This window comes from Leucopleurus acutus (assembly GCF_964270905.1).
Source record: "Leucopleurus acutus genome assembly, chromosome: 19".
NCBI lineage: Eukaryota > Metazoa > Chordata > Mammalia > Artiodactyla > Delphinidae > Leucopleurus > Leucopleurus acutus.
This window is the reverse complement of record NC_139161.1, coordinates 43,181,715-43,325,893: the sequence shown is the minus strand read 5'-3', so window position 1 is coordinate 43,325,893 and position 144,179 is coordinate 43,181,715. Positions and strand designations below refer to the sequence as shown.

At 38.5% G+C, this 144,179-nt stretch overlaps 6 protein-coding genes across 6 annotated transcripts; 3 read left to right on the top strand and 3 right to left on the bottom strand.

Moving 5' to 3' along the window:
• Nucleotides 1-7,706: 7,706 nt before the first annotated feature.
• SUZ12 (SUZ12 polycomb repressive complex 2 subunit) lies at nucleotides 7,707-46,813 on the top strand. Its single transcript, XM_082861056.1, has 16 exons — nucleotides 7,707-8,154; nucleotides 10,476-10,522; nucleotides 10,607-10,671; nucleotides 15,215-15,283; nucleotides 24,217-24,266; nucleotides 27,892-27,977; nucleotides 29,749-29,980; nucleotides 31,094-31,187; nucleotides 35,392-35,497; nucleotides 38,897-39,074; nucleotides 40,563-40,654; nucleotides 40,878-41,021; nucleotides 41,507-41,664; nucleotides 42,047-42,245; nucleotides 42,727-42,806; nucleotides 44,450-46,813. The coding sequence occupies exons 1-16, from the start codon at nucleotides 7,881-7,883 to the stop codon at nucleotides 44,793-44,795; spliced, it is 2,220 nt and encodes a 739-aa protein (XP_082717182.1). The 5' UTR covers nucleotides 7,707-7,880; the 3' UTR covers nucleotides 44,796-46,813.
• A 5,938-nt stretch (nucleotides 46,814-52,751) lies between these two features.
• On the bottom strand, nucleotides 52,752-89,402 carry CRLF3 (cytokine receptor like factor 3). The gene is made up of 8 exons (XM_082860526.1): nucleotides 89,257-89,402; nucleotides 76,701-76,908; nucleotides 73,212-73,299; nucleotides 72,125-72,302; nucleotides 70,744-70,966; nucleotides 69,921-70,053; nucleotides 55,301-55,413; nucleotides 52,752-54,426 (listed from the first exon to the last, which is right to left on the bottom strand). Exons 1-8 carry the CDS (start codon nucleotides 89,371-89,373, stop codon nucleotides 54,170-54,172), a joined length of 1,317 nt encoding a protein of 438 aa, XP_082716652.1. The 5' UTR covers nucleotides 89,374-89,402; the 3' UTR covers nucleotides 52,752-54,169.
• On the top strand, nucleotides 68,180-68,445 carry LOC309975076 (small ribosomal subunit protein eS27-like; the record flags this gene model as incomplete). Its single annotated transcript, XM_082859997.1, has 1 exon — nucleotides 68,180-68,445. The coding sequence occupies one exon, from the start codon at nucleotides 68,180-68,182 to the stop codon at nucleotides 68,432-68,434; it is 255 nt and encodes an 84-aa protein (XP_082716123.1). The 3' UTR covers nucleotides 68,435-68,445.
• An 8,171-nt stretch (nucleotides 89,403-97,573) lies between the features above and the next one.
• On the top strand, nucleotides 97,574-133,109 carry ATAD5 (ATPase family AAA domain containing 5; the record flags this gene model as incomplete). The annotated part of the gene is made up of 23 exons (XM_082860525.1): nucleotides 97,574-97,639; nucleotides 99,877-101,798; nucleotides 102,514-102,622; nucleotides 107,420-107,575; nucleotides 109,500-109,623; nucleotides 110,171-110,252; nucleotides 113,494-113,678; nucleotides 115,749-115,906; nucleotides 116,622-116,772; nucleotides 117,229-117,417; nucleotides 120,417-120,513; nucleotides 121,717-121,796; nucleotides 122,024-122,166; nucleotides 122,254-122,404; nucleotides 124,598-124,774; nucleotides 125,006-125,139; nucleotides 125,630-125,723; nucleotides 126,403-126,467; nucleotides 128,106-128,286; nucleotides 130,534-130,715; nucleotides 131,215-132,080; nucleotides 132,539-132,697; nucleotides 132,804-133,109. The coding sequence occupies 23 exons, from the start codon at nucleotides 97,574-97,576 to the stop codon at nucleotides 132,880-132,882; spliced, it is 5,550 nt and encodes a 1,849-aa protein (XP_082716651.1). The 3' UTR covers nucleotides 132,883-133,109.
• LOC309975415 (U6 snRNA-associated Sm-like protein LSm3) lies at nucleotides 105,087-106,097 on the bottom strand (the record flags this gene model as incomplete). The annotated part of the gene is made up of 1 exon (XM_082860530.1): nucleotides 105,087-106,097. One exon carries the CDS (start codon nucleotides 106,095-106,097, stop codon nucleotides 105,789-105,791), a length of 309 nt encoding a protein of 102 aa, XP_082716656.1. The 3' UTR covers nucleotides 105,087-105,788.
• A 2,457-nt stretch (nucleotides 133,110-135,566) lies between the features above and the next one.
• On the bottom strand, nucleotides 135,567-140,851 carry TEFM (transcription elongation factor, mitochondrial). Its single transcript, XM_082860297.1, has 4 exons — nucleotides 140,791-140,851; nucleotides 139,087-139,550; nucleotides 137,802-137,951; nucleotides 135,567-136,968 (listed from the first exon to the last, which is right to left on the bottom strand). The coding sequence occupies exons 1-4, from the start codon at nucleotides 140,819-140,821 to the stop codon at nucleotides 136,531-136,533; spliced, it is 1,083 nt and encodes a 360-aa protein (XP_082716423.1). The 5' UTR covers nucleotides 140,822-140,851; the 3' UTR covers nucleotides 135,567-136,530.
• Between the last annotated feature and the right edge of the window lie 3,328 nt (nucleotides 140,852-144,179).

The following is a 144,179-nucleotide window of genomic DNA, read 5'->3' as shown; positions in this document are numbered from 1 at the left end:
ACCTAACACAGCCAAAAAATTAATTAATTAATTAATTTAAAAATAAAAAGAAGTAAAGGTAATTAAAAACAAAAAGATTTAACAAATTCCCAAAAGCAATTTATACAGGCCTTCTTTTTCTTCTTACCATAGTGTAACACAGAATTGATAGACGATTGGTTGAATAAATTATTGAATATTTTTTAAAACGCCTAACAACTTATTTTTTAACATTCCTGTCTGTGGGCAATTCAGACTGCTCAGATCCTTCTGTATCCTCAGCATTTTTTCAGATATTTTTGTCTTACTCTGTGAAAGAGGATTTTTATATTCTTGCATGATAAGTACAATATAAACTTTCCTTTTTCATCTCCCATTCTAAATATTGTGCAGTTCACCTTCTTACCGGGCACTCTTCTACATCATTTGACATGTTTTGAGCTGAATTTGTAACCCTTTTTCGCTCCATTGGAGAAAAGATAACACTATTTGCCTTTTGTTTATTCATCATTCAGGAACCAAAAATAGAACCCAAGTTTTATGATTTTTACAGAAAAGGAACATTAGGATGAATTTAACTTTTTTTTTTTGAATTTAACTTTGGTATAGCACACTAGAAGGTGATTTCTGTGATTTTCTTGGAATTAAAGAACGGGGATAACTTTAACAATAACCTATATCAGTGTTTCTTGATTTTTTTTCCTCAATATCTAATTTGATTTTTTTTAAAATTCCTATTCCCCTACCCCTGTAATCCATGTCTATCTTTCTAGGGAGATGCGCCTTAAGAACACTGATATATGGAAAACTGTCTACCTCTTCATGTACCCACTGATAAAGAACTTTATTTTCACTGATTATAGGGTAAAAACTGCAGATAGCTTTGTTTTTGCTTTCCAAAAATAAAATTATAATGTTGAACATGATTTTCCACATTACACATGATCTACGTTCAACTTCCAGGGATTCTGTTATGGACAAAATTCACTGGTCTAAATCAATCCTTAATTTTCTATTTGAGAAAAGAAAGACCAGAGAACTTAAATAACTTTCTCAAACTCACACTGTGAAATAATGACCAAGTCAAGTCTTGATTGATAAGTATAATGTTCTTTCTCCTAAGTTTATTGTAAAGTGGAACTTGAGGAAAAACATAGATTTCAAAAATAGAAATAGCGCCAGAAGCATTTCTCTCCTATTAAGAAAACTCTCTTAGAAGAATACTCTCTGAAGAAAGCCCAGCGAAATTAAAATTCGCCTCTGCGTGTTAATTTTGACCCTGATACACTAAAAGTACAGAAACAATTTATCTTGATATGAAGTTGAAGTCCGACTCCTCCAATCGCTCTCTCTTGTCACTTACAATGCCTCTGTGATAGAAAATGGTTACAGAATTCTGAAATCTATTGTCAAATGCTTATGATCTCAAGGCATTTTTTCCAGGCACGGAGAGTACTATCCCAGTGGCAACATGTAAGGTCTGTGTTGTTCTATCAAAAACAGCTGCTAAAGCACTCTGTGGTCTCTTCAGTACACCTCTCTTATTCAGCTCAATCATGAGGGTGGCAACTTTCTCAAATTAGTCACGTGAATAAGTTATTGTAGGAAGCCATGAATATGAAGGGAAAAAGTAGTTCAACCAGGAATAATAGCAATGTTTCCCCAGGGTCTAGTTCCACTGAATAGTGTGCAAGCAGAAATAAAATTCTGAGTAGAGTAAGATGGATGAGGACTTTTTTTTAATGAAGTACATAGAAAACATCCTAAAGAATACTGAATGTATAAGCTAAGAGGCAGCTTTTCCACAAATATTTAGCCCTATAGATTCTCTCTCAGCATATACTTAAACCTCCTGTGTGATCTTGGCAAATTAAACTGTGGAACTCAGTTTCCTCAGGTGTATGAAAAGAGGCTTAACTTTGTGATCGCCTGGAGGGGTGGGATAGGGAGGGTGGGAGGGAGGGAGACGCAAGAGGGAAGAGAGATGGGAACATATGTATATATATAACTGATTAATTTTGTTGTAAACCAGAAACTAACACACCATTGTAAAGCAATTATACTCCAATAAAGATGTTAAATAAATAAATAAATAAAAAGAGGCTTAAGCTAGATACTAAGTTTCCTCTAGCTATAAAATTTGTTTTCATATAATAAATTAATTTATAAACAGTAATTGCTAAATGTATCCTTCAAACAAAAACCATATCATGGAAAGAAGAACAATATTTGTAAAACAACAACTAGCTAAAAATAAAGACCTGTATCTCTTAATTTGTTCTGATTAAAAGTAGTAATCAGCAATTGTAAAATGAAGGTTAACTTATAAACTTTAAATGGAAATCCAGACTATACCATTATTATGGAAGTGGTATAATACCTAGTTTTGTTGATATTATTTATGAAGAATGGTGACATAGTAATGCTCTTTTTCCTAAGAAAATGAAGGAAACCTTTAGTTTGGAAACAATCAGTTCACACAAAGATAAGAGGTAACAACAGCAAGGCTGAATTTTTTTTTTCTGGGCAGGGCATGCATGAGATATGCACAGATTTTTTTCATCTATATTTCATTACTATTAAAGTAATCTTCATTACTCTTAGCATACTCTTGTTTTTCATGGTGTCAAATTTTGAGGTGAGTATAGCCCAGAATACATTTTTAGTGTCATTTTAGCTCATTGTTTCTCATTATCAGGTTTGGGAAGGTAGCTGAGTGTAATGCGATGGTTTTCAAAAAATATTTTTTCAGCAAGTAGATCCATTATCTTCAAACAAATTATACAACACATAAAAGCAGAACAGCTCTGATGGAAGATGAACGAAAGGGGAAGCAGAGTCCACACTGTTTCCCTTGAGGTAGCTTTTCGAAACTCTGGGGCTTCCAAAATGCTTCCTAGATACCTTTGTTATACTGAAAAACACATGGGGTTTTGAGTGCCCTGTAACTGGGTTCAAATCTCAGCTCACCCACTTAAAAGCTGTGAAATGGGGAGAGAGTTACTGAATCTCTCTGAGATTCAGTTACTCGTGTGTGAGAGGCTAACAATAGTAAATAACATAACTGTTTATGATTGTTGTATGGATAGAATGCTCAATAAATATCAATTCACTCCTGCCTTTGTTTAAAATTAAAGATAAAACCACCTGTCCTATAGTTTTAAAAATGGGCATAGTAGCTATCTCCAGATGTAGGCCTCCCAAAATTCAGGTTTAGATATTTCCAATTTGTCTCAGGTGGTTTTTCCTCCCTCAAGTTATTAGTGTCAAGTTTCTTTTTGTTTCAGGGGTTCTAACTATGCCTTCCTAGCACCCTTATTATATCTGGTTAAACCTAGATAAACACACACACAAAAATCAGGGGTTTATTATGAAAACCCCATAATACACAGTGAACGTTCCATGGTTCTCATGTTTTTCTTTTCTAGACAAAGGAAACAAAAATGTGCAAGCTTTTGATTTTAAATTTCAAATAGAACTCTTAAAATTGTTCTTTCACACTAACTTTTATAGTAGGTTATTAGTATTTTTACTTTGGAGGCTGTTCCTTTTGAAAAATCAAATTTGATTATATCTCTCCAATAATTTATCAACAAATATAACTTCAGTTCCCTCAAAGCAAGACTTAAACATATATTTTTTTCTGATATAGCTTTTGTTGGCTTAGACTCAGTGCTTAATCTTAAGGTGATGGGAGTGGATGGAGGATAGAAAGACACTATACAAGTAAAAAGGAAAACTGATACCTAGGTTATTTTTCAGCAAATGCATTCAATACTGATGATCATTCATTCCAGTGCATCAGAGGCAATATTTACTAATCTTTCTTGACCTAGAAATGACACGTGCAATATTTTATATCTCTAAAGCTCTCCAGTTTCATGGCATGATGGTCAAGAGTGAGGGTTCTGGAAGCAGATTGTTTGGGTTAGAATACCAGCTCCATTACTTATCTTGTGCAAGTTACTTAACAAGGCTTGCCTTTGTTTCTTCATCTATAAAATGGGAAAAATAATAGTTACCAACATCAGAGGGTCGGTGGGAGGTCTGAATGAGTTGGAACTGTTAAAAGCTTAAAATACTGCCTGGCACATAGTAAGTACTTAATTATTATTATCAGTATTTATATTTATGCACTGGTGTCCATTCCTATTTATCAAAACTCATTGGATGAGCCCCTATTCTATGCCAGGCACAGTGACAGACACCTCAGTTGCTAAAACAAATCACCCATCATCCCTGCCCCCAAGAGCTTACAGCCAAGTAGAAAGAAAAAGACTTGATGCTGTGACACCAAGTTGTAAATCTGTATCAAATTCAGGGAGTCTCCGAATTCAGAGGAGAAAATACATTACATCTTTATGTACATTAACCTCTAACTGAAATTTAGCATTTCCTTCAACTACTAATATAGGTAACAAATCACAGTAGTGTTAGCAATGCCTGCGGCTTTGTTTCCAAGAGAAGTTACAGATATTTTCCTATCACATTACACTTCTTGCAGTTACCTCAAAATATTATTTGCCCTCATCACTGCTTTGAAATTATGATAGTCATAAGACTGACCTGCTGCTAGATCTTATTTAGTAAATTTAAAAAGAAGCACCTATATTAACACATCACAACGTTTTTGGTTTCCCTTATAATCCAATACATTTTATATATGTGCATTTACAAAACAAACATTTCATAGGCTTCATCAGACTGCCAAAGGGGTCCATGGCACAAGAAAGGTTAAAAATCCCAGCACAGAAGTCTGTGTAAGGCCAAGTGGGGACATTGATGAAAAAGGGCACAATAGGAAGGAGTAAAAAATGATTTTTTTTTTGGTAAGAGAAGCTAAGTAGTCCTCAGTTTTTAAAACATACTTAACAGTCAACTTGAGGTACTAAAGATAACTTTATTCTGATTGCAAAAGTGCATAGAAATTGAATTTTAAAAACCTGGGTCCAGAGACTTCCCTGGTGGTCCAGGGAAGTGGTTAAGACTCCGTGCTCCCAATGCAGGGGGCACGGATTCGATCCTTGGTCAGGGAACTAAGATCCCGTATGCTGCATGGTGCAGCCAAAACCAAAAACAAAAAACAAAAACCTGGGTCCAACTCACAGCTCTGCCGCTAAATGAGCAAATCACTTAACCTCTCTGAGACTATGTTCTCTTCTGTAAAATGAAAATAGTGCCAATTTCATAGGATCATTATGACAAAGTGAGGTAATATACATAAAAACATACTCACAACTATAAAGGTCAAAACGATTGCTCTTCTTCTTTCCTTGCACGTATATTTAGTCCTGTGCTAGGAAATATAAAAGAAATGAACAGTGGCCTTTGCTTTTTAGGAGTTTACCAATTCCAAATATGCATGAAGGCAGAAACAAACAAAACCCTGGAAAGCAATTCAAATTCAGTGTGAGTTAGGGGACTAAACATACACCTGTCTTTGACAGTGAATTGGCATTGAAAGTCTCAAAAACTGTTACCACACCAAACTTAAAAATAACAACACAAAATAAATAAGCTGGCCACAGAAGTGACCAATACTGAGGTGATATACAGACATTTTACCTATAGGACGGAGTCTGATTAAGAATACTGTAATGTAACCAAGAAAACCCCTCAATTAATTCTAATTTGTCCTAGGGTATAAGGATTTTTTTAGTGTTCTACATACATTCTCCACAAAGGAGAATACAAAAAGGGAGAATTTGTTACTATGCCCCTCCCATAGAATGGATGGGTTTGATTCTCATGACCAGTACTGGTAAGCGACTGTACGTTAAAACCATGTCCATGCTGAAGCCTAGAACGCTACCATGGCATTCCTAAAGGAAATACCCTTTAAGAACATCCCAACTCCTTTGGCTCCATTTTTCTGTTCATCAAAGATTTATGATAACCTGTGACTCGGTCTTTTTCTTTGACTGTACCTGTATCTCCACCCTCCCTTCACCCCAAAGAAGAACCCTGTATAAACGACGAAGACTGGTAATTCTGCCAGTTACATTTACTGTTAATTAATAAATTAGCATTCTGGTTTATAATTTGATATCTTGTGATTTGCTTAGTGCGCTTTAGTTCTCCAGACCTTGACTGAATTGATGAAACTTCATTTTCTAACCCTGTAAAGCTAAAGATGAGCAGTTTAGCAAGATCTAACACCCCACAAGCCTCTAGGGGTGGCAGTAATCAGAGAAGGCTTATTTGACAAATCTAAACAACAAAACAAAACCTCTTTTTTTTTTTCTTGGTAGGGGGGAATTTTTTTAAAAATATTGAGTACAGAACAGTATAACAAACAAGAGAGCATTCTGAACTTTTTGTCTGGCTAAAAATATAAACTGTACTTAAAAATCAGCAACAGGTATACTTAATTTCAGATGTGTTCCTGAAATGCCGAATTTTATACTACAAGGCATCATTTGTAGAGCTCACTTTCTTATGTAGCAAATGCATTGTAAAATCAGCACTTTGGTTATTTAAATAACCATTCCAAAGATGCTTGCTTTGTAAACAGCGTTTTGAAGTGAACTATAAAGGGCTCAATGCAGGCATTTAAAAAATATTATTGAAAGTATGAAACGGCTCTGTGTTTACAGATTGGAATTTTTGAAGATAATGTTTCATTTTAATGTAACACAAGATTACAGGATTTGATTTGGAAGAACATCCTTAGAGATCATCTTGTCCGACCTGAAATTCAAATCTTGAAGAGTATTAGCTCAACTCCAAACCCGTCCGGGCCTATGCATCTCTCTTTTTAAGCGAGACCGGCTAAAACACCGGATCCCCTCTCCAGTTTTTGAGCGCAAAATGGGCAGGTTCTCAAGATGGGTGTAGGTACTTCTAAGAAATCATCCAGTTTGTCCCTCTGGCCACTCCTGTGGTGTCCGGGAATCAAAAACCTAAGTTTTGCTTCCAACACGTTGAGAAGCCACAACCGCTCTCAGTAACGATCCTGATGCCTCACCGCACCTACAGAAAATCCTTTTCCTCATTTGATAGGACATTCCTGCTCCCTAGAAATCGCTCCCTTTAGTGGAGCCCAGCGGCGTCCGAGAGCAGCAGCCGCAACCCGTTGGCTGCCCCCAGTCCTCTCTAGGGCTCGCTGGGTGGGATTCGGCCAAGGGCGGCTTGAGGCACGTGGTGGCGAGGGGACCGGGGAACAGATCCTCGCCCTGAGAGCCCCTCAGACCAGAAGCGACCCGACCAACCCCCAGGCAGGCCCCTTTCTGTGAAGTTAGAGACTCGATGATCCGGCATGGATCTCAGTTCATTTAACAAGCCCCTCGACCCCCCAGCACCCGCCTCCCCGTTCCTCAGCGGCCCGCCTCTCCTCAGGGGTCCTGTATCCCCCGGGGGCGGCGACTGACGACGCTCATAAGGCGAGAAACGGCTCCCTAAGCCGCTCGCTGGGTCCCTCTCTCCCCACAATGCACCGGGGCCAGCAGGAAGGCCGCTCCGACCCCTAATTTTCCCGCGAATTCAGTTCAAAGAGGCGGCCGGGCCCGCGATCGGCAGCGCGCACGGGCCAACCAAGCCGCGCCTCCGCGAGAAGCGCCTCCGCGTGACTGACGGGGGAATCCGCGGGCCAACAGGCTGGGCGGCCGGGCGGCGCGCGCTCCCGCCGGCCAATCAGAGCGCCGGGCGGGGGAAGTGGGCGGAGCGAGGCCAGGCTAGGGTGAGCGGTCTCCCGAGCGGAGCGGGGCTCTCAGGAGGAGACACTTTTTTTTCCTCCCTCCTTCCCTCCTCTCCTCCTCCCTTCCCTTCCCCTCTCCTCCCCTCTCTCCTCCTTCCCCCCTCGGTCCGCCGGAGCCTGCTGGGGCGAGCGGTTGGTATTGCCGGCGCTTACTCTCCGGGGCCGCCCGGCGGGTAGCTGGCGGGGGGAGGAGGCAGGAACCGCGATGGCGCCTCAGAAGCACGGCGGTGGGGGAGGGGGCGGCTCGGGGCCCAGCGCGGGGTCCGGGGGAGGCGGCTTCGGGGGTTCGGCGGCGGTGGCGGCGGCGACGGCGTCGGGCGGCAAATCCAGCGGCGGGGGCTGTGGAGGCGGCGGCAGTTACTCGGCCTCCTCCTCCTCCTCCGTGGCGGCAGCGGCGGGGGCCGCGGTGTTACCGGTGAAGAAGCCGAAAATGGAGCACGTCCAGGCTGACCACGAGCTTTTCCTCCAGGCCTTTGAGAGTGAGTGTGATGAAGGCTTTGGGGGCAGGAATCCCCACTCTTGCAGCGTTAGGGGGCCGGGACACTCGTGCTGGGACCCCCTTCCTCACCGGTAGTCGGTTTGATTCGGGAGTGGAGGGCGAAATTGAGGGGGCCGTTCCGCCTTCCGGGGTTACGGCTCGAGGGGCCCCGAAGTCTAGGGCCTTTGGGGGAGGTGGACTAGGGGGTCCAGGTGAGGTTCGTGCCTCCCCGAAGATTTACACGCGAGCTGAGGCATGGGGCCCCGCGTTGAGAGCAGGCTGCTTTTTAGGTGGGGAGGTCACAGTTGGACTGTACAGTTGGATCTACCGTCAGATCTCAGGACTAGTTCTTGCTTTCTTTCATGCCTTCCGTACTATAGAAGTACAAGGCTGTCGGTTGTAGGTTTAGAGGAGCAAAATGAAGCCTGTGAAGAGAGGAGTGCAGTAAAATCGACCAAATTGTCATTAGTCTGAAATGCCTTCGCACTAACTTGGTGCATTAACATGGCACCTTTTGATGCTCTACACCTTTCACATCTTTCCACCCGTTTCATGGGTACGTAAACTGAGACAGGCAGTGTTTAAGCATCTTATTTCTCTCTAGACGATTTCGGAATTCTGCCCGTTTGTAGTTGTCTTAATTTCGGGCCATTTTCTGTTGTCAGTTTCTGTGTTTAAGGTCTGTTTGGAGGGCAAAGCTACGACTTAATTTGGGAAGGGGGGCAAGGTGTCTGGAAAGAAACAATAGAATATATAAGAAATGTCATGACTATGAGTAATCTGAACTGTTCTTTAATGAATATTACATCCTGATTGTTTTCCTCTTTGCTTTTGTACGGATGTTGTAATTTGGATGACCTTTAATAGCTAGATATCTTACAGAGACTTGAATAAACTCAGCTCTACCACTCAATGTCTTTATTTACAATTTTTTTGTGGCATATGTTAAGGGCATGGTATCAGCTGTTCTTGGAAAGATGTATTGCGTTGTTTAATACCCTTCTTTCATTCTCTCTCATTAGTGCTTCATGAAATTCTAATTGGAATTTAATACAAGGAATTTCGGGTTTTATTGAAATTAGTATTGAACCTGCTTGAGAAAGATTCACATTATTCTAGCGTTTGCTCAATATACTTTCAGAAATCTGGAGAGGCTTTCAGTTGGAAATAATGGTGGAGAACTAAAGCACAGTGATGACAGTAAACATACATGTTTGCAGCCTTTCTAAAACATCTCATCTCCTTTTAGTTTATTTGAAACTAAACTAACTGAAGATTAAGTGGAAATTTAAAAAATTCTTTCTAAATGTTGTGAGAAGACAAATCCTGCAAGAAAGTTTTAGCTGTTTTGCTCTTTTGATGAGTCTACTTTAGAGAGATGAACTGTCATTAAGAGTTAGATATGGTCACAAAACAACTTGATTCTTCTCTAATATTAATCTTAGTTTCTGAGAAGTTTATATGCTTTGATGTATTTACTAATATAGTTAGTCATATTAGGTCATTTTTATACTGCTTTATTTAAAGAAACATAATACTAACAGGTCATTAATGTAACTGGTATTATGGTACTTGTATATAAAATATTTTCTATCTGTAACCTAAGTCCTTTATAACAAGATTTTAACTAAACAGCATTAAAAACACTCTGGGAATCTGTTACTTTAAAAATATGTGTTGAGGTAGTATTTACATACTGAGGTAATATTTACACTGAGCAAAATAGAAACTTGAACTATAACTAGCAATATTCACCGAAAATTTTAGCTAACTTATGTCTTGGATTTCACTTTGATTATATCTGTATTAGGACATCTATCGAGGTAACGGTTTTATTCCATTTCGGCTGACTACTGTACAGACTTTTGAAAAGACCAGTTAAAAAGTGAACATTTTATTTTGTTATTTGGCTTCAACAAAGAGTTCTTTTACTGAATCCAACTACCTCATTTTAGCTACTTTTTAGAAGTAGATAGGTTATAAATAGTTTAAATTAACTAAGTTAAATGAATGTAACTGCTTCTTTCAGTTCTGCATACAGACTGGTTTTAAAATAGCTACCTTAGAAATGCAAGGTTTAAGAACTAGATTGTAGAGAAACTTTAAAGTAAATGTAGATGCGTTTTGTGAATGTATGCTGTATATTGAATGTCTTTTGATCTAATTGTGCATACTTATTTTCTTGATGTAAATATTCACTACATAGTTTCACTAATAGGTTATTGGTTTATATTGGTTATAACATGGGCTGGGTTGGTATTTTCTTAACAACTTAAGTATGAGTAAATTTAGATAACTTTGGATTTTGTTTCTGTTACCTAGAACCAACGCAGATCTATAGGTTTCTTCGAACGCGAAATCTTATAGCGGTAAGTAATCAACAAAATTTACTGATATTATTTTTTTCCTAGAATTTCACCTATTTAATTTTAATATTTTAACTTTTTTTATAGCCAATATTTTTGCATAGAACCCTTACTTACATGTCTCATCGAAACTCCAGAACAAACATCAAAAGGTACATTTTATGAATCTTATTTCAAGTTGTTCAAACCATGTTAAAATTTTGTTTTAAAGTATGATTTCTACTGAAAGATTAAATATGAAAACTGAGGTGAAAGAGTGAATTGGTTGCAAAGTGATTTTTAATAGTATCATTTTTGTAAATCCCAGTTGATTGCCAGTTTTTTCCTAACAAATGATTTGGTAGTGGAGTAAATGAAGTGATTTTACTGACTAATTTTTTTACTCTGTGCTAATAGTTATTTTCAAGTTTGGTAGAAGTTGAGGATTTAAATATTTACTAACGGGCTCATGGGAATTATCTTTGATACATAAATTTAACAGTTAATGTCTGAATATTTCTTATATGTTCTAACAATAAAGAATTCACTTCTATGATGATAGGTTCAGAAAGTCTCATTTTATATCTTTGGTGGTTGTCTTATTAAAAGGGAAATACTTTTGAAGTCAGTAGGAGGAATGTCTTTAAAAATTTCTTAATCCTAATCACCTAGTCTTAAAGTGGAATCTGAAGGTGTCAGAGAGCTTGTTTTTGCTTTGTAACATTTAACCATATATAATTATAGAATGGTAGTTTCTTGTTCTGCACCCATGATTATTTACTGAGCATATCAAGTGAAGAACTTTAAATTTAAAGGAGAGAACCTCTACTAAGCATTTGGTATTGTTACAGTCTTGACTTTGTAAAACCATTAAGCTTTTCAGTAAACTTTGAAACTAAACTCCTTTGGAGACTCCTACTGGTTATTAAATAAGCACCGCGTTTTTTACAGCGAGACATAGTTTAGCTTTGTAGATATATCTAGATGTATTTTTGAAGGATTGAAATGTTACAACTATTTGTCATCTGGTAATCTTTCTGGAGAGAGAGAGAGAGAGAGAGAGAGCGCGCGCGTTGCACTTAACGGGTGAAACCTGCCAGGTGCCTAAATAACTAGGAAGAAGGTGATGGATTAGGCAGCAGAATTATGTCAGCTCTTTACCTGTCTGCTGTATGCCAGGATTCAGGAAACTTTCTCTCTAAAGGACCAGATAGTAAATATTTTAGGCTTTGTGGTCCAGGAAACGGAATTGAGGATATTAGGTAGTATGTAGGTACTTACACAAAAAGAGAAAATGAATATCAACAAATTTTTTTATTGATGACATTCAAAACATAATAATTGAGTGCAGTGTTTTCTTTTTTTTCTTTTCTTTCTTTTTTTTTTTTTTTGGTGGTGGTGGGGGGTGGTTGCTGTGCAGCTTTTGGGATCTTAGTTGCCTGACCAGGGATTGAACCTCGGCCCTGGCAGTGAGAGCGCCAAGTCCTAACCACTGGAGTACAGTGTTTTGTAATATGTGCCTACTAGTGAGAAGTGTGGGATTCTTTTATTTTTTCGGGGTGGGGTGGGAGGGATAACATTTAGCTTAATTGAGATTTAGAGTTAGTATTCTCTGTTATCAAATCACCTGCAAATGTTTTATCTGTAAAAACCATTCTTAGCTCATGGGCTGTGCAGAAACAGACAGCAGCCTGGATTTGGCCGATGGTCCATAATTTGCAGACCCTTGATTTACTCTATAAAACTAGGAGAATTTGATTAAGTAGTAAACTTTTTCTTTTAGTTTTTTTTTTTTTTTTTTTTTTTGCTGTACGCGGGCCTCTCACTATTGTGGCCTCTCCCGTTGCGGAGCACAGGCTCCACTGCAGGGGGCGCAGGTTCAATCCCTGGTCAGGGAACTCAGATCCTACATGCTGAGGTGCGGCCAAAAAAAAATTTTTTTAAGTACTTCAGTTATCATCTAGAATGCTGCCCGGTTTTTGTTTTTTTTTTTTTTGCGGTACGCGGACCTCTCACTGTTGTGGCCTCTCCCGTCGCGGAGCACAGGCTCCGGACGTGCAGGCTTAGCGGCCATGGCTCACTGGCCCAGCCGCTCCGCGGCATGTGGGATCTTCCCAGACCGGGGCACGAACCTGTGTCCCCTGCATCGGCAGGCGGACTCAACCACTGCGCCACCAGGGAAGCCCCCGATTTTAATTTTAAAGTGATAAAGTGTTTTCAGAATAAATTTGAGTTTAATCCATAAGTGGATTAAAAAATATACATCATATTTGTTTATTAGACTATTTGACTGCCTCATTGTGGGATACATTTCTGTTGTCTGCTAATGAGTGGAGGCAATTTTAAAAGCATGGCAGTAGAAATGAATTTTCTTAATTTAGTACCCCTTAGGTAAAAAATTCTCCTTTGGGACAGTTTCGAAGCAGTTTGCCAGCCAAGAAACATATACATTCCATTTAGTTTACTTCCGTGTAAAAATGCGTTAGGAATCACTTAATTCTTTTGTTGTATGCCTGGCGTATATAAGACAATAAGACTGATTTTTAACAAATTATGCTACAACTTAATATCTTCAAATGAGCGCTGTCCTTTTCAAAGTACTTGGTGAATTTGGAAGGTGATGAATTCAGCCCAGTGATAGTAGTCTTTGTTCCAAATGTTTTTGGAACTGCTTTTACAGAATTGCTTTTAGTACAATACCTTTGCTCAGAATGTTTTTGGAACTCCTTTTGTACTGTTACACAATAACATAATATTCATTGTTGGAGTACACTTATCACTCCTTTTGAAGTTGTATAAGCAGGTGTAACATTAAATCTGATAATATTTGTTAAACTTGCCTTTTACTTTAGTTGCACTTCATAGAGGTATTCACATTCTGTAGGCTGACACTACACTGGCACAGTGGAAATACTGGTGAGGACAACGGCATCTTTTATTGAATCCATTTTAGTAGGTTTTATGTAAGCTGTTTCTGAATCCTCCCCAAAAAATTTCTTGAATTTTAAGAATATTCTCCTTTATGATGACCTTTTTGATAACTATTTCCCTTGTTAAATCTGAGCTACAGTAGCAGTACTTTTCTAAAGAAACAAATACTTGGTGTTGGGAGGTGGGGCTGCTTTTATGTAGTTGCCTATACAGTTTGTTTTTCCTAAGGAATGCTGGGTTACCTGTATGATCTATTCAAATGGTTGTTAATATTCAGTTTTCCTATGTACAGCTCCATAAAGTTGGAAGAGGTGAACCTTGTGACCTACAGTCTTAACTTTTCTTCCTACAGACAGGGTTTCTTCTTAATCATTACACAAAGATAAACATATTATTCTAAAAAGTTTTCAGTAACTTTACAACCCTCCTCAGTAGTACATTTCAGTATTTATACTGAAAAGTTCTTTGTAACTAGCCTAAAAGAATCCTACATTTTTCTTCTTTCTTCTCTCTTATCTATGGAGATTGAAAATGTATTGCCTGCCATCCTTCATAAAGAACTCCTTACTATGCTTTATTGGGTGAGACTTCGATATTGAGGTTTTCAGTAACTCTAAAGGTAAAGAGAGAAGCTTTTTTATAAAAAAGATCTTTTGTTAATAGAGGCTATTTATTCACCTGAAATATAGATCATATCAATTCTGCTCTTCCTATCAGTGTTTTAGTACAATATATTTACATTAACATTTCTCTACTGATAATTTTTATTATAGTAGTTGAGTACAATAGCTGTTTTTGAGGAATGAGCATATTAGTAATTTCTAATATCTGAATTCAAAATTTACAAGAATACATGAATCTTTCCAAGTTCTAAATTTGAAGAAAATATATGAGTATAAATAGAAATATTTGTTTCCAGTTAACATATATGGGTCTAGTCTTTCAGCTTCTAGAAAATGTATATAGTAGAGCACCTTAAGAACTAAGATGAGGCTTGTTTTAGAATCCATTCATTCTTAAATTGCTTGCTAGGTGTGTGGTTATTCTTAATATAAGCTTCTATTTTATTGGAAATTACTTTTTTCTCTTAAAATTGTTAAGTTAAAAGCTGCTAATTTTGTTATGATTTGATGGGAATGTCCTTTAAACTTCAAATTTTTTTCATGATGGTGACAACCATCTCTTTAAAATGACATACTTAACTTTAGCCATTGCTGCTAATCTTTGAGTGTGTTTTACTAACTTCATATTTGTTCTATGGAATATCCATATTTGTCAGGTTACTTAATGGAAATATGAGTGTTTCAAAATATACATAATTTGCATTTGTTTGGCTCAGTCCAACAAATGCTTGAACACCTACCAAGTATAAGGCAATATGCCAAGCACTATGTGGCTTTCCTTGAAGAAAACAAATCTCTGCCCTTCAGGAGCTAGTAATCTAGTAGAAATAAAATACTTATGCAAGTTTCACATTTAGGAGACTAAATGTCAAAATAAATGTAAACCAAGTGCCATAGGTAGGGAAAAATCACTCTGGTTTGGGAATAATTACAAAAGGTTTCGTGGAAAAGTTAGCATTTGAGATGGGACTTGAAGGCTTGTTTGCTGTATTACAACATACACTGTCTCGATAGTATTCATTGTTACGGCTAACCATCCCATAATTTATCTTATTATAAATAAAATCAGATCTCCAACTTGCCTATTATAGTGACAATAAAGTGTAATCTGTTTGTTTTTCCCAGTTGAGAAGTGATTATTTTGTTTATCTGTTTCTTCCAGGAAAACATTTAAAGTTGATGATATGTTATCAAAAGTAGAGAAAATGAAAGGAGAGCAAGAATCTCATAGGTAAGATAACCTATAAGTTTACATTAAGTGACATACTTGAGGAAAGAGGAAAAAGTACAGAGATCATTTTCCTAGTGATCACCTCAATATTGTAAGGAGTTAGAATGAACCTTAGATGTCAGTTGGTCCAAACTCATACACAAATCAGGGATTACTTCTTCTGTAGCATCCCTGGCAGAGAATCAGTTCTTAAGCTTCATCTTGAATATCTCTAACGCTGGGAACTCACTGTTTTCTAAGGCAGTTCTGTTCATTATTGTTTTTCTCTACTACCAATTTCTTGCATTCTGAATCAAAGTTTCTGTACCTTCTGTAGTTAGTATTAATCCTACTACCTCATCTAAAGAATGATGAAGACTCATTTTTTATGGAATACTCAATGTATACGCTAGGTGCTGTGCCAGGTGCTTCACAACATCACATCTCTTCTAAGTAATCATCTACAATTCTGAGAGAGGCTCTCTCTCTTTTTTTCCCATCTTGTCCTTGCTCTTATTTACATCTTTCAGGCAAAATATTCTTAACTTTAGTTTATATTTGAAATATGTTTATCACATGATAGTTTCAGAAACCTGGCCCTTTGGATGGAATCTTATTGTCTGTTTTCACATGTGTTACCCAGAACTAATCCCTAAATGTTCTGACTAGTCTAATATCTGCCTAGGCTACACAGTATGCTTCCATTCCTCGACAGTATGCTTCTATTTATTGTTTCATATGTAAACTAAAGAAAGTTGAATATTATTCTAAAGAGAAACAGGGACTTGGGTGGTCTTTGTTTATTCATTGACTACTTTTAGGAAGAATGTAGAACTAAAAATACTAGATTAAAAAAAATGGAATTGGGAAAATTGCCACATGGATTTTTCTTTTTCTCTTGAAGTTTTAAATCATATCTTACCAATTTAGATAGGATGTACACTGACTTAATGATGCTTCATTTATACTTTCTCATTTTTGTGACTAGTATAAGATATCATTTTTCAATTGCTTTTATTTTAAGTTCACCTTTTCAATTAGGTTATTTTGTTACTGGAATTTTTTTATTGCATTTAAAAATTTTTATATCAGTATTCGCAGTCTTGTAGAACTGAAGTGTAATTTATATTTCCATACCTAGGCAATCTTGATTTGTAAATAAACTTTGATAGTCCATTCCCAAATCTTTACCTAATCTATTATTGCCCAAGGAATACCTTACAATACAGGTTTATAAAGACTGAGAATATTCCTAGCGCATGCCCTCTCTATTCTTTGCTTGAATTTCTATTCCAGATCGTTGGCTGTTCACCTACCCTGGACAGAGCTTTTGGGATCCTCAGGGCCTTTTTAACTTAAAGTATAAAGCTGTAGTCAGAGCCTGACCTGACATCCTCACTTCTTTTCTCATAAACACCTTAATAGTTTGCCCTCCAGGTCTTTCAGGGCTCATGTGAGAAGGAAGAATGAACCAAGAAGAAAACTGGACCCTTTTCTTCATCTTCCCCATCAGGGTTCCACCTTCATCACTGCTAAACCTTACTACTATCTCATTGTGACACTGGCTTTGATAAATATTACAGAACTTCCTTTATAGTGTGTGTTGTGAGGAAGATAGATTATACTGGTCAATTCTCTCTGAATAATCACTCACCCAATAATTATATTTCTTTTGACCCAGTGGGTTCAATAGCTAGGCCAGTACTATAACAGGGGTATTGTTAACCAACTCACAGAAACATCAGAGGGTTGCATAGAATTCCTGCTTGTAATTTTGAAAAACAACTTTTTCATTCTCTAGGATCTAGCTGGGACCAGTGAGTTGGTCATTTCAACACCCAAGATCTTTTTTTTTTTTTTTTTTTTGGAAACAGACCTAACTCTGTTGGAGCTGACCATGCTTATTTAATACCCAGTGAGGCACTTTAGGCCCAGGAGGTACTGAGTTACTGTACTAGGTGCTTCAACCACCCCCTCCGGCCCCCATCTTTATGAATGTCTCATTGTTGCTCCCTGAGTCACTAAAGTTAATTGAGAAATTGCTTCATTTTAAGTTTACCCCCAAGGCCCTATATTATTAAATTTCTTCAGTGTATTTCTCATCTCAGATTAGGCATAATTGGTTTAGTAGACCAATAGGTCTACTAAACTTATCACATAGGATTGTAAGTTCTTCTCTGGACACCAGTATATAATGCCAGCATTTTAAAACTTTACTTGTAAAATCTATGGGCAAATTCTCTGAGAGAACAAAATAAACCTTCGTTGTTCCATGTCGTTAATTAGTAGACATTAAAATCTTTAATCATATACAAAAAGGTATTTCCATCTATATTTTTATTCTTCACCATCTCAAACATAGATATCTTGTTCAGTTTAATTGGATCCTGGGTCTGTTCAGTAGCTACTATCTGGATATCTTCCACTGGAACTCATGTTCTTTTAGTACTTCCACAGTTTTAATGTCTCCACTCTCAAACCCAATGTATTTCATTCTCAGAGTTCCAGGAGAATATCAAGATACCCCAAATTTCTGTAGTACTACAGCCCAAAGCTTAGAACAGTCAAATGCCTGACCTGTTTATGACAGTTGTAGTGACTTATAAACAAAACCAAATTCCTGGCATTGTCTGTGCAAAATAAAGTTGGTGTCCCAGGATCTTTTTTGTGTTTTATACTCTAGATCTATATTTGTCTTACTTGTCGCAGATAATGGCAGAAATTTATTAGGGGAAGGAGCTGATAGAAAAAAGAAACATGGGACATTTCATGGTTTTCACTTCTTTAAGGTATCCATTTGTGACAGTAGACCAGAATTGCATTTGTAACCTTAAAACTCAACCATAACACCCACCAACTATGAAGATTGTTTCTTTTCTTGAACAGTGGCTTCTGAAAACTCCACAGCAATTAGCAAATTTTAGAAATTCATAGTGTTCACACTATTTGACCAGGTTTTTCACATAGTCTAGTGACCAGACCTCTAGTCTCCAGGTTTTTCCTAATCTTTCTCCTTGCTCTTTTGGTGTGGTTATGTATATTTAAAATATCTTTATTTTCTTTTTAGAATTTCTGATATAATGCCTTATATTCTATCTTCTCCGTCTCTTGTTTCTGGCATGCCAATATATTGTGGGTTTTGAATTTATTTGGAGTTTTGACCAAGCACCATGGTTTATTGGTATAAATCTCTGATCTTTCTGTAGTTCTCTGTTCTAGCAGGATCCCAGGGGGTCTCTTGGGCTATTTATCCTACCAGTTTTGGAATTCTCTAGTCATATCTCTTCTAAGTGCATCTCCACTGACTGAAAGGTATCATGAAAAGATTCCCAAATTGGAATTGCTTCCAAAAGTATTTCCTGTGGTCAAATTAGAAGCATTTCCACTTAATCATTTTCTGTTCCTGGTCCACTGTTAGTAGCTGGAGAAATCCCCTCCAAAGGTAACTGAACTAGAACATCTACTAGATATATTTTCAAACCTATGTTTTTAGTAGGTTGATAAGGTAAAGTACCTTTCATCACTTTTTGTTGTTGTTATTACAACCTAAACTTTTGAATTAGTAATCTTCCTTTTATCATCTTTTTGTACTGTAACAAAGTCTGGGATTTTTTTCTGGGATTCCCATTTCCTTAGTGTACCATGTCCCAGACACTACACTAAGTCCTAGGGGATATAATGATGAGCAAAACAGATGAAGACCTTGCCTGTATGGAACTTAACGGCATTTAGGAGAAAAAAACATAATTGTATAATAAATATAATTATAAAATAAGTGCTGGGAAAGAAAAGTACACATAGGGAAACTGTGGGTGTATAAAGCAGGAGAATCAGCTCTTGTTTGAGAGTTGGATTTGGAAATAGTGATGCTCAGTGAGGGCTTCCCTGAAGAAATGAGCTTAAATTTGAAACATGAATATAGGAGTAAAATGGGGATAGAGGGTGAGCAAATAGGTGATTCTTGATAAAGGGAATATTATACATAACCTCATTTGAGGCCAGAGTCGCTGACTAGAGAGAGTAGGGAGAGTGACATTTGATGAGGCTAGAGCAGATGGCCATGACCAGATAATGCAGAGCCTCGTAGGCTATTTAAGGATGTTGGTCTTTATCCTAAGAAAGCCATAAATTATTTTAAATAGATATATTGCATTAATGGGGTTTCCCTAGCCACCTCTTTTGTAGATTTAGCTGCATTTTTAAAACTTCAAGCTGCTTCGTAAGTTGATTGTCTTTTCCACCATAATAAGATCTGATGTCTTCCTCCCTCCCCTTTCTCTTTTTTTTTTAACAGTTCCGTCTTGATTGTCAGTTTTGAAGTTGCTTTCAAATCAGCATCTTTTCAAACTTAAGTTTTGTTCGTTTTTCAGAATCTGGGCCATAGATTTCTTTGTACATACCTACTCCTGAAGATGCCTTATCATTCACCACTGAACGCATAGGCTTCTTAAAATCTAAGTATTTAAGAACAAATTTTTTTTCCCCAAAACAATCATATCTCTATTGACTTTCTTTTTTACTGAATGCAGTGGCTGTTTTTTTCACTCTTAAAGAAAATAAACATCTTTTAGAAACAGCTCGATACATACAGTGTTCAGTGTGAAGCAATATACTAATAAGAACACTAGTTATCTTAACATTTACAGTTTTCATATATATTATGTATATGTATACATATATACACTATATAATGAGGCCAGATAGGAACAAATTTTTAAAATGTTCCTTCTTGTATAATCTTTGGCTTTACAATAATCCCTTTATGTTCTGTCTACGATACTTCTGGGAGGTGATTCATTTTTATGTAGTGGACTCCCACCCCTCATTCAACTTTATCTTCTCACTGCAAAGTGTTCTCATCCTTAGGTCTGAACCTGGAAAGAGACACTGGATTCCAGAATAATGGGCTTGATGCAGTCACCAATTCCTCAGCTTTATAATACATCATAGCATGAAATGTAATAGTGTAGATGCCAAATAGCTTATCATCACACTTGGGCTATTTTGAGGTGATACCGCCATGACCCTAGAAATGAAGCCTTACACCTGCCACTATCAGATTAATGTGTACAAATTCAAGGCACTAATCTTGGTTTCTTTCCTGCATAAAAATGTTTGTCCTTCTGTGGGATCTGGCTGTTCTTAAAATTTGAGTTTCCTCTCATCTCAAAATGTTAGTCCCTTATGAATTTAAATTTACTTAACCTTATTCTGCAGACTTCTTTAGAATTGTCAGGTACTTGTGTTTAGAATCTTATCCCCAAATTTCACATTCCCTCTCTAGTTTCCTATTGCCATATTGCTTGCTTCCTAAGATACAGATAGGGAACACATCACAAAGATGAACCAAATCCTTATCTGATATCTTATCTTGATCATCTAAGCTAGATCCTTTGCTGCCTAAAACTAAACAGGCCTGACCATGTTTCTTTCTTCTCTTCTTCTGATCCAGTTTAACCAGTTAAAATGTGGACACGGTAGCCACAAGAGAGGGAAGAGGGTAAATCAAAGGGAAAGAAAACTGCCCTTTTTCCTTGGACTCAGCCATCAATTAGGCCTCACTGTTACATTTTATTCTAGGTACATATCAAGAGTGTTTACTTTTAGGAAGGGAAGGAGGAGGGGAAATTATGCGTAGCAAATCACATTCCCGTTTGTTTTTTAAGTTGGTTAATTGAAATTTGGAATTCCTTTTCTCAAAGAAACGTTATAATGGTGGCTGAATGTGCTTGCCATCTTATTTAACTTATAATGTAGCAATTAATAAAACTGTCTCAGACCATCCTTTGGTGACCTTTTTGTTTGTTTTTAATTTCCAATCTTTTGTAGATGGATACTTTTGTAAATGTACTGATCACATACTTGGATGTTATGGCAATGTTAAATTTTTATGAAAGTGGTTAAAGTCTTATTCTCAACTTCTTGCCTTGTTGTGGAATGGTAACAGTTTCCCGAATGACCTCAGTTTGCAGACCACGTTTTGAATAACACTAATTTAAAATATTTTCTGGGGTAGATCAATGCAAGGTATTTCTGTCATTTCACAGCTGGAACTTAGAATCACATTCCCTATAAAAACAATGTAAATAATATTATAAGTACTACAGTATAATGGGTCCTGATCCCTGAACTTAAAAAGCTTATTACTCTAGGGAGGACATCATTATCCTTTTGAAAATCACTTGTTGAGTGCCTTTCTGTAAGACACTGCTAGGTGCTAAGGACACTGATATGTCAAAAGAGAATGTGTGTGAAAAAATTGTGACAAAAAAGTGGTAAATACAAGTGTTTGTAAAGGAAATTAAGCTCTGGGATGTTTGGGGATGGGTCTTTGTAGAAGAGGGAGAGGGTTTTTTGTGTGTGTGTGTGGTACGCGGGCCTCTCACTGTTGTGGCCTTTCCCGTTGCGGAGCGCAGGCTCAGCAGCCATGGCTCACAGGCCCAGCCGCTCCGCGGCATGTGGGATCCTCCTGGACCGGGGCACGAACCCGTGTCCCCTGCCTCGGCAGGCGGACTCTCAACCACTGTGCCACCAGGGAAGCCCAAGGGAGAGGGTATTTTGATGGATTGTTTAGTATTTTATCCAAGCCTCACAATCTTGAGAGAGGTTATCTCCTCATTTTATAGATATCAGGTCATAGCTAATACCTGGAGCCAGAATTCAAGCTTGGATTTTGTCATCCTATTCTACTTTCCTATATATGGCTTTAGTAGAGGTAAAAAAGGAATGGGAACCGTATTACAGGCAGCAGTTAGACAAAAGATTTCGCAGTTTGGGACCCATTAGAAAATTGTAGAAAGGAATGATTCATTCGAAATCATTTTAAGAAAATTTACCTGGCCTTAGTATGTAGGTTTAACTGAAGCAACTAAGAATAGGATAGACTGGTTGTGACTAATGGATTATCTTCTAACATGGAAAATGTAGAATATTTCTTTCAGTTTTGTTTTGGAGTTTCACCAATTCTGCATTGTAGGTTACATTTATGGAACAGTTTTGATAGGAAAATGCTAATTATCTTTTAGTAAAATGGCACGTAGATTTCATAGATGGTAGATATACTTTTTAAAAATCAACTTTGGGTATAATTAACATTCAATAAAATACACTCACCGTAAGTATATAGTTTGAGTTTTGACAAATGTATGCATTCGCACAAGCATAACCACAATTAAGATATAGAACATTTTCATTACCTTGAAAAAGTCCTTTGAGCTCCTTTACAGTTGATCCCCTTAGTGTACTTTTTTTTTTTTTTTTTGCGGTACGCGGGCCTCTCACTGTTGTGGCCTCTCCCGTTGCGGAGCACAGGCTCTGGACGCGCAGGCTCAGCGGCCATGGCTCACGGGCCCAGCCGCTCCGCGGCATGTGGGATCTTCCCGGACCGGGGCACGAACCCGTGTCCCCTGCATCGGCAGGCGGACTCTCAACCACTGCGCCACCAGGGAAGCCCTGTACTTTTGTTTTTGAAGTATAAATTTATATGCATTCCAATTCACTCTTTGGTGTATAGTTCTGATGCATTCAATCAGGTAACAGCCACTACAATTAAGATAAACCCTACAGATTCTCTCATGCCCCATTTATAGTCAACTCCCCACTCCTGCTGTGTTTTTGAAACGTATCTGATATGTGTCAGAAAGTAATATACATGAATTACCTGTTTTCAAGAATCCCATTTTATTTTTCTTGATACTTAAGTTATAGTTGCTATTCTTAGTTTTTCCTTTCTGTGTTTATGCTTTCTAACTCTGCTTGGACCCTTACACTTCTACTCCACCATAGTCATTTTGTTCTCTACTGATACCCTAGCATACTTTTCTTAGTACTGTTCTAGAAATGCCCTTCAGGACCTCCACCCTGTAGTTTTTTTAGCATACACTTTCATAGATTACCTCACTAAGAAAATAGAGGCATCCTCACATCTTCTGTTGAAATATCTCACTTACCTCCTGTTTCTCTAAGAAGAAGAGTAGTCCTGGGCAAAGTTACAAAGCTAACCTCTTTATAATATGTCCTCATTTCCAGTCATTACTTGTTCCTTAACGCTCTCTTGCCTCAAAGTCTTTATATAACTCTTCCCCTCTGATTATAAGAATGCGTAGATTGTCACCATCATTTAAAAAAAAACAAAAACATACCCTTTATTGATCCCTATTGCCCTTTTACTGATTTACTTTGATTCTTTAGTCAATTTCTTGAGTAAAAGTACTGCTTCCCTTTTCCCAACATCTGTTCTGGAAAGTTATGAATGGCTCCTGATCACGAGATAGATTTCTCTTTTTCCAGTTTAAAGGTACTACAAAAGCCTGTTGATGTTTTTGTTTATTCTAGCCCAACTTAATAGTTTTTCCATTGGTAGTAAATATTTTTCAAAACAAGAGGATCATTATAGTTTATGCTTCCTTTTCATTGCTTCTAAAACTAAAAGTGAAAATGACAAGTTGAAACAGTAAATTACAAATCTATAGCAGATTTGTGATTGTATATTTCATCCCTAATTGAAGTAGAAAGTGATGGTTCTGCATCATTTGTTAGGAGGTTGAAATTCCTAGCTTGAAAGTACTCAAACACTTTTGCCTGGATTCAGCTACCGTTTTGATGGGTGGGAAGGGAAAACCTGTCCCCATTTTATAGGTAGAACACTAAAGCACAGTAAATTATCTTGCCTCTTATTTGGTGGTCTGTTTTTTTCTGCCTTGCTTCTTTGGTGTTTTTGTTTTTATTTGTGTGTGTGTGTGTGTACGTGTGTTTTTAATGTGTATAAACACACTGTTTTGGATGTCATACTTAACAGGGAGAGCATGGGGTCATGGGCTTGAACAGAGTTAAGAATTAGACAGCCAAATATTTATAAATTAGCTGAAGTAGCTTTGCTTTCAGTGTTATTTTTACAGTTTAGGTTATTTTTATTATAGAATATTAAAGTGATAAAATTTTTTTGTTCTGTTTAGCTTGTCAGCTCATCTGCAGCTTACATTTACTGGTTTCTTCCACAAAAATGGTATGTACTTAAACATATTGGCATTCTTACAACAAAACACCTTTGTGACTGAAAAATAAAATTGCGTGTAAATTCATAAAATTATATTTAATGGAAAAGATGGTGATGTTGATAATTTAATTTCTCTTTAGTGGATTTCTCCAACAGTTTCAATTATTGCTTTATTTGGTCAATGGTGGGATATGGAGGAGGTAACTTGCAACTCATTAAACTTTAAAAGTAGTAGTTCTTAAATTTTAGTGTGTAGAAACATTTTGACAGTTTGTTTGAAATACGTATACCTGGACCCTACAGGGACTCAGATCTAGCAGGGTTTTGGTGGAGCTTAGGAGTCTGCATTTTAATAAAGCACCAAGGTAATTCAGAAGTACATTGTCTGAGGAACAGGTTTTAAGAAACTCTGGCTTTAAAAAAAGAATGTGAAAAAAAAAAAAGAATGTGTCAATATATATGTGTGTAACTGAGTCACTTTGCTGTACAGCAGAGGTTGGCACAATATTGTAAATCAACTACACTTAAATAAAAAAAATAAATAAGAAACTCTGCCTTAAAAGTTTTTAAAAATTGTAAGTAGACTTTATACATAAGGTTGTGTTCATCGCCTGGTTTTCTTATTGCTGTCTTGCTGTCTATTTAAGTTTTAAGTAGATTTTTAAATTATTAAAATAATCAGTGCTGTGTGGGATCATTCTTGCGAAGGTAAACGTTAGCTTCATCTGGCTCATATCTAAATAGATGAAATTCCAGCTCTTACCGCTCAACCGTACCTTTTAGGGCTCTAAGTATTGCAGTTTTAAAAATGGTGTGTAACATTATCTTACCCAACTCAGAGCCATCATCCTTCCAAAGATCGTACGTAGAAAATAATGGGAAGGACTTGTAATGAAATTAAATTTCTTAGATTTTTTATTTCCAACATTTTTCGAACTTTAAATTATAAAGACTTATGATGAGAATTGTAGTTAATTGCCTTAGAACCTGGAATAGGTGAAGAGTCTCCTGAGTAGAACCCTTTTCTGCATAAACATTTTGAGGTTTTTTTGGTTTGTTTTTTGTTTTTTTTGCGGTACGCAGGCCTCTCACTGCTGTGGCCTCTCCCGTTGCGGAGCACAGGCTCCGGATGCACAGGCTCAGCAGCCATGGCTCACGGGCCCAGCCGCTCCGCGGCATGCGGGATCCTCCCGGACTGGGGCACAAACCCGCGTCCCCTGCATCGGCAGGCGGACTCCCAACCACTAAGCCACCAGGGAAGCCCTTGAGTATTTTTTTAATACAATAATAAAACAACTGAAACAACCACTGCTACCAATGGGATATATCAATGTGTTAGATATTATATAAAGAAAATTATATAGTCTTAAATGTTACTTCATTAAAAGAGGTGAAAACGTACTGGGTAAAGTTTCAGTTGGTTTCAGAGTGGATAAAATGCCTCTAGGCTTGTCCATGTTCAGTTTGTGTGTGTATCCTTTAATAATCATGTAGTGGAATAAAACCTTTATAAGAAACAGGTCAGGTTGGTCATCCTTGGTATTGTTTAGTAAGAAACAAAGTTTAATAATAAGCAGAATGGTTATATTAGAACAGTTTGATAACTAATCAGGTTTTTAATGTAAGAAATTTGAAGTCTGGTCATATCTGTATTAGCGATTAATGTAACTTTACTTCTAGTTTTGCCTTATATCTGTTCTATTTTTTTATATAGAAGTAACCTCAGTAGCATTTTCATGTTTTTTTCCCTCCTAAATCATTTATAATCATCTTGTAGAGTTCATATTTCTAATCATTCATTATACTTGGTCTTCTGTGATACTTAAAAAGTACATGAACTCTAATACTTTAGAAGCTTACAATTTGAATTTTATAGGTTTGTTAGCCCTTTGTTCTCAGGGGCTTCTATAAAACATATAAATTATTAATCACTGAAATCATTATGGATATTAATCGAATAATATTTACTAATTAATATTATTTGATTAATTAATAGTAATTAAATTTACTTGAATTAATTAGTTGAAATTAACTGGAACATGATACGATAAACTTTTTTCCCATCTACATGACAAAAAAGTTCAAAAATTGCACAAATTCACCTGAACTTTATTTTCTTGATATTACTGAAGTAAATGAGAAAGTAAACTCTGTTGATACTTCTATTTCCCATTATAACTTTGAAATTAGTGGAAGTTGGAAAGAAGCAGATATATTGCCTCCCTTGTCTATTCAAGGTATATTCGTAGTTTTCTTTTTTTAAGAAATCAGGATAGAAAAGCAACATCACAATCCCTAAAATATGATTATTTTTTCTTTTGTTTTTAAATGAAGACTTTTGTTTAGCAATTACTACTTGAGACTGCTTAGATTGAATACACAAAGATTATTAGGGTACTATTTTCATGGTGAGTATTGTTCAGAGAGTATTTTTGTTACTGCATTTTAGATATTTGGTTATTTTATGGTATATTAAATTATTTTTATTCTGGATGCAACTTTCAAGAGACTGATTGAAATGTATTTTATGTATACACCCTGAGTAAGAAGAATGTTTTCAAGTAGAAAGAAGTATTGTCCAAAATCTCAGAACAAAAATTATTTTATTTCTGTATATGTTTATGGATTTATCTATAATATATAGAGAACTATATAGAAGTACATAGTAGTTCGATATATTAGGAACTTGATGAATGAATGATTAAATATTTAAGTTTTTTGGACTATTAATGCCTTTGGGATTAAAGACAAGCTGTAGGGAAGTATTCTGGAACCTTAATTTGCAGAAGCCTTTGTTAGTTCATTGATACAGAGAATATAGACTATTACTTTCAAATTAAATTTCCTAAACATTATAAACCAAGAGATTTCCCTAGGTAGTAAATAATATCTTGATTTTTGCTATCCCATTTAGGCATGTAAGTTTTATGTTTAATATTTTTTGAAAACTTTTTAAAATCCCTTTGGTTGTAAGTTTTGATCAAATCAAAGAGCCTTTTAGTGGGCTTCCCTGGTGGCACAGTGGTAGAGAGTCCGCCTGCCGATGCTGGGGACACGGGTTCGTGCCCCGGTCCGGGAAGATCCCACATGCCGCGGAGCAGCTGGGCCCGTGAGCCATGGCCGCTGAGCCTGCGCGTCCGGAGCCTGTGCTCCGCAACAGGAGAGGCCACAACAGTGAGAGGCCCACGTACCGCAAAAACAAAAAGAACAAAACAACAACAACAAAAAGAGCCTTTTAGTTTAAATATCTGAGCATTCAAAATGAAATGAAATATGTAAAATAGTAACCAGTTCAATTTAAATGTATCTTAAACTAAATGATTTTTCTAATAGATTTTAGAAGAAGGAAAAAAAATTTTTAATGTTTATTTTGTGTGTTAACCTCTCCTGAACTATTTCATTTGTGCTTTCTACTAAGAAGCCTTAACTGTATTTGTCAAATTTGAAACTGATTTTGGGAAAAAGGAACGAGTAAACTTCTGAGAAGACTTCATTATAGGAAGTCTTCTTTGTAAATTCTCAGACTTCTTAGGAAAATGAATACTATTTTTTAAAAATAGATTTTAATCACTTCTTGGCCTTTTGGCTAAGATCAGGTGTAAAATAGATTTTAAAGTATTGATTTTCTATTTAGATAAGCCATCACAAAATTCAGAAAATGAACAAAATTCTGTTACCCTGGAAGTCCTGCTTGTGAAAGTCTGCCACAAAAAAAGAAAGGTAATGTATAGGATGATACTGGTAGATGAAATGGAATAATTTTTTTCATTGAATATGTTTATGCATATATATTATTTATGCATATAAACCTTAAAAGCTTTTAAATATGTTGATGGCTGAATTGTAAAACTGATAACCTCTTTTGCCAACCTCCCATATCTTCCTGTTTTTTCTAATCTGCCTATAGGTATCTGCATAAAACTTTCTGTTACAGGAGTATGACAGTGAAGGGAAGAAGCTATCTTTTAGCATCTTAGGACATAAATTCAGTTGCTTCCTGCCACTCCAGTCTCTTAGCTTATTTGTTTTAGCTATTTGTACACATTAATGTTTTAAATAAGGGCTAAGAGAGAGTTTTTCCCAAAAGGATTATCTTGTAACACTACTCTCAGGCAAAGAAATTTCTGTTTCTAGCATTATCAGCCATTAACTTATAAATATATTGCTTCAAATTTTTATTTATAAGATGAAATCATTTCACCATGGAAACAAGTATTATGGTGGTTAAATTTCCTGGGCAACCCACCAAAGCCAACAGATATACTTTTAGTAGCCTTAAGTCCTTGGGTATTTTAAGAATGGGCGGGAATTCCCTGGCGGTCCAGTGGTTAGGATTTCATGCTCCCACTGCAGGGGGCCGGGGCTCGATCCCTGGTCGGGGAAGTAAAATTCCACAAGCCATGTGGTGAAACCCAAAAAAAAAATGGAATGACCTGTATAGAGGTTCTGATTGCTCATGCTTTTCCAAAATCAATCATAGTAAGGTGATATGGTGAAAACTGTGCTAGAGCGTTGGTATGGAATAGACCAAGGTGATGGGAGACAGCAGTGTAAGTATTAAAAACTCTATAAAGTTAGTTAGTAATACTCCATGCTCCCACCCAACCCCCATACACAACAAGTAGTGATGTGAAAATTCAAGATAATACTATTATTTAGGCAAAAAAATGTGCCTGTAACTATAGTATGGTCCTTTTTGTGTTAAAAAAAATAATAGGCGTAAATGTTTCCTTCAAAGGATATATACAACCAATTGCTAATATTAGTCTTCTCTGGAGTATAAGACCTGGGGGATGGAGGAGACTTTTATTTTTCTCATTTTATATTCTTGTAGAGCAGAATTTTAAGACCATAGCATGTATTCTGTTTGTTTTTAAAAAGAAGTTACCCAAAATAATGTACTATATTTTCTTGTTAAAAAGGTCTTCTGCATCTTGCAGTTTTTCAGCTTTGCTCTTTCAGCATAACTCTAGTTATAGAATTACAGAATATTACTCATAAGATGATTAATGTTACTTCTTATAAACAATATATTTAAATATATGGATTTACTGTTTCTCAGTGTTGTTGATAATGGGGTTATTGTAATAATCTTTTTTCATTTCTAACAGTCCTGTGAGTCATTTTGTTAAAATAGAATGTTTAAGGGGAAAAGATTAATTTACATGAGTTGTAATATTTTAAGCATGGTTTTAGTTCTATATTTCTAACTTAAAACTTTCAGATGACCATCAGCTAAATATTAGATATACTATTATATCATTATTTTTATTATATTGAGGATATCCTCAATTGTGCTATTATTTGAAAGATAGTTGATCCAAATTTTCTTTTTGCTTCATCACAATTTTCAGACATATGGTTAGAATTTTAGCATGCCATTTGGAAATCATGGCCTATACCATATTTCCTATAGCTGTGATTAGAGGTTTTATTGTAATTCTTACAATTGCATATGCATAAATAAATATAATAATCTTTGCCTTTGCAGGATGTAAGTTGTCCAATAAGGCAAGTTCCTACAGGTAAAAAGCAGGTGCCTTTGAATCCTGACCTCAATCAAACAAAACCTGGAAATTTCCCGTCCCTTGCAGTTTCCAGTAATGAATTTGAACCTAGTAACAGCCATATGGTGAAGTCTTACTCATTGCTATTTAGAGTGACTCGTCCAGGAAGAAGAGAGTTTAATGGAATGATTAATGGAGAAACCAATGAAAATATTGGTAATTTTTATTTTAATAATTTTACTAGATTTTGTTGTTGGAGATTATTAAGGTGATCAGTGAAAATGATTGAACTAATACATCTTCGTAGTATTCATAATTGTGCACAGAATATTTCTTTTTTTAGTTATTTTCATAATTATTTAGAAGGAAAAATGGTGCAGAACTAGAAATAAATGCATGTGTTCTAATAGCATGGCCTTTATTTGCAAATCTCTTATAGTCTAATGAGATAATTAATTTTATGGTAGATTGGCCTTGCTCTTAGACTTTTGGCTATTGTGTTGTACTAGGTATTTAATCTGTAAAATTCTCGTTGTATGATGAAACATTTCATGCAGCAAAAAAAAAAATACATATATATATATATATATATATATAACACTGGATGGAAAAGACTGGTATTTAAATTAGTCTCTCAGCAAACAATGAATTCATTCCCCCCTCAACATTTTATTGTGAAAAATTTCATACATACAGAACAGACAAAAGAATTTGGTAGTGAACACCTATCTACCCACCACTTAGAGTCTACAGTTAACATTTTATTATACTTACCATACATCTATCCTTGTATCCTCCCAACAGTTCTGAATCCACCTTTGAGGTGATCATTCAAACAACATATAGGTGCTGGGGACACAAAGATGATTAAGAAATCCAGTCCCATCTTCCAAAGGCTCATAACCTAGAGTATGGAGATAAATATAAAATATAATTGCAGCTAAATGATATGTGGTATAATAGAGGTATTTGTGAAGTTCAGGGGAGAAGCACCCAGGAAGAAATAATCATTGAGTTTTGAAGTTCCTGGAAAGTAACCATGAATGAGGAGGGTTTTTTTCTCCTTGCCTAGCAATAAAGATCATTCTGAACAGAAAATAATATTTGCAAAAATGTGGGATTAATAATGTCAATGAATATCAAAAAGTAAGGACATACACATAAGGTTGAGACATAAAGTTGAAGAGTGTTTGGATATTATTATATTGTAACTTAAGTTTATTTGTACCTCATTTGGGATAAATGTAGTATGTTATGTGAAGGGACTATATATCATAAGTATGTTTTTGCTTGAATATTTGATTCATGAGAAATGTTTGTCAAATTCAGATGTCAGTGAAGAACTTCCAGCTAGAAGAAAACGAAATCGTGAAGATGGGGAAAAAACATTTGTTGCACAAATGACAGTATTTGATAAAAACAGGTAATGTTGATGGACAAGCAAGGCTCCCATGTTTTAGAAATGTTTTTATTTTGAAGCAGAATATAGTGGTGATACTGTTTCTTTGCCTTTGTTTCTCTTTATTCTTATGGATGAAAAAGAAATTTGCAAATACTGAACTTTATCACGTAGAAAGCAATAAACACATATGAGGAACTATTTGAACGGCTCAGTTAAGATTGTTTATTCAGCTAGTATTTTCTGAGTGTCTCCTCTTTGTCAGACATTGTTTTAGGCGGTGAGAAGGCAACAAAACCCCTGCCCTCATGGAGCTTAACTTCTAGTGGAGGAAACAGACACCACCCCCCAAAATTGTATCAACTAATGTCACTTAGTGGGAATGCTGTGAAGAAGAATAAAGAGAATAAATGGTGGTTTTTGTAGAGAAAGCCTCTGAGAAAAGGTCATATTTGAGCAGAGACCTGAATAAAGTGGGCCCCGTGCAAATCTTGAGATTATGTATTTACTAGAGTTAAGGAAGAAAAGTGTGTGTAATCATCATTGTGTGGCTCTGTGTGCATTTGGCACAAGGTAGCAAGGAACACTTGGATTTATAATCATCTCTGCGGTTTTCGTTTGGGAATGAAGCATCTTAGTGCCAGTAAAAGAACCTCTGGGAAGCAAATACAGCATTCTTTTTTGATAGGGTTGGAGGATGAAACCTATAATACGTCATTATTTCTTGTCCTAGGCTGCTCACTGGTAGTTAACACAGTTCACTGTTAGGTATAGGAGAAAGAGCCAAGAAAAGCAATTAGTGTGTTTCTCCTGCTCTTTAAAAAGTAAATTGTTGCTTTAATGTAATCCACTTATTAGCCGCTAGGGTAAAGAAAGGTTATAGGGCTTTTAATGGGAAAGCAAAGGTGATTAGGAATAATGCCATGGATTTTGCTACCATATTGTCATAGAATATATCACTTAATGTCACTTAATGTTACCGGCAGAAACCAATATAGTGTTTTTTTTAAAGTCAGAAATTGGAATGTGGATCAGAAATTTAAATGGAGAACAACAGAAACATATATGCTAGGAGATAGGGGTTGTGTCTGTGGGAGAAGCAATTAGGCTGTTGTTGCACACTGGGCTTCATCAGTGTTGGTAAATGTTCTATATATTTTAGGCAGCATGAGGGGAGGGGTACATTATATTCTTTTAAGAATTCTTTCTACCTTATATTAACATATTCCTTGTACGTTAAAACAAAACTGCTTTTTTTAAAAAGTACCAAGAGGAAATCATGGGAGAATTTTCTCCCAACTTCTTTTGAAAATTTCCAAACCTATAAAAAAGTTGAAAGAACAATACAGGTAGTAATTAATACCCATGTACCCTTCACTTAGATTCATCAGTTGTTAACATTTTACCACATTTGCTTTATTTGTGAGTGTATTTTTGTGACAAACCATTTGAGGGTTAGATCATGACGCTGGATTTCATTCCTTATTCATAAACACTTCATTCAGCGTATATCTCCTAAGAGCAAGGACATTTCCCTCCATAACCACAGTACGCCTATCATATTCAGGAAATTTAACATGATACAAAAAATACAATACTCTCTCCCCAGTTTCCTCGATAATGTCCTTTTCTGTTCCCCACTCACCCCAGTCAAGGATTGCGCTCTGTGTCAGTTGCCATATCTATTCAGTCTCCTTCAATTTGGAACAGTTTTCCAGCCTTTTTTTTTTTTTTTTTTTTTTGCCTTTTATAACAACACTTTAAATACAGGCCTGTAGTTTTGCAGAATGTCTTTCAATTTGGACTTTTGTGATTGTTTCTTTATATTTAGATTCGGGTTAAACATTTTGGGCAGGAACACTAATTGGTGATGTGTTCTTTGTGCACGTCACAGACACAGCTGATATTAGGTTTGATCACTTGGCTAAAGTGGTATTTACCATATTTCTCCATTTTAATGGTCCCTTTTCACTTTAATTAATTAATATGCAACCTCTGTAATAATTAATATATGAAACTGGATAAATGTCCTTTTGCTCCCAAGTCTTTTTTTTTTAACGCAATAGTTTAGCATCCATTGATGATTCTTACTTGAGTAAATTATTCTGTGGCTGTGGCCACATGGTAACTTTCTATCAGTTCTTCCATGTTTGGTTTGTTGGCATTTTTCTGTGAAGAAGAGCATTCCTTCTCTCAACCTTTTTTTTTTAATCAGTATGGATTAACAAATTCCAGTTTTATTCAGTCTGTTTTAATCTATTGATGTTGCTATTTTAATGCTCAAATTGTCCCAAATTTTGTCAGGAGGAGCCCTTCCAAGCAGGCTCCTAAGTCCGTTTGACTTGTTTTTATTTATTTATTTCCTTGTTTTGTGGAATATTCTAGATATTCCAGGCTTTACATTCTCCTTTTCCTACCTCTGCTCTGGAATTGGCTATTTCTTCAAAGGGTCATAGTTCCTTTCAGTAGAGGAGAAGTATTTGCCAACCAAGATCTGAGGAGTTAGATGTTATAAAAATTCTTTTTATAATCTCTGAGAAGCTAAAGTCTCCTTAAAGAATAACCAAAATTCAAAAGCCATATTGAAAGAGTATGAAATATGGAGTGAAATAAAAAAACTTCTTCTGAAAACAAAAACGCCATCATAAGCCAAGTCAAAATAAAGATGACAAGTCAGGAGAAAATTAATTTCAACTCATAATGTATATAGATAGATGCCTCATTCCTTTAATATAAAAAGATTATACTAAGTAAAAAGAAAATCACAGGCCAATAGAAGAATGAGGAAGGGATATCATGAAAATGTTTACAAGAAAAGAAAATATATATGGTTTTTAAACAACTAAAAGGTAAAACATCTGAATATAAAAGTACACTGAGATGTCATTTTTTCACTTACCAGTTTGACAGATATCAAAAAACTTGATAAAGCACTGTTGATGAGGCTGTGGGGGAAAAGGGCCTCTTCATACACTACAGGTAGGAGAGTACATTGGATTGTAGCTGTCACGTGTTCAGCCATAAAATAGAATATTATGTAGTCATGTAAACATGCAGGAGGAAAAGTCCTTTCCATTTTAGAAGTATACTAATGTATTACCTATTCAAATTAGTAAATAAAATAAAATTATTTTTAGAATTAATATTCTAAAAATATTAAGTTGAACAGCCTTGTTGATATATTATGAAGTAGAATAAATTCAGTAGCACAGCATAAAGACAAAAATTCTTAAGGCTCAAAATCATTCGGTGTTAAGAGTCAGACTTTGGAGACAGATTACCTAGATTCTGTTGCTAGCTCTGGCTACTCACTGTGTCATCTTAAGGCAAGTTATTTAACCCTCTCTATGCCTCAGTTTCTTCTGCACAATGGAGTAATAGCATCTACTTCATAGAGGTGTTGGGAAGATTAAATGAACTCTGTAAAGTCTAAAATAGTGCCTGGCACATAGTAAGCACTCAATAAATGTCAGCTAATACCACCTAACAATTTCTCTAAGACTGATGAAGAGATGCCAGATTCTTGATATACAATTAATTATTGAGTATGGTTGAAGAATGGTATTTAGGTTAGTAGTGTTTAATTGTATGGAAAAAATAACATAAACTATGTATACACACACAGATACGTACACACACATTAAAACTATACTGTATGGGTAGAATTTAATCGATTCTTTGATTCAACCAGTATTCCATTTATTCATTCACCTATGAAATGTTTATTGAGCACCTATATGTGCCAGGTGCCCCCCAGGATCTTACAGTTAATTAGTTTACTGTTCAAGTATAAAAGTCAAGAATTCTAGTTCAAGTACTTACAGTAGTTAAAGATAACAGAGACATAATTCTTAGCGGTTCCCTAAGGCAAGTATTGTAACACCGTTGTTACCTTGTTTTTAAAAGTATAAAGCCTGCACACATGCTTTATACTTAACGTTTAAAACTTAGCAAGATTTAAGACCTTAGGCATATTATACTTTAAGTGTTTAAAGTTACATCTGAGTAGCTACAGTAATGAAATAATTCTCTAGTAATAATTATCAGTACAAATCATTAAAATTTCTTTTGTCAGGAATGGAGTGTAGGTATATTTTTAAGTCTTGTTGGGTATGTAAGCTAGTTTATAAATTTAATAAATGCTTTTTAGTATAAATCTAAAGATGTAGAATTTGTGTACTTACAATAATACTCAGGTTACTTTAAAGTGTATGTGTTTGTCTAACAGGCGCTTACAGCTTTTAGATGGGGAATATGAAGTAGCCATGCAGGAAATGGAAGAATGTCCAATAAGCAAGAAAAGAGCAACATGGGAGACTATTCTTGATGGGAAGGTATGGACTACTTAGAAGACTGAGCACGTTATAGTTATGAACTCCCATTTTTGATTGATGTTTTCTTCCCCAAATGCAAATTCACATTGGAAGGAATTCATGTTGGAAGGAAGAGTCCTTTTTTTTATACTTTGAAAATCACAAGTCAGAATTACCTAGTCAGAGTATTTAATGGAAGGCATCATCCTTGGAACCAGACTGCCAGCTTCAAATCTCCACTCCTAGCTATGTGGCATCTGGCAAATTACTTAATCCCCTGTGTGTCTCGGTTTTCTCATTTGTGAAACGAGGCATAGAATTGATGGGTTAAATGAAATGATTAAAGATGCTTAGCACCGTGCCTGGCATAAAATAAGTGCTCAATAAATGTTAACTGATATTTTAAATTCCATTCATAGTAACAGCAGGTAACATATGACTAATAAATTTACCAAGAAATCTTCAAATCTTAGATGAAGCAGGCTTAAAATAACTCTTCTAAGAGACTTAAAAAAATAAATAGGCATACATACATTTCTTGGATAGGCAGACTCAGCAGAATACTAATGTCATTTATTTCTAAATATATTAGATCAGTGTACCAGCACAAGCAAAATCCTGATTTTTTTTTAAGCCTTAAAAAAACTAGTCTCAAGTTAACCTAGAACAATATGTAATAATACTAAGGAAAATTATGGAAAAGTTTTCTGAGAACCTTTACTTACCAGATAATAGAACATAGTATAAAGTTAAAAGAACTTAAATTTATGGTAAAATCTTAGCAATAGATAAGCACATCACTGAAGCGTAGTCCTGAAATAGTTTCCTGTATATTTTGAATTTAATCTATGATAAAATCGGTGTTAGATCTGTGTGGGAAAGATAAACTGTTCATTATCCATGTGACAGAATTGGTCTCTAGCCTTCTGGAAATAAACTTAGACCTAATAAATTCCAGAAGGCTCATAAATGTAAATGTGAAAATTACCACTATATAACTTCAGAAAAAATATAGGTGAATATTAATCTTGCTATGAGGAAAAGCCCTTCTAGGTATGCTACAAAAGCTAGAAAGCATAAAATAAAAATGACTAAAGTGAATCATATACTGCACAAATCTAAAGTTAAAAGCAAATGATGGACTGGGGCTAATATTTGTAACATAACAAAAGGCTAATATGAATATGCAGTTAATAAAAACATAAGCAGTCTAATTAGAAAAAATGGATAAAGACCAGTCTGACAGTTCTTAAGGCAACAAATATAGATGACCAGTAAGCTTTTAAAAAGATATTCAGCCTTACTAGTATTCAAAGATGCAAACAAAATCAGAGATACTACTTTTGACTACTAGTTTGACAACAGTTAAAAAGGGTTGACAGTTTCTAGTTGGAGACATGAGGACACATGCTCTCAAATAATGCTTTAATGTAAGAATAAGTTGGTATAACCTTATTGGAGGGCAGACTGGCGATACAAATAATAATTTTAATTGTGTATATAATTATTAAGTTTTATGTAACAGTTAATTTTCATTCTACAGTTTTGTCACAAGGTAGTAACTGTTTAACTGAAAAGATGTAGATTACAAGTCTTGCCTGAAAATTTTAAATAGTGAAAAATTGGAAACACCTTAACTCTAAAAAGATAGCCATTGAAAGAGCAATACTTTGACAAGAAGATCCCCATGATATTTAATTTTTATGTAATAATACATCCACCTTTTATAAAATTAATCATAATAGTGGTTACCTCTAGGTGATGGGATTTTAAATAATTTTTATTTCTTTATACGTATCTACAGTGGTTGAATTTTCTGCAGGTATTTATTATCTTTGTTTTAAATTTCTTTTTTAAAGTTTGTTACGTTTATCCATGGGAAAATAAGGATGATTATATGAGTTGTTGGGTTTTCCCAAGAAATTGAGGCAATATGAAATGGGTATCCTTTTAAGTCAGGTCATATAGATTTGCTTCTTTTTAAGAGCTCTGTGTTATTCTTTTAAATAATGTCCCATAATTTACTAAACTAGTGTCACTTCAATGGATAATTTGATTATTTTAATTTTTTTTACATTTTCAAAAATGTTGTAGTGAGTATACTTGTATTGGGTTGACCAAAAAATTCGTTCAGGTTTTTCTGTAAGAGCTTAATGGAAAACCCGAACGAACTTTTTGGCCAACCCATACATGTATCTTTTTGCATTGCAAGTATTTTTATAAGATAAATTCCTAGATATGGACTCACTGGGTCAAAATTGGTTTATATGATTACACTTTCACTTCATTCCATCTAAAATTATAGTTTTAAGAGGATTATTTGTAATAAAGATGTAGAGGGAGATTAGACTTGTGTGGCAGTAAAAATAAATAGGAGCCCATTGAAGGTTTCTGTAAAAGGGAATAGCATGAAAGCAGTCTTTCAGAAGATTATTTGGATATGGATTGGGAAGTAAAAATTAGAAGCTGGGAGAGCAGCTAAGATACTGTACTAATAAGATAGTAAGGATCTATACTTGATGATTATGTAAGAAAAGCAGAAGCAAGAATAGGGGTCAAGTGTAATTCTGAAATTTTTAGTTTAGGGTCACTAGTAGACTGATAATGCTTGGAAGAAAAATAATTGTGCCTGAGAAGGAAAGAAAAGATAATACGTTCACGTCTAAAACCATATTTTAGTTCAGGGTGACCTTGATATCCAAGTGGCAGTGTTTAGAGCTCAAGTATAAAGAGTGGAGAACCAATTTGGGATCATCTGTCTAATGGGTAAATCCTTGAGGATGGGTGAAAGACTCAGGCATATGGCTAAATGTTAGCTAGGAATTAAGGAGGCCAAGAGAAGAGAGGTTTTGTAAGTGACTAGAGGTGGAGGAGGAAAGCCAAGATAGTTCAGTGTCCTAAAATCCGAAGAAGAGAAGTAAGGGCAGTCAGTGAAGCTGAGAGAAGTCAAGGAAAATTACTAATTGTTTTAATAATCATTCAGTTTACACAAAAAAAGTAATTGGTCATCTAAGAGAGGTTGCAGACCAGCAGGCTTTGGGTATCATAGTTTTTAGTTTTTTGTTTTAATTTTTAAATTACCAACAAATAAAAATTGGAATATTTCTCTTGGAAACTTGGAAAAAGATCTGAAAATCTGGCTGTGTTGGGCTATTGTTTGTATGGGGCAACAATTCAGCAATTGCCAATAAGTAGTCACTCTTGTAGACAGTCTGAGCCCTCCAGTACTAGAGGCTCTACTGCACTGTACGTTATTTTATTTGCCTGGCCATCCATGTAGGCATTTGGGGTTTTTAAGGAAAAATCTCTTAAGTCAAATTCACATTAACATGTCATAATAAATATTTTCTTTTTACTCCTACAATTTCTTCCAGTTCATTATTTGGAATCTTCACTGTTTTCATGTTTTTTCTTTTTAAGAGACTGCCTCCATTTGAAACATTTTCTCAGGGACCTACGTTGCAGTTCACTCTTCGTTGGACAGGAGAGACCAATGATAAATCTACAGCTCCTATCGCCAAACCTCTTGCCACTAGAAATTCAGAGAGTCTCCATCAAGAAAACAAGCCTGGTTCAGTTAAACCTACTCAAACTATTGGTATGAAAACTTTGCTGTCAAAATAATGCTTTGCAGAGTTAGGACTTAGGCTTTAGATTAGTTTTTGTTTTGCTCCAGTAATCTTTGGGAAATATTATTTGACTTATTAGGTATATTGTGAATAAATTAGGGTTCTCCTACTATTAGTCCTTTATTCAAAACCTTTGTGCCAGATGTATGTGGGAATTTGGGGGGTTTTTTGGTTTCTTTAATTTTATAAGTGTGGTATAGTATATAGGATATATGTCGTATACTATATAACACCTCCAAATGAGGTTTATAGATAGCCTTATGTCAGTTTAGGGTTTTTCCATTAAATAAATTTGTCTCCATTAAATAAATAAATTTGTCTCCATTAAATAAATTAAATAAATAAACTCATGAGAAAATGATTGTTTTTCAGAGCTTTTTAGATGTTGGAATTGCAGCTTTAAAGGGCTTTGGAACTGTATGCCTTTAAAAATTCATATAAAAATTTGTTTATGTTATGGAAGTGACTTCATTATTTCAGAGTGTTTGTACATAGGGCTGGAAAAGGATCATCATAACCTGAATTTTACCAGGTTAAATTTTGCAGTAAATTTTTAAGAGGAAAAACATTTACAAATTGTAGCAGTTAGTTCTGCTAAGGCCCAGGTTGCAGTATTCTTTCATTTTGTTTATCTGTCTGATAAGAACACTGTCCTTGACCTGAGAGCATCCGTATGTTTTTATCTAAGACTGTTTAAGAAGGCAGAAGGCTTAAGACAGCTGTCTTTGATATATACCACTCATGTCCATTAATTGTGTGCAGGTCACTGTAAGTCAGATTCAAGAGATAAAAGAAATGACCCATGTCAGAGGAAAGATTTCCCAAGTAAATTGTGGTCTGGGCACTTCTCAAAGAATTCTGTGGCCAAGTAGATAAAAGAGTTTCAAAGAAACTGAGAAGAAGAGTTTTATACAAAATTGTACATATGAAATGATTACTTATGTCAGAGGAAATAAAAATGTTTATTTTTAAGTCAGTAAAGTAATACACTGGAATTATTAACAAATGATTATCTTTTGGATTTGGAATGATATTAGTGCAATCACTTTAATTTAATTTCTGTTAAACCAACATTTAGTGGATATCTGCTCACTGCTGTGCACTGGGAATACAAAGTCCAATCAAAACCATACTCTGACCTCAAAGTGCTGAAAGCATTACAGTGACTACATATAATAATTACTTGGGGTTACTTTTAGAATGTTTTAGGACATTATAGGTGGTTTTTAAAGAAAAAAAAAATGGCTCCTGCCAATAAAGACCTTACTATCTGATTAGGGTTGCTGATTAAGGGGATTGTTCCCCTGATCATCAGTTGAGGGTGAGAACAAACATTGTATTAAATACCACAAGAAGAATTTTGTGAAACCTTTATTGTTTAATTATTTTCACAAGATGTATTACTTCACTTTTAAGAAGCAACTATTTTCATTAAATATAAAAGTATATGTTTTCAGCTGTTAAAGAATCGTTGACTACAGATCTGCAAACAAGAAAAGAAAAAGATACTTCAAATGAAAACCGACAAAAATTAAGAATATTTTATCAGGTAAACATAGCTGACCCTTCTTTTTTAAGTAATCACGAGATGCCTTTGTTTTGCATGTTATATCTGAAATATTTTGGCATATTTAAATAAAAAGAATGCTTCTGACTTGATTTTCCTTTTAAATTGTTTTAACTATTTTTAAAGGTAATATTGAAACAAAATAACTTGAGATATGTAAGTGGAGATTTGCTGTTCTTCTTTTTGTCTTCTGTTATTTTTAAAGTTCCTTTATAACAACAATACAAGACAGCAAACTGAAGCAAGAGATGACCTGCATTGCCCTTGGTGCACTCTGAACTGCCGCAAACTCTACAGCTTGCTCAAACATCTTAAACTCTGCCATAGCAGGTTTATCTTCAACTATGTGGTGAGTGACTTTCATCTTTTCTTACTCATAATATATTATACATTATAATACAATTTGACTTTCAGAAATTGTACTTTGTGCAAAATACCAAAATCTCTACACTGATGGATTGCTTATGCATGAATTAACAGTGAATGAATGATTCAGAGTTTATGTATATTTGCACAGTACACCTATAATGACTCACATAATCCTCACACCAGCTCTGAATTAAGTGGTAATTTCCTTATCCTTGCTCAGTCAAGAAATCATTTGTACGAAGTTACCAAGCCAGTAAATGGCACAGCCAGGATTATAACACAGATCTTTTTGACTCCAGGTCTTCTGACTTCCTGTTCACCATGCTGGTATGCCTAGTGTATTTTAGTTTTTGAAACATTAAGAACCCACAAGTACTTTTTAGTTAATTAAGTTGGAAGGATAGGTATTTAAGTTAGGATAATTAATATTTTCTTTTCCTAAACACCTTGCCATTTTTGTTACAGTATCATCCAAAAGGTGCTAGGATAGATGTTTCTATCAACGAGTGTTATGATGGCTCCTATGCAGGAAATCCTCAGGATATTCATCGCCAACCTGGATTTGCTTTTAGTCGCAATGGACCAGTAAAGAGAACACCTATCACACACATTCTTGTGTGCAGGTAGGTAAAAAAGTCATACAACAAAAATTTATTCTGACTTCTATTGATGATGTTGGAGGAATAAAGGGAAGCCAGACAAAGCTACATTTAGGTGGGAATCCTTATTTCAATATTAGCTAAGTCTCTGGGGTGGTATACTGCTGTGTAACCCTCCCTCGGCTCCTGTTTCTACAGAGGTTTTCTCACTTGCTCCTTACAGCTTTTTCCTGTGTTGTTAATGTTGCTACTGCTCTAGTGGTTATAGGGGGATTCAAGTGTCTCCCAGTGGAAGTTTGTGTGTGCATGCCTAGGTAGAAACCTGTAGGAATGGAATGTACTCTATTTGGGGGGTGTGAGCCTTCTCTGTGTTACTTAACATTACATCAACATTGCTTTTCATTAGGCCAAAACGAACAAAAGCAAGCATGTCTGAATTTCTTGAATCTGAAGATGGAGAAGTGGAACAGCAACGAACATACAGTAGTGGACACAATCGCCTGTATTTCCATAGTGATACTTGTTTACCTCTCCGTCCACAAGAAATGGAAGTAGATAGTGAAGATGAAAAAGATCCTGAATGGCTAAGAGAAAAAACCATTACTGTAATTATTATTATTGTTGTTGCTGTTATCATCATCATTATCGTTGACAATGACTTTAGAATTTTATGATTAAATGATTTTTGTTTGAAAACTAATAATTGTTTAATATGAATTACATTTTGATTTAGTGTAAAGGAGCTTTTTCTAAATTAAGGAATTCAGGAATCTACAATTTCTATAATTGTGTCATTTTAACAGTAACCAACTAAAGGAAATACAGATTTTCTTCTTGTGATTCTGTATTGTGTTTTTTCATTTTATTTAAAGGTAACTATTGTCATAACATAGAATTTCCCTTTTAAAGTTACTACCTAAATAGATGATTTTAAGAAACATTGCCACTTTGCTATATAAGTTGTGGTATTTTTAGTTGCAAAAAATTCTGTTTTTGACATTCTCACAATTTTTTCTTAGAAATACCAGTTATACTTATTCTGTATCTAACAGATATTTTTTCTTTTTCTCTTTTTTCTTTTTAAAGCAAATTGAGGAATTTTCTGATGTTAATGAAGGAGAGAAAGAAGTGATGAAACTCTGGAATCTCCATGTCATGAAGCATGGGTAGGGTATTTCTAAATTCAGATATTCCACTTCCTTTACGTTCTTTTTGTTGCTTCACATTCTATAAATCTGTTAGAATCTTACTTAAAATTCTGTTTAGATATAATTTGTCCTAAATATCGTAATTCAAGTATTATAAAGAAAAAATGGTTATCCTCAAAGAATGTTTAAGGAAGGTGCTAGCTCCATCTAACAGCAGGTTTTTATTTAATGTCCTTTTTTAAAAAAAATAATAATCCAATGTTTATTCCTTTTATTGCTAGGGGATACATAAATAATATGCCATGTGCTACACACCTGGAATTCCTGGAAACTATTTATCACACTTATTGCCACAATTTTTAAAAATTGCTTATTCAGAGTAAAATATAAGCAGCTTTTCTGATTTCTTATTACCATTTCATAAAGCTCAAGGTAGAACGATCCTTATTTCTTGTGCCTTTGTGGCTGAAGCATTGTTTTTCCTGCAGATCTGCTTCCTTCCCTATGTGAACTATTTACCTGTCAGTACATATATTTTTCTTCTCTACCTTCATTAGTATTAGATCCTCATATAAGGCTTTCTTGTATAGCACAAGCAATGTAAGGTTTTTTCATTTATAGGTAAATGAAATAAGTGGGAGAGGGCACTTTTGTTTCCTTACTCTTGGGGAGTGAAGAGGAGTTGGTACATAACTTCTAGTCCAGATGTCTGGGTGCATGGCCTATAGCCTTTTTTTTTGTAAACTGCTTTGAGCTAAGAGTAGTCTTCACATTTTTAGTGGGTTGTAAAAAATTAAAAAGAGGAAGACAACAGAGATCATATATGGCTTGCAAAGCCTAAAATATTTACTATCTAGCCTTTTACAGAAAATATTTGCCTGATCCCTGGTCTAGTCACTAAAACTCAGTTATGAGTAAAGTATGTATATGGAGGCTTGCCTGAAATCTGTTTTTCCTTTTGTCCTGATATGCCAGTTTCAAGATAGAATTTTAGTCAGATTACTTAATTGAGTTCTGTTTTAATTCCTGATCGAAATCTGTTAGCATAACAACTACTGGGTTCATGATACACTGGCATTACAGACTGGCAGGTATTTGGTAAACTATTCGGATTTTATCAGATCTGCAGGCAGGCTTTTACAGGCTCTGTTAGAGTCTCAAGTTTCAGTGGGTAACTGAGCAGCCTTCTCCAATTTTAATTTGCTTCTCTCAAATTTTATTCATTGCTTTCCACCAAAACAATCACACTGTACCACATTTGTTGTGACATCTTCATCTTTTCAGAGGTTTACCATGAACTGAATGTAGAGGAAACACTGCTTCTGATATAGGAAACTGAGAGAATAGTATTATATAGTTAATAAAAGTGGTGCTGGCAAGAGAAAATATTTTATACTTTTAACTGCTGAGTTCCTAATTTCGTTAGGAAAAACAGAAATGACATCTATTTAAGTTCTGGTTAAATTAAATGTTTAAATTTCTAAGACTGTAAGCTCATTCAGGTGATTGAATCTCAGATTCACTATAGTTTTACTACTTGTTAAGTCATCACTTAACTGGATTTGGATATAGTCTTGATGTTCTATAATGGTTATCACTGTGGCATTTGACAGAAATGCTTTGTATTGCTATTGATGTTTTGTGTTGTTTTTATTAAATAGGTTTATTGCTGACAATCAAATGAATCATGCCTGTATGCTGTTTGTAGAAAACTATGGACAGAAAATAATTAAGAAGAATTTATGTCGAAACTTCATGCTTCATCTAGTCAGCATGCATGACTTTAACCTTATTAGCATAATGTCAATAGATAAAGCTGTTACCAAGCTCCGTGAAATGCAACAAAAATTAGAAAAAGGAGAATCTGCTTCCCCTGCAAATGAAGAAATCACTGAAGAACAAAATGGGACAGCAAATGGCTTTAGTGAAATTAACTCAAAAGAGAAAGCTTTGGAAACAGATGGTGTCTCAGGGGTTTCAAAACAGAGCAAAAAACAAAAACTCTGAAAAGGCCTAACCCCATGTTATGGACAAACACTGAAATTTCATTCTAGGGAATTCAGCCTCTAGGAAAGAGTCTTGTTTTTGTTTTTAATCATAAGTTCCAAACAGGCACTGTCAGATGAAGTAAATGATTTCAACAAGGATATTTTTATCAGGGTTCTATTTCACTTCATTATGCAGCATTACATGTATATCAGTTTTATTGATGTCATTAAAACATTCTCAAGTTTGAGCATGAAAAGCAATACTTCAAAGAAAGTATTTTTAACTTCAACAGTTGTCTTACGAAATATATTGACTTGATAATCGAGAAATTATTTCATATATTTAAATTACAATGTTTTTTTGCAGTTGTGACTGGCTGTTTTTCTACTTTGTAATTGTGAGACATTTTCTTGGGGAGGGAAAATTGGAAAATTTAGAAATTGAAGATTTTTGTGAAATTATGTTGCATTACTATTTGCAGTCAAACCTTGATCCTTGATTTTGAAATCATTTATCAATTTGGAATGAAAAATTGTGACATAAGATATTTTACATGATGTAAGTTCATTTTACAATTTAAAAATAGCACTTCTTCATCTTATGCCTGTTTGGGAGCATGTTAATTTTTCACATTGTCAATGGTGAAATGTCATGTTGGCTTATAAGGTTACTGACCATCCATTTGTTTCTATGTGGATAATTTTGGTGCATTGCTCACCCAGTATATTTTTTTAAACTTGAACATTTTGCTGGTTTTTTTTTGTTTCTTGTTTTTCTTTCCCAATTAGGTAATCACATGGAAAATTCAGCTGTCCATATCTCTTCATTAGGATTGTAAACCAAGGGAAGAATGAGTTCGAGGTTTTTAAGATGCCACTTTTGAGGGAGGAAATGTTCTTATAAAAATGAACCAGAAAATGCTATAACTTTTTTTTTTTCTTCACAAGGATGTCTTTGTAATGTATTTCACGATTAGAATATCCAATACAGATAAGCTGACTTGAATCGTTTTGAGCAATTTTGCCCTGTGTTATATGTGTCTTATGCACATATTTGCAGTTGGATTTTCTCCAACAGAAAGTGGTTTCACTACTGGCACATTAACAAGCACCAATAGAGTTTTTGGTCCAACTCCAAGCACTGTGGTTGAGTAACATCACCTCAATTTTTTATTATCCTTAAAGATAAATGCATTTTCATATTCTTTATTTATAAAGGATCAATGCTGCTGTAAATACAGGTATTTTTAATTTTTTTATTTCATTCCACCACCATCAGATGCAGTTCCCTATTTTGTTTAATGAAGGGATATATAAGCTTTCTAATGGTGTCTTCAGAAATTTATAAAATGTAAATACGGATTTGATTGGTCTTTGAGATGTGTTTAACTGTGAGGCTATTTAACTAATAGTGTGGATGTGATTTGTCATCCAGTATTAAGTTCTTAGTCATTGATTTTTGTGTTAAAAAAAAAAATAGGAAAGAGGGAAACTGCAGCTTTCATTACAGACTCCTTAATTGGTAAGCTCTCCAAATGCTGAGTTACAGTAAACTCTGATTATGCCTCTGGATAGTGGATTTCGAGCATTTTTCTCGGGCTTTAATTTGCTAATAAAGCTGTGCACATATGTAAAAAGAAAAAAAATAGATTATTTTAGGGGAGATGTAGGTGTAGAATTATTGCTTATGTCATTTCTTAAGCAGTTATGCTCTTAAATGCTTAAAAGAAGGCTAGCATTGTTTGCACAAAAAGTTGGTGATTCCCTCCCCCAAATAGTAATGAAATTACTTCTGTTGAGTAAACTTTTTATGTCATCTTATAATAAAAGCTGAAAAAATCCCTTTGTTTCTATTTATAAAAAAAAAAAATTCTTTTCTATATGTACCCTTGTTAAGAGATTTTGAAGAAATCATGTAAGATGATAAAGCATTTGAATGGTACAGTAGATGTAAAAAAAAAAAATTCAGTTTAAAAGAACGTTTGTTTTTACATTAAATGTTTATTTGAAATCAAATGATTTTGTACATAAAGTTCAATAATATAAAAGCTGTATTCTGTTTTGTTTTTTATTATTATGCATTGTCAATACATGCACAAAAATTTGGGCTCGGCTAAGATAGTAAGGATCCAAAAAAATTACACCCGTCAGAGCTAATAAGAAATTAAGAGAAAAATTAATGTGAAATCCTGCTTTCAGTTCTAGTAACATCAGTTGCAACTAGTATGTTATTTATGGTATTACATAAATATTTTAAAATTTATATTCCAGAGTAATGTCAATATTAGTTAACCTAATGTTAATCCATCTTTGGTTTTTTCATTTTCTTTTGAATGAAAAAGAATTTATCGTGGCCTTCAAAAAGCCCATAGATTAAGAGTGGGATACAAATGATAACGTAAAACAATATATTATATAATAAAATTGTATGCTACATTCTGTGAGGTCAATAGTTTGTTGAAATTAACTTAGAAGAGTTGAGGGAAACTTTACAGAAGTGTTGACAATTCCACTGTGCTTGCTTTGTTTACAAGTAATAGCTTGCCTGTATACATGTTGCTTTGTATTCTTTGAGCTGAGCGCCCCTCTGCTTCCAAAGCTCACTGTGTGTGTTTCGTTTAAGCACCTGTTTCCTTTTCATTAGACTGCTAAGTCAGTCTCACTGGCCTTAGTACTGTGTCATGGTCTTAGTTGGTGTTCAGACATTTGCCACATGAACTGAAGGCTTTACATGCCATGCTAAGCGACTGGATTTCAGGCAGTAGGAAGTATTTGGAGATTTACTGCACAGACATGACACAAACCCATTTGTGTTATAGGTGAGCCATGGTTACAAGAATTTGGGAGGGGAGAAGCTCTACAGAGGGAGAATCACTAGAATGCTGTTGTAGTCCTCCAGGTGAAATATCCAACTACTAGAACACTGCCCGTCGTGAAGTAAGTGCCCAAGAAGTAATCACTGAGTGGTGTTTGTTTCAGTGTGAAGGAATGAAAATGAACTAATATGCAGTGACAAAGCCGAAGGAGGAGAGTTTCAAAAAGGAAACAGTAGTGCTGTAACAAAATGAGTACGATATCACCTTCAAGGGAGTTTAGTGATAGAAAACAGGTTTAATGAGCCTAGTAAATGGAGAATGAGTTGGAGAAGTTCAACATGAAGATGTGAAAAATGGGGCCATAGGAAGAGGGAAACAGGCAAAGGAAGAGACCGGGGAGAGTGGATGGGAAGGTTGAGTATGTATACTGAGGAAGACACAGAGAGGACCGAAGATGCAAGTTACCAGAAAAAGGAAGGAATGAGATCAAGAACACAGATGGATTTAGCCTGCTAATAATACTGTTGGTAAAAAATGGGGAAGTGGGTACTCAGGACATTTCTGGTGGGAAAATAAATTAGTACAATCTCTGGAGACAGCAATTTGGTACTTCCCATGAAAATCACAATGCATTTAACCTTTGCCCCAACAATTTCATCTTCAGGAATTTAATCCTACAGATAAACTGGAACACATGTAAACCGACAAACTGTGACCACTGTTGAAAAGAGCAGATTAGACACAAGTCATCAGTAGGAGACTGGTTAAGTAAGTTATAATCCATATAAGTGGAATAAACAGCCACATAAAGGGGATCGGGAAGGTTTGTTTTTAACCAAATGCGGAACAAATGCCAAGATATAAGTTCCATTTTTTAAAAATTTGAAAAGTTACTATATGCCCATATTTGCTTGGGTTACAGAATATGACAAAGGATACACAAAAGCAACTGCTTTCAGAGAAGATGGCTGGATGAAAGGACAGATAGGAAGGTGGCTTTTCACTGTGCCACTTCTGAAATCTAAATGTACTGCCTATTTTCTGTAGTTCTTATATTTTAAAAATCTAAAAAAATAGATAAGGGAGTTCAAGAAGAGGGATGATTTCTCACTGGGAACCAGGTATAATGGATAAGTGGTTAGCACAGAATTGGAACATAGTAAATTTGTATTAAGTAAGACGGGAAGTTCACTGTGAAAAAATAGTTTCTAAACATTCAATTTATATTTTCTGTTTGTTAATCTAAATAGTATGCTGATCTTAGAAAAGGTGAAATACATGAGGTTTTATTAACTATACCAAGTACCATATTAAAACGGATCATTGACGGTTCCCAGTTGTTGACAGTGTAAAAATCGTATTCTTCCTCCCTGATCTGAATTCACTATGTTTTCAGTCTTATCTCTCATGTATGCAGTCTCCCCTCCAACCAGGTGAGATACCAGAGTACAGCATGGTACACACCATGCATTCTGGTGTTCTCTGTACACAGTCTACAATCCAGTTTCTGGAGCATATTCTGTTCCTATGTACTACTTGTACAAGTGTAAGGTTGATTTTTATACAGAGGTAAAAATTCACTCAAGTACATTCTTAGGCAAACAAGATTGCTACTGAAGTGTCACATGGATGAACCACGTTATAAAGTTGGTTCTAGAGAACAGGGTGGCTATCTCCTGGACTACTATATTTCATCTGTTCTCTTTTCCCATTTCTGACTACCATCCTATCCACATGGCAAAGCTTCAACCAGGGGCTACCTGCAAGTGCACCATCTCCTGGAATCGTATTTCTGTCCATGCTACCCCATTCTTTTTCAGAACCCAAATAGCTTCCACCTGCTCTTGCAGCACGCTACCACTAGCAGCCGTTCTGTCAATCATCTGTGAATGTGTGCCAGCACTTGTCCCAAGCACTGGGAATGAGAAGTTGAATAAGACTCAGATCCTGTTTCAAGGATTCTCCCAGTCCCCATGGATCAAAACTACAGTCACTTCTTTCTCCTCCTGTCCCTAAACAATCATATACCTCTTTGCTAGATTTATTGCTCATTACTCCAGAGAAGGGGTGAAGTTTTACAGATATCAGAATAAAACCTTTTTATATTTTGAGACAAATTTATGAATCACCTAATACAAGTACCTAGAACGTAACAGGGGTCCAATAAATCTTAGCTTCTTCACTAATTTAACTAAGATTTTCTTCTGAATGGATCCTGTCTATCCCTATTTCTCATCTGGGGGGCTGGTTCTTCTGTGCACCCCTGTAGGGAAAGGACCAAGGTTGCATGTGGGTAATTAGCCTTAAGGAGCCTTACTTATTCGTTAAAGACTTCCTGGGCGCCTACTATGGCCTTTGCCTTAAGCTAAGCATGAGGATAAAAAGATGAATAAGCCAGACATTGTTCCTGTCCTCATGAATCTTAAATTCCAGAGAGGGAAACACTCCCTCATGTTTTAGTAAGCCGTATTTCCAAGCATCTAATCTCCAATTGGTGCCCTGAGACATCGGGTAGTGCAGACAGAGGGTATCGTGGTAGAAGAACTGATAGTCGATAGTCTTGGATTTGAATGCCAACTTTGGTGCCTTTGCAGCTTCAAAACTCACAGTTACTTACCGACACTGAGTTTGTTTCTTCAACTGTAAAATGGGCTTAAAATGCCCCCTTCAACAAGGGATCTAGCACAGTAACCTGCTCTTGGTTAGCATGACTTTCCTTTCCCGATGGCCACACGGTTTGGCCAACTTCAATCCTCAGCTCTCACCGCTAAAGAAAAACCATATGCTTGCTCCCTCTTCCACAAGCTGCTTTAAGAACATGGAGAAGTCTCCCGAGATTACATTAACAAAGTCTAATTCTCTACAAAACTGCAAGTTTTCTAACATTGCCTTATGTAAGACTAATGAATGGAAGTGACACAGAAAGGTCACTTTTCATTTAATCAACATGAAATTCCATGAGAGACAGGCTTTTGTGAGAGATTAGTTTTATTTTGCTGAATATGGTTTTTGTTTTTTAAAAAGAAAAGTACTGGTCTTAGTTCAAAAGTATTTATCATATATATGGGAAATATATCATATTTCCCATATATCAGGAAATGTACGGTAGTAAGTAGATCCCAGACTTTTGGATTTCAGAGACCAGTAATATACATTCAAAAATTTTTTGACTTTTTGTCAGATAAGATTTATGAACAAAACAAGCAAACCTGACATCTACTGTCACTTTCATGTTATAGAAGGACACAGTACAAAAAGCGCAAGAAGGATAATTTCAGAATAAAAGATAGTCTTTCAAAGAAAATTTAGATTTACAAAATAAATTACTACGGAGACTGGACTTTTGGTTACTTTGGAGCAGTTACTCCCAAATCTGCCTTCATAACAGAATAATTTCATTTCTTTTAAAAAAAAAAAAAGTGAGCACCACTAGTACCAATTAAATCAGAATTTTTGCTGTTTTTAAAAGCTCTCCAGGAAATTCTAACGTGCAAGCAGGATTGAAAATAATTGCTACAGAAGATACAAAAGCTCAAGGAATTTATAATCTAGTGGGTTTAAAGTAAGTGTCAGAAATTCATCTACCCATAGGGTCAGCAGTTAAATGAGCTATGTAGCTGAGTGTTATACCAACCTAGGAAGACAGAATAAAAAGATACCACAGTCTTCCAAAGAGAAAAAACATACAACCTACAAACAAATGGGCACCAGAACGGCATCAACTTTTGGTTGTATCCTAGGTGACAACAGAGCAATGCATTCAAATTCTGAGGGGAAATGATCTCCAACCTAGAATTCTTAAATGAGTCACAGTCAAATGTAGGATAAAGAGATTTTCAGACCTCTACCTTTCAAAATATTTACCTCTTGGGCACCCTTTCTCAGGAAATGGAGGAAGTGCTCCACTAAAATAAAGGAATAATCCAAGAAGGAGGAAGACATGGGACACAGGAAACAATGCAGCAGTAGAGCTGAGCTGAGCAAACTATCCATTCTGACACTGGTTGATTTACATACGTATGGCAAGTTCTGAACCAGTTTAGGAGATACCTAAATGAGTGTGTGACCGTCAATCACAGTTGTCACAATAGTTTGTTCTCAATAATTGAATAAATCTCACTTCTTGAACTAAATCCTTCATATTTAACACATGAGCTAGATGTTTACTCTGCTCCCTCTGCAGGAAAACCCCTCATAAGAGACATATTTACCTTTCATCTCTACTTCTGTTTTTGTTTTGATATTAAAATCTATTATATAGCTTCAGAATTTATGCTTCTGAGAAGATGGAATAGCATAATTTCCCTATTCCTCCTGCTAAGTACAACCAAAAACCCTGGAAAAAATATAAAACAAACATAAGATTCTGACAGATGGCCGAGGAACCTCAAAACTCAAGGAACTCAGTACTGTGCGTTCCTAGGGTTCTCTTGTCTTACGTATCTCAGACTTGGGGTTGAAGAAGCCAGCAACATGGAAATACCAACAGACACAGACAAAACCCCAACAAAAGCCTGCTCTCTGTAGCCAAAGGACCAGGAAAGTGGCAGCCTAGCAAGACAGAAACTTACAGCCAACCACCACTCCACTCCAGCCAAACACCATCGTCAGGGTTGAATGGCGCTGGCCCACAAAAAGACATGTCCACACCAGAACCTGTGATAGTGATTTTATTTGGAAAAAGGGTCTTTGAGGATATAAGTATATATCTTCTTTGAAGATATAAATTGAGGACCTTGAGATCATCCTGGATTATCTGACTGGGTCCTAAATCCAAGAGAAATGTCCTTTTAAGAGACCAAAGGAGGGAATACCCTGGTGGTCCGGGGGTTAGTTAGGACTGCCGCGGCCCAGCTAAAAACAAAGCCCAAAGGCCATGGGAAGACAGAGACTGGAGTTATGCAGCAACAAGTCAAGGAATGCCTGCGGCCACTAGAAGCTCCCAGAGACAAGGATTCTCCCCTAGACCCTTTGGAGGGAGTACAGTCTTGCCAATATATATGTTATATAACTTATTCATTTTATATACATATGGATCCTCCCACTTAAAAGTGAAGATGACTTTTCTCCCTCTACTTAAAAAAGTAAACCTGAATTAATTAAATCTCATGAAAGAAAAAAATACACACATATACCTTTTAGTTTTTTATTTGGTTTCAGACAGTTGGACGAGGCATCTACATTCTAGCACATCTTCTTAACAGTCACTAAGCAAGTGAAAAACAGCTTACTTATAATATAAAAAGGCAAGGGGAAAAGGTCATGATTGTCTAATAGGGAACTGGAATCCCCAAATAAATTATCTCACAAAAATATCAAACTTGCTTTTCCACTTTTCTGTTAAAAATGAAAAAAAAAATTCACATTAAAGAAAAAAGATCTTAAGCTGTTATATAGCAAGATAATCATTTTTACATCCTAAGTCCTTCAAATAAATATTTTAAACAAATTTAAGTTTTCCAAAAAATAGGTCAAGTATTTACCCTACATTTGTTTGGTCCACTAAAAGACCATTTATGAAACTGACATGAAACTGGACTGCAGCTCAGACCCTAGGAAGAACAACATGCACGTCACTGAGGCTGGATATGCACCTGTGCATATTTCAAACATGGGACATGGCTAACACTGCTGTGCATACTACTTCCATAAGTAGTTTTACCCTGTAAAAACCCTCTAGCCTATCGTGAATTGAACTGTAAGGAAAGAACAAAAGAAAACACGTTGCCTGTTGTAGACATTTGCTCAGTAATTTTTTTTTTTTTTTTTTTTTCTTTTTTGCGGTACGCGGGCCTCTCACTGCTGTGGCCTCTCCCGTCGCGGAGCACAGGCTCCGGACGCGCAGGCTCAGCGGCCATGGCTCACGGGCCCAGCCGTTCTGCGGCATGTGGGATCTTCCCGGACCGGGGCACGAACCCGTGTCCCCTGCATCGGCAGGCGGACTCTCAACCACTGCGCCACCAGGGAAGCCCAGTAATTTTTTAAAATACAAAAATTATCATGCTTTTGGGACTTAAAGATTACTGAACATGAGATAAAATTCAATACTGCTTACAAATCCCTGAATACGAAGAGCATATTCAACACTCCTGTGGAGAACACACAAGAGAGTGTACATTACAGCGTACATGGTGGCACGTTCTACCTGGTCTCTTCTTGCCTATTCATTCTAAAGTCTTGGATGGCCTTGGATCTTTAAAAGATAAAGATTTAATTAAAAAAAAAAGTTACGTTACATTTTTGTGTTCTTACAGCCAACTTTAAAAAGAAGTACAGTGGAAAGGTACATAGGGCTGCCTATATCGCCTCACACTTTTAAAAGCCAATTTGATTTTTATTGTGATGTGATATTCCAATTAACACTATGCTAAAAATAAAATGGACTGCATTACTGTTTTGTCCACAATATTCACGCCTCTTATTGCTAAGGTATTGGAAAATAAATCCAGTAAATAATTTGTTTCCAATGACTTAACTGAGAGATGAATCTAACCATTTTTTAAACCAATGACAACTGAACTGGGCTGAGGAAAGCTATGTGAAACCCCTGCAAACCCAAAGCCAATCATCTGAAAATCTAGAATACCAGCACTTTCCACCCAGGATAGAAAAACGAGCATCCAAAGTAAAGAGAACCACAAGACTGATCGAGCAACCAATCAAACACCACTTCTCTGTTATTTGAGCTAATAGTTACTCGAAGCTTGATGTTTCCACCTTCGTTATTATTGCTGGATCCTAGAGTCACAGCTTCAATGTCAAATGTGACAGTGGACCCAGAAGTAACTGCGGGCAACTGATTAGTCATTTCTTTTCCATTTACAAAAACTGCACCTAAAATGTTAAGGTAAAGAGTCATTCATATGTGAGCAATAACTAAGAACGGAAACAAGATTCTAGATTATTGGTGATACAGCTAATTTCCTAATTCAGATAAAGAAAACATTTTGGAATGCCAACTGGTCAAAGATAAATGCAGTTAAATATGTTAATTAACCCCCATCCCCAAGGCAGAAGAAGAAGTTAAAGCTTTAATAACTTTTTAGAGTTCTGGTCCAGGGTTCCACTCTTTTGAAATACAGACCATGAGTTTCCCATATGGATGGCATCAAAAGAAACTTGACTCCTTTATAAAATTACATCCTGTGGAACAAGATTGTTTCACATGGAATAAACAAGAATCTTGTGCTACCTACTGTTTGACCCACACAGTAAAATATTAATACATCTTGGCAGTGATTTTTAAAAGTGTGATTACTGCAAAGTAAGGGACCAAAGAACACTACAGATGTAAACTCTCTCCCCGTTTCCCTAATCTATGCCGAATTTATATTGTCTAATCTATGTTGAATTCAGATCACCCAGGCACACCGAATCCAGGGGTAAACCGCCTGGTGAAAATCCCAGCTCAATCACCTCCAAGCTATGTGAGTTTAAGCCAGCTACTTCACCTCTCTGTGGCTGTTTTTATCAACTACAAAATGGATATAATACTACTCCTCACTTCAAAAAGCTGTTAAAAGGATTAAATAATGTGTTATTTTTAAAGGGTATAGAATAATGCCTGGTACATAGCAGCCACATAGATATGCCATTAAGACCTAAACTTCTTCACCTTCTGCTATAAATGTGTGATATTGAAACTGATTCAAATCTTCCTACAGTGAATCATAGATTTCAAAGAGAACGGCAGTAATTTCCCTCTTACCATTTGTACTAATGCAAACTGCTTGATCCCGCTGCAGGGAGTCATATCCGTTCTGTTTTTCTGCACACACTCCTATACTGTCTCTTCTGTCTGGCTGTCCCACAGTTTCAACTCTGTCAATGAGGTAGAAAGGTCATTTAATCTTTTTTACTTAACGTGATATCTAATGCTTAAAAAGAGCCATCTCATCACAATTACTCTTAAGAACAGCTAACGATGATTCAGGCAGGACTTCCTAAATTCCAGGCACTGTTCTAAAAACTCTGTGTCTATTTATCTATCTATAAATCATCTCATTCAATTCACATAACAACCCATGATGTAGGTACTATTAGTATCATACCCAGTTTATACATGGGGAGACTGAGGCACACACAAAAAAATAAGGTTAAATAAACTGATGCTGATCACCTAGCTGAGTGGTGAACTAGGACATGAACTCAGGCATTCTGACTGCAGAGTCGACGTTAACTATTTGTAACTATGACAGCACATTGCTATTCTATATTCTGGCTCTAGACGTGTAGAAAATGTGTCATATTTGCCATTATAATGAATGTGACCATTACTGCCATCACCTAAACCTTCAGTATGAGAGTCTGTGCAATGATTAGATTACTGTTTATCAAGAATTTAAAAACAAGCATTATCATCTTTTTCAAAAGAGGATAATACAGTTATGGACATATTTTGGTTGCAGAACTTCATACATAGAAAGTTTAAGCATTTCCTTTTGTGTTTTAGTCTCAAATAATACATCATCATGTACTCTAGAAATGGGAAACTTAGATATAAAGGTCAATCTACATCCCTATTACCAGGGTCATCTTTCCCTGCATTCCAGAAAGCCAGACTTTGCAAGGACAGGAAAAGAAAAATTAGCAAAGGAGCAGAATGTAGATTTATCAAGGGAAGATGAGATTATTTATACTCAACGTGGCCTCAAAATGTTTTTCTTTGTAAAGTGGCAAACATACAGGTTCATAGTAAACATGTGGGTGCGTTTCTTAAGTCATCTCACTTCTAAACCAGCAGCATAAAGAAGTACGGGGAGGAGGAGAACGATGTCAGCAAATACAGCAGAATCGTACGTCCCAGGACTCATTCTACCACAGAAACACCACTTTCAAAACGATATACAGACCAAAATACCTTTATGAGATTTCCAGAATCCAGCTAAAAAGTCCCAAAGGAGCACAAAGCTGAAAACAGCTGTACTGAAATGGATAAGAAGAGCAATTTCACTGGCCCCACGTCAACCCCTCTTCCAAGCTACCACAGTTTGGCGCCAGGCAAGAACAGCCCAACTCCTGACTTTTCCTTGAGAAAGGAATCACAGGAGTGGAGTATGCCTCCAGCATTCTAGCTCTTTGGAAGGTGGCCTGAAGGACGGGTTTCTGACATGACTCATTTGGAGCACTGACAGAACTGGCATAGCACGGATGCCTGAATGCTGCAAAGGCCAAAGAAAAGTGAGGGGTGGCATCCTGCAGGCAGTGCAGTTTGGCATGGGAGGGAAGGAGAAGACGACAACTTGCTTCTGGTGTGCTAGCTTTTCACAGAGCTGCTCAAAGGAATCGTATGTCTCACCTCATGGGGAGCCAGCATACCCTGGAGGCCTGAGAGAGGCGAAGGCACCCTGCTGCTGTAGCACCAGAGGACTTGCAGTGCCACAAATAGGCACCAGAGGGAGCAAAAGATTATGAGCTCCTAAAAAACCATCAAGCTTCTCTAACTGAGAAATTGCACACACAAGCCCAGAGAAGTCATATCCCACCAGAAAAGGTTTCAGAGGCCCCCCGGATCTTTAGCTGGGCTCATGTGTGAGGGTCTTCTCCTGTATGAAGCAAGGCCATAAAGATCTGGAAAGGTGGCTGTTTTTCCATACGTGCAGATCCCAACACAAAATTATGAAACATGAAGAAACAGGGAAACCTGGCTCAGACAGGAAAAAAAAAAAAAGAAAGAGATCTTCAGAAAATTATCCTAATGAAATAGAGGTATATGAATTATCTGACAAACAATTCAAAATATCCATCATAAAGATGCTCTACAGGCTCAAGAAAATGAGGCATGAACAAAATTAGAAAACCTACAGAGACAGAAAATTTTAAAAATAACAACACATTTTGGAACTGAAGAATATAATAACTGAAAAGTTCATGAGAGGAATTCAATATCACACTTAAGCAGAAGAAAAAAACATCAAACTTGAAGACAGGTCGTTTGAAATACCCCAACCAGAAGAACAAAAGGAAAAAAGAATGAGAGTGAAGAAATTCTAAGAGACTTATGAGAGAAGAGAGAGGAAAAGGGGCAGAATGTTTAAAGAAATAACGGCCAAAAATTCCCCAAATTTGGGGAAGGAAATGGACTTTCAGATTCAAGAAGCCGAAAGAACTCCAAAGAGGGTGAACCCAAGGAATCACACTGAAACTCACTACAATCAAATTGTCAGAAGTCAAAGACTGAGAATTTCGAAAACAGCAAGAGAAAAGTGACTTGTCATGTACAATGGAACTCACATAAGACTAACAGTGTATTTCTAATGAAAACTCTTACAGGCCAGAAAGGAGTGAGATGATATATTCAAAGTGATTAAAGAAAAAAACCTACCAACCAAAAATACAATATTCAAAAAAAAAAAAATACAATATTCAGCAAAATTGGCCTTTAAACATGAGAAAAAAATAAAGACATTCCTACATAAACAATAGCTGAGGGAGTTCATCACCACTAAACCTGCCTTATAAGAAATGCTAGGAGTTCTTCAAGTTAAAACAACAAGACACTAAACACAACATGAAAGTATGTGAAAATATAAAGCCACTAGTAAAAGTATATAGGCAAATAAATACTGTAATACTTTAACAGTGGTGCATAAATCACTTTTAATTTTGGTGTAGAAATTAAAAGACAAAAGTGTAAAAAATATAACTATAAAAATATGTCAGGGCTTCCCTGGTGGCACAGTGGTTGAGAGTCCTCCTGCCGATGCAGGGGACACGGGTTCGTGCCCCAGTCCGGGAAGATCCCACATGCCGCGGAGCGGCTGGGTCCGTGAGCCATGGCCGCTGAGCCTGCGCATCTGGAGCCTGTGCTCCGTGACACAAGAGGCCACAGCAGTGAGAGGTCCATGTACCGCAAAAAATATATATATATATGTCAATGAATACGCAATATAAAAACTATGTACTTTGTGACATCAATAATTAGTGTGGAGGAGGAAGAAGTAAAAGTGTAGAGTATATGTATTCAATTGATGCTAAGTTGCTGTCAGCTTAAAATAGATTGTTATAACTACAAGATGTTTTATGTAAGCCCTAGGATAACTACAAAGAAAAGACTCATAGAAGATACACTAAAGAAAACGAGAAAGGAATCAAAGCACATCATTACAAAAAAATCAGTGAAACGTGGGCTTCCCTGGTGGTGCGGTGGTTAAGAATCTGCCTGCCAATGCAGGGGACACGGGTTCGAGCCCTGGTCCGGGAAGATCCCACATGCCATGAAGCAACTAAGACCATGCACCATAACTACTGAGCCTGCGCTCTAGAGCCCACGAGCCACAACTACCGAGCCCACGCACCACAACTACTGAAGCCTGCATGCCTAGAGCCTGTGCTCTGCAACAAGAGAAGCCACTGCAATGAGAAGCCTGGGCACCGCAACGAAGAGTAGCCCCCACTCGTCACAACTAGAGAAAGCCCTCGCACAGCAATGAAGGCCCAACGCAGCCAAAAATAAATAATAAATAAATTTATTTTAAAAAAAGAAAAAATAACCAAACTACGTTGGTTTTTTGAAATGAGCAACAAAATTGACAGACTTAGCTAGATTAACTAAGAAAAAGAAAGATAACATACAAATAAAGTCAGAAATGAAAGAGGAGACATTACAACCAATTCCAGAGAAATAAAAAGGATTATAAGAGACTCTTATGAATAATATATACTAGGAAATTGGATAATCTAGAAGAAACGGATAAACTTCTACGAATATACAACCTACCAAGACTGAATCATAAAGAAACAGCAAATCTGAACAGACTTACAGCTAGAAAGTAGATTGGATCAGTAATCAACCACATCCCAGGACCATCAGTAAACAACAGCCCAGGACCAAGTGGCCTCACTGGTGAATTCTACCAAATGATTAAAGAAGAATAAATAACAAACCTTCTCAAACTCTTCAAAAAAAACTAAGGAGGAGGGAATACTTCCAAACTTATTTTATGAGGCTAACATTATCCTGAAACCGAAGTCAGAGAAAGACACTACAAGAAAACAAAACTACAGGCCAACAACTCTGCTGACAATAGATGTAAAAATAAAAATCCTAAACGAAGTACCAGCACTCTCGGTGAGAATGTAAATTTGTTCAGCCACTATGTAAAACAGTATGGAGGTTCTTCACAAAATTAAAAATAGAACCACCACATGATCCAGCAATCCCACTTCTGGGTATATATACAAAAGAATTCAAGGCACTGAGAAGAACACAGTATTACTTCTATAATATTTCTGCTGAAGATGCATAACCTGAATCTAACCACCAGGAAACAGAAAAACCCAAACTGAGGGATATTCTATAAAATACCAGACATACACTCTTAAAAAATGCCAATATCTGGGCTTCCCTGGTGGCCCAGTGGTTGAGAGTCCGCCTGCCGATGCAGGGGACACGGGTTCGTGCCCCGGTCCGGGAGGATCCCACATGCTGCGGAGCGGCTGGGCCCATGAGCCATGGCCGCTGAGCCTGCGCATCCGGAGCCTGTGCTCTGCAACGGGAGGGACCACAACAGTGAGAGGCCCGCGTACCGCAAAAAAAAAAAAAAAAAAAAAAAAAGCCAATATCATAAAATTTGAGACAGAGAAACTGTTCCAGATTAAAAGAGACATAACAAATGAGTATAACACATGATCCAAGATCTTTTTTTTCTGTAAAGGACATTAATTGGGACAACTAAATCTGGTAAGGTCTGTAGGTTAGATAATAGTATATCAATGTTAATTTTCTGATTTTGATAATCTCTTTTTACAAAATAATCACTGAAAATGATTTGGGAAGAAAAAGTAGAGGACTTCCCTGGCAGTCCAGTGGCTAAGAATCCATGCTTCCACTGCAGGGGGCATGGGTTCAATCCCTGGTTGGGGAAGATCCCACATGCCACGTGGCGCAGTCAAAAAAAAAAAAATGTAGAGAGAAAAATGATGAAGCAAATATTGAGGCATCTGGGTGAAAGGTATTTGGGAATTCTCTGTACTATTCTTGCCATTCTTCTGTAAGTCTGAAATCATGTTTATAAAGATTTTAAAAATACACAAAATACTACTGGATAAATATATACATAGAGAGAGAGAGATGTGGGAAACACAAGATACCTGAATTTTATCCCTAACATCCCTAATGTTGTTTCCTAAAAAATAAAAACCTGCTAGTATTATTAATTATAGATGGAAGACAGCAGTTACGTGTGTTTAGTATTGTGTGATGAAATATTTGGCTTGATCCTGGCAGGTAACCTTTAAACCACTGCAATTTCCCAAGTGATAGGAGTGTCTTTGTTATTCATGGTGGGTGCCTCAGACCACACTTGATAGTTTATACTAATGAGGTGCTCAAGGTGGGCCCCTAGATAGTTTATGCTAACAAAATGACTCAGGATGGGAACAGGTCACTCCAGAAAGACCAATCATATAATTACAGGGTTGAGGCTCTGAGCTACATGATGTCAGCCTATTCTCCTAGGAGGGCACGGGAGGTGGATATTGAGTTAGGTGGGGAATGATTTAATCAAACATGCCTCCACAATAAAATCCCAATAAAAACTCTGGACACCAAAGCTTGAGTGAGCTTTCCTGGTTCGTAATACTCTAAGTACTGTCATGCCAAAAGGCCTTGCATCCCTGAGATGTATGCTTTGTCTTTGGAATCCTCCCAGATCTCACACTATGAGTTCCTCCCTTTGGCAGGTTCTGATTTATATATCCTTCTGCTATAATAAAACTGTAATCATAAGTGAAGTGCTTTCTTTCTTTCTTTTTTCTTTTTTTTTTTGCGGTACGCAGGCCTCTCACTGTTGCGGCCACTCTCGTTGCAGAGCACAGGCTCCGGACGCGCAGGCTCAGCGGCCATGGCTCACGGGCCCAGCCACTCCGCGGCATGTGGGATCCTCCCGGACCAGGGCACGAACCCGTGTCCCCCGCATCAGCAGGCGGACTCTCAACCACTGTGCCACCAGGGAAGCCCCTCTTTCTTTCTTTTTAATATTTATTTATTTAGCTGAGCCAGGTCTTAGTTGGAGCAGGCGGGCTCTTTTAGTTGCAGCATGCGGGCTCTTAGTTCCCTGACCAGGGATCAAACCCGAGTCTCCTGCATTGGAGAGCGGAGTCTTAACCACCCGACCACCAGGGAAGTCCAGTGAAGTGCTTTCGTAAGCTGTATGAGTCATCCTAGCAAATTATAAAACCTGAGCATTGGCCCTGGGGACCCCTGAACTTGCAGCTGGTATCTGAAGTGAGGGCAATGTTTTAGAGGACTGTGCTCTCAACCGTGAGTTTGGCTAGCTCATTGCAAGTGTATATTTTTTTCTGTGATTAAACTTTTTAAATAAATAATTAACGCAAGTAAAATTTCTTGAAATTAACTAAAATCCTGGGAAGAAGGAAAAAAACTCCTTATTTGAATAAATCACAAAATTGTTCCTAAAAGCATCTTACTTAACAGCATTTGATAAGTAAGACAAGCCTGGCATTAAAAGCTTATAAAAGTTTCTCTGAATATAAAATGAACCACGAAAGTAAAGAGCTAATTTGCCTTAACAAAGAATTATTTTCACAGCTCACTAAGAAATAGAATGGAAGTTTAAAATCTTTGAATTTTTCCCCCCTTTGGCCACACCGCACAGCTTGTGAGATCTTAGTTCCCCGATCAGGGATTGAACCTGGGGACCTGGCAGCAAAAGCTTCAAGTCCTAACCACTGGACTTCCTGCCAGGGAAGTCCCTAAAATCTTTGAATTTTTAAATTGCAAGACAAGTAGTCAGGACATTATTTCCTAAAAAACTACCCAAGTGGTTCTCTCACATAAACAAGTCCTATAAGAAACTCTGCCATAAATCATCCAAATATAAAAAGTATATAAAAAAAGAAAAATGGTATACAAAATAATTCATAGTAGGGTACAGTGACCTCGGAGATACAATTAATTAAAAAAATCAATTTATGCACAAGTTGGTAGGAATGCATCCATTACATAGAGTCATGTAGAAAGTTCTAGGTGATAATTTTTCTCAAAGGTAAAGTATTCTGAGAAAGAACATGGTTCAGAACAAAAAGGAAAAATTTCGATGGCAGCAAGAAAGCTAATCTATTCCTACTACTCTGGCACTTTGGCTAACTGACTGGATTTAAGTGGCAAATTCTCATATCATCTCAAACTTCCTTCTTCTCACAATGAACACCTGGAGCAAAGATCCAAAAATTCAGTTGCTTGGCTAATATATCATAATATATTATGAAAAATATCCAAGTTTATGATAAATGTAAGAAAGAAAATGAAATTATTATTATGTCCTACAGCTACAAATTAGGTAAAAACAGTAATACTGACAAGGATGCAGTGACATCAGTCAGGACCCTCACACACTGCTGGGAAGACTGCAAGTGCTTCCAGGAACACAGCTAGTTGGCCTGTGTCACTAACAGGAAACTAGCCCAAGGAATAAAGAATAAGCCATATGTCAAAAAAGAGGGTCATAGCACAGCCTGACCTGTCAGGAAAAAGACAGAGAAGGAAGGGATGTCTTATCAAGTCATAGTAAACAAGGATTTTTGATATAGAAATATACTCCTTACTATACAAATCCTAAAATAGCTTTTATCCTCTCTTAAAATGAAACTGATAGTCTTATATCTATTATAGAAATTGAAAATCTTCCAACAAAAAAAATTCCAGGATAGCGAATTCACTGGTGAACTCTACCAAACATTTAAGAAATAATACCAATTCTCACAAACAGTTCTAAGAAATAAAAGAGGAAGAAATACTTCCCACCTCACTTTATGAGGCTAGCAATTACCCTGATACCAAAGACATCATAAGAAAAAACAGATATCTCTCTTCTGAAGAGACATAAAAATCCTCAAAAAAATATAAAAGTTAAATTTAGCAACATATATAAAGAATAATACATGGTCAAGTGGGGTTTCTCATGGAAATGCAAAGCTGATCCAATGTTAAAAAATCTATCATTGTAACCATATCAACAGAAGAAAAACCATATGATTATCTTAATAGATATATAAAAATAATTTGACAAAATTAAACATCCATTTATAGATAAAACTCTCAGCAAACTAAGAATAGAAGGGAACTTCCTTAACCTCATAGAGGGTGTCTACAAAAAAACCCTACAGCTAGCATCATACTTAATGTGAAAGACTGAATATATTCCTGCTAAGATCTGGAATAAGACAAGGATGTCTGCTTTCAACACTGCTACTCAAAATTATACTTCCTAGCCAGTGTAACAAGACAAGAAAAAAATTGCAAAACACTGATGGAAGCCATTTTTTAAAAAACTAAATGAAGATGGCAATTCCCTGGAAGTCCAATGGTTAGGACTCAGTGCTTTCACTGCCGTGGGCCTGGGTTTGATCCCTGGTTGGGGAACCAAGATCCCACATGCCACTCAGTGTGGCCAGAAAAAAAAAAAAAAAAAAAACAACTAAGTGAAGGGTGACTTTCAGATTTACAGCTCTACAGCCTGTCCTCCATTGCTATAGGAAGGTCCTGCCTTATAATATGGCTCTTCTGTGAAGCCACATCTCCTTTGACACTCAAAAACCTAATCTGGTTCAAAAGAGCTTCTATTGCCAGACCTCAGTTCTCTTCAAAGGCTGCTTATAAACTACTCTCCACTGTCACCAAGGGACACAGTCCTTGCTTCCTAAGATGATGCACTGTGACTCCCCTGGACATTTTTCCCACCTTTTCTCTCTGCTTCCTCAAGAACACTCAAGCACTGTTCAGTCCTGGCCCCGTTTATAGTCTTAGGGTGGAGTCTTCTCCTTCTGGGACTGAATATTTGGAGATTTCTGAGACTGGCCAGCAAACTCATGATTTCCAGGCTAGTTGTGTCTTAGGGGGCCTTTACAGCTAATTTGGAATTTGAGTTTTCTGTATTTCTTAGTTCTGTTGAAAAAGTACTTATGGGTCCCTACCCCCCACCTCTTTATTTCTCCAAAAAGTTTCCAGTAGTGGAAAAATTCAGAACTATGGTGCTACTATGCATCTATTGGTCCCCAAAGATCCCATCTCTCTTTTGAACCCACTCTAATCAAGCTTCCCTCCACCACAGCTCCCCTGAAACTGTTCATGTCAGGGTCCCCAATCCACGTCCACGCTGCAAACCCAAAGGCCAATTCTCAGTCCTTTTCTAATCTGTTGGGTCAGCAACATTTGACATAATTGACCGCTACTTCCTCTTGGAAACACTTCCTTTGCTTGGCTTCAGGACACCACATTCTCCCACTTTTCCCGTCTACCTCACTTGCTGCTACTCCTCAGAATCCTTTGCTGGTTCTTTCCTCCCCAAAAGCTAAATGTTAAGAGTTCTCCAGTGTCCTCTCCCTATACTCATTCCCTGGCTAATCTCATGCAGTCTCACGGCTCTAAACACACATCTATATGTTAAAAACTCTCAAATTAATATCTCCAGTCTGGTCTTTTCCACTGAACTCCCGATTTGTATATCTGTCTCTACCCCCCATTTTCACTTACATGTCTAATAAGGAACTCAAATTAATTTGTGAAAGAACTGATATTCACCCATAAATAGGCTCCTTATAAGGCCTTACCTACCTCAGTAAATGACAATTCTACCCTAAGTTACTTAGTCCAAAAACCCTGAGGTTACACTTGACTCCTTTCTCATACCTCACAACCAACCTGTCAATAAATCCCATCAGTTCTTCCTTCAAAATAAATCCAGATTCTGACCACTTATCATTACCTCAACTGCTCCATCCTGGTCCAAGCCACCATTAGCCATCACCAAGATTAATACTGGAATGCTGAATACAGCCTTCCCTTCATTTCTGGTAATATTTTTGCTCCTCCTCTCCAGCCTCCTAAATGGTCTCCTTCCAGCCTGTACCGCTGTACAGACTATTTTCCACCCAGCAGCCAAAATGACTTATAAAACATATGTCATATCACATCATTCATTTGCTCAATGTCCTCCAATGGCCTTCCAACTCACTCTAAGTCCAAGCAGAGTCCTACAGGGCTAGACTGCTAGGATTTGCATCTCAGCATTACTATGAAGAATCTGTACAACCTCAGGCAGGTGGTTTAATCTTTTTACATCTCAGTTTCCTCATCTATAAAATGTGTCTACCTCCTGAGCATGTAATGAGGATTTACAGACATTAACTCAATACTTAAGAAGTAACACACAGTAGGGTTCGACAAAGGTGAGCTGGCTGTTATTATTTTGTAGCCTAGATCAACTCGTGAATTCATGAAAAGTCAAATGCAGAGCATGACTCCCAAGACAATGAAATGTGAACCTGACTTGGTTTTACTTGGTAAAGACTTTTGTTGGCAAAAGGAAAAAAGAAAAAGACCTCTGTATGTGGTATCAAATGCCCTCCTTATAAATGGGCACAAGTGAGCTCCCAAGGGGCAAGTCTTTGAGAAATTGAAAAATAAATAAATATACATAGCCTGTCCACAAGAATGTCGTACTTTTCTGAGGTTCTGACTATACTCCCATCTCTATAAAACCCATTCACGCTCATTACTTCCCGTTCTTTATATTTTTTTCTCCTCCGTATCTTTGGTTCTTGCTTTGTTTCTCTACTTGAACTTTCCTTTTCAGCCCTACCTGAGATAAAGCCTTCACCAACCCCTCATCTAGAAGTAACTCTTCCTTCTTCTATATTCCACAGCAGTCAGGATCTTTCTTATACTTTATAATTTATAAACTGCCTATTCTGTGGTTAGATAAGATTCTAGTTTTTTCTTTTTCTTAAACTTTGCATTCCCAACAATACCAAGTACTGTAAGTACCATCTGAATGGAATAGGATTGTATGAAACAATCAGCATCATTCACAAAGACCACAGGCGAGCAGAACTGTCCTTACATTTTAGAAAAGCAGTTTAAGACAGAAGGATATGGACAGGGAAAAAAAGTCTAAGGAATATTCCTTAGGTTATCTGGGAGGAATAGCTATTATATGTGAACATCCCAAAGCAGACATGTCTCCCTGACTTCATGTAATCCTCCCTCTACAAACAAACTAAAAGCTAGGGTTTAATATGATATCACTTACATGTGGAATCTAAAATACGGTACAAATGAGCCTATCTACAAAACAGAAACAGACTCATAGACAGAGAGAAAAGTATGGTTTAAAAAACAGTAAGAATGGGAAATCTTAGAAGCAAGGGAAAGCAGGAATGTTCAAGACAGGAAATCAGAGAGAGGCCTGGAAGGAGGGGGTTGCTAGCAGACCCGGGCACCACATGAGACTGGGCTCTAGAGACTGTTAAAAGCCGGCCAGTAACAGGTTCCTTTGGTGTCAGCAGTTCTAAGGATTCCAGAAACTTCAGCAGGGATCGACTGGGCTGAGCAACAGGGCAGGGCTGCAGGAGTATAATCTCCCTTCTGACTATGAGGCCCTCAAAAAGCTGAATAAAGTTTACCTTGATTCAAGCAGGCCTATCTGCCCCCAACCCCATGCGTGAAGGTGCCCCATACAAACACTCTATTCACATCCTCTGCCTTAACTGCCAATGCCTGAAATTCCTTTAAGCAAGGAGAAAAACATTTTCAATCCACATTCAAAGGAAAAATGACAACAATGCAACAGTCTGGCTAAGATAATACTGAGCTTAAATAAGTTTCAGTTAATCACCCTACCAAGGGGGACCCCTTTGGAGGAGGAGGGAGGAACTAATGGTTTACTGAGGCCGACTAAGTGTTGTACTGTCCACAGACAGTACGTGGGTTTAAATCAATGTGTGTAATTTCCAATGTCGTAATCTATATACATTTATTGAATGACTTAAGAAACAAATCTAAGTAGATCATCTATCAGACCTTCCCCTGTGTTCACAGAGGGAGAAGCTAAAAGTAAAAAGAGCATCAGATCACCATCACCCAGGGATAAAAATCATAGAAGAGAGAAAAGGAAAAGAGCTGAGGACACAGTAGCGGAGAAACTATACATTTCCACACTAACTCAAATCATGTTTACTCTCCCATGAAAAAAGAAAAATGAGAAGCAATACAGACCAGTGGTTAAAATTACTGGAGCCAGACTGGGTTTAAATCCTAGCTTTGCCACTTACCAGTTATGTGACACTGGGTAAATGACTTCACTTCTCTGTGCCTCAGTATCTTCATCCCTAAAATGGGTAACTACACCTATTTCATTGGGTTATTGTGAGAATCAAATGAGTTAATATAAGTAAAGTGCTTAGAATAGTACCATAGTAAATGCAATTTAAATATTAACTGCAATTTGTAATACTATGAGTATTATTCTTACTATGATCTGAGGTATCTGGCCTGAATCTGTTAACTCAGGAAGTCCTATCATTATACAGAAGTACCCTGTTCTCAGCAGACTCACTAATGGGAGTATTTCTATAAACAAGGGCCATCAGCAGAGAAGAGGTTTGTTAGTACAGAAAACTCCTGATTACCTGGGGAATAATTAAATAGATGTTAGGTACCAGACTCCTCATTCCTCTGCTAGTTTTTTCTGGTTAATAAGTTATTCTTTTTTCATAACGTGAGGGGTGAGAGGAGGTGTCAAAAGTGAGACAAGGTTTCTGATGGTGACGACCTCCTCACGAGAACATGCCTCTCGCAAAGGTTCTCCTTCATCCCTCTCCAGAAGAGGAGAAGAGGAAACACAAGAAGAAGCGCCTGGTGCAGAGCCCCAATTCCTATTTCATGGATGTGAAATGCCCAGGATACTATAAAATCACCACCGTCTCTAGCCATGCACAAACAGTAGTTTTGTGTGTTGGCTGCTCTACCATCCTCTGCCAGCCTACAGGAGGAAAAGCAAGGCTTACAGAAGGGTGCTCCTTCAGATGGAAGCAGCACTAAAAGCCCCGGGAATCAAGATGAATGGGAAAACATCCCAATAAACACATTTTGGATACGTCCAAAAAAAGAGACAAATGGGATTTCCCTGGTGGCACAGTGGTTAAGAATCCGCCTGCCAACGCAGAGGACATGGGTTCAATCCCTGGTCCGGGAAGATCCCACATGCAGCAGAGCAGCTAAGTGCGTGCACCACAACTACTGAGCCTGCACTCTAGAGCACACGAGCCACAACTACCGAGCCCACGTGCTGCAACTACTGAAGCCCACGCACCTAGAGCCCATGCTCCTCAACAAGAGAAGCCACGGCAATGAGAAGCGCACGCACCACAACGAAGAGTAGCCCCTGCAGGCCACAACTAGAGAAAGCCCATGCACAGCAATGAAGACCCAACACAGCCAAAAATAAAACAAATAAATTTATTTTTTAAAAAAATGAGGGCTTTCCTGGTGGCGCAGTGGTTGAGAGTCCTCCTGCTGATGCAGGGGACACGGGTTCGTGCCCCGGTCCGGGAAGATCCCACATGCCGCGGAGCGGCTGGGCCCGTGAGCCATGGCCGCTGAGCCTGCGCGTCCGGAGCCTGTGCTCCGCAACGGGAGAGGCCACAACAGTGAGAGGCCTGCGTACCGCCAAAAAAAAAAAGAGAGACAAAGCATAAACTAGTGCATTCTGATCATGCTGCCAGTTCAAATGACTTGGCTGGTGGAGAACATGGCAACACTAGCTTAGATAAAACTTTCAGATACACTCCATGCCTTATACAACAAGGGACTGAGACCAAGAGGAACTTGGAACAAGCATTCACAATAAAATCCTATGATCTCACACCTTAAAACTTAGAGGAGAGTTTGCTACACTGAGGTGTGTATGGTGAACATCAGACAAGCTTCACTTTCCTAAATCAAAGTTTGGGCTTTGGTTTTTAGGAAAAGCTATTTAGAAATAGGACCACAGAGACTATATCTCAGACAACATGAAAACAAGAAAAAGGAAATTTTTCTAATACAGGAAGAAATGGATGAAGAAATAGAAAATTAATTGGCAGCAGGAGAGGCACGCTTTCAATTTTATTTTATAGAGACTATACATATAGTGTGTTTACTCTGATAGGTTGTCTCTCACAGATACTTGCTCTTATTGATTCACAAAGAAAAAAAAAAATTGGGGACCTCTGAACGCTTAAGACTGATTTTTGAGAGGTATTCTATTTACCAAGAATAAAGAAGACGTAAACACAGTGAGCACACACTATTTATCAGGCAGAAGCAAGGCATTTTATACCCATTATCTCAGTTCATGCTCATAATAACCCTGTGAATACATACGAGAAAAGCGAAGCAAAGAGAAACAAGTAAATTGCTCCAAAGTAACACTACCTAGAAATGACGGAATAAACTCAGGACTGTTTGGATCCGAAGCTCATGGATGCTCTGTGTACTTCACTTACTGCCTAAGGCATGACAGACAGATCTTTTCATATCCACTTGCCTGAATGTTAATGTCTGCCCACAGAAGTAAGTGGGAGCGCTGGAGTAGAGAACACCGGACGATTCAGCATCATTCCGAAGCGCTATGTTTCTTCGACTGCTCAGACTGTACCCCTCAAAGCCAGCTGTCCACTCTTTTTAAAAAGCAAAGATATTGTAAATTGTTAGAATCTTTTGGGGAATATCTTCAACACAGGCACATTAAATAAAACTTGGAAGTGGAAGACGCTACTTAGGGTTCATGGGCAAGTTCAATGAAAGGAAAAATTCAGTGACAGGGTGTCATGGTCAATCCTACAAATCACAAGAAAGATTTTAGTCTCTTCCTACACATTTTTGGCAAGGAAGATCAAATGAGTGTTATCTTACCTAATAAAATCACGCTTGAGCTTATTCCAACCTGATTAAGAAGTAATTAACCAAGTCTAAATCTTTTTTTTTTTTCTAAATCCTTATAAAAAGTTATATAGGAGAGGTCAATTTTGGATTCTAAGACTTCTAAGAAAAAGCCTCTATCAAGATATACGTTGAAGGTTTGGGTCAAATGTTGCAGTCTTCTAATGCAATATTTAAACTCTGTGGTTTTAGGGATGCTTATAATCCTGCCTGGCACTATTCAGGGACTCTGAAGATAAGAATGAATGAAAATCTCTCAAAATTCACATGAAGCAATTTGAGCAGGAAGTAAAAGACATATTCCATGTTATTCTCCATCAATTCAGGGTCTATCCTTAGGAAAAAGGGTTGTCAGTGTGCTGCCTTTAGCACAGGATACGTGTACTCATAAACAGTTAAGCTTCAGGAGTGAGAAGGCAACAGCATACCATGAGGCACCAGCGTGGAATGACCTATCTGGGGGACACTCCAAGGACTCCACTCCTGTCGGCCATCTCCTCGGGCGCAGACTCTGAACTGATAATCAACATTGGGGTCTATGTGCAATACTATGAATTCAGTTTCAGAGCCTACATACACGTCCTCAAAATGACTGGAAGTACATTTACGGAACTGGAGCCTGTAATCTTGGGCGGTAAAGTCGTCATCCACCTGAGGAGAAAGGCTTTACGTTAGGTAAAAGTCAGAGAATAACTTCTCTCAGCATCACTACTTAGGAACTTTGAATGGGGGCATTTGGGGCCAAGCATACAGGTCCACATGCTGAATACGGGTTCTTCTCAGGAAGGTCAGAGGAAACGTGCCATTATTATTTCCCTTGTTTTCCTTATTGAACCATGTGTTTTATAACCCCAGTCTGATATGAAAAAAATGTGCTTCCTCTGAAGCAATGGCATGACTTCTAAACAATTAATGCCAAAGATAAGACATTCAAAATTCAAAGACAAGTATCCCAAAACTACATTATTCATATAACCAAGAGAGAGTTAATATCTGAAATATATAAAGGACTCCTTAAAATTAATAGAAGACAGGGCTTCCCTGGTGGCGCAGTGGTTGAGAGTCCGCCTGCCAATGCAGGGGACACAGGTTCGTACCCCGGTCCGGGAAGATCCCACATGCCGCAGAGCGGCTGGGCCCATGAGCCATGGCCGCTGAGCCTGTGCGTCCGGAGCCTGTGCGTCCGGAGCCTGTGCTCCGCAACGGGAGAGGCCACAACAGTGAGAGGCCCGCGTACCGCAAAAAAGCAAAAAACAATAAAAAAAAGAAAAGAGTTTCCAGAAGCTGACCACCCACCTCTGAATGATGTTATCTGTCAACAGCCAAGACATCATGACTCATCTGGACATGGTTTTTATCTAAAATATGGTAATTCACACGCATAATATGATTGAATATACAAAATTCTTGGCAATGCTAAGAGTGTGAAAAAACCATACTTTAAACCTTTATTTCAGAGGTATTAGTTCAGTGTTGAACAGAAAAATATCCAACACCCAATATTCACTATCACCTTCTGACTTTTCTAATTCTGAACGATCCTCAAGTCACCAAGAGTTAAGTTTGGGAAATATGTGATGGGAAACATTTCGATACAGAGATTTTATAAAGTACCTTCGAAAGTGTTTATCCCAACTGGAAGAGCTACCTCAGTTCAGGTTCCCTGTGACCTTAGTTGTAAAGCAAAGGGCACTTCTGTTCATGCAGAGAAGAAGACATTCAAAGGCAACTAATAAAAAAAAATCGTAAAGGCCCCCAACTCTCAAATCCATAATGCTGAAGCCATTTCTACAGTCCTGAATTACGTACCTTACACCATCGTACGATGATGCCTCCGGGTTTCTCTATCAATTCTTCTATCTGTACTGGTGGGCGAGACGCTACCGTTCCATGCTTGAAAATATGGTCTTTCACTATGTTAAGAATTGAGTCATCCAACTGAGCAGATAAGCAAGGCACATCAACCAGTAAAGGCACCTCTGGTAAGCTGAGGAAACAAAGCTCATGTGTTTACAAGGCTTTTAACTGAGAGTTAAAAATACAAGGGAGTATAGCCTTGAAAAACTGCAAATCACTATGCTGTACACCTGAAACGTATACAACACTGTAAATCAACTATATCTCAATTTTTAAAAAAATAACAAGGAATATTTTATTTACTTATTTTTGGCCGTGCTGCACAGCTTGTGGGATCTTAGTTCTCAGACCAGGGATCAAACCCAGGCCCTCAGCAGTGAAGGCATGGAGTCCTAACTGCTGGACCGCCACGCAATTCCCCAACAAAAAATACTGTAGATCAGTCACATACCGTAACAGTGCAGAAGCCCCCAGTAAATAATGCTAATGGCAGTGGGGGTTTTGCAAGACATTACATTAAAATTCTCTTCCCAAATAAATGAAAGGAACGAGAGAAAATGGGTAGGATCACAATTGTCAAGTTTATAGCAAAAGATCTGGTTTACTGAGCTATGACGCAGGTTTGTTTGTTTTAATTGAAGTGTAGTTGATTTACACTGTTGTGTTCGTTTCTGCTGTACAGCAAAGTGATTCCGTTATACATATATACATTCTTTTTTATATTCTTTTCCCTTATGGTTTATCAGAGGATATTGAATATAGTTCCCTGTGCTATACAGTAGGACTTCGTTGTTTGAGCTATGACTTTGTTCAGATTTTTTTAAATTAACAGTTCTCTTACACATTAGGATTGTAGAAAATCGGCAGTAATGCTATACCAGAGATTACAATCACAACTATTTCATACTAGTAATACTGGTAATGGGCAGTGATAACTTGAGAAATACATTTTCTATATCCTTGAATCCGAATTTTTAACAGGCGAAAAGAAAAAAAGAAAAGCGGACAGCTTAAGCCCAAGAGACACTAACACTTTTACCTGTCCAACTGGATGTGTGAGGCCTTTTTGGTAAAGCTCCACAGTTTTTCATTCTGTTCTCCTACACCACCCAGAATGGCGATCTCACCTACAATCAGGAATAAGAGAACTAGTACAGGGAAAAATGGTCACGTTATAAACTAATCAACACAACCCATGTCTAAGTGGGTCTCTGGTTCTCTTGAAAACAATTCTTAAGTGATGTCACAAATTCCCCAAAAGTAAACGTAGAAACTATTTTAGGGACTTCCCTGGTGGCGCAGTGGTTAAGAATCCGCCTGCCAACGCAGGGGACACGGGTTCAAGCCCCTGCCTGGGAAGATCCCACATGCCGTGGAGCAACTAAGCCTGTGCGCCACAACTACTGAGCCTGCGTGCCACAACTACTGTGCCCGCACACCTAGAGCCCGTGCTCCACAACAAAGAGAAGCCACTGCAATGAGGCCCACGCACCACAACGAAGAGTAGCCCTCGCTCGTCACAACTAGAGAAAGCCCGCGTGCAGCAACGAAGACCCAATGCAGCCAAAAATAAACAAACAAATAAATAAGAAACTATTTTAGAAACGACTTTAAGGTTAAACGCAAGAGGAAGGGGGTACACAATGACAACATTCTGCCAGAGATGAAAGATTCTGCTCTACAAATGGAAACTTGGTTTGTCAACCAATTTTATGCAAGGCATAAGTCCCAGGGACCTCTTCCCATCTCCCCTACAGAATCTTTATCAACTCCAATAGGAGTCAGTGCAAATATTATCCTGACACAAGCAATAGGGTGAAGGGTCATATAAAGGAAATATTATATAAAGTCATAAGAAAATGATCAACATCTCTGTCCTTCCACAGCCCTAAAGAACACTACTAGAACTGTTTCCCATCTCAGAATACCCTGGAGTTACTCAAGTGTTTTGAGACCATATGACATGACCTTCCCCCCTTACCAAAAGGAAAACAGACACACTGAACACTGCCTCAGAATCCTAAAAATTTCATAAATAAGTTTTTAATCCCTCGGGAAGGGAGGGGAGGAAAAAGTTTGAAATTTAAAACATTTCTGAAGTATTAAAAAAAAAATCAGATGCTGCAACTAGCATGTATGTGCCTGAAAGGATTTATTTTCTAAAATAAAAACATTGGTCAAGCCTCGTGGTGACTGGTATACACTCCTGACCAGTGCTGAACTGCTGCTGAGTTTGTTTCCAAATGCTAAGCGCCCAGGGAAAGACATTCTGAAGTCCTGCTAAAAATAATTTTCTCAAAGGCACTGTTATTGTCAGTGGCAAATAAACACTTCTCCTTGAAGATAAGACAAAAATGTAATTAGTGTGTAAAGATAACATTAGTACTATATTCTAAGTGGGACCAAAACGGGGACTAACTTCCAGCTGGAGTGACAGAGCTGGGAGCCAGCCACGCACACTTTTCATCCTATGCCACTCACAGCACTCATCAAAGAACCAATGGTATTCAGTCTCCTTCCCTGGATCCTTTTTCCTCAACGCCCTTTTAAATACTGACGTCCCTCAGAGTCCCACCTTCTGTATCCTTCTCTTCTCATACTGTACACTATCTCTTGACTTTACTTATTCCCATGGATTCAGAGGTAACATACACACCATTCACTGCCATATTGACATCTCAAGGTATGATCTCTCTCCTAAGCATCACACCCACATTCCCAACTCCTGGCATCTCCGGCACCTTGAACTAACATACCCCAAACCAACTGTCTAACTACCCACCCTCCCCCTTCATGTTCTGTGTCAGTCAACGGCACAATTCACCGGTCATCTAAAATCACGCTGGGTTGGGTCATCCTAAATTCTTCTCTTTCTCCTCCATCCTATAACCAGGCAATCACCAATAATCAACACTTATGGCTCAGTAAGATCACCATTAATTCTATCTCCAAAATATTTTTTTAATTTTATATTTATTTATTTATTCATTCATTCATTTTTGGCTTTGTTGCTGCACGTGGGCTTTCTCTAGTTGAGGTGAATGAGGGGCTACTCTTCATTGCAGTGCACAGGCTTCTCACTGCGGTGGCTTCTCTTGTTGCAGAGCATGGGTTCTAGGTGCATGGGCTTCAGAAGCTGTGGTGTGTGGGCTCTGTAGTTGTGGCTCATGGGCTCTAGAGCGCAGGCTCAGTAGTTGTGGCGCACGGGCTTCATTGCTCTGAGGCATGTGGGATCTTCCCGGACCAGGGATGGAACCCATGTCCCCTGCAGTGGCAGGCAGATTCTTAACCACTGCGCCACCAGGGAAGTCCCTCCGAAAAATCTTAAAACCAGCTCTGCTTCATCTTCCCCTGTCACCGTCTCCCATGGCTGCCTATCTGACTGCTGCCACAACTTCCTCATTGGTCACTTTTACTTCCTTACAACCTCTAACACAGTCTCCAAACTGTGGGCAGTGTCGTTTTTAAAAAATGCAAATCTGACTGTGTAACTCTGCTGCCTAAAATACTGCATTCAATATCTCCCAGATATGCCATTCACTTTACTCTTGACGTTACTTCTGCTTCCAATCGTGCTGTGACCTCCTTTTCTTCCTTTGTCTGCTTGATGAATTTCTTCAAGCCTCAGTGGAACTCCTCCTATAGAAAGCCATCCTACACTCTTCCAGAGGTAAGCGTTTCCCCTTCTGTGCTCCCGTGAGGTCTTAGATCTCTCTCATCGTGTGTGCTTCTCTCACTGGGCTGTGAACCCCAAAGGGCAGAACTTATTACCTTTTTATTTAATGTACCTGACAAAGACCTACAGGAGGGAAGGAGGGGAGGTAGGTAGATGTGGAGACAGGAAGGCAGCAAGGCAAGAACTGAGCATGATTTAACCAAAATAACTGACTAAAGTTAGGGATATAACCAGTGCAATTTCAGGAGTAAACACCAATCCTACTCGTTAATCTCTAAAAAGAATGATGGCATTAAATCCTATAGACCATTGACACTCCGAAAAATATGCGAACAGACTCAAAATGACCGTAAAATCACTGTGTTAACAGAACCATGAGAAAAATCCTTATTTTGTAAATGATTATAATTTACTCCGTATTTTGTAAATGATTATAATTAGTACACTAATTGCATTTACCCTAGGATACCTCACTGTACATCTGTCATCCTATATCACAAACTGTCCCAAGGTACGCATAGCCTAAGCACCCCACAGATGGCAGGAAGCCTGTTGGAACCCTGAGATACCAGCAGTGTCAATCTGAATGTGCTGCGTTTAACAGGCTCCCTGGACTCCCCACCTTCTTTTTTTTTTTTTTTTTTTTTTTTTTTGCAGCACGCGGGCCTCTCACTGTTGTGGCCTCTCCCGTTGCGGAGCACAGGCTTCGGACGCGCAGGCTCAGCGGCCACGGCTCACGCGCCCAGCCGCTCCATGGCATGTGGGATCCTCCCGGACCGGGGCACGAACCCGCGTTCCCTGCATCGGCAGGCGGACTCTCAACCACTGCGCCACCAGGGAAGCCCTCCCCACCTTCTTGGACTAAGTCCGCTGCAGTGTTAACTCCGTGCTCTATCAGCTTCTGGCAGTCATCTAGTGGTTTAATGGTCTCCTGTTCAATGGTGTCCACCTCTTGCAAAAGGGTCACCAATCGCTCATCCAGGAGCTTCCCAAGGGTTCCTTTCAAATCGTTAAAATGCTGTTTGAGGACATCTCTCGTCTGGGATGCACTCTCTTTGATCTGAAAAGATGACATAAAAACTCAGAATCAGAATCTCTATAAGAGGCTAACCCACAGGCATCACCCCTAATAATCTCAAGGCACTAGGCAACCATCACCTTCCATTCAATGATAAACCAAATGTGATTCATTTGTGCAAACTGGCAGAATTCCATAGAGTTGGCCTTCAGGTGAGACAGAAAGGTCCCATCGTTCACAACTACGTCAATCTGGCTAAGTTAATTAACACATCATGCCTCAATTCCCTTATTTGTCAAATAAGTATAACAATGCTCGCTTCATGGAGTTGCTGCAAGGATTAAATAAAAATAGTCTATGTACTGCACTTGGTAGAATAACGGGCACACTTGTTCTCAATAAATAAATGTTAGAAATAAATATTATCTGCACAAAGTAGTTCTCAGAAATAATACGTTTCAGTACCAAAAAAAATTAAGAAATTAAAATTCATTTTACTGAAAAGCAATAAAGAAACGGTAGATTAAAAAACCACAATACTGGAACTTCCCTGGTGGCGCAGGGGTTAGGAATCCGCCTGGCCAAAGCAGGGGATATAGGTTCGAGCCCTGGTCCGGGAAGATCCCACATGCTGCGGAGCAACTAAGCCCGTGCACCACAACTAGTGAGCCTGCGCCCTAGAGCCCACGAGCCATAACTTCTGAGCCCACATACCACAGCTACTTAAGCCCGCGCGCCTAGAGCCCGTGCTCTGCAACTAGAGAAGCCACTGCGATAAGAAGCCTGCGCACCGCAACGAAGACAGAACACAGCCAAATAAATAAATAAATTTATATTAAAAAAAGGAAGAATAGCTATAAAAAAACACAATACAAAAAAAATCACTTCATGGACAACATGCCCTCATTATGGTAAAAGAAAACTAAGAATTTATTCACAATCCAAAAGGTGCAGAGGAGGCAGAGGACAGATGTTCAGGAAAAACACACCTTCTGGGACAATGACTTCATCCTTTTTCAGTCATGGTCCTCTTTGCGAATCTTAATGAGAGGTTTATGAACCTTCTTCCCAGAAAAATGAATAAACTCTACCCAAAAGACATTTATTGAATTTCAGAGATTGCAAATTCCCTCAGATCCCAACCATGGCTCACTCAGAGCAGTAATTCTGAAACCTGCTTTGCAGAAGAATCACGTATATACAATTGCATCCTGTTATAGTTTAGATGGCAGGGCTCCATCCCAGAACCAGCTTGGAGAAGGGGCTGGGGGAGCGTATGGGCAGAGTTCTTTTTCACAAGCACACCTGTGACTCTGCAGCCCACACTCTGAGAGACACTACCCTAGGTCCACAGAGCCCATATTAAGAACTGCTGTTCTAGAAGATATAACAGGAAAATCTTTACATCTCACAGATGTTCTGAAAACAAGTCAGTTGTCTATATAGACACCGGATTTTTTTTTTTAAGAATACAGATAAGATACAATTCACTTTTTCTCACTTAACAGGAAAATTCTAACTATAAGCCAAACATTCAGTTGAATTAAAGCAAACTCATACTTTACTTTGCAGATATTATATTAGTTTCCTAAGACATGTTATGTTTACTACCCTAACCCTTTGCTAACTTGATCTTAGCAAGAGCATTTGACATCCCAGAAAAATACACCAAGAAAAGAACATATCAAAATATGGATAAAGTACAATATTTCAACAGTTAATAGAGAAATTTAGAAAACTTTCTATTCTCTAACACTAAAATTAAAAACAATACAAAACTGTTGTCCAGAAATGTTCACAACCATGTAAAAACAAAAGATGCCCACGTCTAAGGACTACAAAGAAACACAGGAAAAAAAAAAATGGTTTGATTGGCTGGGGTGAGGAGATCACAGAAACAATTTGTTTCCTCTTTTGACATTAATGTAAGTTATGATGGTATATGTGCAGTAAGTGAAAGAATTTCTTAAATCATAAAGAAAAAGAGAAATCCTAATTTAAGTTTAATTGCTAACTAATCTCTGTAAAGTTACTAGAGAACTTCTAAACCCAAGACGAAGTTTAAAAAAAATCAGGGGGCGGGTATATTCAAAATCTCCTTGATCTGGTGCACCACCAACCGTGGGATCCTTGAGAATCAGGCCCTAACATACATAGCACCTAGCAAATAAATGTTCAATGAAATTAAGTTAATCGTGTATGTTTTTAAGACCTTTTAAAAAGAACCAGGAAAAGAATGCCTTATGATTTTGATATATCTCACCTGGAATATTGTTAGAAATGCAAAATCTCAGGCCCCACCCAGAATTACTGGATCAGAAGCTGCATTGGTAACAAGATCCCCAGGTGATTCATACCGGCCTTACAGATACCAGAGTAAATGAAGACAATGTGTTGGCACACCCTCACCACCGGGAGGAAATTCTGCAGTCGAGAGCGCTGTACCAGTGAGGTCCTATCTCCCTCTTCAGCGGACACCGCACACACAGGAAGTGCATTAGTTAGGTAAAGTCAATTTCCTCTTTAGGAAGAATTCAAAAGCTCCTTCAACTGCTGCAGAGCTCCACTACGTTTTGTTTTTGTTTCAGAACCTCAGAAAAAAAGGAAGTGTGTGAGCACAAAGCAGTGAGAGGGCCAGCGAAGGGAGAATCCATTTCCAAATCCACCTCCTGCAATTTCATTATAAATTTGACTCCTTTTTGTTCATAGATTCCCGACCACTGCTGTTCCAAACTTGACACTACCTTGGTGGCATCATTTTCTTCTCCCTGAAACAGTTCATAATTCAAAGCCACAGCCACCTTTAATTGAATCATGTAACTAATCAAGTTCATTCGCTTGGCTTTTAATAAAACTAATTTTAAAATGCAAACTTTGCTGCTGAGTGAATTTCTTCATATTTGAGGTGGTACCATGGTCCATTGAGTGTTATAGCTCACTCAATCTTCCCAACAACACTGAGAGGTAGGTCTGTATTGTCTACGTTGAAGAAAGTAAAGCTCAAGGAAGTCAAATAACTTCCCCACGGCTTCCCAGTGCCAGAAACAGTGCGACTCCAAGGACCATGGTCTGTCCACTACACCAAGCTGGTTAGTGCTTACAGACCCCATTTTAAAGCATTCCCATAAACCGGTAAATTATGTATTGGATGAAGACATTTCCTGCTGCAATATGTATTGCTTGTCCTTGCATAAAGAATCATGTGGTAGATTCCATATATGTGTCAGCATATGGTATCTGTCTTTCTCTTTCTGACTTACTTCACTCTGTATGACAGACTCTAGGACCATCCACCTCACTACAAATAACTCAATTTCATTTCTTTTCATGGCTAAGTAATATTCCATTGTATATATGTGCCACATCTTCTTTATCCATTCATCTGTCGATGGACATTTAGGTTGCTTCTATGTCCTGGCTATTGTACATAGTGCTGCAGTGAACACTGGGGTGCATGTCTTTCTGAATTACGAATTTTCTCAGGGTATATGCCCAGTAGTGGGACTGCTGGGTCATATGGTAGTTCTATTTTTATTTTTTTAAGGAACCTCCATACTGCTCTCCATAGTGGCTGTATCAATTTACATTCCCACCAACAGTACAAGGGAGGGAGATGCAAGAGGGAGGGAATATGGGGATATATGTATACATATAGCTGATATACTTTGTTATACAGCAGAAACTAACACAACATTGTAAAGCAATTATACTCCAATAAAGATGTTAAAAAAAAAATGTGGTAGACAACCACTCAGGGCAAAACAACTGTGATGGTTTGTAACAAAGTAAATTTAAGAAAAATACAAATGATATACAACTCAAGGTCTCAGAAGGGAAACTGTAATATACATTGTTTATGTTGATTAACAATATTCAGAACGAATTTTCTACTAAAACCTCTCCTGTAACAGACCATTAAATCTTATTTACAAAGTTTCCACTGCAGTTGACTCTAATTCCAAAGCAACTGTATTTTTAAAGTTTTAACATGAGGATAAGTTCTCAAAATGCCAAAAAGTCATCAAGATTATACATCAATACTAAGCCATGCAAAAGCCTAGAAAATATATACTTCACAGCCCTCCAAGACAACAGTGACTGATATTTTCTAGAGTTTAGCTACTATAATGTCATAAAACCTACCTAGAATCTGATTTAAGACACCTCTGGTCTTAAGTGGCAATATACAGTTGCTCTATCTATAACACAACATAACATGTGTGTGTTTCAGGAAATTAAGTAACTGGAATCTCCTCTACCTCCTCTGAAACATGCATTTTCATGACTTTATAGAAGAAAAGAATTTTTATCCTCCAAGGGTAATCTAAGAATTTATTTTCCCAATTGTTTTGCTTACAGGAAACTAACTAAAACTATTTTAAAATTAGAAACTGTTTTTACACACTATTAGCTAACAAGAACATAGGGATCAAAAATAAAAGACAAAGATAAAAAATAGTCAACTGAAATTGAAGAAGCTAACCAAAATGTTTCTTCTCAGTTCGTATGAAATGTACTGCATTAGCTATGTGTCTTCACACTGACACCAAGATATTAGTCATTAAAAATACAATGGCAATAATAATACAACAGCAGCTCCCACCTACTGAACACCTACTGTGTACCAGGAACTTATACCCATGGTCTCATTTAAATTCTACCACAACCCGATGAAAAGCTAGTCAAGTGGCAAGAAATCTGAACTGTCTGCTTCGTGTATGGACTCATATGTGCTGCTACATTTCCTTCTTGTCTCTTACAGTTAGGCTTTCTGTTTTTTTTAAAAATATTCATTTATTTATTTGGCTGCACTGGGTCTTAGTTGCGGTATGCAGGATCTAGTTCCCTGACCAGGGATCAAACCCGGGCCCCTGCACTGGCAGCGTGGAGTCTTAACCACTGGACTACCAAGGAAGTCCCTACAGTTATGTTTTTTTAAAACATGCTTATTAAAACTTTCAAAAAGAAAATCTTGATTATATTACTTGGTAGTCTGTTACATTAATGGCCCCAATGAACCAGGAACCATGCCTTGTGGTACTCATGTCCTCATGCAGACCTCTCCCCTGGACAGGAGGCTGGGCTGGTGGCCAGCAATGCAGTCACATGTGCATCGTTACAGAGTGGAACTGAGCTGTGCCAGCTCCAGGCCTCAGCCTTAAGACTACCTGGCAACTTCTACTTCTGCACTGCAAGAATTCCTGAGCCACTGTGTAAGAAGCACGGCTATCGGGGCTTCCCTGGTGGCGCCGTGGTTAAGAATCTGCCTGCCAATGCAGGGGACATGGGTTCAAGCCCTGGTCCAGGAAGATCCCACATGCCGTGGAGCAACAAAGCCCGTGCACCACAAGTACTGAGCCTGTGCTCTAGAGCCCGCGAGCCACAACTCCTGAAGCCCGTGTGCCTAGAGCCCATGCTCCACAACGAGAGAAGCCACCGCAACGAGAAGCCCGCGCACCGCAATGAAGAGTAGCTCCCACTCAACACAACTAGAGAAAGCCCGCGTGCAGCAACAAAGACCCAATGCAGCCAAAAATAAATTAATTAATCTAAAAAAAAAAAAAGAAGAAGCATGGCTATCTTTCTTGAGAGAACAAGTGGAAGGGGGAGAAGAGTGAGAGGGGTGGGAGGAAGAGTGTGGGAGGGAGAGAGCTTGGCATCCAGGCTCAGCCATGCCAGCATTCCAACTAAGTCCTGCTACTACTTAAGGCTCCACACAGGTAAGTAAATGTTCTATCTTGAACATTCCAGCCTCAGCTGCCATCTGACTGCAATTACATGAGAGCTGCCAGCAAACTCAGAACTGCCCAACTGAGCCCTGGTTAATCCCCCGAACACTAAGCAAATTGTTGCCTTTTAAGCCATTATGCTTTGGCATAGTTTATTATGTAGTGACAAATAACCGAATCATGATAAAACAAATGTTTAATTCTTGCTTATCTGCATTAGTGAATAGAGTGCCTATAATCAAGACTACGAACAATCTAAAAAGAATGTCTGCAAAATCACACCCACAACATTCATAAAGGCATTCATTCTATATTTATTGAGGTCTAGTGCCAGGAACTGGGGTTATAAAGATGAATAAGGCATGATCCTGACCTCAAAAAACTATCATTCTAGTAAAGGAGACAGTTGCATGCACATGTAACTATAGTAAAAAGTATTAAATCCTTATGTAAGTGAGACAGCCACAAACCCATCAGAGCTCAAAAAGGTCATTCTGCTGGGAAAGAGAGGAGGAGACATTTAAAGAATAAGTTACCAGTTGGAGAAGTAGGGGAGGTCACCTTGAATAATAATAATATTTGGTGGCATTATTTCTATGGCTAGTATTTATTAAGCAGTTCATATGTCCCAGGCATCGTGCTAAACGTTTTGCATACATTTCTCATTTTAATTCCCACACTGGCCAAGTAAAGTAGGTACTATCCTTATCTACATTGTACAGATAGGGAAGTGAGGCGTCAGGAAAGTTAAGTTTCTCAAGGTCTCACACCTAATGGGGCAAATGCAAAAAAAGTAAAATAACTGCAAATATAAATGATTCATGGATACCCCTCAAAAATAAAAGCCTGTCCCAGGAATTCCCTGGTGGTCCAGTGGTTAGGACTCGGTGCTTTCACTGCCAGGGCCCAGGGGCCCAGGTTCGATCCCTGGTTGGGGCACGAAGATCCCACAAGTCATGCAGTGTGGCCAAAAAAATTTTAAAATAAAAATTTAAAAAAGTCTGCCCTACATTTGTTTGGCTTTAGATCACAAATTAGCCATATTATTTACCAGGTTTCTAGTAATAAGAACAGTTCTTCTCTATCAAATTTAAATTTACATTACACTGTATATTGAAAAAAAATTCTACACAGAGAGAAACTGGGTTCCTCTGTGACACTCACACACTTTTTAAGGTTAACATTATAGATTCTGAATGCTTGTTTAAATTCTCATTTATATGCTACATTTCAAGTGAGGTTTGGACTCAACAAGCAGCTTTCAGAGTGTCGTGTTTAAAGACAATTTGTGAAAAGACTTAAAAAAGGATGACTGAAAAGCCAATGTAAATATGTGGTTTTTGCACACAAATATATGTGCAGCTTTTTTTTTCCCTTGGTAGTTGATTATTTAGTGTTGCTTCTAGAGCTTTGCTTCCAGTATTTTGGCATATTTGAGTCAATACATTTTCAGCCTACCACCAACAAATGCTCCGTAAGTACCTATGTAATAGACTATTCACCTCTGCATTAAAAATTAGACTGTACGTGGGAAATTTTTCATAATGCTTATGATATAATGCTAACCAAAAGAAAACAACAAATATAAAGTTGCATATACAGTAGTCTTTCAATTTGGCAAAATAATATGTCTAGAAGGATACACCAAAATGCTAACAGTGGTTGTCTGTAAGGAGTAGAATTATGGGTGATTTTCAGATTATTTCATCTGTTCTTGGTTTTCCCCAGCTCCAGATTTAACCTTTTCTTAGGACACTATAATAGGGGCATTTTAAGTACTACTGCAGTAACAGATTATTTTCAAACAGATTTTTTGGACTGTTTTGAAAACGGGTAACAGAAGGGGAAGTGGGAGATAAAAGAAGCAATAACAGCTTTCTTTTCTTTGCTGAGCTACTAAGACTTCCTGCCCTGGTTTTCTGAAATAACTTTTTTCCCCCCACTGAGTTCTCTATCTGTTCCAGACTTTAACTAGTATGCTACGTGTTTTCAAATCCCGTGAGAATAATGATCTATGGAGAACCTGGTATTGTACATTAGGAATATCAAAGTTCCTAATAAGATCTTCAAAAAATTATTTGAAATCAACTATTAAAAAATTGAAAACAAAATATTATGAGAGGGCTTCCCTGGTGACGCAGTGGTTGAGAATCCACCTGCCAAGGCAGGGGACACAGGTTCGAGCCCTGGTCTGAGAAGATCCCACATGCTGCGGAGCAACTAAGCCCATGCGCCACAACTACCGAGCCTGCACTCTAGAGCCTGCGAGCCACAACTACTGAGGCCTGCGTGCCTAGAGCCCATGCTCCACAATAAGAGAACCACTGCAATGAGAAGCCCGGGCACCGCAATGAAGGGTAGCCCCCGCTCGCTCCAACTAGAAAAAGCCCCGGTGCAGCAACGAAGACTCAATGCAGCCAAAAATAAAAATAAATAAAATAAATAAATTTAAAAAAAATACTATGAGAGACAAATTGTCACAATACAGATGTTAAGACACGCTAGGGCAAGTGCTGGCTTGAGATCGTCAATTATTCACTTGTCTGTCACTGCATAATTATCTAAACCCATGCTATTTCAAACAGCGTTTCAATCTTGAGGATAAACCACAGCAGTTTACAACAACACACCTACGGATCAGGATTAACTACAGAAATCGGTAGAGAGCTGAAGAGTTAATGGTATCCTCTAAGGCACTGTGCCTCTATTTTTAATGTGCATACACAACACACCTGATGATGATTCACCAGGTCTGGGGGGGGCCTGATTCCTGCATTCTTCACAAGCTCTCAGGTCAGGATGACCCTGCTGCGGTCATGGACCACACTTGTAGTAGCAACGATCAAAGGAACACCACTGCCCAGAGCTGGGCAGGGTCCTTGCCAGTGTCTTAATTAGGCACCAGGATCTGGCCCTTTACTCTGAAAGAGCAGAGACTTGCTCTTGTCAACGCCCCTACAGACACTGAATCACACTAATTAAAGGCACATGAAGGCCAACAGTTCATTTTAGAGTAAATTATAACTGTACACAGACTAGAATATTGGTATTTCTCACTGTTGGCACCTCCAGTACCTCAAACTAATCCTCCTTTGATAATGTACAAACATGGAGTTTCTGGACCTGCAAGGCTTAAAGACTAGGTCCTGGACAGTGGCAATGTCATCAAACTAGTGTCACTCTTTGAGGCATATCTGACTGGCCAGCTGACACACTACGTGACATCCTGATCAGCTATCTCTACTTACAACAAGCAGGAAAGTCAACCTGTAGAAGTCAACAAGGGATGAACAACACAATGGAACTGAAATCTAAAAATGAATACACAAGAATTTAGATTTCTCCTATTTGTTTTGTTTTTAGGTTTTAGAGTCTGATGACTAGCCACCAAAGGAAAGAGTAAATCTGTGAGAGCAATGCTGTTTCCGTACCCACAGTATTTCTAGGACCTAGAAGTACCTCTGACCCACAGAACGCACCCAGTGCATATTTATTGAGTAAATGAACAAATGAGTATTTAAGGAGGGTTGAAGTTAATTTCTTTGGTATTTACATCTTAATACGAAGGATTCCAGAGAGCTATACAGAACTATTCCTAATGATTTCAACATCAGTTACTCCAGGCTGACTGTAAAGATTATCTGATTTCCTGAAGACAACGAACATCTCTCTAGCCTTTAACGTATTCAAACAGTAAGAGTTACAGACTACCCTTCATTCCTACACAGAACTTCCTTTTCTCTGAAGACAGAGGGTAGGGCTTAAACTTAACCACAAGAAGAGAAACTGCTACATGCTGCCAGTTGTTTTTCACACTAAAAGATTGACAGTAAAAAAACTCTTGTTCCTTCTAAATTTTCATAGCCATGATTTCCTAACAGGAGGCAAATTTCATGAGAGATGTTTAAAGGGTAAGAAACAAAAGCAAAGATAAAAAGTATGCCAAGAGTTCTTGAAAAGGTTAAACGAAGAGTTACCACACGACCCAGCAATTCCTAAGTACTAAAAGAACTGAAAACATGTCTACACGAAAACTTGTACATGAATGTTCACACCAAGATTATTCATAAGAGCCCAAAAGTGAAAATAACCCAAATATCTATCAGTTGATGAATGGATAAATAAAATGTGGTATATCCACACAACAAATATTATGCAGCCACAAAAAGGACTAAAGTACAGCTACATGCTACCTCATGGATGAACCTTGAAAACATTATGCCTAAGTCAAAGAAGCCAGCCACAAGGGGCCACAGACAGTTGGTTCCATTTATATGACATGTCCAAAACTGGCAAATCCAAATAGAGACAGAGAGTAGTTTAGTGGTTATCAGGGGCTGGAAGAGTGACAGCTAACAGGTACGGGATTTCTTTTTGGGGTGATGAAAATGTTCTGGAATTAGTGGTGACGGCTGCACAACTTTGCAAATACACTAAAACTGCTGAATTGTACATTTTAAGGTATGAATTTATGGTATGTAAATTACATATCAATTTTTTTTAAAATCCTATGCCAAAAGGAAAAATCGGCAAGTAAAAAATATACACAAAGGGAGCATCTTTCCTCTCTACTCTCTCATCCTTCCCTGATACAAAATCTTTGACTGAAAAGCCATATATTTTATGTAGTTATTCTGAAAATGACTGGAACCCTAAAAATATCCTAACCACTAAACAAAAGCAGCTGCTTATTTTGATAACATTTTTGTAACACTGACCTTCCTTAAAATGCAAGCTGACAGAGGACTTATTCTACAAACCCAAACGTGTACAACCCACTGGAATTAGCTTTGAGGAAGAATTAAAGCTTTTAGAACTAGAAGCTGTTGTAACTGGCACCGGCACAAAACACACTTCAGTTCAGAACAGTATGACATTACTCAGTCTAGTCCAAAGGCAATGTCATTAAGAACCTAAGCTAATGGATGTTCTCTTAGTGTCTTCTGTTTCAAGCACAAGACAATGGTCCTCAAAAACAAAACAAAACCCCATACCAAACTCCACTAAGTTATAGGAAAGTATGTTCTGTCTTTAAATTTTTGGACATAGAATTTAAAAGAATGTAGGTTTGGAAACAATACTAAACCATTCAGGATGAGATCATACTAAATTGTTTTAATGTGTTCAATATCACACGAGAAAGTAATAAACACTTCTCCCAGGTGCTAAGCTCATTCATTTAGTATCACCTGTTTCTTAATCCTTGATGCAGTTAAACAATAGTCTCATTCATATATGACATCTTAATTGGCTGCAACATTAATCATATAATAAGAGATACTTTAATCTCTTTTTAAATATGCCCTAGATTTAGAACCTCTATTTCAAAACAGCAGAAGGAATAACGCAGGTGTTTTCAAGTGGAAATCAAAATGAATATATTGGAAGGCCTTAAAAAGCATTCGTCAAATCAGGGTCACCATATCTAGATCTTGCTCCCAGATTTGCTACTAAACTACAAAAGATGCCTGGCCTACATTTAAAATCTACAAGGATTTTTAAATGTATAAAACCTAAAGCATGTTGAGTATCCTTAATGATGAGAATATCCAAGGGCACTATTCTACCAGTTGTAATTTTCAGATTCTGTGCAGCATGGGAGTTACTAGGATGACAATATATATTAATAACAAAAGTGATGTTGAAAAATCCCACTCACTCAAATGATTCCACTCAAACGGAATCCCACTGACTCAAAAAGCACTTATTAAGCACCTGAATTAATAGTAGCTTGAGGATTATCTGTCCTGCACATTGGCAGTGGGTTATATCTTTTTCTGTATATGTTCCAGGGTGTAGAGAAACCATGTGGTGTTCCTTTATCTTTGATAACCAGGTCCCCATGGAGCAGATAACTGCCATCACTTAAAAGTATATTTAGCTTCTCCTTTCAACACTTCTCTCTTTAAATCTGTTTTTCCATTTCCCTACGCTTTTGTATCCCATCCCCCAGAGGCTTCATTTTCCTTCTTTTGCCCTTCCAACATAGCTTCACCTTAAAATCCAAACTCTCTAGAATGGGATCCCGCTACATGATTTTTTAATGCGTTCAAGATCATATGAGATACTAAGTACTACTTTGACATCACTTCCATTCATTTAGTGTTAACGTTACTACTCCTCCACTCCTCTGTCTCTCCTTAGTACATCCCTTCCACGGTCCATTCCGCCTCCACTTTGAGCTCTCCCCAAGTCACTGCTACACCTTTTCCTCACGCTCTCTAAAATCGCTCTCCATCCACAAGGTAGGTTTTCCAAAGAATCTCCACCTCCCCCAACTCTCTCAATCTTCACTACCCTCTGTGACGCCCTCGGTTTTTGCTCTGGTCTCTCACTCCCCCCAACCTCGGACCCCATCGCATCCCCGACACCGCCCCACACAGCTTAGGGTACGCCCCTCACACTCTCCCTCGATCCCCCAAATTTGCCCCTTCCTCTTAAGACCCCCGTCCCCCTCCCCCACCCCCCCACCCCCCCGCAGAACCCACCTCCCCATTCCCAGACCCTGCCAGGTCTCCCGAACCTTCAGAGACGCTTCCCTCCTCCCTTCAGAGTTTCCGGACACTCCCGCCCCTCGCAGCCCTCCGTACCCTCGCCCATCGCCTGGCACCCCGCGCCCTCCCCGGGGCCCACAGCGCCCCTGCGGGCGCGGCCCTCCGACCTGCCTCCGCGCCTCCCGCAGCCCCTGCAGCCTCTGGCCTAGCTCCCGCCGGTAGCTCTGCGCCGCCTCCACGCTCTCGCGGGCCTCCTGCAGCAGCAGCTCGGGCTCCAGCTCCATCGTCCCCTCGTCCGGCCGCGCGGCCGGCGGCTGCGGGCGCGGCTCCCGACTGTCCCGGGCGCCGCCGAGCGGCCCCGAGCGGCCACGCGCAGGCGGAAGCACCGCCCCGCCCCGCCCCACGGCGGCCTTGATTGACAGCAGCGCTCAACGTGCGTCCGGGGCCCGGAGCCTCTCGCGCTGCAGGCCCAGCTGGTCTCAGCTCAGCTCCCAAGCAGCACCTGCCAGTGATGCTTCCTCGGGGCACGCATGGAGCTAGGGAAAGATTAATGACTACACCTCACGAAGTGCTTCCCGCACCTTATCTTATTTTGGCCTCACTACGAGGCCTCCTTGCACCTCTATCCCACAGAGGAGAAAACTGTGGGACAGAGAGGAGAATCAACTTTCTCAAGCCGTCGGGATTTCAAGCCGTTGGGATTTCAACCCGGATGGGTCTTGAATCATTGTCCTACCTGCCTAGTAAACGAGCATCCCTGCAGTGGCTAGTGTTTTAGGAGGTTACTGTGAATCAGGCACCACGCTCACAGGAATCAAAGGCCCCATCACCCAGAAGCTCGTAGTCTAATGAGGGAGCCAAGACAGAGGCCTAAGCGTGGGCCAGTGGTAGGTACCTCAATCCTGGCAGAGCTGCAAGGCGGATGTTATCAAACTTTCCTGTGTGGGCCAGGTAATTGAAAATGTGGAGTTCGGTGGGCCATAAGGCCTCTGTTGCAATATAGTGAATAAATGGGCGTGACCGTGTGCTAATAAAACTTATGGACACAAATTTGAATGTCACATAATTGTCACATGTCACAAAACATTCTTTGCATCTTTTTCTGTTTTGTTTTTGGTACGCGGGCCTCTCAGTGTTGTGGCCTTTCCCGTCGCGGAGCACAGGGTCCAGACGCGCAGGCTCAGCGACCATGGCTCACGGGACCACCCGCTCCGCGGCATGAGGGATTTTCCTGGACCGGGACACGAACCCATGTCCCCTGCATCGGCAGGCGGACTCTCAACCACTGCGCCACCAGGGAAGCCCTCTTTGCATCTTTTTTCAACCACTTAAAAAGGTGAAAACCATTCTTCGTTCAGGGGCCATACAAAAACAGGTGGTGAGTCAGATGTGGCCTCGGCCATAGTTTTTTGTTTTTTGTTTTTTTAAAGTTTTTACTGGAGTATAGTTGATTTACAATGTTGTGTTAGTTTCAGGTGTACAGCAAAGTGAATCAGTTATACATATACCTATATCCACTCTTTTTTAGATTCTTTTCCATATAGGCCATTACAGTGTATTGAGTAGAGTTCCCTGTGCTATCCAGTAGGTCCTTACTAGTTATCTGTTTTATATATCCTAGTGTGTATATGTCAATCCCAATCTCCCAGTATATCCCTCCCCGCTTCTCCCCTCTGGCCATAGTTTGCTGACCCGTGGCCGAGAATAGTAGAGTTGCCTCCCCAGGAAACAAAAACAGAACAGTGAATGTCTCAAGGTTACACAATTAATCTGTGCTAGAGGCTAGATTGCAGTTTTCCTGGGCCAGACTAAAGCTCTTTCTACCACATTGTTTGGTGCTAAGTAAATGACACTTGAAATTAGAGAAGTTTAGAAAATGAAGGCTCTTCTGGAGAAAATGGGAGATTATCTTTATCCTGAAGTAGCAAGCCACTCAGTAGATTCTCAACAAATACCTGTGGAATGAATCAAGGCATTAACTAAACAAAAAGGAGTAAGTAAAGGCACCCCAGGTAAGATAAAACTAAGGAAAGGGTATAAGGACTTGCAGACAGGAATATAAATGGATTGTGTAAGGAAGGAGGAGCAGACCACTTTGCCTGGAGAGGAAGGACGGAATAATATATTGGGAGATGAAGTTAAGAGAAAAGTAAGGGCCCCGGAGTTCAGGTTAAGAAGCTTTGACTTTAATGAATAGACATTAAAGATTTTTGCATGTGCAGTGACATTTGCAAAACAATGTTTTAGGAAGATAAATGATAGAGAAGTGGGACTTCGGTTTGTCTTAAGGTAAGGCAGGGGTTGGCATACTGTAAATTCTCAATAAATATTTGTTCAGTGAAATGAATATGCATGAGATAACTAGAGGGGAGTAAATAGGCAGAACTAAATGGCATTAGTCTAGTTATGATATGATGGAGACTTGAATTAGGATGTTGGCTTTTACAGAGTTTTGTGGGGTTTTGTTTGTTTGTTTGTTTTTAATTTATTTATTTTTGGCTGTGTTGAGTCTTCGTTGCTGCGTGCAGGCTTTCTCTAGTTGCGGCAAGTGGGGACTACTCTTCGTTGCGGCGCACGGGCTTCTCATTGCGGTGGCTTCTCTTGTTGCGGAGCACGGGCTGTAGGCACCCGGGCTTCAGTAGTTGCAGCACGTGGGCTCAGTAGTTGTGGCTTGCGGGCTCTAGAGTGCAGGCTCAGTAGTTGTGGCGCACGGGCTTAGTTGCTCCGCGACATGTGGGATCTTCCCAGACCAGGGCTCGCACTCGTGTCCCCTGCGTTGGAAGGCGGATTCTTAACCACTGTGCCACCAGGGAAGCCCTTGTATGGAGTTTTGACAGTGAAAGCAGGGGGAAAGATAGGCAAATGGTTCAAGGGAACAGGAGAGTTTGGACACACATTGAGTCAGTAAAAAACAGGATTTATTAATTGTTCTTGAACATGATATGTTCTGTGTGCTCTCTAAAGCTAATTGAACAGAATTGGCTCCCACTCCAGAAAGCTTTACTAAGTGAAATTTAAAAAAAAAAAATTAAAAGGAAAACTTCCATAAAGACAAGCTACCAATCTTAGTCTCATTCAACTTTATTTCCTTGACCTACTAACTGATGGGAGGCAGGAAATGTGTATCTAATATATCCACACTACCCACAAAAATAACACGAAGAAAACTGAAGAAAAGCTGTAAAACTGTGCCCGCTGGCACGAAATATTTTTATTTTTTATTTTTTTTAACTTTAGAGCACAAGTTTCTGAAGAATAAATGCCCTGGTCAATAACAGAGAGGAAGATTGATCTAGAGGTGGTGATGACAGAAGCCAGCAGGCCATCAGACAGGGCTTTACAGAGTTTTTAACCTCCGTGTCACCACATTAGTCTAGCACTGACTTGAATTTCAAGAGTACCCAGAGGTGAGCAGATTCAGAGGCACAGACTCCTCATGCTACAAGAAACAAAGGACTTGGGCTTCCCTGGTGGCGCAGTGGTTGAGAGTCCGCCTGCCGATGCAGGGGACACGGGTTTGTGCCCCAGTCCGGGAAGATCCCACATGCCACGGAGCGGCTGGGCCCGTGAGCCATGGCCTCTGAGCCTGCGCGTCCGGAGCCTGTGCTCCGCAACGGGAGAGGCCACAACAGTGAGAGGCCCGTGTACCGCAAAAAAAAAAAGAAACAAAGGACTTGCTAATTGATTTATTTACGATAAGAATATAATTGCCAGGCATCCCTGGTGGTACAGTGGTTGGAAATCCGCCTGCTAATGCAGGGGACACAGGTTCGAGCCCTGGTCCAGGAAGATCCCACATGCCGCGGAGCAACTAAGCCCGTGCGCCACAACTACCGAGCCTGCACTCTAGAGCGCTTGAGCCACAACTACTGAGCCCACATGCCACAACTACTGAAGCCTGTGCACCTAGAGCCCATGCTCCACAGCAAGAGAAGCCACCGTAATGAGAAGCCTGCGCACCACAACGAGGAGTAGTCCCCACTCGCCACAACTAAAGAAAGACTGAACGCAGCAACAAAGACCCAACGGAGCCAAAAATTAATTAATTAATTAATTAATTTTTTTAAAAAGCACTGAAGTTTAAGTTAGGAGACTTGGCTAAACATTGTAACTTTGGAAACATGTGTGAGCTACATTTCTCTAAATCGACAATAATGTAAATGTCTTCCTCACAGGACTCATGCAAAGGCTGAATAGTATGGCCAGGTAAAAGCACACATTTATTTACAAAATATCTAAAGAGTACAAGGTATGTGTCTGGCTCTGTGCTTAGGTGCTGGGAATCAAATCAGGAATGAGACCTAGGACTTGCCTTCATAGTCCAGTAGGGGGATCACTCACACATAAGCAGGAATTTATATTCTAATATATTGAGTGCAATGAGTAGAAGCACAGAGACAGCCACCTAATCCAGCCTAAAGTAAAGTGGAAGGAAGAAGGTATCAGGAAAAGTTTCTTGAACAAGGTAAACCATAAACTGAGTCTTAAGGCTTTTCTTGGCTTGGCCACAGGTGCTTCTCTCCTTTCCCTTCCAAAACCCCATCAAAATAACAATTAAGGGATTTAAAACTGGATTAGGAAAACAAATGGATTAGGGACAAATGGAACAGTAGAGAACACAAAAGAGCACTAGAGAGTTCCATAAATTTTTGGAAGATGGAAAGTGGAGTAGTAGTAATTGCCCAAGAAAACTGCCGGAAGTTACAACCTAAACTGCAGAGGATGAACCGTTCAGAATTGGGCTAACTCTCCCCAAAGACTCCTGAGAAATTCATGCTATATATCCTTTTAAAAATTTTAGTCACTTAAAAAAACTCACAACCCCTATTCTGACATTCCTTTCCTTATCCTACTTCCTGCGTTATTTTCTCCTCAGCATTTAGCCCTGTCTTACCATATACTTTACTTATGGATCATTTTTATTACATGTCTCTTCCAACCAGAATATAAATTCTAAAAGGATAGGCATTTTTGTCTGTTTTGTTCACAGCTGCTTTGTTCATAGCTGGCACTCATTTGTATTTATGGAATGGATGGAAGGTTGAATAACACAGCACATGAGAATGAGGTATGGAACTGAAAAGGGGAGACATCAGTTAATATTAGAGTTAGATATTTTAGGTCCATTGCCCTATTCCATGCATTTAGGTGATGCCTCCCTATTGCTTCCACAAAAGTGCATGAGATATAAATACCTCTGCCCCCAAACAGATTGGAGGAGAAACCAAGTAGTCCAGAGAAAAGACCTCCACCTATTAACATTAGGAAGTCCCCCAATGAAAATCTCCTGATCATCCTACAGTAGAACCCACTAGTGAGTCCCACCTATGCTAAAAACCTTCAATCAGCTTGAATCACTTTTTAAACAGCTTTATTGAATATAACTGATTTGCAATAAACTGCATATATTTAGAGTATATGATGTGATGAACTTTTTCATCAGTAGATACCTGTGGAACCATCACCATAACCAATATAATGAACATTTCCATCACTCCCCAAAGTTTCCATGTAACCTATTCCTTTGTAATCTATCCCTCCTTCAACCCCTGAACACAGGCAATGATGATCTGCTTTCTGTAATTAGAGATTAATTTGCATTTTTCTCAAATTTTAAATAAATGGAATCATGCAATATATACTCTTTTTTCATCCATGTTGTTTCATGTATTGATAGTTCATTTCTTTTTGTTGCTGAGTAGTATTTCATGGTATGGATATGTTTCTTAATGTACCTGTTGATAGGTTGTTCCAAGTTTTTTACTATTACAAATAAAACTGCTATCAACATTTGTGTACAAGGGTACAATTCTTTATAATATAACTATATTAGGAATGTGGGAGGAGAGAAAGTATGGAGGGTGGTGTTACAAGAGAATTAACCACCATAACAGGACTTTAATGAATACTGTTTAAAATTGTTAGATCAGGGCTTCCCTGGTGGTGCAGTGGTTGGTAGTCCGCCTGCCGATGCAGGGGACACGGGTTCGTGCCCCGGTCCTGGAGGATCCCACAGGCCGCGGAGCGGCTGGGCCCGTGAGCCATGGCCACTTGTTAGTCAAGAAATAGCTGTTTAGGGCTTCCCTGGTGGAGCAGTGGTTGAGAATCCGCCTGCCAATGCAGGGGACACGGGTTCAAGCCCTGGTCCGGGAAGATCCCACATGCCACGGAGCAACAAAGCCCGTGAACCACAACTACTGAGCCTGTGCTCTAGAGCCCAGGAGCCACAACTACTGAGCCTGCGTGCTGCAACTACTGAAGCCCACGTGCCTAGAGCTAGTGCTCCGCAATAAGAGAAGCCACCACAATGAGAAGCCCACGCACCGTAACTAAGAGTAGCCCCCGCTCGCCGCAATTAGAGAAAGCCGGTGCGCAGCAAGGAAGACCCAACACAGCCAAAAATAAATAACTAAAATAAATAAATTTATTTAAAAACATAGTTGTGTAAAGATATTGAAATATTTAAAGATAAGCAGATATTTATAGTGCTAGAAGACCAGGGGTCAAACCCGTGTCCCTTGCATTGGCAGGCGGATTCTCAACTACTGCACCACCAGGGAAGCCCTCAACACATTTTAAATGCTTAGCTTTTTAGAAGAATAAAAAGCGCTAGAGACATACCCTACAACCCAGCAATTCCACGTTTAGGTGTGTATCCTGGAAAAAGCACCATTTGTGTTCAAGGAGACAAGAATGTTTGCTGACTCATTGTCTGACTAACAGAAAATTGAAGACAATTTAAGTGATCATCACTAAGGAAATGGATAAATAAAATGTTGTGCATAATTGGGTGGAATGCTCAGGAATGAAAGGGAACGAATCAGATCGACCTGTATAGCTCTTGAAGACAATGATGAAAGAAACAAATTGCTGAGTGATATTTACATTGTTACCTTTTATGTAAAGAAAAACAAAACTAAAGATTTTTCTACGGATACGTATATGTATGTAAAAGTATTAAGAAAGGCTGCAACGCTATCCACCAAATAGATAATACTGGCTGCCATTGGGGCTAAGAGGAAGAGACCGAGTTAGGGGGTGAAAGTCAAACAGACTTTCAGTTTTTTCTGTAATTTTCTAATTGATTTCTCCTCCTCCACGCTCTTGCTCTTCCGTCTTCTCCTCCTCTTCGCCGTCATTCTCTTTGCGTAGCGTTCTTACACTACGTGAGTTATAAGTAAACGAAACCAAAACAAAAAAACAGTTTATATTTAGAAGTGCAGTCTCCCTTCCTGAAAAACCTTATCCGGGGTTAATAATTTTCAAGGAGAAAGTAATTACCACTAATTTCATTGGAGAAATTTGTACCCTTTATGTTGTCCAGGCAATAGCAAATACCATAAAGATAGACACAATTACGTCAACAGTTAACATCAGTTTGCATAACCCGACCGAACAAGGTGGCTTCCCGTTACTATTTGACAGGTGTATTTACATGACTTGTTTCAGCTCTTACATACCGTGTAGTTAAAACTAGCACTCAGACAAAATAAACACACTCTCTATATTGCAAGTGCAATGAAAAAAAAAAAAGTAAAGCTAAACATGTCTGTGAAAACAATGCAAATGATGTATGAGATTATCTTCACTACAAACTAGCAAACTACTGGTACCCAGCAACAACTCGAACACACGCCAGCCAGCTGAGGCGACGACCTTGGGCTCCTAGCTGCTCGCGAGGACGAAATCCACGGGAAGAAATGCCTCCTGAGCTCAATTAGGGGTAAAAAGTCGAAATCTCGGACCCCAAGTGGGCGTATCTCTAGGTAGAACGCTTGCCAAAATAACATTTTATTCCGTGTGGGAGTGTAATCAATTGTTATTCCCTTTTCTGTATTTTTCGAATTTCCACTTTTAAATAAGGGCTAGTCTGGGGCGTCAAAAGTATGGGGTTCTAATTCTGCCACCAACGGACTTAGTCAAATCGTATCCTCATCAGTGAAACTGGGCGTAAGAAGTTTGAATCTCCGAAGTCCCCGCTACTTTTAGATTCACGGAAAAGCAATCCCACCTCCTGCAGTCTTGCCGAAGAAGCATTTTGGCCCTCTCGGCTCACTGTCCGTGCAGCCTCCGGAAGCAATCTAAACTCCGCCCCCTGCACTCTGGACGGCGCGAAAACCCAATTGACAAGAACTCCCTCCGAATCCCGCGGGTAGGATCTGTGTTCGGCCTGCTTTCCCCGCGGGATCCCCAGTCCCTATCACTCAGAACTGGAGCGGCGGCCTCAGGGGCACCCCGCGCTCACCGACCGCGCCCGAGGGTCTTCGCTGCCCGCGCTTTCTCACCGCCTCTTCCCGCGTTGTACTTGGTTGAGCTGGGCCCAGCCTCTGCGACCACCCAGGGCAGTGGGCGCGGGGGAGTCCGAGGCGGACCCCGCGGCCCAGCTCCTCGCTCCTGCTGGAGCCGGCTGCCTCCATGGCCTCCCGACAGGCCGGGCCGGGCCGCGGAAGGTCCTAGGAACCAGGATTCCGGGAAGCAAGGAGCATGGTGGGGGTCTTGGCCATGGCGGCGGCAGCTGCTCCCCCTCCGGTGAAAGACTACGGGAATGAGGTGAGTTTGAATATCTCCGAATGTTGGGTGTGGGGGAAAGGTAATCCCGACTTAGGATCTATGAGGGGGAAGGAGGGATCTGGTGACGCCCCAGAGTCTGACATTCTGTGGAACAATTGCTGGGGTGTGTCGTTTCTTAAAGACGTGATAGGTCCCTAGAAACATTGGGATTGTGAGATGTTTGCGGGGACCTTAAGATGCCTAGTAAAGGACTAGTTACCAGATCCTGAAATGTTTCTGGAACTTGATGTTTTGGACTTGTGAAATGTTACGGAGGATCCCAGGGTCAAGTCTAGGGTTCATGATAAGGAATCATAGAACTTTAGCGTTGAAAAGAATCTTTTAAGTTCTACCTGTCCACCCAATCACCTGCTCTAGGAATACCGCTTAGATTGTCACTACAGGAATCAAAAAAGGTACGTCATTTAAAAATCACTATCTCATTGTTCTAGGTAGGGCTTAAGATACTGCAGTTAGAAGTCCCAGCTTGGCATGCTGTTATTCTCCTGTGTTCATCAAATTTCAGTGAAATGTACTAAGCAGTTGTTGTTAAGAGATTCTAATGCCATGAAGTAGTGGAGTAGCATCTAAAAGTAGACGGTTGCTATATTTTTACACCTTTCAAGCTCGCATTCTAACTGAAGTATGCAAACAGATGTCTTCGAAGTGAGTCAAGATGTATATTCACTTATTTCGCTGAGACTCTTACTTTTTAGAATTGAGTACTTTTGTCTGCTTGCTAATAGATGTTATGCTGATACTTCTTTGCTGAAAAGGCAGTTGCTCTGCTTGTCTCAGGTGTGAAGAAGGACTTTTGATACTTGAATTACACAGTTCTTGCTTTTTGTTTGCTCAGTTTTCCAGTCTTTTCATCACACGTTCTGCTTTTGGTGCCCTGCTTAGAGGGCTATTTCACAGTAATGATACTTACTGTTTAGTATTTTAAGGGTAAGGACCTTATACACATTATTTTACTTAATATCAGCCCTGTGATGAGGTGTTTTTATCTGTATTCTACAGATGAGAGAAGGTTAAGAAGTAATTAAAAGTAAGTTAGGTTAGAAAAAGTAAGTTAGAATATTAACAGTAATTTGCTTAAGGTCCCACACTAGCAGATGTCAGAGCCAGCACTTGAACTTAGATCTGTCTGACTCCAGAGCCTATGGTATTGTGCCTCTGATACGAGCTCACGATAATAATAATACTAACAACTCATTAGCATTTTCTTCTAGTACATTTATCATTTCATTTTAAGATGTAAAATTTTAATCTGTCTGTAATTTATTTTGTCTCATATTTATCCAGAGGGTTAAAATTTGTCCCCGTACTATTTATTAACTACTTCTTTGCCCACTAACTTGAGTGCTACTAGTATAATATACCAAATTCTTAAATACACACTTATGTCTCTTTCTGGTTTTCTAATCGGTTCTATTAAGTTGCCTGCCTATTCATGCATCAGTGCTATGCTTTTAATCATGATAGCCTTATAATCCATTTTAATTTTCTAGACTTATAATTCCTTTGTTACTTATCTTCAAAAAAACCAAAAAGGTTTTCTTGTTGTTCTGGCAAGTTTTTTCTAACAAATGAACTGAGGGAAGTTAAAAATAAAGTTGCTGGAGCTTTTTTTTAAGGGTACTAAATAGTATAAGAGGCAGGCGGTAACTCTTAATAGCATACTAAAACACTGAAAAGTCTTGTTTTATTTGTAGTAAATGTCCACTATAATTTTCACTTAATTAGTAAATTTTGAGATCCTAGACTTGTTCACCATGTACCTGTTCCTTGGAAATAGTTAGAATAATTTGTTTATTTTTAACTAAAACAGTATAAAGGGAATGGAAATAATATTTATAGAGTTCCTAGCATGCATCAGACTTCACATGTTTGTATGTAATATGTTCATTACAAATTCTGTGGGGTGGGTGGTACTATTCAAAGGTTATAGAGTAAACAGAGGCCAACAGTAATTAACACATTTGTACACAAGCATAGGGGGCCTTGAAACTTTTTATTGACGTATAATGTATAAAGTACACAAATTATAATTGTATAACTTGATGTGACATTGAGATTTGAATGTAGGTTTAACTTTAAAGCTCTTTTTCTTCCTAATATGTAATGTTTATCAACTAAGGGAGCCTTCCTTTTTTTATTGCATTACATAAAGTAATAGATCCATGTTTAAAATTTATGTTGCTTGAAATAATGTTTTTCTTCTTTTAAATTGATAGGCAAGCAAGAAGCGAAGGAAAGATGATGACAGAACTTGCAAAACAATCACTAAATATTTATCACCAATGGGGAAGACCGCAGACAGGGTTTTCTCTCCACCAAAATCCAGTAATATTCTGGATTATTTTAGAAAGACTTTACCCACAAATGAGAAAACTCAGACAGCAAAAAAGTACAAGATAAAATCATCCACACCATTGCCTGCTGACAGTGACAAAGACTGTAAAACACCTTTGGAAATGTCCTCAAATACAGAGAATAAGAAGAGAGGAAAGAGACTTAATTTATCTCATCAACTAAGTCATATTAAAACTGAAAATGAATCTGCAATTGAAATTAACAGTGATGATAGGAAGGAAGACTCCAGTTTAAGTAACAATTTTGTGGGAAGTAGTACTTCTGCTTTACTCTACAAGAAACATGTCAAGGTACTTGCAGAAAGTATTCAAGATACCAAAAAACAATCAAGCACTATGACCTCCAAAAAAAGTTCTAAGAAAATAAGTCCTAAACAAGGCCCCTCAAAAAATGATCGCAGAAAATTGAGGAAAAGGAAGCACAGAGAGGTAATAGACCTATCTGAAAGTTTACCCCTAGCAGAGGAACTAAATCTCCTTAAAAGACATGGTAATGATAGTAAACAGATAATGCCTTCCCTAACTAATGAAATGGAAAATACTGCAAATGATGCAGAATCTAGAGATAATATAACTAAAACAGCCCAGTTAAATGATAGTACAATAACTGTCTCATATGAGGAATTTTTAAAAAGTCACAACGCAAGTAAAGTGGAACAGGCACCAGACTCTACAGTGTCTGTTTGTATTCCTTCTGAAACTGTTGACGATGCAGTCAAAAGTGGTTGTATGACTGACCCAGAAACCTATGAAATTTCCCAACAGGTCCGCTTTAAGACAGTCACTGTTCTTGCCCAAGTTCACCCCATCCCCCCAAAAAAGACAGGGAAAATACCCTCAATTTTCTTGAAACAAAAGCAGGTGGAAATGGAAAATAGTCTGTCTGATCCTGAGAATGAACAGACGAGTCAGAAAAGAAAATCTAATGTCGTTATACATGAGGAAGAACTAGAATTGGCAGTGTTGGAAGCTGGAAGTTCTGAAGCTGTGAAACCAAAATGCACTCTAGAAGAAAGACAGCAGTTTATGAAAGCATTTAGGCAGCCAACATCAGATGCACTTAAAAATGGAGTCAAAAAGTCTTCTGATAAGCAGAAAGAGCTCAATGAAAAATCTTTAAATGAGGAAGGAAGAGACAATAATTCTAAAAAAATCATGGAAAATCCTAATATCCAAATGATTTCAAATAATGGCAATTCACAGACACATGCTGATAAAGGAGGTTTTCCTAAGGAGAAAAGTAAAAAGCTGAAGAAAAAGAATAAAAAAATCTTAGATACTGGTGCTATTCCAGGTGAAAATAGAGAGAGAAATCCTCAAGAGAAAGAATCAACTTTTTCCTTTAAAGAGAAACAAAATCAAAACAGGCTTAGAATGAGTTTAAGACAAAAGAAAACAGAAGTTTTCAAAAACAGCACATTACTTAACAGCAAAAACCTTGTTTGTGAAGGTGCAGCAGATGATGACCCTCTAAAAATTTCCTCTCCGTGTAACAATAAGTCTTCAAGAAAAACCAGCATACCAGTTAAGGATAAGGTTATACACTCTAAAGCTGAGACTGAAGACAGCTTGGTATTTGTTTCTACACTGAAACCAAGCAGAAGATCTGTAAGAAGTAGCAGCACACCTGCTACAGTAATCATTAGAGCTACTGATTCTGAAGACGCACAAGACGATAGTCCAGTAAAAGCTTCCACTCCAAAAGCAGCGAACTTATCAGGGAAGCGTAGCTTATATACAGCGGAATTAATAACAGTATCCTCTGATTCAGAGAGTCCTATTAGGTAAAGTTTTGTTTTGTTCTCAAGTTCTAAATATTCTGCATGTATTATTAGATGTGAAGGAAAATATGTCAAGCACTGAAGAATTGTTTTTTTTTTCTAGAACACAGCTGATTTATAAGAAAAAGAAAACAGGGTTTCAAAAATGTTGCTTATTTTCCATATTTAATTTAAACTCAGGCATGATTTCAGAAGAATTCTAGCCGTATTTTAGATGAGTTTTAAACTCTTATTTATCATAGTTGTTAATTCCTGGAGAAATATCCTCCAAATATGAATTCTGTGCGTTTCACAAACACAAGATTAAAAATAAATCATAGAACATTTTTAGGTAAGCTGAGCCATGTACTGTGAGGTGTTGTGTTGGCCAGAAAGTTTGCTCAGGTTTTTCCATAAGATGGCTCGGGAAATCCGAATGAACTTTTTGGCCAACTAAACATATACTTGCATGTTGGTTCTGGCTAATCCTAGGGGCTAATTTTCTGGAAAGCTTATGATTTATAAAATGAAACTTTATATTTTCTAAGAGTTTAACATTGAGTTTGGCTTACTTTTGAATCAGTAGTTTGAAACTGATGGGGGGGTGCCTTTTTTCGTTTTCTGTTTCAGAACTGTCCAGAAATTAGAGCCCTAGTTGGTTCCTTTCTATATTTAATTGAAATTCTTACACATTATAATCACATAAATGTTTGTGAATATCTTTTTGGGCTTTTTTCAGAATGAAATTCACCAGAATTAGTACTCCCAAAAAATCTAAGAAAAAATCTAAGAAAAGGTCTAAGAAATCTGAAGCAGCTGATGAAGATTTTGAGTCTCAGACTAGAAAGGTAATTGAAATATTAGGGTGTCCTGTAGGTGGTATTCTGTTTTGTAAAACAATAACTATTACTATTGGAAGTGATACGCCAAAAGAAGATTCACATATTTCATAGATTGGTTATGTTAACTATAACCCTATATTATTTTTGCTGTTATTTTATTCCTCTAGTTAGCTTATTAAGAGATCAACATATCTTATTGTGAGATGAAAGCAATTGATAAAGACAGTATCGTTTACTTAGAAAAAGTTTTCTTAGTGACAGTTATATTCCAATCTTTTTCCCTAAGGCTGCTTATGGAAATAAGCATGATTGAATTTTTGGTTTATTTTTATAGATTAGAGGCTAACAAGTGGGGTCTCTCAACCCTGGTACTGTTGACATTGTGCGCTGGATAATTCTTTGTTGTGGGGAACTGTCTTGTACGTTATAGGATGTTTCGCAGTAATCCTGGCCTCTACCCGTGAGATGCCAATAGCACCCCAACTGCCCTAGCTATGACAACCAAAATATCTCCAGTCATTGCTAAATATCCCCTGGAGGGAAAAATCACCCCCAGTTGAAAATTATTTTCCTAAAGGGAGAGGTTGTATGTATAAGAATAGTTTAGCTGCTTTTGTAAAGTAAACTGCTTATCCCTTATGATGAGAGAATTGGATTCTCTCCTGGGTAAGTAGGTACAAGTGTGTGTGTGTGTGTGTGTGTGTGTGTGTGTGTGTGTGTGTGTGTGTGTGTGTGTGTGTGTTGAAAAAGCCACCAGGGTGGTTCTGATATAATCCTTGGGTGAAAGCCACTGCCACAGAAAGTTGGTATCTCTTTTGTTTTTATTTAACAACTCTCCCCCCACCCCGCCCCGCACTGCGTCGGGGTTGGGGGGGGGCTTCTTATCTCACTCTAGGTACTATGCTTGGTACTCTTATCATTAATCTTATAAAGTAAATATTTAACCCTGTTTTGAAGGACAGTGGCGCCAAAGGAGGTGAAAATATTTTTGAGAGTTGACATGATATATGATGGAATTTAAGCTGGGGACAGGGAAAAGGGGTACCAGGGGTTGATAAATAAGGAGAAAGTAGAGAGCTGTCAGGACGGAAGTTCCTGTTTTAGTCAGGAGTAACCAAGTGTGAACTGGGAGGACAGGCAGCTAGGTCAGAAAGGAGGATGTTGGAAATGACTGGTTTTTGAGATGATAGGACTATGGTTGATTTTGATTTTCTTCATTTTTCTGTTTTTTGTTTTTCTATAAACATGAACTTTTAAAAACTTTTATCAGAAAAATAACTATTAGGAAAAAAAAACAGATCTCAGGTAATAGCAGAACTACATGCCAAAATGCATGTGGATTTTTTTTTTCACACATTCACTAAAACATGTCTTTTTTTTTTTTTTTTTGGTACACGGTCCTCTCACTGTTGTGGCCTCTCCCGTTCCGGAGCGCAGGCTCAGCGGCCACGGCTCACGGGCCCAGCCACTCCGCGGCATGTGGGATCTTCCCGGACCGGGGCACGAACCCATGTCCCCTGCATCGGCAGGAGGACCCTCAACCACTGCGCCACCAGGGAAGCCCTGTTTTTCTTAACTGTTTCAATGATTGAGTCGTTAATTTAAATTTAGCTGGATTATTTTGAATGCTAACTTATCCTAAGTTTCATCAGCCTGTCAAAAATTTTGCTAGGGACTTCCCTGGTGGCGCAGTGGTTAAGAATCCACCTGCCAATGCAGGGGACACGGGTTCGAGCCCTGGTCCGGGAAGATCCCTCATGCCGTGGAGCAACTAAGCCCGTGCACCACAACTACAGAGCCTGTGCTCTAGAGCCCGTGAGCCACAACTACTGAGCCCACACACCTAGAGCCTGTGCTGTGCAACAAGAGAAGCCACCACAATGAGAAGCCCGTGCACTGCAACGAAGATCCAACCCAGCCAAAAATCAATCAATCAAATAAACTTATGAAAAAGAAAAAAAAATTTTGCTAGCAGAACAACAAAAATCTGTCACTCTACTACTATAAAGCAGATCCTTAACATTCCTAACCTCCTTATGTATGTTCTGAATATCCATATCTATTCTTTTTTTATATTTTAGTTTTAATTTAAAAAATATTTTTTTTCCGTGCCTATTCTTTTTAATGTTTTTAAAAAACATTTTAAAAGTTTTTGGAATTCCCTGGGGATCCAGTGGTTAGGACTCCGCGCTTCCACTGCAGGGGGCACAGGTTCGATCCCTGGTGTGGGAACTAAGATCCTGCATGTCACAAGGCACAGTCAAAAAAAATTTTTTTTTAACTTTTTAAAAACGACAAACATTTGTTTAAAAGACACAGTAGTATATAAATTTAAAAGTGAAAACTTTTAAAATTTTCTCCTACTGTTTAGGGGGAACCCACTTTTTTTTTCTTAATTGCTATCTCTCTTACTTTTTAGAAAGATTCTACTGAGCTTTTAAATGCTGCTTATATTATTTATTTATTTGGATTTTATTTAATTAATTTATTTATTTGACTGCCTTGGGTCTTCGTTGCTGTGCGTGGGCTTTCTCTAGTAGCGGCGAGCAGGGTCTACTCTTCATTGCAGTGTGCGGGCTTCTCATTGCGATGGCTTCTCTTGTTGCGGAGCATGGGCTCTAGGTGTTCCGGCTTTAGTGATTGTGGCACGCAGGCTCTAGAGCGCAGGCTCAGTAGTTGTGGCGCATGGGCATTGTTGCTCCACGGCATGTGGGATCTTCCCGGACCAGGGATTGAACCCGTGTCCCCTGCATTAGCAGGCGGATTCTTAAGCACTGTGCCACCAGGGAGGTCCCTAGGGGGAACCCACTTTTAATAGTTACAAGTTCATCTGTCCAGACTTTTTCCTATCCTTAAATATTTATATGTCATTTTTAAAAGGGATCATATAATGTGAGCTATTTTGCAGCTTGCTTGCTATGTGTTTTCTTTTGCGTTTTTTTTTTTGCATCTTGGTGATCACATTTATTGGAAGGGTTGGAGAAAAATAAAAATGCCATTTAGCTTAAGAATTTGTGAGTTATCTACAAATCAACTTATTTCAGAAGTTGAAGAATTCTTGGTTATTTCTTAAAATCAAAACATACGCCGGTTTCTCTTTCGAATATCTTCTACATTTAAAGAGGCAATCATACAAAATCTCCTATTTTCCACACAGGATAAATTCTTTGTTTCAACCAACTCTCAATGGTGGGGCAACTAGCACAACACCGTCTCCCCGGACAAAGAGCATCGGGATATTCCGTTTGGTTGATTTATATATCTCTTCATATGTTTCTTCATCAATTTCTATAGTTGTCACAGTTTCTTCCACATCTCCCAATATCATATTTAAATGCTGATCATAAGCATGTAACCTGCCTCGAAGCTCTCTGTCATTTCTCATTTTCACATAGATTCGTTCATCCAGACTGAGCCTGAAGAGATCCAGAGGCTCTTCTACAGTGTTGGTAGTTTGTTGCTGGTCCACGTCGTCCGCCATCTTCCAAACCCTGCGCTCTTTGCTTGCTATGTGTTTTTAATTCAAATGTAAAAACCTGTAGAACTCAGAATATGGAAAATACATTATCTGGAAGATAATATTTAAATGCACAAGATCGCTTAGTACATCAGTGGCAGAGCCAGGCCTGAAGGCCAGACTGTATTCTTATCAGTGCTCTTTTCCATACCTACTACCTTTTCAACCTCTCTTCAAACGACTCAGCCTAAAAGTGACTAAAATCAAAGAATAGGTGCCATGAAGATAATGGGGAAATAACCAGTAATTCTGATCTGTACAGACATCTATTTGTTTGTTTTGGCTGCACCACGCAGCATGTGGAATTTCCCTGACTAGGGATTGAACCCATGGCCCCTGCACTGGAAGCACAGAGTCTTAACCACTGGACCACCGGGGAAGTCCACAGACATCTTTTTATTTTTTTTTTCCGCGGTACGCGGGCCTCTCACCGCTGCGGCCTCTCCCGTTGCGGAGCGCAGGCTCCGGACGCGCAGGCTCAGCGGCCACGGCTCACGGGCCCAGCCGCTCCGCGGCACGCGGGATCCTCCCGGACCGGGGCACAAACGCGTGTCCCCTGCATCGGCAGGCGGACTCCCAACCACTGCGCCACCAGGGAAGCCCGCCAGACATCTATTTTTAGAAAATGTTTTATATACAGACATTTAATATGGATATCTTTTTGGGTATTTTTCACAAATGTAATTATATTTATCTGAATAGATTTCAAGCAAGCAATAAAGGCAAACCAAGTATAATTAGACACATTTTAATTTCATTTCCTTGGTAAGATTTGAATAACCATTTTTTTGGTCTTTTATTTAGTGTGATCTGTGATTATATTTTTCTATTATATATGTACTTAGTGGACTTCATTTTTTTAGAGCAGTTTTAGGTTCACAGCAAAATTGAGCAAAAGGTATAGATTTCCCATATACCCAGTGCTGTCACACATGCATAGCCTCCCCATAATCAATATCAAAATAGTACATTTGTTATAATTGATGAACTTACATTGACACATCATTATCACCCAGTGTCTGTAGTTTAAATTAAGGTTCACTCTTGGTATTGTACGTTCTGTGGGTTTAGACAAATGTAAAATGACGTGTATCCACCATTATAGTACCATACAGAGTAGTTTCACTGCCTTAAAAATCCTCTGTGCTCTGCCTATTCGTCCCTTTTTCCCTGGCAACTACTGATCTTTTTACTGTCTTTAAAGGTTTGCCTTTTCTATTTTTTTCTATTATTAAATATAAAATATTTGCCAGTAACCTAAATTATTATTTCACATTTGTGTTTAGGTAAGCAGTGCTTCAAAAAATGTATCCAAAGCAAAACAATTGATTGAAAAAGCAAAAGCTTTACACATTAGTAGGTCAAAAGCTACTGAAGAAATAGTGACACCTTTAAGGCGTTCGTCCAGACATCAGACGCTCCCTGAAAAGTCAGAAACAGAAGTAAGTATTACAAATATTTATTGATATAAATTCTGTTCTGTTCTTCTGTTTGAAATGGGAGAAGGAAACTGTTATAAAATTATAAGGTAGAATTGTAGGAAGCCCTGAGGTTGTAGAAAAAATATCATTTTCCATTCTCTTTTCGAAGGCTTTGGCTCTCTTTTGCCTATAGAATACACTCTGAATCCTTATCAAGTCATTCAAGATCCTTCTTAGGCTGAACTAGCTCCTCCTTTTCCTCAAAACAACCCCCCTTCCTAAAACACACTCTTTTTGCTCCGTCATACTAAATTATTCATTTTGCCCCAAAGGCTGCAATTTTTACTTTTTTCAGTTTGTAGTTTCAGCGTAAAATGTATATTAGGTACTCTCTTCCACCTGAGGAATTCCTACTCAGAGTTTAAGATCCTGCTAAATTATGCCACCATCTCTCTTTTTTTAAAAAATATAATAACATGATTTATTTAAAGTGTGCAATTCAGTCACTTTTAAAGAGTGTGCATTCATTCACAGAGGTGTGCATTCATCACCACAGTCAGTTTTAGAATATTTCATTACCCCCAAAAGAACCCTCATTCTCCTTAGCTGTCACCTTCCTATCTCCCCTCCCCCAGCCCTAGCCAAACACTAATCTACTTTCTGTCTCTATAGATTTGCCTATTCTGGACATTTAATATAAATGGTATCCTACCATATGTGTCCTTTGTATCTGGCTTCTGTCATTTAGCATAATGTTTTAAAGGTTCTTCCATGTTGTAGAATCAGTATTTTGTTTCTTTTTATTGCCAAATAACACCCCATTATATGGAAATACCACATTTCATTTACCCATTCATCAATTGATGGACATTTGGGTTGCTTCCACTTTTCGGCTATGAAAAATGCTGTGAATAATCGACTACCTACTCTTGAAAGCTTTGCTGATGCCTTCAAGACAAATAGTTTCCTTCTCTATATGTACTTTAATTTACTTTCATGGGTTTTTTTTTTTTTGTATTTAGTCAGTATTACTTTCACTATACTGTATTATAACTAGTTAAACTATGTTTTAAAATAAATTTATTTATTCATTTATCTTTGGTTGTTTTGGGTCTTCGATGCTGCCCACGGGCTTTCTTTAGTTGTGGTGAGTGGGGGCTACTCTTTGTTGCGGTGCGCGGGTTTCTCATTGCGGTGACTTCTCTTGTTGCGGAGCAGAGGCTCTAGGCATGCGGGCTTCAGTAGTTGTGGCATGTGGGCTCAGCAGTTGCGGCTCGTGGGCTCTAGAGCACAGGCTCAGTAGTTGTGGTGCACGGGCTTAGCTGCTCTGCGGGCATGTGGGATCTTACTGGACCAGGGATTGAACCTGTGTCCCCTTCATTGGCAGGCAGATTCTTAACCACTGCACCACCAGGGAAGCTCACTAGTTAAACAATTTACTCATAGATTAGCTCTCCCTCTGTCCCCTAAACCCTGGTGGAAACTTGACACCAACTCTAGAGTTTCATTTTTGTGTGCGTTCCCAGTGCCTGCTGTATTGCCTAACGCATAGTAGATGCTCAATAGATGTATGCTGACCACATGAGAACTTACCAGACTACATCTAATACATATCTAGGATGTATAGTTCTGAAAGGGAATAGCCATAATTTTTATAGCTTGGTTGTATTGATTCTTTTATCTGCAATATAATCTGTTCGTTGCTTCTTTAAAAAAGAAAACCCATGGTCATAATAAATCCACTCTTTGATCACGTGAACTTGTATGATATAAGCACAGACTATTGCCATTCATATCCTGTGTTTTCTGTGTTAGTTTCTGACAGGGAGATGTATGAAGTTGCTAATGTGATTATCTTGTCATGGCTTCTAGCACTGTAATCCTTTTGAAATTTTAATAACATTAATTGTATGTTATTAAAATTTTTTTTCTTATTCTGTCTTAGGACTCTGTAATAACAGGTTCAAGTCCTACTCCTTTAAAGCATCCTGAGAAAAATCAGAAGAAACTTCAGTGTCTGAATGATGTGTTAGGAAAAAAACTTAACAAGACTCCTAAAAATGTCCCTGGTAATCAGATTTGATAACTTGATGATGAACATTAGAATGTTTTGGGGGGATTATATTGTTCTGAATTTTAACTTTATCTCATTTTGATTTAATCTCTTGTCTTATAAAATATAACCTTTTAATTATATTAGATATTTCTATTTTAATGAGTAAGTGAGTAAAGTTATAATGTAGTGAAGAGTTTTACAAAAGGTAACTGAGTGTATTTTAAGTGATTGCATTTCTTTGTATCTATTTAGCCTCAGTTAACTTAGTGGTTCCCAAAGCTGACTGATTATCAAAATCATCTGGTAAATTAAAAAAATTTTTAAATCCTTAGGTCCTTCCCTAGACATACTGACTGAGAATCTCCAGAGGTGGGTTGTGGGAATCTGTAGTTTAAAAAGAAGCTCCCCAAGAGATTCTGATATTGATTTTGCCAAGTTGAAAGATCAGCTCATTATAGAAAATTTTTTAATTAAAAAATTTTTTTTTAAGTTTTAAAAGCAGCTAGAGGTAAGTGGAGATAATGAACCTTGATACTAACCTAAGCATTTATTTTTCTAAGGAAAAGTGAAAGTCGCGCCTTTATTTCTTACTAGAAAGGCTCAGAAAACAGCTGATCCTGTCCTTGGTTTTGATGAAAGCAGGTCAGTCTGATACAAATTTTAAAATGTCAAAATATTTCATGGAATGTATTTTGCATTCATTTACTTTGATGAGAAAGCATTTAAGTTACCATTTGAAGCTTTGATAAATCCATCTTAACAGATGACAATATTGACAATGCTACAACTGCAATTTGAATATCTTGGTCTTTTGCAAACACTTTATGTCCATCTCTAGACAAAACAGTGGGAAAATAAACAAGCAAACCAAAAAGCTGATTTATGAACTTGTTCAGTAAATATTTAAATACCTACTATGTAGCAGGTGCTGTTTTTGGTACTAGGAATATCATGGGGAATAAGACACATTCCCTGTCCTCAGGAGGCTTATACGCTAGAGGAAAGACAATCTCTGATTAAACATTAATTGGGCCAACAAATGAAAAATTGCAGTGTGCTAAGAAGGAGAGGTACAAAGGTCTATTAAAAGTTTGTTGAGGGCTTCCCTGGTGGCGCAGTGGTTGCGAATCCGGCTGCAGATGCAGGGGACACGGGTTCGTGCCCCGGTCCGGGAAGATCCCACATGCCGCGGAGCGGCTGGGCCCGTGAGCCATGGCCGCTGAGCCTGCGCGTCTGGAGCCTGTGCTCCGCAATGGGAGAGGCCACAACAGTGAGAGGCCTGCGTACCGCCAAAAAAAAAAAAAAGAAAAGTTTGTTTAGTCGATTTGGTCTGGTCAAGCAAGGATTTTCTTTTTTTTTTTTTGCAGTATGTGGGGCCTCTCACTGTTGGGGCCTCTCCCGTTGTGGAGCACAGGCTCCGGACGCGCAGGTTCAGCGGCCGTGGCTCACGGGCCCAGCCGCTCCGCGGCATGTGGGATCTTCTCGGACCGGGGCACGAACCCGTGTCCCCTGCATCTGCAGCTGGATTCGCAACCACTGCGCCACCAGGGAAGCCCGCAATCAGAGGGTTTTAAACAGAAGTATGGACATAAGCATTTGGATTTTGAAAGTTTAATTTGACTGCTGGATTAATTTGGCTCTTGTACAGAGAGTGGGATGGAGGAGGGATTAGAGTGGATGCAAGGGTTTGGGTGTGAGATGATGGAGGTGTGGACTCAGGTGCTGGAGACGATGTATGAAAAGATTTTAGGAGATAAATTTAAGAACCCTTGTGGATTAATTAGACACGGGGGCTGGGGGTGGGAGAGATGAAGGTAGAAGGATGACACTTAAGTTCTGGTCTGTGCCAGTAGATGGCATGATGGAAGAAGACCAGGTTTAGGGACATGAGTTCAGGTTATTTGTTTTTTTTCCTGTTTCAGTTTTATTGAGGAATAACTACATATTGTTAAATGCACAAATCTTAAGCATACACTTTTGATAAGTACACTTATCAAAGTGTATCAAGATGTCAAGATATAACATCTTTCTTTTACTCCCTAACGGTTACTTACTCTTTTTCTGTATCACCACCATCACCACCACAACAAAAGGTTACCACTCTTCTGATTTCTATTACCATCAGTTAGTTTGACTTCAGTTGCCATGGGTTAGTCTTGTCTGTTTTAGAATTTCATGTAAACTTTGTATATATTGTTTTGTGCCTAACTGCTCTTGTTCAGTACACATATATTTTTTAAAATCAACTTTATTCAGGTATAATGTACATACAATCATATGCACCCATATTAAGTAAACAGTTTGAGGTTTAACAAATGTACACACCTGTGTGATCGCCACCACAATAGAGAACATTTCATCACTCTCAAAAATTCCCTTTTGCCTCTTTGCAGTTCATCCCTGCCTTCCACTCCCAATGCCATGCAACCTGTGATCTGCTTTCTGTTGGTATAGTTTGCCTTTTCTAGAATTTCATAGAAATGAAATCATACAGGAGGTACACTTTTGTCTCTGGCTTCTTTCAGTCAAAGAATATCAGTAGTCTATTCTTTTTTATTGCCGAATAGTATTCCTTATACGAATATATTTACCACAATTTATTCTTTTATTGGTGGCCATTTGGGTTTCCAGTATTTACCCATTTACTCATGGATTCCTGTTTTATTCTCTGGGTTTTAATCCATTAATAATTTTAATGCTCAAATTGATTCTAATTTGGCCATTGGAAGCCCTTCAGCTTGGTTTCTATGCCCCTTTGACACACACTCATCATTTATAGAGCATTTCTTACTTTTTTGAACACAAGGATATTCCAGGCTCATCTTTTATTTGCCCTGCCCCAGCTCTTTAATTAGCCTCTTCTGCAAGGAGCCCTGGTTCCTTTTAGTGGAGGTGCTTATTTTGCTCCTGAGGTATCAGTGCTTCTAGGCTTTCTCAGCAGATAAAGCTAGGAAATACACACATACACACACACACACACACACACACACACACACACACACATATACCCCAAAACTATTTCTAACTGTATATAATATATGTGTGTATATTTTTTATTAGTACCTTGTACCCCCTCCTTAAAGTTTACCTTCCGCTATAGGCACATACTAATATAGCTACTTCACCCATCTTTTCATCCTCCCCTCCAATTAATAGTCAAAAAGGTACACCTCCTCTTTTCTGCGATTAATCTCTTCAGCCTGGCTTTAGATCTCATCTTTTCTTCATTTCTCTCAAATGGGAAAGGAATAGAAATTTTTGAAGCCTCTTCTTAATTACCAACCCAAATTTCAGTTTGCAGAGAATATTACAGTCCTCACTCTATATATGGCAGGCTAGGAAGGGTGTATAAGCCGTGACACACCAGCACCATGCTCTCTCTCCCCTCCACCACTCCATCATCTCATCCTCCTCTACCCTTTCACCAACTTCCCGCTAAAGTCAAGATTCTTATGATTAGCAATACAAGATAAGCCAGGTGAAACTGAGACATCAATAATAAGGGCCTTAAGGTTCCTGCTATTGTATTGGAAACTATTACCTTAGAAGTTCTTGTATTAACTTTTAGAAATGTGGCACTGATTTTGTTTTCTGATTATAATATAAATGTATGTTTAAATTAAAAAAAAAGGAAGACAGACATTTTGGTGGATGTCCTTCAAGACATTATTTTCTGTATATACTTATTTTTATTTAAATTTTTTTTAACACTGAAAGACTTTCGTTTTTACGATAAGCAGAAAAAGAATTTGACCAGCTAACATCTCAGGTAGCTGATCAAATTTTTTCAAATAAAATTAAGAAGTATTTATTGTATAGTTAGTTTATTTTTTTAAGTGTTTATAACCGTAGCTCTCCTTTTCTTACATCATTTTCTTAAAAGTCAAGATGCAACTGAGAAGCCTCAGGCTTGTGATGTGCAGTTTAAAGCAAAGCGTGACTTTCTAATGAGTGGTTTGCCAGATTTGTTGAAACGACAGATTGCAAAGAAAGCTGCTGCGTTAGATGTGTACAATGCAGTGAGTACCAGTTTCCAGAGCGTCGTTCATGTTCAGCAAAAAGATGATGGTGAGTTTATTATTATGAAATATTTTTAAATGTTAGTAGTAATATGAAACTATGTAAGTTGGTTTAAGGTGAGACAAAGGTTTAGGTATAATTCTTATGGGGATTTTTGTGGGAATTTAGTGTTTTATCCTCTCTTCTTCAGCCTTGGACTGAGGAAGGGGGTGGGGCAAGAAAGCCAAAGGCATCCTCAGCCCTTACCCCTGATGCCAGGGGAGGGCAGGCACGTGTGTGGGCCCTTAAGTGAATGCGGTCCAGATGGGCGCTGTGTTCTAAAAGGAAGGCAGTTCCCTTCTGAAATCATAGCCTGTGTGTGAACAGATCATCTTTAAGAATTTCTCAGAGGAGCTCCAGCCCTGTCTTTGTCCAGTCTGCTGTTCACTGTTCAAGGGAAATCTGTTTGCCTCCTTTCCAGAACAGCTTGTGCTGTTTAGTACCACAAAAGTATCTTGTGGGCTATATCCTGGAATTGGTAACAGGGAGCTCCATTGGACCAACAATGGAGCAACAGTGCTCCATTGCTCTAGTTCGCTCTTTTCTCACATGCACCATGCATGAGAGCGAGCTGTTTGCCCAAGCCTTGTAAGGTGGTGTTAGCTTGATCCTGAGCTAATTCTCTTTGGATCCAAGTGCTATGGCAACCACAGTCCTACTTTACTTATGTAGTTTTTAATTACTGATAATGTACAAAGCGTTCTATCTTTACTTTGTTGTTGTTCCTACCTAGAGTTTTTTTGTCAGCACAAAAACAGTTATATTCTTCTCAGCTGGCTTTGTGGTTTGGTTTGGTCTATTCCCTCTACTTATGAAATGTTCACTATGTTCTGTTCTCCTTTCTTTTCCTTTTATGTTTCTGACCTTGATAGTTTTTTTTTTTAAACCCACATTTATTTATTTATTTATTTTTGGCTGTGTTGGGTCTTCGTTTCTGTGAGAGGGCTTTCTCTAGTTGTGGCAAGCGGGGGGCCAGTCTTCATCGCGGTACGCGGGCCTCTCACTATTGCGGCCTCTCTTGGTGCGGTGCACAGGCTCTAGACGCGCAGTCTCAGTAGTTGTGGCTCACGGGCCTAGTTGCTCCGTGGCATGTGGGATCTTCCCAGACCAGGGCTCAAACCTGTGTCCCCTGCATTAGCAGGCAGATTCTCAACCACTGCGCCACTAGGAGAGCCCATGACCTTGGTAGTTTTTGAGTTTTGTTTAGCCTGTCTTTTATGGGGAACTTCCCAGTCAGTCTTTCTAGTAATATTCCACTTTTCTTTTTTTCCCAGTTCTTTCACTGGCCATTCTGTTGATGAAGGCTTTCTTGTTACTTTTACTAGTTTATTTTTGTTTTTACATATTTATTTAATTTTCTTTTTTGCTGAGTCGGGTCTTAGTTGCGGCACGCAGGATCTTCATTGTGGCGCCTGGGCTTCCCTTTAGTTGTGGCACACGGGCTCCAGAGCACATGGGCTCTGTAGTTGTGGTGCAGTGGGCTCCCGAGTGTGTGGGCTCTGTAGTTTGCGCATGCAGACTCTCTAGTTGAGGCGTGCGAGCTCAGTAGTTGTGGTGCGTGGGCTTACTTGCCCCGCAGCACGTGGGATCTTAGTTCCCCGACCAGGGATCGAACCTGCATCCCCTGCATTGGAAGGTGGATTCTTAACCATTGGACCACCAGGGAAGTCCCTAGTTCAGTTTTATAAAGCATTTTCTAATAGTATGTTCAATTATAGAAGTTAGTTATGCTTTTCCTTAGGATCATGCCCATGCTCACCTAGTAACAGAATCTGGATTTCAGGATGCTGACTGCCCCTGAAATTTTTAACCTGATTAGCAAGGTTGATTTAAAAAGGAAAGAAAATATGCTAATATTTGCTTATTTTTAACAATTGGGAGGGAAGACTGGGTAATTTTTATGAATTGTATTTGTTGGAGGTGAGGGTATTGTTTCCTGTATACTCATTTGAGTTTTGGTACATTTGTGTTAACTATGTAGTTGTTGTCAAGTGTTGTCATGTTTATTTAGTTGGTATTTGATAAGTGGATAAGGATATGAATGAAGGTAATTAACATAATTTTTCTGTTTTTCTTTAGGGTGCCATTTGTGGCATTTGAAACCACCCACTTGTCCTCTCTTAACTAAACTTAAAGAACTGAATACTAAAGTAATAGATCTCTCAAAATGTGTCATGGCTCTTGGTGAATTTTCAACATTGAATTCAAATTCAAAAAGTAATAATTCTGCTGTTGTGGTAAGTATGAGAGTGGTCATCCATTGTAGGCAGTTTCTTTCATATCTTTCAGAGGGAAAAAATTTTGGATATTTACTGTTGTGGCCTAAAATTCATCTCTTCCTAGAGTCCAATTTTAAAAAATAAATCCCAGTTGAAGTACATATCTGTTTTAAATACTCCTAGAGCTTTAAAAACATACTAAGAATTAATGATAGCCAGTTTTAAAAGAATATTAGATTACATAGCACATTTAGGTACTTTATCAGTCAGAATTATAATCTCATAAATGAGTAAAATACAATTAGTTGAAAAGAAAGAACAATAAAAATATGAACTAAGGAACTTCCCTGGTGGCACAGTGGATAAGACTCCATGCTTCCAATGCAGGGGGCCTGGGTTCGATCCCTGGTCAGGAAACTGGATCCCACATGCATGCTGCAGCTAAGAGTTCACATGCCACAACTAAGGAGCCCTCGAGCCGCAACTAAGGAGCCCTCCTGCAGCAACTAAGACCTGGTGCAACCAAATAAATAAACAAATAAATATTTAAAAAAAAACATGAACCAAGTCCTTCTAAAGCTGTGCAAATGCAGCTTTGCCATCGAGATTGTATTTAGTGACTAAAGCTAATCCTACAATGACATAGACTTGTAGACAGAAAGTAGTTGGTAGTATTCTGATTAATATTAATGGACAATGTGGGTTTAATTGAGCATTTTATTCTTTATTGCAGTTTGTTGGGAGAAGGAAGGATTTGACTGAAGAAGTACGAAATCTTTTGCTGGAGGAAATTAGGTGGTCAAATCCCGAGTTTTCTTTGAGGAAATACTTCCCTTTGCTTCTAAAAAAGCGAACTGAGCACCAGGTACTTTCCAAGTGTCATCGTAAACAAGGTTAGTGATAATTATTATTTCTGTTAACATTTCAGTTTTGAAAACACTAAGCTTAGCCATTGACTCTTGGAAGTGGTCACCACCGAGAGAACATTACTTATGGTTGATAGGGAGAACGGTTCAATTAAAGTAAAGCAACTTGTGTGATACAGTGTTAGCCCCTGACAGCTTCCAGAGTTGGCAACACAAAGACAGCTTTAATTATGTTAAAATACTAATAATTTATTTAAGGAAAGCCTTAGATGAGGTAGTTTATATAGCCCGTACAAAAGGCAATCTAAATAACAAGTTATCCAGCTTGCTTTCAGTATGCCACATTTGATTCTTGCGTTTTCACTTTATAGATAAGGCTATTGGATATTTTGAAGTGGTATTAAGATTATTGGGTATTAAAATTTGTTTTTTGTTGATTAATAAGCACATGCATTTCAATAATTCCCCAAATAGAAAGTCCAAAACTAGAGCCCGACGTCAGTCGAAAAGAAACCAAAAGGAAACGAGTGGAAATGGAAAATCATAAATCCAAAAGAAAGAAACCAAATGAGTATTCAGAAAGTCCAAAAAAGATAAGTGGGAAACTAGAAGAACTTGACAAAAGAAACAACTCCAGTGGGATAAAGCTAGATTCTTCCAAAGGTTTATTTCCTAAAACATCCAGGAAGAAACGAACAGCTTTGAGTACAAGGTGTAAAGTGGAAACAGAAGCCGTAGAAGATTCTGATATTCTGATAATAGATGGTGACACGTCTACATCAGAAGTATCTTCTACTCCGGGTAAATTAGACTTTCTCCCTCTGGTCCTAGAGGTTTTTTTGTTTGTTTTTAACTTCTCATTTTTCCCCTGTCTCTTAATATATGCTCACTGTAACATTCAAACAAAATAAGAAGTGGAAGCCTCACTGATTAGAGTCTTCCAGATAACCACGTTTAACAGATTGCTGTTTGGTCTTTGATTTTTCTGTGCTTCCCTAAATACATATGCTTTTTTAAAAACCTGGAGACTTCCCTGGTGGTCCAGTGGTTAAGACTCCACGCTCGCAATGCAGGGGGCCCGGGTTCAGTCTCTGGTCAGGGAACTAGATCCTGCCTTCTTCAACTAAAGATCCCGCATGCCTCAACTAAAAATCCCGCATGCCCCAACTAAAGATCCTGCATGCTGCAACTACAAAAAAGATCCCACATGCCGCAATGAAGATCTCGCACACGGCAACGAAGATACTGAGTGCTGCAACTAAGACCCGGTGCAGCCAAATAAATTAAAAAAACAAACAAACAGGGCTTCCCTGGTGGCGCAGGGGTTGAGAGTCCGCCTGCTGATGCAGGGGACACGGGTTCGTGCCCCGGTCCGGGAAGATCCCACATGCCGCGGAGCGGCTGTGCCCGTGAGTCATGGCCGCTGAGCCTGCGCGTCTGGAGCCTGTTGCTCCGCAACGGGAGAGGCCACAACAGTGAGGAGCCCGTGTACCGCAAAAAAAAAAAAACAACAAAAACAAAAACAAAACAAAACAAAAAACCAGGGGGCTTCCCTGGTGGCGTAGTGGTTGAGAGTCTGCCTGCCGATGCAGGGGATGTGGGTTCGTGCCCCGGTCCGGCAGGATCCCACATGCTGCGGAGCGGCTGGGCCCGTGAGCCATGGCCGCTGAGCCTGCGCATCCGGAGCCTGTGCTCCACAACGGGAGAGGCCACAGCAGTGAGAGGCCCACGTACCACAAAAAAAAAAAAAACCAACAACAACCTGGAATCACACTCTACCTATTATTTTACACCTGTTTCACATATTTTTGACATATTCCCATTTGGTTACGTAGCTTTTCTGAAACATTCTATTGAATTAATGCATCCATTTAGATTATGTTTTGATAATCTGTACAGCAAGTCTCTGTATTTTTTAAAAATTATTTATTTATTTATTTTTGGCTGCGTTGGGTCTTCGTTGCTGTGCGTGGGCTTTCTCTAGTTGGGGCGAGCGGGGACTACCCTTTGTTGTGGTGCGCAGGCTTCTTATTGCGGTGGCTTCTCTTGTTGCGGAGCATGGGCTCTAGGCGCACGGGCTTCAGTAGTTGTGGCCCAGGCTCAGTAGTTGTGGCTCACGGGCTCTAGAGCGCAGGCTCAGTAGTTGTGGCACACGGGCTTATTTGCTCCGCAGCATGTGGGATCTTCCCAGACCAGGGCTCGAACCCATGTCTCCTGCATTGGCAGGTGGATTCTTAACCACTGCACCACCAGGGAAGCCCCTCTATATTAAAAAAAAATTTTTTTTTAATTTTTTAAAATTAATTAATTTATTTGTTTTTATTTTTGGCTGTGTTGGGTCTTTGTTGCTGAGCACAGGCTTTCTCTAGTTGCGGTGAGCGGGGGCTACTCCTTGTTGTGGTGCATGGGCTTCTTATTGCGGTGGCTTCTCTTGCTGTGGAGCACAGGCTCTAGGCACACGGGCTTCAGTAGTTGTGGCTCTAGAGCGCAGACTCAGTAGTTGGGTGGCCAGACTTAGTTGCTCCGCGGCATATGGGATCTTCCCGGGCCAGGGATCAAACCCCTGTCCCCTGCGTTGGCAGGCAGATTCTTAACCACTACACCACCAGGGAAGCCCTTTTTAAAATTTTTCTTGGAGCATGGTTGATTTACAATGTTGTGTTAGTTTCAGGTGTACAGCAAAGTGAATCAGTTATACATATACCTATATCCACTCTTGTTTTAGATTCTTTTCCCAGATAGGCCATTACACAGTATTGAGTAGAGTTCCCTGTGCTATACAGTAGGTTCTTATCAGTTATCTATTTTATATGTGGTAGTGTGTATATGTCAATCCCAATCTCCCAATTTATCCCTCCCTGTCCTTACCCCTGGTAACCATAAGTTTGTTTTCTACATCTGTGACTCTACCTCTGTTTTGTAAATAAGTTCATTTGTACCCTTTATTTTAGATTCTACATATAAGCAATATCATATGATATTTATCTTTCTGTGTCTGACTTACTTCCCTCAGTATGACAATCTCTAGATCCACCCATCTGTCATTTTTTAAACCTATTTTCATGCATTGACTCCACTAAATAAACTATAGATTCCCTTACCCTACAAATTCCACTGGGGTTTTGATTTTGCATTAGAATGTAGATTAATGCCACGTGGTGCGGCCAAAAAAAAAAAGAGGGAGATGCATACCACAACGTAGATTAATTTGGAGGGGACTGGCATCTTCCTAACTCTTCTCAATTGGGAGTGTAGCATCTCTCCCTTTACTCAGGCTGACCTCCTAGAATGTTTTAATGTATCTTTTTAGTTGTCAAGAAGGGGCTCCATGAAAATTATGCTGCATTTGTTCTTTAGATTATTTCTTACAGTACAAATTATTTTTCATATTTTGTGTTTCTTGAGTGATTATTAAAGTTTTTAATGTATACTCTTAAATCTTATTGTCATAAGACTTTATGGTGGTTAGCTTTTAAGAGGGAAGGGTTTTGATGTGAAAAATTTTTAATGTAATGTTAAGTTTTGAAATTGCCTTTTTGGCAATTTGTAAATAAAAATATTTGTACAAATAATTATTGTTACATGAAACAATAATGTAAATGCCTAAGAATATATGTTTATGCCAAGAAACAAAATACTTTAATATATATTTTTTGCTTTAGATCCTGGAACTGAAGACATGCTTTGGACAGAAAAGTATCAACCTCAGAACTCCGGTGAACTCATAGGCAATGAGCTAGCTATTAGAAAGTTACATAGGTTGGTAAAATTTGTAAAGGAATTGAGAAATAGTTTTTGAGTCTAGTTTTAGTATTTATTTTATTTGTGCTAAAATCTAGAAATTTTAAAGTAATACATCACAAGGTAAAATCTTAAAAGAAAAAGGAAGAAGAATTTTCAGTGAAAAGTAAATGTACCTCTTTTCTCCTGTTTCTACTCCCTAGAGGTAAATGACTATTAAAATTGTCTTGTAAAACCTTCCAGAAAACTTTTAATGCATATATTTGCTCCTTTCTTCCTAACAAATAGGATCATATTACTACTAATTCAGGTAATAATCCTTTGTCTATAATTCCCACCTCCAAAGAGTTCTGGAAATTTAAAGTTTATTAACTTTATTATATACATAAAGTTTATTATAGTCTTTATCAGCCCCACTTAGTAGGAGTTCATATTTTTTTAACTAGAAATATTCAGTGATTATGGATGTACTGCCACAGACCCACTAGGGGTATTATGTTTTATGTAGTATATATACCAAATTACATTTCTAATATCTGAAAAATCCTGAATTCTAAAACTCAACTGGCCCAAAGGATTTCATACAAGGAATTGGGACTCATAATAATAAAACCTTTGAGATTGGCATTGTTCTAAGCACTTGATCATGCTTAGCTCATTTGCTCCTTAGAACAATCCTATGAGGGTAAATACTGTTCCTCATGAGGAATGTGGCCCAGAGAGGTTGAGTTATTTGTCCAAGGTCACACAGCTAGAAAGTGGTGGAGTTGGAATTTAAACTCAGTCTAGCTCCAGACTAGAACTTAATCTTTCTGCTCATACTTAGGATTGTATTAATATATTAGACATCTTTCATGTCACCATACAGTCAGTTCTTCATAGTTTCTCTGTACTGATTTCTTATGTGAGCATACATACCATAAGGTATCTTTTCCGTTACTGATGTATTTTTAGGTTTTTCCTTTTGGAGGCTAATATAAACAGTGTTGCAGTGAATATCCTTGCACATATTGTCTTGAGTATTTAGGCAAAAATTACTTCATTTTAAAATATTCATGTCCATGTAAAATTATTCTACTATATAGTTGATTCAAAAATGTTATGGAGTTCTTAAAAACTAACAATATACCATCACTTCCCCCGACAATCATTTTAACGTATCATCTAAGAGATATCTATATTCTGTGAATTTTTTTATTAACATACATTTTCTTATGGTAGTTGGTTGAAAGACTGGAAAAGAAGAGCTGAATTGGAAGAAGGACAGAATTTGAAGGGAAAAAGAGATGAGAAACAGGAAGGTATTTTGAGTCATTTTTTTCCATTTCACTGAACATTTTTAGAATTAGATTAGCTGAAAATTTTTATAAAGCTGCTTGTTTGATATTTTATATTTGGTTTTTTAGTTTTTGTACGTTGAATTTCCAACATTTATTGGCAAGAAGTTTGTGGGATTTGGTCATTGGGTTTGGTGAGACAGAACTGATGCCTAAGCAATTGTTTTATGTGCATTTGAATGATTTTTCAGATCCATTGGACGGCATAGACTTTAAAGGCAGTTCAGATGATGAAGAAGAGAATCGTCTTTGCAATACTGTTCTTATAACAGGGCCAACAGGAGTGGGGAAAACTGCTGCGGTATATGCTTGTGCTCAGGAGCTTGGATTTAAGGTTAGTGGACAAATGTTAATGTAATAATTACCCTTGAAACAAAAGGAAACATCAACCATTCTGCCATTTTTTCATATATTCTTTTAGATATTTGAAGTGAATGCCTCTTCTCAGCGCAGTGGTAGACAAATTCTGTCTCAGCTGAAGGAAGCTACTCAGTCCCATCAAGTAGACAAGCAAGGTGTAAACTCACAAAAACCCTGTTTTTTTAATAGCTACAACATAAGCAAGTCACCAAGTAAGTAAATTATTTTCCTGAAGTTGTAATGTTTAAAAACTTAAAATCTAAGACAAGAATTTTAATAATTAGCATTTTTTAAAAATAAATTTATTTATTTTATTTATTTATTTTTGGCTGCATTGGGTCTTCGTTGCTGCATGCAGGCTTTCTCTAGTTGCGGTGCATAGGGGCTACTCTTCATCATGGTGCGCAGGCTTCTCATTGTGGTGGCTTCTCTTGTTGTGGAGCACGGGCTCTAGGCCCATGGGCTTCAGTAGTTGTGGCTCACAGGCTCTAGAGCAAAGGCTCAGTAGTTGTGGCAAACGGGCTTAGTTGCTCCGTGGCATGTGGGATCTTCCCCGACCAGGGCTCAAACCCATGTCCCCTGCATTAGCAGGCTGATTCTTAACCACTGCGCCACCAGTGAAGTCCCAATAATTAGAATTTTGCCATTCATTTTTAATCTTTTCCTATATATATACATGCCTTTTTCATTTTTCTTGGACTTTATGTTTTAAAACAAATCTCAGGACCATCACATAATTTTACTCATGTATATATATTTCAATATGTAGCTCTAACTGATAAGGACTTTTTTAAAAGCATAACCACTATATCATAATCAGACCTAACAAAATTAACTATATACCTTAATTTTATGTAATATGTAGTTTAATTTCAGTTTTCTGTTTCAAATGGTTTGTTCAAATCAGGATCCAAACAAGGTTCACAGTTTACATTTGATTAATGTCACTTAAGTTTCTTTTAATCTAACAACTCCCTCACCCTTTCTTTTCATGTCATTTATTTGTTGAAGAACATGGGTCATTTGTCATAAAATTTCTCACATTCTAGAGTTGGCTGATTATATCTTCATGGTATCAGTTAACACATTCCTCTTCCTTGTATTTCTTACAAACTGGCAGTTAGATCGGTGGGGTTGATTAGATTCATTTCCATTTTGGTGCTGGCATACATGCCAAGAGATACGTAACGACTGGTTATCCCACTTTTAGTGATATTTAAATTTTTTTTTTTTTTTTTTTTTTTTTTTTTGCGGTACGTGGACCTCTCACTGTTGTGGCCTCTCCCGTTGCGGAGCACAGGCTCTGGACGCGCAGGCTCCGCGGCATATGGGATCTTCCCGGACCGGGGCACAAACCCGTGTCCCCTGCATCGGCAGGCGGACTCTCAGCCACTGCGCCACTAGGGAAGCCCTAAATATTTTTAAGATTACACCTCTTTCCTTGTGGTGTTAAAATGCCCTATTTAAAAAAAAAAAAAATTATTTGGTTGCGTTGGGTCTTAGTTGTGGCTTGCAGGCTCCTTAGTTGTGGCATGTGAACTCTTAGTTGTGGCATGCATGTGGGATCTAGTTCCCAGACCAGGGATTGAACCCTGGCCCCCTGCGTTGGGAGCGTGGAGTCTTAACCACTGCACCACCAGGGAAGTCCCTAAAATGCCCTATTTTTATGACATGATTGTGATATCTATGATAAATATTTTCAAGCTCAAAATTTTCACTAAGTTTTCTGAACACCTATGATATGCAAGGTCTATGAGGGTACTAAAAAAGAATAGGACACAGTCATGGAATGGTGCACATATGCTGGTACATAAAGAAGATCCTGCTCTGAGTCCATATGATAATAACTAGCACTTGTAAAGGCTGAATGAGGGTACTTTGAGAGGAGCAAAGGACACGCTCTGGAATAAATGCCAGGCCACTGTTGGGCTTCTGAAGGGTAGACATCAGCCATTTGTTTTTTAACTTTGTATCCATCTTTCATAGCATATCTAGAAAAACATATCGTTTGCTTGCAATATCAGTTTACTGTGAGTTAAATTGAAGTTGCACAGGAAAGTCTGTAATGTGCTTAGTATGTACCGATATCACTTTTTCTCCAGCCTCTTCTGACCTCAAGCAGATGTAGACAGAGTGAATTAAGGGATTATGAAGATTTTTGCTTCAAGAATATATGTTTCTTGGAAAAGAGTATCTTTTCCAAATGATTGGTTTTGCCTTCTCTACTGGTTGAATAACTAACAATACAGTAATATTTGACTGGAAAGAGAATGTAAGAAAGAAAAAGAATTTTTATACCTTTGCTTTTTAACTGGTAAGGGTAGAAATATACTGTGGATAACTCAATCTTGCCATCTGTTTAATTTTTAGAATATTTGTCTTTAAGTGAAATTTGTTTTTGGCAGAAAAATTAAGCTCCCCCAAGAAGGTTGTTACATCACCAAGAAAACTTCCTCCACCATCACCACAAAGTAGTGGACCAAAGCGAGTACTTCCACCTAAAACTTTGGCAAATTATTTTAAAGTGTCTTCTAAGCCAAAAAATAATGAACAAATAGGAGCACTTCTGGAAAATAATAAAGGTAAGATACTAAATTGACAGAGGCCCTGATAACATAAAAATATGATCACAGTTCATGAGTTCCTATTGCTATTTATTAAACCTCAGTTACACTGAAGGTCATATATATAGGAGTGTTGATACCTTGTTTCAGTTTTGATAATGGATTTCAGTTTGAGTTTATTCTGTGGAAATATCCAGTGTTCTGTTAAAAGTTGATTTTATCTAAAATATTAATGTTTTATTTATGCAGGAATCAAAAATTCTTTTGAACAGAAACCAATTATTCAGACTAAATCTACAAACACAACTAACAAAAATGTCAAAGAGTTTGGGGCTGAGGAGCCCAACAGGAAAAATGCAACATCTCTCATTCTGTTTGAGGAGGTAGGCTTACAGAGGTATACATTTGTGATACCTCCTGATAAAAACTTATTCTAAAGATTACTGTATGTTTTACTATGAAGGACTGTAAAATAGCCAAGAAGGTCAGGAATAATTGTATCTATTTGAAATTAAAGTGAATGAAACTGTCAGCCATAGAAGAATTTTTTAGGAACATGATTAATGCAATTCAGTTACTGTTTAGTGTTTGTAGAAATTATTCTGACCCATACTTATCCAATTATAGGTGACTGCATTTTTTTGTTTTTAACGTTTGATAATTTTTTTACCCTTTTAATAGTATAAGACGTTGTAAGCTTTTGGCATGGTGTGAAGTCACACTGTTCACAAATTCATAAATTCTGTCTCTAATAGACATATAGTATATCTACTATGATAACTGATATGATAACATAACAGTTATGATAACATAACTGACATCCAATAAGTGTATTGTTACTACATTAATATTTTAATAACCATTTGTTCTTAGGTTGATGTCATTTTCGAAGAAGATGCTGGCTTTTTGAATGCAATCAAAACATTCATGGCAACCACGAAAAGGCCTGTAATCCTTACAACAAGTGGTAAGTAACCAGTGATTTTACAATTACTTACTATTGATTAAAATATTTGGGGAAAGCTTCTAATTTTAGTTAGATATGTTCCTTTAGAAGTCTGCTGGTAAATTAAGTCTGTTTTTTTCCCTAAAACGAGGAGGCTTCTAAATCTTTTTTTTTTTTTTTTAATTAATTATTTTTGGCTGCATGGGGTCTTTGTTGCTGCACGCGGGATCTTCATTGCCAAGTGTGGGATCTTTAGTTGCGGCATGCGGGATCTAGTTCCCTGACCAGGGATCAAACCTGGGCATTGGGAGCGTGGAGTCTTAACCACTGGACCACCAGGGAATTCCCTATATATTGTTTTATAACATTCTTTTCTAATATTTGTCATTACAAATATTCAGTAGAATATCTCTGCTATGGATTTCTGTTGGAAAATGTTTGTGTTAGACTCTACTTAGAAATTAATAGCCCGTTTGATAGTTAATGATTATACTCTAAAAATATCGATAAAAATCATATTAATCCCAAGTGAGATGGTAGTTTAATTAAAAAGTCAAGATGTAAGTTCAATTCCTTAATGACATAATTTGCATATTTTATTTTCATTACTGATGAAATATAGAATACTTTCATAGAAAAGTATGACTAGAGAAAGTACCTTAGTGGTCTTAATGTTTAAAACTATGTTTTTTCCGCATAGATCCAACATTTAGTTTAATGTTTGATGGCTTCTTTGAAGAAATTAATTTTAACACTCCTTCACTGGTAAGTTTTGAATTTTGATCAGCATAAATTATATATCACAATTATATAGAAGGTGGTTTATTATAAAATTTAGTTATAATTTTTAAATGTGGTTACTAAGGGGTATGTTAAAATTTCTGCATTTTAGGAGACTTCTGATTATCTTTTTTTTTACTTTAAAAAAATATCTTTTTCAAAATTCATGTATTCAAATTTTCACTAGACTCCAGTGTTCATTAGGTCTTTTTCATAGTAACCAGTGCTTTACTGAGGTGAAATTTGCATATAGTTAAAAATGCACTTAAGGGGCTTCCCTGGTGGCGCAGTGGTTGAGAATACGCCTGCCGATGCAGGGGACACGGGTTCGTGCCCCGGTCCGGGAAGATCCCACATGCTGCAGAGCGGCTAGGCCCGTGAGCCATGGCCGCTGAGCCTGCGCGTCCGGAGCCTGTGCTCCGCAACGGGAGAGGCCACAACAGTGAGAGGCCTGCGTACCGCAAAAAAAAAAAAAAAAAAAGTGCACTTAAGTACACAAATTGAAAAATGTGAACAGAGATAAACATCCATGTAACCATCACCCAGATCAAAATATAGAACATTTCCATCACCTCCAAAGGTTCCCTTGGGTCCTTTTTAGGCAGCACTCCCCTCTCCACCGGAGATAACCACTATTCTTTATTTTATTTTATTTATTTATTTATTTGTTTATTTATTTATTTATTTTTGGCTGTGTTGGGTCTTCGTTTCTGTGCAGGGGCTTTCTCTAGTTGCGGCGAGCAGGGACCACTCTTCATCGCTGTGCGCAGGCCTCTCACTATCGTGGCCTCTCTTGTTGCGGAGCACAGGCTCCAGACGCGCAGGTTCAGTAGTTGTGGCTCACGGGCCCAGCCGCTCCGCAGCATGTGGGATCTTCCCGGACCAGGGCACGAATCCGTGTCCCCTGCATAGGCAGGCGGACTCTCAACCACTGCGCCACCGGGGAAGCCCCATTTATATATTTTTTATTTTTGGCTGCGTTGGGTTTTCGTTGCTGCAAAGGGGCTTTCTCTAGTTGCGGTGAGCAGGGGCTACTCTTTGTTGTGATGCGTGGGCTTCTCAATGTGGTGGCTTCTCTTGTTGCGGATCACGGACTCTAGTCGCGGGCTTCAGTAGTTGTGGCATGCAGGCTCAGTAGTTGTGGCTCACGGACTCTAGAGCACAGGCTCAGTAGTTGTGGCTCACGGGCCTAGTTGCTCCACGACATGCGGGGTCTTCCCAGACCAGGGCTCGAACCCGTGTCCCCTGCATTGGCAGGCAGATTCTCAATCACTGCGCCACCAGGGAAGCCCCCTAAGGGATTTTCTTAAGGTTTAATAAAATTGCCTTCAGGATTCAGGTTGGAGAATCTCCCATAAAATTTTCCTTGCTGTCTCAGACTGTATACAGTTAATAAAAGAAGTTTATGTAAATGCTTTTAATTTGGTACCATATTCCTTTATATTTTTCTAGATCATTCTCAATAAGAGCTTAAAATATTGTGAATCTTAGCAAAATTTGGCTTGCTTTTTGATGTTATTGATGTATTTCTGTTAACTCTGCAGTTGACCATGTTTCTTTCCTGTGTCTCTCTCCCTCCTACCCCCACCTCTCCCCTCCTGTCTCTCTCTCACTCTCTCTCAGCTAAATGTTGCCAGCTACCTACAGATGATCTGCTTGACTGAGAATTTTAGAACCGATGTAAAAGATTTTGTAACATTGCTAACAGCAAATACTTGTGACATCAGAAAAAGTATCCTTTACTTACAATTCTGGATTAGAAGTGGAGGTGGATTTTTAGAAGAAAGGCCATTATCTTTTTGTCGTAAGTTTATTTGTTGTAAAAGAAATTTCTGTAATGGGATCCTATATTAAAATATATTCTGTACCAAAACATTTGAAAGATTATAAAAATTTTGAGCATTGAGGTATCATGTTAATATTAAAAGAAACATACATACATCAACTTAGTTGATGAAAAGTTTTGTAAGCATTAAATGTGGGTAAATACAATTAAACTGAACCTGGAACAAATGGTTACTTGTACATTTATAAACATAGTTGCTTATAAACAAATAGAATTATATTATTTAGCAACTTCCTTTTTTCACTTATTAAAAAAATAAGTATTGGTAATTTTTCCATATGTAAATTATTTTTAGATGACTGTATTGTAAGTTCCTTTTCAGCTTCCTTAATAGCCTATAATTCTCTCTTTCCTAAGAACTCTATTATTTCAGAAATGCTTTATTTTATTTCTTACCAATCTTCAGTCACTGTTACCTAATTCAAGTCACAGACATTTACTGAGGACTTTCTCCATGCCAGGTCCTGTGTTTATATGAATAAGACATGGTTCCTTCCCTGAAGAAGTTCATAGTTTGTGGTTTCCATGCTCCATAGTCACAGTTCTGTAGTTACAGATCCTGCTCTGGGAAATATACAAATATTTAATTTTAAAAAAGGTGAAGTTCTGTAATATTAATCCCTTATTGGTTTTCTGATTAGTTCAAAATTTAATATCTTATTTTTTTAATTAATTAATTTATTTATTTGGCTGCGTTGGGTCTTCATTTCTGTGCGAGGGCTTTCTCTAGTTGCGGCGAGCGGGGGCCACTCTTCATCGCTGTGCGCAGGCCTCTCACTATCGCGGCCTCTCTTGCTGCGGAGCACGGGCTCCAGACGCACAGGTTCAGTAGTTGTGGCTCACGGGCCCAGTTGCTCCACGGCATGAGGGATCTTCCCAGACCAGGGCTCAAACCCGTGTCCCCTGCATTGGCAGGCAGATTCTCAACCACTGCGCCACCAGGGAAGCCCTAATATCTTATTCTTTTTCAAAGTATTTAATTCAATTTAAGCTGGCAGTTTTAACTATTTCTTAGAAGTAAATATGATAAATAAGACATGGAAAATATCCTATTTTAAACAAAATAGTTAATAACTATCACCATATTACTGGTTATAAAATGCAATACCAAGAACTTTAGCATTATTTCTTTTCTTGAAGATCTTAAATGCATTTCATTCCTGTCTTAAAAATAAAACACAGATACACACTCATTGGAAATCAGACAATACAGAAGTATATAATGTAAAACGTAAAAGATCTTGCCCCATTTCTTAAAGGTAGCTACTGTTAGACCTTTATCTATGCATATACAAATATTGCTACCTACTTATTTAGCAAAATTAACCAATACTGTATGTATTGTTAAACTATTTGCTTTTTCTTACCTCACAATTTATTGTCAGTACGTATAGTTCTAGCCCTCTCTTTTTCACAGCTGCATGCTATTCCATAATATAAAGTGGATGTAACGTAATTTAATTAACCTTTACCTACTAGGTGACATTTAAGTCATCTTCAGTTTGTTGTTAAAGTATGCAGTGAATATCTTTTTTAATTTTGCTAATTTAGAAGGTGAAAAATGAATGGTATCTTATTTTAATTTCCATGATCACTGGTAAAATTGTACATCTTTTTATGAGTTTATTCGATATTTGTGTTTCTTCTGTGACTTGCCTGTCCAGTCCTTGCTCTTTTTTCTGTTGGATTGTTTTGTAAGCCCACCCCACACCCCAGCCCCACTTAACCTGTGTAGAAATCATGTTTGTATTGTACGCTTTATGAATTAGATACATATGGGGAGAATAACAAAATGAGGGTTAGGTCCAAAAAATGCCAAAGGGGACTTCCCTGGTGGCACAGTGGTTAATAAGAATCCTCCTGCCAATGCAGGGGATGTGGGTTCCCTGGCCCTGGAAGATCCCTCATGCTGCATAGGCACTAAGCCTGTGCCTGTGCTCTGGAGCCCGTGCTCTGCAACAGGAGAGGCCACGACGGTGAGAGGCCTGCGCATTGCAACTAAGAGTGGCCCCCGCTGGCTGCAACTAGAGAGGGCCTGCCCGCAGCAAAGAGACCCAACACAGTCAAAAATAAATAGATAAATAAATAAATTTATTTTTTTTAAATGCCAAAGGATCTTGGATTTTAAATAATTGTTTAAATAATTGCTTGCTACAATTTGATAAAAATATGGATAGCTAAGGTTTTCTTTTACTAATTTTGTAGGAGGAAATAGCAGAAATGTACAACTTGTTTGCTCTGAAGATGACCCTGATTCCAAAAATAATGCTAAAAATAGTAAAAGGAATCCAACAGACCTTCCCAAATGTGACATTGGCTGTGCTGAGACCTTGTTTGGCCTTAAGAACATTTTTTCCCCATCTGAAGACTTATTTTCATTTTTGAAGGTATTTTCAATGTCTAATAAATTTATGTTCTTTTTCATCTTCCCAACACTCACTTCTGTCTTTTGAATCTTAAGGTTAACTTAAATTTACCAGTAATTTTTACAGGCTTCAGATTTCTGATTTTAACACATTGTACCACTTTGACAAATGGTGCATAGGCCTTGCTCTAAATGTATATTATAGAATTTAGAATAGAACTTAGAAATATTTCAGATTAAAAAAAGACAATTTCAGAACAGTAGTTTTTAAGCAAATGAGCTTCTAATTATTGAATTAGGGTATATACTATTAGAGAATTTAATTTTTTAAATTAACAGTCTAAATATTTTAGACTCATGATACTATTTGATGTATTAGGGAAGTGTAGGTTAATAAAATTATGAGGGTTAGCGACTCATTACTTTGAAAATAGATAGGAATGACACTATATTCATATGGGTAGAAAAATGTTCAGACTATGTACTGTTATGACATTTCTTTACTCAATATTGTTTTTCAGCACAAAATCAGAACAAAGGAAGAATGGCATAAGCTCATCCAGCTTCTTACAGAATTCCAAATGAGGAATGTAGATTTCTTATATAGTAATCTTGAGTTCATTCTACCATTACCTGTTAATATCATTCCAGAAACAGAAAACTTTTCTGGTTCATCAGTAAGTGTGGACACCAATGCAGCAACAAAAAATATGAAATGTCTTGCTAGGAAACTTTCTGAAGGAGAGAAGCCATTGAAAAAGTCACAAAAAAAGAAACATAAGAAAAAGATGGTAATTTTAGATGATAGTGACTTATTTGACACCGAATTGGACTTTTCTGATGAATTTATTAGGCTTTCCTCTGCATCTTCTCCAAATTCAGAAGAAAGCAAAGCTAGAGATAAAGAAAGCAATCCAGAGACAAAGAAGCTAAACACATGTCTAGAGTCAAACGTTGAATCTATTCCCCGTTCTCCTAAAACACCAGCAGAAAAGAAATATTCTGTCCTTGTTTCTCACTGTTTAAATTCTCTCACCGAGTTCATGGACAACATGTCCTTCTTAGATGCCCTTTTAACTGATGTGAGGGAACATAGGGAATTTGGTAAAAATGATTTTGGCTGGACAAATGGAAAGGTTAAAAGTGGACTTTGTGATGAGTTTAGTCTCGAGAGTAGTGATGGATGGACTTCTCAAAGCTCTGGAGAATTAAAGGCAGCTGTAGAAGCTCTCAGCTTTACTAAATGTTCTTCTACTATTTCAAAAGCATTGGAAACCTCCCTGAATTCTTGCAAGAAAGTAGGAAGAGATCCAACAAAAGAACTTACTTTTTATGTTTCGCAAAAGCGCAACAATGTACACTTCAGTCAGTCAGCAGCTAATTTAGAGTAAGTCTTGACTTCTGTTTACTTTTTATTTTTCAATAATAAATGATAAAGCGGAAATTATTAGTTTCTTTCTCTTACTAATTTTGAAATGCTGGCTTTATTGATCATGGTAAGCCCTTCATATTAATAATGTAGCTTCTAATGAGACAGTTAAGGAGACCAGCCTGATTGCTGGGAAGAAAAAGTGAGAGATTGGGGTGGGGGTTAGATTTGGGAGACTCTTGGATAACAGGGAAGGGGTCTGGATTTGCTGTGCAGACAGCAGGTAGCCATTAAAGTCTTTTCAGTATGGGAGTGATTGATGTGTTGAAAATGATATAGAAAGTGAATCTGGAATACAGTTAATCTAGTCTAGACCAGAAGCAGGGAGAAGCAGAGACCAGCAGCTGGTTTTGGGATTGTTGCATTTTTATTGGGCATTAAAAATCAAAAAATAATGCATTACTTTTAATTTACAGCAGTGCTTGGAAGAGGATAGCAGTCATCAAAAGTGTGTTTTCTAGCCGATCTCTTCCGAACCTGGGTAATAGACAAGCTAGTATAATAGAATACTTGCCAACTCTGCGAAACATTTGTAAGACTGAGAAGCTAAAAGAACAAGGAAAAAGTAAAAGAAGGTAGTTTCTACAAAAACATTTTACATAACTATTTCAAGATTGATAAATATTCTCATCTGATGGAACTATTAATATTAAAGTATGTTTTTCCTTGTAATTTTGACAGATTCCTGCACTATCTTGAAGGAATTCATCTTAACATTTCAAAAGAGACTATGAATACTTTGGCAGCTGGCTTCCCTTAATATCCTACATTTACAGTGCCTTGTACAGATTCTTACATGGTCCTTAAGAGACATTTTTTTTTTTTTTGCAGTACGCGGGCCTCTCACTGTTGTGGCCTCTCCCGTTGTGGAGCACAGGCTCCGGACGCGCAGGCTCAGCGGCCATGGCTCATGGGCCCAGCCGCTCCGCAGCATGTGGGATCTTCCCGGACCAGGGCATGAACCTGTGTCCCCTGAATCGGCAGGCGGACTCTCAACCACTGCGCCACCAGGGAAGCCCAAGAGACATTTTTATAGTGATTTTCATGGAAGAGTTTATTTCTCTTAATGTACATTTAAAACATACTATTTGTATATTTCTTATTAGTGTGTAAATATTTAAAATGAAAATTACAAATTGTATTTATAATTGTGGTAGTGGTGGGGTTTTTTGAATTTTTTTGTATTATCTGATTTAGCGTTGTTGGAGTATTTTTGTATGTGTGTGAGCTGTTTCTAGAAGGTAGAGTTCACTGAATATTTCTAAAGGTGCTTCAGTGCTAAACTAATCCATAATTTTTCCCCTTCTGGTGACCCTTAATCCACGCTGTGAATGTGAATCACCTAGGTGATAATCTTTTTTAAAAATAAGTTTACACAGGGCTTCCCTGGTGGCGCAGTGGTTGAGAGTCTGCCTGCCAATGCAGGGGACACGGGTTCAAGCCGTGGTCTGGGAAGATCCCACATGCCGCGGAGCAGCTGGGCCCGTGAGCCACAGCTACTGAGCCTGCGCGTCTGGAGCCTGTGCTCCGCAACGGGAGGCCGCGACAGTGAGAGGCCTGCGCACCGCGATGAAGAGTGGCCCCTGCTCACCGTAACTAGAGAAAGCCCTCGCACAGAAATGAAGACCCAACACAGCCAAAATAAATAAATAAAAAAAAATAAGTTTATACAATCCAAAATACAAAATAGCATGTATAATACATAAGCAAACTTCCTAGGAAAGAAATTTCAAAAAGTAAGATCTTCCTGATAAAATTATTTTTAGCGTACTCATCCAGTATATTTTTACCATGTGAATCACTGAACGCTGACAAGGTGAAATCAAGATTATGAATTGTAGTTTTCGTAAATCTTTTTTAGCAACCATACAAATGTGATATCTTGTATATTTTGACAATTCAAATCATTTGTACATTTTTCTTGTATTTTTATATCATTGGTGTTTTATTTCATAAAGATATTAATGATAATATAAATATTTTGGACAAACTGCTATTCACTGAAACTGTAACAAAGGATTCTACCCTAGGATTTCTACATGATAGCCATTTTGACTTAAGGTTATATTTTTGGAGAAAGTATATATTTTTAATTACAAGATTTTAAAATACCACATTTCACTTAAAAGCATTTTTGCAATCAGATGTATCTGAAAATAGTTTCCTATTTCAAGTGTTTATATTATATATTAGCTTAATATTCAGTTACATTATCTGGTGAATTAATTTTTACTTCAAAAGATAAGGATCCTAATTTTGTACAGTTGAAAAACAGATGTATACCTGTGTACAAAATGTTTTTACCTCTTATTTGTTCAACCTACCTTTTCTTGTATTGATAGTACACTGATTTAATTAAAGGCTAAAGCTAAAAGACTGCAATGTTTAGAGAGTTCCAGATGTAATCATCTGGGTAAATATGGATATTGTATAGGCTTGGATATAGTCTATATCTTATAGGTTTTGTCCCTGTACAAAAGAGAATAACATCTAAGGCATTTTTTTAAGTATATGGATTTATTATTTTCTACTGAATGCAAAAGTCCACTACCTGTAGAGCATTTACCAGTTAATTTGGTCTTTAATTATTAGAAAATTCGGATAATCCTCATCAATTGAGGAACCAAAGTAAAATAACTCCATAGAATTGTATTTAAATGATCAAGAACCAAGAAATAATGGGGGTATTTTCCTCCCTAAAAGGGACACATTTAATATCTTTTTTTTTAAGGTTAAGCATAATTTTGGGAAATATTTTCTCAATTCTTAAAGGTTCCTGTAAGACTTAAGATTTACTTTTGTGATAAAAGTAACCAAATTTTGATGACTCTTCAGTACTTAGCATCTTCCTATAAATGTCTAATTTGGACACATTTCACTACAGCTATTTCTAGAAATGTTGAGAAGTAGAATGCCACACATCTGGCATGAACAATTGAATGGTTGGTGAAACTGTTTACTAAAGTATAAAACAATGGCAAATGACGTGGTCTGGAGGAAAGAGAATGATTTCAGATGTGTACTTGGAGGTATCTACAACAGTTACAAGGTGGAGATGCTCACGTATACAGTCACATATGTAGAGATTTACATGTGCACGGCCACAGTCTAGAGTGTACATCAGACTGCCTAGGGAGTTGGAGGTGCTGGAAGGGAGGACTTCCATGTATTTTATAGATTTCTGATTATTTGAATTTTTTTTTTCCCAACAAGTATACTTCACTTTTAGATTAAAGGAAAGAAAAGACTTAATGCTTTGACATCAGAGAGACTTGGGTTCAGTATAGGTGAGATATAATGAGGGCCTGAACTAAGGCAAATCTAATGGAAATGGAGAGATGTGGGGAAAAAAGTGCTACTTTTCTCAAAAGATGGTCTGTTAAGTAAAATATTTCAAAGTTTAGGGCTTCCCTGGTGGCGCAGTGGTTAAGAATCCTCCTGCCAATGCAGGGGACACGGGTTCGAGCCCTGGTCCGGGAAGATCCCACATGCCATGGAGCAGCTAAGCCCGTACGCCACAGCTACAGAACCTGCTCTCTAGAGCCCACGAGCCACAACTACTGAGCCCGTGTGCCACAACTACTGAAGGCCGCACACCTAGAGCCCGTGCTCCGCAACAAGAGAAGCCACCGCAACGAGAAGCCCACGCACCACAACGAAGAGTAGCCCCTGCTCGCTGCAACTAGAGAAAGGCCCGCGCATAGTAACGAATACTCAATGCAGACCAAAAAAAAAAAAAAATTTCAAAGTTTAAAAATGAGCCTATTGGGCTTCCCTGGCATTCCAGTGGTTAAGACTCCACGCTTCCACTGTAGGGGGTACAGGTTCAATCCCTGGTTGGGGAACTAAGATCCTGCATGCTGCATGGTGCAGCCAAAAAAAAGCCTATTAAAGCTTATTTGTTTTGGGCTTAATAGATTGAGCTGATGAAAACTCCCTTCTGGAGGCAGTGCATCAAACCCCATTGTACTTTCAGAGTAAGAAGAGGATTCTACAAGCTGTGTTATCAGTTATATTTAGCTTTATTCCCATGATGAGCACCATCCAGAAAAATCATTATTCCCTATTTTAACAGTATGAAGATAATGCAAATCCTTTAGTAGAGATGGCATTTGCCTTTCAAGGAAGATAACTTTGTTTCTTGTTTTGGATGTTTAGGGAACATCCTATTTTTTAACGCTTAAACCCAAAAGGCACAGAATCTCATATTTATTGATTTAGCCTTGGTTTATTATTGTGTAAACCACTCAGTAGCCAAAAGTCTGACTTGAAACATCTAAATACACTCAAACTTATGTTTTCTTCTCCATTAACACGGATGTTCAAAACAGTTGGTTTTAAAACTTCAGACCTAATAAATATAAATTAATATGACATTAAGAACATGTAACATACTAACCTCAGAATTTTAAGATTCAGTATTAAAAACTGCCAATTCATAAAAGGCAATAGCTTGTAATAATGAATCATATAACTCTTCTACCCTGTATTGTTCAGTAGATGAAAACATCTGTCTGTAGTGGACTATCTTATCTAGTGGGAAGAATACCCGAGGCTCTTCTTTCAGTACAGACTCTGAGAGGAGCTGCTTCACTACCTCTTTTCCACTAGTCCGTGTGTCACCAATCATCAGTTCAAAGTGCTTCCCCACTGCATTTCGATTCATGCTCAGCACCTGATGATGGCCATCCTGGGTAAAAGTTGTATTCAGCAAGGCATACAGCATGGCTTCCATGATATGAAAATGTAATAGTATGGGAAACAGAGATGAGTTCTGAAATGAAGGTCCTGTTTTCTCCAGGACATAGAAGTCGGCTTTAGGCATCTTTGAAATAACTGAAGAAATCTTTTTTTTTTGGGTGGGGGGGGGAAGGAGGGAAGATAAAATAAGTGAACAGAAATAATTCATTAAGTTTTATTGTTTGGGCCCCCTCTCTGTCCCACTTCTACTTTTTAAATATATAACTTACATAATATTGCTATTGACAATTTTGAAGTAATTGAAAAAGCATTTTATGAAGGGGTCAGGACAGCCAAGTTCTTTCTAGTAGGAACAAGCTGAGCTAAAACAAGTCAGTTAATCCTCCTAATTACTAGTTTCTTCATCTGTACAATGGGCTTCATAATTCCTAAAAATTATATTGGCTTTAAGATTAGACACAATTGTCTTATTTAGCTTTTAAAAAATTCTAGGGTAGAGTATAGGGTTGGAATAACTAGCCTAGAATCAATCACCTCTGCAACTGACTAATCACATCATATACTTGATCGAACCAGTTTTCATAGATATAATCAGGATGATCATTACTTACTGCCCATCTCACCAGGTTTTGAAGACTAAATGAGACAATAAGTAATAGTGTTTGAAGAATAAGCTTTATAAAAATAAAAATAAGAAAAAAGAATAAGCTTTATAAATATGGTAATGAAGTTTCTTAACATTTAGAGTAATATACTTTACCACTGATTTTCTCAGGATCTGCCTTTGATTCATAAGGCATTTCTTAAAATAAATGATTCAATTTTAAAAAAACTGTAAGTGATGGAAAATACAGGAATGGGTGAATAATAAGTACCCAAAGAAAATCCATCCTTACTATCTTATTTCATTCCTTTTAGGACTAAAAGACTACACAAGGAGCTCTAGCAGGTAGGGATTTGGAGGTGTAACTGCCTTACCTCTTCTAAATAGACCGACGATAGGTATGTTCCTTTCATCAATCGGCAGTATTCAGTTTGCTGCCAGTCCAGCACTGCCAGTTTACGATCAAGGTGAGCCCAGGCAATTCTTCGAGTACCAGAAACAATGGATACAATACTATTAATTGCCTAGAACAAAAAAGGCTGGTTTAATTACAAGTGTAAACATTTTAACAGATGTAAAATTTAAGATACAAACTCAGAAATCCAAATTAGTTTATTAATAGAAATATATTTACAGTTTATGAACTAAGAATTGTTAAAGAGTAATTATTATTAAAAGGTAACCAGTAGCAGTCTTTTACTTGTTAAACAGAACTTTTACTTGTTCTCAGCAACTAGCTCAAAGTAGGCATTCAAACATTCAGATGTTGCTGGGGAATGTGCTAGATACTGGGAAACAAGGGACATAACCATATATTATAAGAAATGCCACCATACAAGTTACACTGTAGAGAGGAGGAATGGTCAGGAAGACTTATTGGAGGACTAGGAGAATGAGTAAAATGGTAAACGGGGAGTTATTTCACCCAGATGTCTGCAAATACAGGCTGACACCTCTCACTCAGGCAGTGGAATAAAGAGTGCAAGTGGGAAAAGGGCAGAGGGGTAGGCAAATTTCTGCAAAAAGTAACTTCCTTTATCCTGAGAGCTACAGGGAGCCACCAAAGCATACAACATTCAGGTGTAACACGAGATATACATTTCAGAAAGAACATGGACAGCTGTGTGGAAGATGACGGGAGGCATCTAGACTAGAGGTGGGGATTTGTGTTAGGTACCTGTTGCACGACAAAGTACTAAGAATCTAGGTCACAGTGAAGAAGCACAAGAAACAGATCAGAAGTAATAGGAGTAGAATTAATATGTGAGATGAAGGAGGAGCCTAGGAAAACAGCCATATATCTTCTCAACATTCCTCCTAAGTAAGTCTTGCCCAGACCTACTTCTCTACATCCACTGTCCTTGCTTCCTAGAATGCCTTCCTCTTCCTGCTAGCCTAGTTAGCTCTCCATGATCCAGGCTGAGTTCTTCTAGTAAAGATTCCCCAACCCAGTTCTCTCCTCTAAATTGCCAATTTACTACCTGTACATCTCATTCTTTGAGAATAACCATATAATAGATTATCTATTTATATGTGTATCTCTGGGCCCACCAACTAAACTATAATCTGCCTGAAGAACCCCGTCTTGGTGCCCAGAATAGTGCTTTGGTTCTCAAATATTTAGGCAGTATAAGACGCATTAAGAAAAAAAGAGTATACCTTAAGTCTCTCTCTTCCTATTTCTGGTTTGATGAGCTTTCTCAAGAGCCGATTTTCCTGTAACTTCCTTTTTTTCCCTCCAGTCTCTGGATTAAGAATGGAGTTACAAACTTGAATGGTGGTTTTATACTGGAACAAGGGCACATTCATTAAACTCTCCAAATTCTGAAATGGCCCAAACTTTTCTCTGTGCTCTACAATACTGAGGGACTTTTTTCCACGAAGCAATGTGAAAGCTTCAAGTTCTTTATTAGACGCTGTATTCAACACATGCAAGATGGAAGCCTGCTGTTCTGAAGAGAAGAGCTTGTCAAGTGCCTTTCCAGACTCCTTTGCGTTTTCATCAGAAAAATCAACATGGGGAATAATTTTCTTTGGTGCAGTGGATTTTTTCCGACAGCAGGAATTATGTAGGCCCTGGAATAAGGAGAACCCTAATGGAACTGGAAAACATCTCCACCTCCCTGAAAGGAAATTTTAGCAAAATGTAAGTTGAGACGTCTTAGTTCCTTTTAGCGTTAGTTGTGGCCTAACCAGAGCCTTTGCAAAGTGACATTGACTTTCCTATAATTTAACAACTAGTGGGGCTTCCCTGGTGGCGCAGTGGTTAAGAATCCGCCAGCCAATGCAGGGAACACGGGTTCGAGCCCTGGTCCGGGAAGATCCCACATGCCGCGGAGCAACTAAGCTCGTGCACCACAGCTACTGAGCCTGCGCTCTACAGCCCGCGAGCCACAACTACTGAAAACCGCGTGCCTACAGCCCGTGCTCCACAACGAGAGAAGCCACCGCAATGAGAAGCCCGCCCACCACAACAAAGAGTGCGCCCCGCTCACCACAGCTAGAGAAAAGCCCGTGCGCAGCAACGAAGACCCAACGCAGCCAAATAGAAAGAAAGAACTAGTGGATCATATCCATAAGAGATACCTTCTGATTTCTATGGATAACGCCTAGGTTTTACTACCTAGAAATCTTATTTTATGTCCAAGAAACATGTATTTAAAAAATGATTTCAACTGCTTAACGTTTTTGAAATTTTTAACCTTAGAGAAATCTTTTTCCAATTAATAGATCTTTTTAACAATATTTATCTTCAATAGTTTCTTTCTCATCCAGTGGATCCAAATAAAACTAAATTTTAGGGAATTCTCTGGCGGTCCAGTGGTTTAGGACTTGCTGCTTTCACTGCCAGGGCCAGGGTTCAATCCCTGGTGGGGGAACTAAGATCCCGCAAGCCACATGGTGCAGCCAAAAATAAAGAGAAAAACCAATTTTTATACGTTTATAATAAATGTTTTAGCTGAGTGGTAGGTTTAAGGGCGGTTTTTATTTTCTTTTGTACACTTTTCAAGATTTCTACCATGACTATATTTCTACAAAGAAGAAAAACCATATAAAGAGCAACTTTGTAAAACCAATGGAAACTTTGACATTGCGGCCACAGAACAATAACGCATCCAGAAGCAAGCAAGCAGCCGTTGGACTCTGAACCCTCCGCCCTCGGCGCAGTCCGAGGAGTCGCTCGTGGACCCCTAACCCAGGGAAGAAAGCACAATCGCTCCTAGGCTCGGCGACCAGAACCGCCCCGTCAACTCAGCGGGGACTCCAAGAAGGAGACCTGGACACGGGACCCAAGGGGAAAATACTCCAGGACCAGGGGCTAATGTCAGACGGGAGATTCACCCAGTATTGCAGGCACCCTACCTCCCGCCAAGAGGAGACTAGGGAGGTTCATCTTCCACGTTAAAGCAGTAGGGTCCCGCGCCCGTCTTCCTCCACTAACTTCCGGTTCCTGCGTGCTTCGCCCAAAAGCGCCCGGCCTTTCAGTAGAAAGGTTCCAGCGGAAGCAGCGTGCCGGCCGGCCCGAGGTTGTTCCCGCCGGGCTGTTGGCAGCCGCTCCGCTGCGCGTCTGGGCAGACGCCGGCCGGGTTTGTGCCGGGATCCGGAGCCCACGGGTGAGCCGCAGGCTCCTTCCACTGCATACGGGAAACGGCCTCGCCCTCTCCGGCCCGTGACTGCCGGTGAGCGAACGCCTGGGCGGGTTTTAGCCTGTAGTTGGCAAGATCCCTCCTTTGGGGAGACTCTCTGGGTTTATTATCTAGGCATACAGATTGATGAGCTCCTATTGGGGCCCCGCCTAGAGTCTGGTGGGGGAGCGTGGGCAGGAACATACATAACCAAATCACCAGGCAAAATGGAATAACTGGGACAGGTGCGAGGTGGTGTTTCAGGAGCTCAAGGGGGGAACGGTGTGAAGGCAGCCTTCAAGGAAGGGAGAGGTAGGAAGAGGTGGCTTTGACACTGGGCCTCGAAAGTATGCTATTTGGAAGAGATGGAGGGAGCCGAGGCTGGCTCCAAATTTGGCTGGGCCTCGAATGCAGAATGGATCAGCTGAATAGTTCCACAAGGTAACTCGAAACCACCGGGGCTTTTGTAGAGTCAGATTTGAGGTGTGTTTCTAAAATTTTGGGCATATGTTGAAGTGTGAGGCTGGATTGGAGGTAAAGAGCCTAGTAGCAAAGTGTATTTGGAAGCTAGTGTATCTTCTCAAGGGACAGGCAACCATAAGGGGTTGAACCTGGGAGGTTGTGTGATCAGGCCACTCAGGATGGCTGTTCTCTTGCTCTCTGTACACACCCTGCTGGAACAGTCCCTGCTTCTCCTACACCCTACTCAGGTGGCTGACCTTCGCTCCTAATCATGGAGCCTAATCAGTAAATGCCTTTGTGCTTGCCCCCGGCCCCAGCTAGTGATTTTTCTAATCTACAGCCCAAAACATCTCCACTGGGATAGTTTATCAAAGGGGCAGTGAGGGGCTGTGCTCCTCTGCTGGTTTCCCTGGTAACCAATGTACCCACCTGACGTCATTTCCCTCTATAACTGGTAACCTCTCCCCCCCCCCCCCGCACCCAATGAAGACTGCTACCATGTTCTGTCCTCCACCATGTGGGGCTGCTCCAAAACCCTTTTGCTTCATATGTGTAAGATCCCTTATCCATTAAACCATTGATGTCTCTGTTGCTAACTCTGGGTTCTTTCAGGAAAGATGGGACGACTTTAGCTAATTTTGTGAAAAACAGGGAAGTCAGGAGGGCGGTGGCTTTGGGAGGGAAAGATGGTGTGTTTGCGTTTTTATGAGGCAGCAGTGTCTGTGTAGCTACTGTCCAGGAGGTGGTGGAGATGTGGCCAGTTATAAGTACTCATGAGAATTCTAGGATTCTTGCCAATTTCTGTGGAACTTAGGAATCCAACACAAAATAAAGCCAACTTTTTGTGCAAAATTCTCCAAATCAATGGGAAATAATTTCCTTTTAACTCCAAGGCTTATTCCACTTAATGAGGTGTTAATGAGTTGAAATGTATCCCTCAAAAAAGATTGTGGCCTTATTTGGAAAGAGGGTCATTGCAAACAATCAGTTAAGATTAAAATGCTGTCACACTCCAGGGGGTGGGGGGCAGCTAATCTGATATGACTGGTGTCCTTATAAGAAGAGGACCCTGTGAATGCAGGTGAAAATGGGGGCGGAGCTTAGAATGATGCATCTACAAGCTGAGGCCAAGGGTCATCAGCAGGTCACACACACCACAAGCTGGGAGGCAGGCATGGTGCAGATTTGCCTGCAGAAGGAACCAACCCTGCTTGCATCTTGATTTCAGGCTTCTGGGCTCCAGAACTGTGAAAGAATACATTTCTGTTGTTTTAAGCCACCCAGTTTATGGCGATTTGTTACAGCAGCCCTAGAAAACCAATACACGAGGCCATACGGAACACTGGTGATTGATGCTTTCTGAGAGGCTGTGGTTCACTGGCAAGATACAACAAATGACTTGCTGTCTGCACAACTTAGACAGTTTCTCATCCCCTCTGAACCTCAGCTTCCTCATTTGTGAAATGGAGGTAACGGTACCTGCCTCACACCGCCAGGAAATCCTGTTGAGAGGATTTCTCGTTAGAAACTGGATGCAGAGAGCCTGGCATAGAATAAGTGTTCAGTAAATGTTACTTCCCCTATTAAACTTTCATCTCTCCTTTGGAGCTGATTATTAATGACCTTGAGGGGAAACTCCCTCATTCCTCAGAGCATTCATTCAGAATTACGTTGACAAGAGCCTGGAAGTAGTAAGAGGCAAACACTACGCATGATTTACTGTAAATCAGAATCAGTGGGTTCAAAATGAAAGTCATCATCTTCCCCAGAAACTAGCCCCTCACTTCCCTGTTTTTGTTGCCCAGATACAGATAGCCCTGGCCCTTCCCATGCCTGTGTCTAGCCTGTTATCTAGTTCCTGTGTTTTCAAAACTTTTTTGAACGTGACCCAGGACACATTGATGATGTACGTGTGAAACAAAAGCTTTATTTAAAAATACTTGTACCAACAAGGACCTACTGTATAGCACAGGGAACTATACTAAGTATTTTGTAATAACCTATAATGAAAAAGAATCTGACAAAGAACATATATATATATATATATATATATATATTTAACTGAATCACTTTGCTGTATGCCTGAAACTAACACAGCATGGTAAATCAACTATACGTCAATTTAAAAAGAGAGAGAGGGTCTTCCCTGGTGGCGCAGTGGTTGAGAGTCCGCCTGCCAATGCAGGGGACATGGGTTCGTGCCCCGGTCCGGGAAGATCCCACATGCCGCGGAGCGGCTGGGCCCGTGAGCCATGGCCGCTGAGCCTGCGTGTCCGGAGCCTGTGCTCCGCAATGGGAGAGGCCACAGCAGTGAGAGGCCCGCGTACCGAAAAAAAAAAGAGTGGGTGTGTGGGAATTCCCTGGCGGTCTGGTGGTTAGGACTCAACGCTTCCACTGCAGGGGGAACAGGTTCGATCCCTGGTTGGGAAACTAAGATCCTGCAAGCCGAGCACTGCCCCAAAAAAAGAAAAAAAAGAAGAAAACAGGTAGGTGTGGTTCTGTTTGGGACCTAAGTGGGAAAGATTTTATACCCTGTTAAAGAGTGGGAGGGGAAGCGGCCACCTCCCTTTTCTTCTTGGAGCTCTGGTGATGGGAGGATGAAATCAGAGGAGCATCCATCTCTCCGTGGACAGGCAATGCTGACGAGGGCTAGAAGAACAGGCC

Coding starts and splice junctions, on each gene's coding strand:
- SUZ12 (XM_082861056.1), top strand. CDS start 7,881: ATGGCGCCTCAGAAGCACGGCGGTGGGGGAGGGGGCGGCTCGGGGCCC. Junction 8,155..10,475: donor TTTCCTCCAGGCCTTTGAGA/GTGAGTGTGATG, acceptor TCTGTTACCTAG/AACCAACGCAGATCTATAGG. Junction 24,267..27,891: donor TGGTTTCTTCCACAAAAATG/GTATGTACTTAA, acceptor TTTTCTATTTAG/ATAAGCCATCACAAAATTCA.
- CRLF3 (XM_082860526.1), bottom strand. CDS start 89,373: ATGGAGCTGGAGCCCGAGCTGCTGCTGCAGGAGGCCCGCGAGAGCGTG. Junction 70,054..70,743: donor TTCCACGCTGGTGCCTCATG/GTATGCTGTTGC, acceptor CTTTTTAAAAAG/AGTGGACAGCTGGCTTTGAG. Junction 55,414..69,920: donor GGGCAGACATTAACATTCAG/GCAAGTGGATAT, acceptor CCTCATTGACAG/AGTTGAAACTGTGGGACAGC.
- TEFM (XM_082860297.1), bottom strand. CDS start 140,821: ATGAACCTCCCTAGTCTCCTCTTGGCGGGAG. Junction 139,551..140,790: donor TAGTCTCCTCTTGGCGGGAG/GTAGGGTGCCTG, acceptor ATTTCCTTTCAG/GGAGGTGGAGATGTTTTCCA. Junction 136,969..137,801: donor CGTCGGTCTATTTAGAAGAG/GTAAGGCAGTTA, acceptor CAAAAAAAAAAG/ATTTCTTCAGTTATTTCAAA.